Source organism: Centruroides vittatus, unplaced genomic scaffold, assembly GCF_030686945.1.
Source record: "Centruroides vittatus isolate TY-2023 unplaced genomic scaffold, ASM3068694v2 contig_370, whole genome shotgun sequence".
Classification (NCBI taxonomy): Eukaryota; Metazoa; Arthropoda; class Arachnida; order Scorpiones; family Buthidae; genus Centruroides; species Centruroides vittatus.
The window spans coordinates 1,640,645-1,779,576 of record NW_027122193.1 but is presented as its reverse complement, the minus strand read 5'-3'; the positions used below and the strand labels follow the sequence as shown (position 1 = coordinate 1,779,576).

The window sequence follows — 138,932 nt, the reverse complement described above, 5'->3', positions numbered from 1 at the left end:
TTATAACTAAATAATTCTCTTATTTTGTGGCAATTGATTTTATTTTTTATATTTGTTTAATTTTCACGTATTTCAAGATGGGTCACATTTCTCCCCGTATAAATTTTTTGGTTAATGTTACCCTTGGTGCCAAGATGGCGGCTCGTCTCTGATTCCAGCAAGGAAACAGCGAGACGCACGTTCTAACCTAACCTAATCTATTATAATAAATTACCATAATTATCAGCAACCAAATTATTAGAATAGATTAGGTTAGAACGTGCGTCCCACTGTTTCCTTGCTAGAATCAGAGACGAGCCGCCATTTTGGCACCAAGGGTTACATTAACCAATTTCTTTTTGGTTTCTTATATTATTTGATGTTTGTTCAAGTTATTTAAGACAAAATAATTAAATCCTGAACTAAACGATAAAAGAATCCATCATGAAATACAAGAAATTGATTCAGATGAAAAGAAAATTACATTCTTTTAGATAAATACAGAAACTTTTGTGAATGAAAGTAACTATATTTATCTTAGTAAAGAGGTCAGAAATGAGATAATATCATATATAAACATTTGACACGAGTGCTTATACTTTATATATTACCATATTAATTAGTTTAATAATTACAGTTAGAAAAATACAGCAACGAGTTGCTCAACTTTCCCGGCCGCATTTAGTAGCGCCATCTGTTATCATATTTTATTTAAAAAGTTTTTATATTTTTAACTATTATAAAACGGCAAAAAGCTTAATTTTGATGGTAGAGGCGGGTTTTGTGGATAATCAATAGAACATACGGAGAACATCTACACCTCTATTGAAAATATTTATTGAATTTTATAGGAATCCGTCCATTAATTACGTATACAGTTTTTCTCCTGTTGTGTACAATGATGTACAGTACTTTTAGCAATGAGTAGGGTCTCTTTAATTTCTTGTTCAATTGTTCATGGACTCTCTGAAATTGAAGAAAGTTGTACAAAAATTTTCTGATAGTTTATTTTCATGAATAGACTTATGAGGATAAATTTATATTCCGTTAATACTACTAAAAAAGTCCATGTAGGTAACGACTCCACCCTTTCCTACCCACGTGTACAATGATTTACACGATGAATAGGGACCTCTGTGACCTCCCTCCCCCTTAAACTTTACATATAATTAATGAACGATCCTATAAGAATGAATATAAAAGCGTAGATTCATAAATATTCATATGAAAATTATGCTTTTAATTATAAACTGTACAGTAGATATATATTATAATTTATTATATATATATATATAAAATTTCTAAAAAGTTTTCTAATAATGAATTTTTTTTGATAACTTTCCTTATTTAATGCTGTTTTGATATCTGTCCAATGCAGATGCTGATGTAAATTCAATATATTTTTGAACTTGAAATCCTTTTAAATATTTTTTAATAGAATTTTTCAGCTTATATATTGCATGACATTTAAAAATATATATAATAGAATTTGATAATATTTATCAACACATTTCAGTTTAATATACACGATACAAACTTCTGTAATATTAAAGATAAAAGGATGATTCTGAATTTAAATAGCTTTTTAGGAAGACATTTATTCACTTTTTTAGTGTAACGTTATATTATCTTATTTCGTAATGGTGTTGGTCCATGCCCAAAATATTCATCATTTTGACTCGTCTATCTACTTTTCCATGATTATCTTCACATATTATTGCCATAAAATTATTATTTTTATCATATTTGTATCTAGATTTATATAGCTTATAGAGGAAATAATGATAATAGTAACAATAATAATAAAATCACTTAATCTTAACCTCTTCTCTCCCTGTAGTGTACAATAGTGTACTGTTGGTATGGACCCCCTAACATTGGACTTTAAAAAATTCTGCAAAAGTCCATTGTGTTTTTTTAATAATAATTTAAATCAATTAAGATGGATATTTTAAAAAATAAACCACCTTTAGATAATACTCTACAGATTTTATTTATTTTCTTAGAATAACTCTACTGTATCATAAGCTATTATTATAACTAAATTAGGCGTGTTATATTATTTTTTACGATTTAAACTTTTAAAACGTTATTAAAATAAAAGATTTTGACTTTTTAAAGTCATTTTTTATCAACGATAAACCATTAACCAGAGGCAGAAGATCAGTAAAGCAATTCATCATAAGGAATCCTGCTTTTCTACTGCAACAATTTCGATACGAACAAGGTCAATGCTTGCTTGTTTTTTTCTTCTTTTATAAAGTTTTTTCACCGTTTTATATTTTATATTCGGTCAAAAATATGCTCTTAAATCGATAAAGATAATAAAGAATTTTATTTTATACATTGCTGTACAGTTATCGTGCTCGACCTTAAGATATAGTAACCTGTTATAAATCGATTTTTTCTCGTCGTTAAATTCTTATTGTCTTTTATCTTTTCTTCAACTTTTTCTCATTTATATATATTTTTACATCCTTTTCTCTTTCACTTTCATTTTTTCCCCTAATTTCTCTAAAAAACTTCTCGTTTATAAATGACCCGAATCGTGTTTCAGACACGCAAATTTCATATTTCTTTGATTAAGTTCACCTATTTTTTAAAATATTTAAAAGTTAACAAACTTTTCTTGATATTCTTTAAGTCTTTATAAACTTATTACGTATGGAAATTTAGCATTATGAATGCCATTCCTTTAGTAGATGGCTTCATACTGTAATATTTAACACCGAAAATTTCCTTTATTTTCCCTGAAATTTTTGGAAAATTCCATGCTGCATTTTTTCATTACCAGCGACTACAATATTCTTGATATGGTTTCATTACTAAATGGGCATTTCCATTACTAAATGGTTTCGTTACTAAAGAATACACAATGCTTTGGGTATGGTTTCATGGATCTTTGATTCTTTTCGTGCATTTATTTCAGTAAATAAATTTAAAAAATTTATTGGATTTTAATGTGCCAAATAAGCTCAATTTATTGCATTAAGTGACAAAATTTAAAATAAATATAGCTTAGTAATGGTATTTAATTCTCTTTATTATTAATATAGTCTTTGCTTAATGTAAAAAGCTATAAAATCTTTAAAAATGCATATGAATAAGAAAAATTCTTTGTAAAAATCAACTGATACTCGGCTGTTTTAACATTAATTTAAACTTTCAGAAAGAATATTTCAAAAGATTTATTAATTTAAATGAAACTTTTAGAATGAATGTTTTACAGGAGTAATCTAAAGAAAGCTCAGAATGAATAAATACTTTAGGATTAATTGAAAGACTTTTAGCATTAATTTATAATTCTCAAGACAAATAAATAATTTTAGACGTTAGATAAGTACTTTTACCCTAAATAAAAATAGTTTTATTTTTAAAATACAGTAGACCCCCCTATAACACGGTAGATACGTTCCGTGTTATACGAACCCGTGTTATAGTGGGGTCTACTGTATTTGAATAATTAGCAATTATAGCAATAAGAAATCAATCTCTTATCGAGGTTTAAGTGTAACCAAAGTTTAAGCAGCAACTATTTTATCAAATTTGCTATGAATTGATTAAAACAGAAATAGAAGCGAAAGAGAACAAGAAAATAAAATAATCAACAAGATCTTGAGATTATTATGGTTTAACAATAAAAAAAAAACCAAATTTGAATGAATATTTCTCATTAATTTTATTCTTTATTCAAGTAAAAGTTGGCAAATTTAAAGAATAAGACATTTTATCTACAAGAATTTAAATGTTTGGATTGATAGGAATATTTTCAACAGGAAAATAGGAAAAATATAGTCTTAGATCGTCTTCAAATCGAATCCTCTAAAGAATTAAACTCGATTAAACTATTTAAACAAACTTTAATGTTTATTTTTTTAAAACAACGATGAATCTTTAATAACTCTTTAAGTGTTTAAATCCTTCTCAAATTCTTTTATATCTTTCTAATGTAAAAGAGTCTTTACAAATAGATGAAACAAATGTAAATTTTCAAAGTGCAATTATCGGTTTTTATAACATTAGTATAGTACTATATTTTAAATGACGATGATGAAAGATTACACGTGCCTACACTTCCGTATGGAATTGAAACCCGGACGTTAAAGAAAAATGCGATCAAGAGACTCGAGATACGACACACGACCCCCTTTATCTTTCCATCTCTTCTACCTTTAACCACCAAAATTTAATAAAGTTAATCCTTCTAATACACAATCTTTCCTGCAGAATTTCAGAAATTTTTGACCAAAAGCACAAGAGTTATCGAGCTTCGAAGTGGTGAACAAAATCGTGCCACACACCCACACACACTAACATCTATACATACAGAAAAGAGAAGATATCATGAAGACAATGCAAACAAATGAGATTTCGCGTATTTACAGAGTCACAAAATACATAAATGGTGTTAGATATAATGGCACTACGAAATTAAGAGAGATGTTTCAAAGGTAGTAGAGTTGTGGTCTTATTCTCAACATGTTGCCAGCAATCTCGTATTAAAGGGGCATTATATTAGGGAGTTTGCTGAAGAGTCACTATCAGTAAAGATAGAAATGCGTTGGAAGAAGTCCATTCAATGGCACGGAAGATGGCAACTAGCTAATGCAATTAGAACAAAATAACGAACAAAAAATATCATGTTCTTCAGTCGATACTGGAGAGAAAATAGAAGAGGGAGATCAAGAGTATCGTGGATCGAAAATATAAAATCACGGACTGGTCTTTCCATGGAACAGTTAGAAACAGAAGATTGTTTTGTCGAAGTAATCGCTATAGCACAGCACTATATTTTCTCTATTATCTTGGTGATTAATTAATCAAGCTCATTAAGTTACATCCTTGATGAATATCGAGATAAAAATACTTCCAAATAAATTATTCTTCAATAATATATCTATCCAGATAATCACGGCAGCGGTGTTGTTAGTGTTTGTTAAATTAATCCTGTACGAATAACAGTGTTACTACCGCGATTATCTTAATATGTATCTAAACAAAATACATCAGACAGAGATTTAATCTAGAAAATGTAATGATATTGAGAGTTATTATTTCATTAAAAAAGTAAAAAGATAAATGCAGTAAGTTCTAGTATATATTAGCTGGGGATTTTTCCATGGAAGCGGAGAAAATGTAGTGACACGTGATGCTTTCTATCTCTATAAGTTAATGTTATTTATAATAACAAAAAATAAAATCTCTAAATCTCGTTTTTAATAATAAAAAAACATTCTACGTATTTTATTTGTTTAAAAAGTGGCAAAAAAACCTCTAAGAAGTAAATTCTGTGGCACGTTATAGCTCCGTAGGGCATAAGCAAATTTAAATTAGGGAGTCTCGGACAGTGTTGACCTCAGACGTTTTTCTTTGAGGAAGTTTTTTGAGGGAAATGTTTTCTTATAAAAACATTGGTTTGAGAGCCCCTGTTGATGGGGACCTCCAGGCAATTGTCTTTTTTGCCCATAGGAGAATGTGCCACTGGTCCCATTCTATCTGCAGACCTCGTACAAACTCTAAAAGACCCTGGTTCTTATGTGATAGAAAAGTAAAATTATATTATCCTGTACTTGTTGGCTTTATAATAATAATAATAATAATAATAATAATAATTGTTTAGTTAAGTATTCAGTCAAACCTCGATTTAGCGCCATAATGTTCTCTGAAATTGTTATTATCCAAAAAATATTTAAAGTAACGAGCTATAAACATAACTTTGAGCATCGAGAGTTTGAAAGTCACATGATTTGATGATGGCCATTGCAATGCGAAATCCTTCATTTGGTAATTCAGAGATAACAAAGGCTTCTTCAGTATCACAGAGAAAGATCTGTTCACGAGTATTCATAGGCACTGTACAAGAGTGGTGCTATACAGGAGGACGTTATTTCGAGGTTTGTCTGTACTTGAATAGAAAATATTTGAATAATTTATAGGATGCATTTGTAGTAGGCCTACTTTATACTTTACGTTGTTGATTTTATCTACATTCTAATCGATACTACATGAGATAGTTAATTGGTATACCATATGTATCAATGTATTTACTCATTGTATGCCATTTCGCTTCAAATACACTACTGTACGATGTATTTTACTCTAAGTATACCAACCTGGATCTGAATCGTGATATTGACAGCTCCATGATGGCTACATCTTCTCTGCCAATATCCATATTCTTCATTGCACGCTGGCTGTTGAATTCGATTGAAGAAGTTACGTGGATCTTCAAGTGGGCGAGGTGCCGAATATGTCGATTCTCATCTCGCAACTTCTAGGTACAGTACTACAATGAGCCTTTCAGGGCTTTGTTGCATACAAATTACACTGTTGCTACAAGACATAATACTGATTATAAGTAACTTTATGCGATCGGAATTGCTTACGAATAGCAAATTGTAACTTGTTAGAAAAATTTGACACATAACTATAGAAAAGAACACCAATTAATATTATTTTAATTCAATTTTATATTTATATATTATAGATTAAAAGAAGAAAATTGAGAAAAATACAATGCAATGGTTCCATTTAGCAGCAAGTTAAGTTATACAATTACTTAAGCAAATGTCTAATTTGCCGAAATGAATCATTAAATCATAATCGAGATGTAATATATTGCTAAGATCTTTAAGAAATGAATCAAACAATTGATTTAAATCTATAAATTAGGATGTATTAAGGATAAAATATAGCCTAGAAATATTTCACTTACAGTAGCATAAGCTGTAGTGTGTACAGTAGCCATAATAACTGATCGGTGTTGCTCCCGGACATGGAATATTATTGGAAAAAGTGTTCAAAATCCAAAGAACAGGCTTTGATATTTGGAAAAAAGAATATCAGTCACCCGCCATCATTATTGATGTTTCGAACAGTGAAGCGAAACTGTCTTGAAGCTGGTAGACAGCTAAGAGGCTTTCAAAGAAACAGTTATTGACAGAAAAATAGAAAAATGAATTCGTGTAATCTAAAAAAAAAAAAGAAAAAGGCAAATATTTTCTGGCAATTCAGCTCGAAATTCAAGAATTTACATTGAAAAGTGTGCGAAAATATTCAAGAGTGTGTACAATAAACATCATCGTACACGAATTAGTTTCAGCACGTTCGGGTACTTCTATATAAAACGTTAAAAAGTGCAAGAAAAATTCGAATAATTAAACTTTTTTTACATGTTTTCAATGTTTTTTTACATTTCCCTTTCATGTTATCCGGCAATTAAAATTACTTTTAAGTAATTAGCAGCGCTTGTCGATCGATTAAAAACGTTAAAACAGCACTCAAACCACTATCGACATAAAACAAGTTTTTTTTGGAAAGAAATTTCTCTTAAAACATAATTAAATTTATATAATTTTATTAAATTAGCAACGTCGGCATGTAAACAGCTAGTTTGCAGATGACGTATTTATCTTATGTAGATAAGTAACATTAAAAGCTAATGTTAGGTCAAACAAAGTTCACACAGAATCATAGAGAATTATTGAACTTCAAATACAGTACACCATTCACGACTTCGTAATTTGAATACTGTAATTCTAATTTGATAGATTATATTGTTTATTGGTTAATGTAACCCTTGGTGCCAAGATGGCGGCTCGTCTCTGGTTAATTTGGTTGCTAATAATTATGGTAATTTATTAGAGTAGGTCAGGTTAGGTTAGAACGTGCGTCCCACTGTTTCCTTGCTGGAATCAGAGACGAGCCGCCATTTTGGCACCAAGGGTTACATTAACCAATATTTGTATTAATGTTTACACTTATCGACCAATATAAAATGTACAGTTAAGTTTGCAATAACTTGTAATTAAAGTTAAAATGATGGCTGAACCCCTTGCATTTACTTTGTGTTAAGTTGATACCCGTTACCTTTCTATACGTAATGAAGAAGTATGTAGAACGTCACTCTCTTTAATCAATTTTACTCGTTTTTCTTCACGACTTATAACCTTAAACTATGGCGGTGTCACAGAGGTGAAACCGAGCATCTCGTTCGGCATTACCCCAAGCCATTCGGCAGCACTTCAAGACATTTTTTGAATTGGTGTCGGAGATGAAAGCCCAAAACGGAATTTTATCTGAACACAACTGGATAAACTACAGAAGAAATACGCCGCATTTGTAGTGAATTCGAATGAGACAGAGAAATTTAGTACGTGCTCAAACATCAGATGTAAAAATGGGAGAAAAAATCAGTAGCTTACCTGTGTTTTTTTTTTAAAATAAATCTTTTTTTAACTATTTCTTACGTTGAAGATGTGATATAATTTTTTTCCCTATTTATTTGCTTCGCTCTTAACGTATAGATCTATAAAAACCCCTTTTCTAAAGTAGTCTCGATAGTACTGTAAACAGAAGTGCAATTTGAAACTGTATTTTATAAATAAATTCTTCGATAAATTCCACTTTACGGCTTAAAATTTCCTCTTTGTAAAGTTTATTTACGTACAGACAAACAGACACATACTATTATCTAATATCTGTTCGCTTGTATTAATATATAAATATGCTAGTGTATGTTTATACATAAAAAAAAATGATCAATTCTGGAGATTAAAAGAAAAGGAACCGTAGATTTGTCTGTCTGTTCGTTGTTTCTACGAGATTTTAGAAAAAATAAAAGAATTAGAATTGAAATATTTAGAAATTCTATGATAAATACAGTCAACTTGTACAATTTTATACAGAATTATCCCTGAAATGAGCTACATAAGAACAATATTCTATTCTGTCTGTTCGTATGTTTAACTGTAAAATTGTTCAAAAAAACTAAAAAATTATACATATATTTAACAATTTATAGTATAATATTTTGCATTATTTATATTTTAATCAAATAGTAATACAATAAATCGTTTGTTTGTTTGTCTATCCGATTGTAAGTAATTAAAGAAAGTTTTTAAAAATTTTAATTAATCTTTTAATTGAATAAATACTTGTAAACTACTTTACAGGAATTTAATTTATTTGACATTCGAATGGTTTGATATAAACATCAAAGTGATAATGTTGTTATTCTAATTATGTTGAATTCACACCCCCACGCTAAAGATTGAATTAAAGCACTAAATTTGTTTCCAACATTAATGATGATGAACGTTAATTTTCTTCTACATAAATATTATTAAATTAAATATTTTAAAATTAAATATAGAAACATAGACTCGTATATAAATCTTTTATTTATCTTTATTCCCGTTGAGTTGCTAAGAAAAGACTTTATTTATTCGTCAGTCTCGTTGTCTGTCCTCAATATTTCTCACAAACTAAATGAGAAGAGAGTATCAAGTAGAGAAGAGTGAATTTTATAATATAATTCGATATTATTTTAAGAATTTTTAATGATAAATCTATTATATATTTATTTGTAGTGGGATCAGGAATAGATATTTAATAGTTAAAATTAATTAATTTTCTTAATTAAATACTTTAATTAATTAACAAAATATATGCCGGATCTCAATTTAAAAATAAAAAAGAGAGCGAGAATTAGTGATTAATTCGCTTGTAATTTCGTTAAAACTACTATTTAATTACAACTTTTTAATTATAAAATATCAATTCTTAGCTAAGAATATTAGTAAAACCGTATTATTAATATATTATAAAGATTTTTTTTTCAAAAAGAAATCAATTTACGCCTTTAATTTTCACTTTAAATCTCGATTTATTTATTGTAAAATCTATTTTTTAAATAAAAAAAACTACAGTCAACCCCGATTTAGCGCCGTTTCAAATAGCGCCTCCCCGTATAGCGGTAATAATGAATTCACACTCGAACTTGTGTAGATCCCAGACCGACTTCTATATTAAGAATTCGTTTATAACGAATTCTTCGGAGTCAATTCGTTATACAGAAACTCGACTGTATAACTCTGATTGCTTTAAAACACTTCAGTTTATCGCTGAACTCGATTTAGTGTCTATTTCGTCGCTAAATCGAGGTTTAACTGAATATCTTTTACCGAAAAAAAAAGTCATTTTTATATTTTTAACTATTATAAAATGGCAAAAAAGAAGTTTAATTTTCAGGGTGGAAATGGGTTTTATAAAAAGAGGAACATCATCATTAAGTCCGACCCTACTGGAGAGACACACGACCCGCTTTATCTCCCCACTCCCTCGACCTATAATCACCAAAATTTAATGGCGTCAATCCCACTAATAAACCAACCTCCCTGCAAAATTTCATTAATTTTCGACAAAAATCACGGGAGTTATTAAGCTTCAAAGAGAGCAAATATCTAAAATTTAGGTTAGATTTACCTATGGTATACAAAATGGCGGCTCGTCTCTAATTCCAGCAAACAGAAGGGAAACAGTTCTAACCTAACCTAGCCTAACCTATAGGCTAGGTTAGGTTAGAACTGTTTCCCTTCTGTTTGCTGGAATTAGAGACGAGCCGCCATTTTGTATACCATAGGTAAATTTAACCAAAATTTCATTCAAAAATGTAAAAATGATCGCCATACTTTCCATCTGTTGTACGTAACAGAACCAAAAAAATAATAAAAATAACCTGCTATGTGATATTAGATCTATTAATAAGAATTCCACCGAAAGTACCACACGTGATCTCATATTAATATGATTATTCAAGCATATTTGTGTCTATATGTTGTATAAACATCTTATTTATTAATATTCGACGAATTTATATTTTTCTTTCATTCGTAAAATTATTTATAGAAACAAGTATTTTATCTATTTATTGAGTTATATGATCGTTATATTAGTTTGTTTTGTTTTCATTAAATTATATTATACAATGATAATATTAGTTGACTGTTATGACAGACCCTATCACCAAGAGGTTCAGCATTTAATAGCGTATAAAAGTTAAAAAACACTCTTAACTTCTATCAAATTTAATTATTTTAAAAATATAATACAAGTTTTTAATGTCGTTTCGTTTTTTAATACACTTTAACAATGTACAATTTATCTTTTTCAGCTATATAAGACTGATAAAGGATCTCTCTTGACCTCTAAGAAGGGTCAAAAGATGCCCTTTTTTACATCAGACTTATGGACTTATTGTCGTTTTCACCGCTTCTTTCCATCTTACTTTATTTTTTACCACGTAATTCTACGGTAATACTTTATAAATATCCAGAACGACGTTGTTAGAGCATGTAACTCTGTAAGGTAAGGGTGTTTTCTCTTTGTTCGACCCTCCCTTTTTCGATCTCTTCGGTTTAGATAACCTTTATAGTAGATGCAATGCCTGTAATATAGTTCTTACTTGCTAGATTCGTAAGAACTACTCACCAGGATAAGAAATAATACATAAATTTACTATCGATACAGTATAATATTATATATTTTTATAAAATAATCGAATAAATTATCAATTATTATAAATAAAAGTACATCACAGAAGAAAAACTTAGCGAGGAATTAGAGTCGTGGGTTCGATTCTCCATTGAAAAAAAATACAATTTATAGCCATATTATTATATCAAATTTCAGCATAATACGTAATTTTGTTTATAAAAAGTTTATTTTAAAAGTATTCAGAGCTATATTAAGCTTAATATTGCACTTCACTAAAGTTGTTAAAAGGTTGGTAAAATAAACAAATTCTACTTAATTATAATGTAAATTTTGATCGAAAGTATTTTAAGTGTTCCTGCTGCTGTTTATGATTCATAAATCTTTTTAAAAACTCCTTTAATTATTCTAAAATTTGAAGAATCTGATCAAAAAAGTGGTTAAATCAGATAACGTATAATACCTTAATACATATTTAATTAATAAAAGTTTTTAAAAAGTTTAATAAATAAATGACTTTTTTAACAATTAATAAATTTTAAAAAAAAAAAAAAAAAAAAGCTGTAAATTTATAATATATCAATCAAAAATTTTTATATAAAATATTCATGAAGCATTGACACTGTTTATATACATTAATTTAAATATATTTTTAAATAACTTATCGTCGTTTATTGTTTGTTAAATAAGTCAGCTTTGACCTAATTTACAAAAAATTAAAATAAAAAAATCCTCCCCAAAAATCAAAAATTAGGTTGAAAATGTTTTTTTTTAAAACCATTATAACATTTTTTAACCATTTTTTAACATTTTTTAACCATTTTTTAACATTTTTTAACCATTTTTTAACATTTTTTAAACCATTTTTTAACCATTATAACATTTTTTAACCATTTAACCATTTTTTAACATTTTTTAACCATTTTTTAACCATTTTTTAACCATTATAACCATTATTTTTTTAACCATTATTCAAGATAAGTGACATAAATACATAAAAATGTTATCAATTTTATTAAATATATTGATTTGAAAAAAATAAAAAAGAGTTAATTTTCGATATTTTATTTACAACAAAATCAAAAAATTCAATTATTTCTGTTACAAAAATATAAAAAAAAAAAAATTTATAAAAGTTTCTTTCTAATAAGTTATATCGAATTTTCTCTTAAGATAATCTCCAAAAGAAAAGAAAAAAAAAAAAAATTATTTCCAAAATGTTCAAATAAAATCAATTGTTGCAAGAATATTGTTCTCATTTTTTTCTATTTGGAACATCTTCACGGTTAATAAATATATTAAATAACGTTTTCACTTACAATTTTAAAAAGTTATGAAAGGTTATGTTAGAAATGGTTCGAATAAAAATCGCTTTATTCACTAAAATATCGATAAAATAATAATAATTTTATCAATATTTCAAACGGAGTGTTAAAGGTTAAAGGTCACGAAGGTGATCGACACGTGAATCAAGTTCTGGCATTCGGTTTCTTATTTTAACGGTAATTAAAGAACGTTTAAATCTAAAAGTATTAATTAAAACTTATTTCAAATTAATCTAAGTTCCTTGATTGATGGCTCAAAAAAAATAAATAAATAAATTTGTTTTAAATGTAATTTAAAAATAAATTCAATAAATTTAAAGCTACAGGGTAATTATAATTAAAGTTTCCTTACTCGGACCTGTCCAGAGCCCGTTCTCGTGGACGTATTTTGATGAAACTTGGTATATATCTGTTATATGGTCCACGGAGAAAAGGAAAATGCAAAAAAAAAAAAAAAATATTTAGTTCGAATTTTTACCACTAGGTGAAAAAATGGCGCATACAATGTAACCATTTGCATAAGCCACGTTTTCAAAACGCCTTACCATGCTGTAAGGCGTTTCGAACATGAATTGATGCAAATGGATTGCACATTGAACAGATGTGAATAAAAACCTTTTGAGTGTTTTCCATTTTGTGTTTCTTGTTTTTCATGCGCCATTTTTTATCTAGTGGTAAAAATTCGAACTAAATATTTTTTTGCGCTTTCCTTTTTCCCTTGGTCCATATAACATATATATACCAAGTTTCGTCAAAATACGCCCACGAGAACGGGCTCTGGACAGGTCTGAGTACGACAACTTTAATTATACCCACCCTGTACATGCAAAATAACCACTAAACACGGACACCTTCTAACAACGGACATTTTTCTATGTTCGTTATTTAGAGTTTTTAATGTAATAAAATAGAATTTTATAAAGAAATTGTTTACTATACGTTAAGATTTTTAATTATAAATCTATTAAAAAAAATTATTATATTAAATAAACAATTAGTAAAATTATTATATTTTTATGTAAAATATTGCAATTTTATTCCTTGAATCATCAGAAAATAGGGAAAAATAATTTTAGTTTAAAATTAATTTTAAAAAATTAGAGATAATATGATAAAATTCATAAAATAAAATTAAGCCTGTGAATTTAGTAAATTATTTATTTGAATTGTGTAAAATAAAACTTTTTTCCCGTATTGTCAAAGACACTTTTACTGTTTTTGTAATGTCATAAAACTGAATAGAAAACGATTTTCTCGGAGTGTTCTGTAAATACGGGTTGAAATATATTCATTTTATTTTATTTTATTTTTTTCTTTCCTCTACAAAAGCAATAAATAAATAAGTTTAAACAGAATCCAACTTCCTACATGAAACTTATCTAAATGTTTTTTGCTACTTGAAAGTAAAATTAAATTTTATTTAAACTCAATTTTAGCATGAAAATTAAATTATATAACTTAATTTTCGTTTCTTATATGTCTAGTTTGTGAATTTATTAATATTTACATACTTGAAAAATCGAGAATGTGTGTTTGTGCATTAGAAAAAATCGAGAATGTGTGTTTGTGCATTAGAAAAAATCGAGAATGTGTGTTTGTGCATTAGAAAAAATCGAGAATGTGTGTTTGTGCATTAGAAAAAATCGAGAATGTGTGTTTGTGCATTAGAAAAAATCGAGAATGTGTGTTTGTGCATTAGAAAAAATCGAGAATGTGTGTTTGTGCATTAGAAAAAATCAGAATTCTGATTTTTTCTAATGCACAAACACACATTCTCGATTTTTTCTAATGCACAAACACACATTCTCGATTTTTTCTAATGCACAAACACACATTCTCGATTTTTTCTAATGCACAAACACACATTCTCGATTTTTTCTAATGCACAAACACACATTCTCGATTTTTTCTAATGCACAAACACACATTCTCGATTTTTCATGAACATGAAAAAAATCAGCAAGTAGAGATTGTTTTTTTTTAATTTTAAATAGTAACAGATGTATTTTTTAAATTAAAATTAACATAATTTTAATTTAATGTTTATGTTTTTAAACAAAAATTTTTGTACAAATTTAATTATTTTAAAATTACTCCTGTCTCCATCTGTTGAGAATAAACTAAATTAATTTTATCTATACTGTAAATAATTTTTGAAAAAGTAATAATAAAAATTTATATTATGTATAAACTTAATAGAATATATTAAAAATATTTTATTAAATAACTATTTTAATATAATGTTTTTAAATATTTAAAAATAATAAAACTGGAATTTTTAAAAAATAAAATAAAATAATTTTTTTTTTTTGGTTGAGAAAAATATTAATTCTGCATAAGAAACAAAAGTTTACATTAATAACTTGTTTTAAGGTCATTCTTGATTGTTATTGGATTGGTTGAAGTAATTATAATCAATGTAATGGAAGGCTCCAGGCAAAAATAATAATTTAAAATATGAACAATAATTACATTATATGAGATAAATGAAAATTCTTAGAATATATTTTGTAATTTCTTGATAAATGTCAAACATGATGTTAATATTTTTCATTAATTCTTTACTATAATTATTAAATTGGTTAATTTTTTTATAAATAATTAATCATTGATATTTTTTATCTAATGTATAATTTACAGCAGTATAAAATTATGGAATGTGAAGGGCTGTTAATGTGAAATTATGATGTATACCAGCTACAGATTTGGTTCCCCTTTCTTACCACATGTCATAGACACAATTTTATAATATTTAAGTAATAAAATTAGATTTATTTTATTTAAAACTTGAATATATATAGTAGCTTGTTCGACAACCGATTAAAATTTTGTTCGTAAACCGAATCGTAAACAGAGGCGTTTGAAACAAGGTTTGACTGCGTATAATATTTAATATAATAAACTATTGATAAGACAGTGATATATAGCGATTCATGACGAACAGTATGTTGTGAGTAACTACACAATGGCATACTGGTAAGTGAAAAATGGTGTAGTATGATAATACAGTGCAGTGACGTAGCGTAGTGGGGACGGCACTTTTAGGGGGCAGCAGAATTTCACAATAAATACACAATGTACAATACACAATAATGATGATTGTTCTTTGCCGAAAAGTTCTTTAGAATTACTGTATATTTTAGTCTTTTGAATTGAGATACCTAAATAAGGGGGCGACGAAATTTTCCTCCGCCCCGGGCGGCTGACACCCACGCTACGCCACTGATACAGTATTTATACAATAGTAAGTGAAGAGTGGAGTAATATGGAAGATAACTTAGTTTTTTCGTTTTCTTTCTTATTGGCCTCCTATAAATGACGGAGATAATATTCTGATAGAGAATTTAATGCTCTAACTTGTTTCGAAGCATACAGGTTTACTGAAAACATTTAATTTAATATTATAACAAATTTTCTCAAGCATCGTTAACGTCCATGTGCCATAGTATGGGATGAAGGTGGTCGTAATATGGTATACCCATAATACGAAATACGTCTTTTGAGAAATTCACATAGCCATTTTTTTCCGGATAACACGCCTCTCCAAGATTGAACGGGGTACCTCATTTAGCTAATATGTTTTCACATAACCTATATCACCGCCCTATTGCAGCCATTACTACATTCATTTTGCTTTAGTCCCATTGTTTCCTCCGAGTCCTTATCTGGAAGAATTCCGAACGAAAGTTGAAATTAAAGCTGAAGTGACCTAAAAATGGATCATAATTACCGTTAGAAATCGATGGATAAGGCAACGCAACACTTCGGCCATCTTCCAATGAATGCCACCCAGGAGGATTTTCTATGGAAAAACTGACCCCTATTTAAGTGTGTTACACGTGAAGAAAGCCAAGAAACTCAACATGGCCAGCTCGTTGGTGAGGCACGAACACCTGGTAGTCACCTGTCCGTTAGGATTTAGTCCTGATTGTCTGGTAGGAATCTACGATGATCCCTAAATATATACAGGTGTATACTTGAATGATGTAATAAATAAAAAAATAAATAAATAAGCCCTTAAAAATATAATATGGATTCTAATTAAATCGTAAACACAACAATTTTAAGTAAACATTTTGAATAACTTATTATTTATATTTATAAATAAATACAGTCGAACCTCTAACAACGGACATTTTTAATATTTCCATCACTGGCCGTTGTACACAGGTTTAACTGTATATAATATTGGTAAGAAACAGACCTTGATCATATGATAAAATTCAATTACTTGTAATTTTGTTAATACTTTAAAAATTAACTAATTAAAGGAGAAAAAGTATCAAATTAATATCAAATAGTGAAGTAAAATAATACGATAATAACATAAAATTGTTTAATAAATATTCTTCGCTTCTAAAATTTCTGTAATATATTTATCTTTAATATTCTGTCGAGTTATAATAAACATTTTATGAAATAAAATAGCCATAAAATACCATATTTACGATCGTAAAGTAATGAAGAAGAATGTAATGTAAGAAGCACTCAATAGGAATTCTCCTTATGACGAGATATTCAACAAAGAATTCTCCATCTTCTTATATCTTGTCTTTCATTAGTCATTCTTGTATATAAATAAATGATTAAAATAATTATTCCTTATACAAATAATTCTTTATATATCTTTAAAGTTAATAATGTTATTAATTGCTGTATAGTTTATCAATATAATACTCGTACAGTGTAATATAATATTTAATGTATAAGTTAGAACAGATTAATGACAGTTAATTAACTATAATTATGTTAAAGTGATAAACATGATTATTCGGTTGTTTGCCAAATAAGGAGGTATTTATATTTACCTTTTTGTTTTGCATGTATTAATATAGATGAGTTCATTTCATAATTTGAATAATAATTAAGCGAGCGTATATATTAATATTAAAGCTTTAATTATAAAAACTAATTTATTTAAAAAATAAACTGAATAATTTTCATAGATATGTTGTACACGTTAATTAAAAAAAATTAATTAATTGTTTTATTTATGATGATGCGTGTGCGATTAATCATATCTCCTTTAATATTTGGTGAGATGATTAATGATTATTTACGGGAATATTTTTCTTATAAGAGTGAAACCTGTTAGAATAGATGTATAGAATGACAATGAATCGCAGAAATGTATATTACTAGAAAAAATGAATATAAGAGTTACTAGAGAACAGGGCCGTAGGGAGCTTATAGAGCCCCTTAGAATTGCCATTTTATTTGAATAAATAAAATACATAAAATGTTTCTTTATTAATTAAGCATTAATTAACCATTTAAATGTTATTTTAATAACATTTAACCGGATATTTTATCAACAAACGTGATGATTAATAATATAATTGTCGTTAACGTGTGACTGATAATATATTAATCTATTAAAGTATGAATTGATTTTTTAAGACAAAACCAATTTTAAATATTTTGATAAATTAATTGTCTTATCAGTATATTGTATTTGAAATATTTAGTCTTTTTATCGTTTTGAGTCACACTACAGGCCATAGGTTGACACACTGATATTCATTATTCTATGTCTTTTTCTCCAAAATGTAGGCCTATTGTCCGTTTCGGACGTAAAATCTTTCTTCAGTTGGAGTAAATGATTACGGTAAAGAACAAATATCAAACAATAGTGTACATACTTCGGCAATTGAAACTTTTTTAACACAGAGCCATACGCGATACATTGAACGCTCTGCTTGGTAACTATATCGCAGAATTTGGACAATCAGATAACTCTTCGAAGGAGGATCGATCGTCCCTTAGCTGGTACACTATTAGCTGGTACCTGTCTTTATAATGTTTAACATGGAAATGTTCAACGTTTAGCGCATTCTAGTGACCAATATCCGTTATTTTGGAGTGAAATTTTTTACTAATAGAACGTCGGTTGAAATACAGTTTGTGTAGGCCCTATTATAAGTTGCTTCGATTAGTTATAGTCGTTTTTAACGCAGTTCTTAATTAAACACGAGAACACTACTTAATGTTCGTTGTCACTGTCGTTTTTCTATGTACTTTAACCGAATCTCGAACGGTGTCGAATTATCCGACCGTAAATTGGGATAGAAAGTCAAATCCAGTCGATTAAGTCGTAGTCGGGTAAAAGGTCACTTCCGAGTGGCTGTGTTACATTCGGAAGAAAGTCGAAATTCCTTGCAAGAAGGCCTGGGCAGAGAAGAGATTTATGCTTTCCGGCAGTAAAACAAACTTTTCCACCAAGGCCTTTTACATTCGCCGGATTCTTCCATCACTTCTTCGGACTCCTTTCTGTCCAGTCCTGTTTCCACCGTCCATTCCGGAACTTCGGGATATCGCTGCTCCAGATATTGGACGAGAGACGAGGCGCTGTCGTCCGGAGTTACGACCACCACCCGTTTGACGTCGGGTGTATGCCACTTCTCCTCTGTATCTTTCGGAAGCACCCGTATTACACTAAGCCAAGACCGGGCGCCATCCAGGGGCTGGGCATGGCCCTAGGTGTGCTACTTCTTCAATTCTTTGAAATTCTCCATTCTTCAAAGAAAAGTCAGTCAATGTTGTGAAAACAGAACTTGCATTAATTAAAAACGATTCCTATTCTAATTTCAATTGTAAATTTATAATGCAAAGATAATTGTTTTAATTCCTTGAATCTATAATTATATATAATCGAGATGGATTAATGATAATAATAATTGTGAGGTCCCACACGAGGTCCGAAATCGCGTAAATCGCAGAATTCTTCTGTTTAAATTATAATGATAAACTATATAAGAGAGAGAGAGAGAGAGAGAGAGAAAAAAACCTTGATATAAATAACGCGGCAAAAATGTAAACAATGAGTCCCGGGACGATCAACACGTGTTAAACGATCTGTCAATGTCAAACCGAAAGAAAGAACTAAGATTCAAACGCTCATAAATAGTCAATATAGAAAAACAATTTCAGAAAAGGGGAAAGATTTGATGGATAGAAAAACATCGCGTATGATCGTTAAAAAGTTCCAAGACGTCAGAAATCACCAACAACTGGTTAAATTACGAGTGCGAGTCGTATGATTTTATCAACAATCTCCGAGCATAGTCCCACTCTAGGTGTCGAATAGACACCTCGAATCGGACTATGGGGCTACGACCAAGGGACCCGGGGCTACGACCAAGTTCGAATTTCTCGCCATCCCGAAGGACTAGAGAGAATTGGAACTGTCAATTATCCACGTAAGTATAAATGTTACCAAATAAACGGCTTTTCTTTTGTAAAACACTTGTCATCATTTGCCTCCTCCGCCACAGCCCACATGCGAACTTCCCTTAGGTTCATCCTGTCGCGGGATTAACTGATTCCCCTAAATGACAGCAAACTCACATTGGTGCCGAGGAGTGAGTTTTCAAGCCCCCCTATCTCCACCGGGTCGGCAACCTTACATAATAATAATAATAATAAGTGCAAAGCCGAAACGGTTTAACTACTTTGTAATGGACTAAGGTTCATACAATTAACTCAATTGTATGAACCTTAGTCCATTACAAAGTAGTTAAAGTAGCATAAAAAGTCAGTACATTGTAACAAATTAATAGAACAGCTTAATACAATACAATAAAACATAATAATAATCGTTTTATACATATCATGTAAATCTGAAATTAGTAAAATTTAACTCTCAGAGTCTATTATTAATCTACTGTTATAGGTCAAAATATAATTTTCATCATATCTCGGGTGCAGAATGAATCGTTTTATATGATAATTTATGCCCATAAAGAAATAATTCTCTTGTTCTTTTTCAACAAAGACCACAATGTTTTTGTACGCTGTGCGATTTTACTTCTTGATAGCATTTATTTATTTATTTTATAAAACTGTACCGTCAAAATTAAGCTTTTTGCCATCTTATATAATTAATAATATAAAATTTTTAAAATAAAATCCATAACAGATGGCGCCACCGACGAATTTTTACCTTTTTTGCCGGGAAAGATACACAACTCGTGGCTGGACTTTTTTCGTGTCTTTTTCCTAAATATCATACGTGTTCAGTTATACATTAAGCTGATGTCGTCATTACAATATCATCATTTGCTCACTGCCTTTGTCTGTGTCACTTCTTGTTATTTGCTGCATCCTATCTCTGGGTACATATCATTTTCTCTCTTCATCAACAGTTTACGTTGTATTAATTCTTTACTTTTTTCGTACATGTTGTAACATGTACGAAATGTAATTAATACTTAGTTTTACTTTTAAAAAAATCCATCAACCTTTTTAAAAGCTTAGTTACTAAACTTCATTGGCGTAGCCAGGGTTTTGTTATGGGGGGCCTAGTAGAGGCTGTAATTTTCTGGGGAGGGGCAACAGGTCAACTGAGAAACTGATCCAGGCAAATAATTTACTTTATTTGGATCGGCGACGCGATATTTACAATAGTGTCGAGATATAATACAAAATTAGATTACAAATTTTATTTAACAAAGAAAATACTACGTGTTCAGTCCTAGGGTCAGAGTTCACTTCCTAGAACGACTGTGGGTGGTACTCTCACCACCTGACTTCGGTGGGGTGAGGTACCTGTTTTGCCTGTTTGTATGTAGAAAGAGTGTCGTCATTTTGTATTTTATTTTGACTTGTATGTTATTTTGACTACCTACAAATGTTTTTTATGCGCGCATGATTTGGGCACCTAATACTCTGTGCCAAATTGCAATTCCTGACTCCTTCATACCTCTAAGCTGGTAACACAGGCCGGCAGTACGATTTTATAAACAAAACATAGTCTTGTCAAAAATAATATAATAATTGGAAAATTTGAAATACTTGCTTGTGTCAGTAAAGTTCCAGTCCCAAGTTTTGAAGTTATTATCACTATAACAATGCTTTCCTCTGCTGTTTTACGGTAACGGGGATACTGAACGAAGTTAAATTAAAACACCTCAGTAAATTTAAAAAAGTACCATTAAGCAGCATAAATTTGTTCAATTAAAACATTTATTAGCTTACAATACGTGTAGGGATAATGATAGAGATATAGAAGTTTTTTTTTTTTTTTTTTTTAACTCTTTCCGCCCTTTGGGCACTAAGAGGGCCTCTTTTAGAAGGCCCATTATGGGTTCGGCCAGGCCCACAATGGGGCGACCGGGTGGTGAGGGACGGGGCCCGACATATCCGAACGGACCACCCCCCGAAAAATTCCTGGGGATTTTCGACCCGTTCGGATTCGATCCCGGGTCCCCCAGAGCGGTAGGCTGCCACCTTGACCGCTCGGCCATCCGGCCTGAGATATAGAACTAGGGAACTAGAAGTAACAATAATCTTCCAGCGTTCTTAACTGTCTTGATAGAACGATAATGTTCTCGCCTTCGTAACGTCTTTTCGTCCTTTTCTCCTTTCGCGCCATCCCCAACTGTCATCTTGCCTCACTTCTCCCCTTATTCGTTCCTCGTTCTCCTCGTCTCCCTCGCAACCCCTCGTAAATTTATTGTCTTAATGGTTTAGGAATGTTTCTCGTCTAAACCTCACATTCGGCCATCCTGACAGTTGACATCGTCCTCGATGTTCCCATCTGACCGGTCCTAACCTTACAATTATACTTTAAAATTAAGTTTTGCGTTGGAATATAAGTTGTTACATTTTAATTATAAAGCATTATTCTGCATCCTCTTAAGCTCGGGGCCCGGGGCGGTTGCCCCAGTTGCCCGGCCCTAGGGGCGGCCCTGTTTGACTGAACGTTAGAGTATTTTTTAGCAGTATTAGTGAAGGAACATCAAGGTACAGTACAAATTAAAGCTCGAGCCCATGATTTTTAATTGAAGATTTTAGTCGTTGAGCCTTAAATTTCGTACGAAAATTTAATTATAAAGCGAACATAACTGGCGCTCGACACTTTATTGGCGCCCCTCTCCCCCTCCAGAAACACATATAGTTTGTCTTGGAGACCATTTGGGCACCCTCTGCGAGTGGCACCCGGTGCATTTTTTCTTACTTCCGAGAGTGAAAAAGCGACTGAAAGGGACGTTTCGTCAAGATATCGCAGACATCCAACGGGTTGTGACAAATGAGCTAACATGCATCACACTTGAAGCTTTATCTGTTTGCTTCCAAGACATCCAGAAACGTTGGCAATTATGTATAGAATGCCGAGGGCACTACTTTGACAGGAGCTAGGATCATTACTTTGTAATTGCAATTTTTTTATGAGCTTTGTCCTGGAACTTTTCTGACAAAGAGTGTATATTACTTTTCCGGCTCTATTATATATAACAGAAGAAAAGTATGGCGATCTGTCGAACTCCTCCCGTATATTTTTAACATTTTTGGACTCGGGGCACCTCGAAACGTCGAGAAATGCAAAAAAATTCGGGGTTTTTTTCTGTATGTATGGATGTTAGCTTGTGTGGGGGGCACGATTTTGTTTACCTTCTTTGAAGCTTAATAACTCCTGTACCTTTTGTCGGAATTTTCTGAAATTTTGCGGGGAGGTTTGTATATTAGGGAAATTGGAGCTATTAAATTTTAATGGTTAAAGGTCAACAGGGAGGGGAGATAAAGGGGGTGGAATATCTTATCTCCAGTAGGGTCGAACTTAATGACGACTTTACTCGTTATTATCATTTACAATTTTGAATAAAACTTATTCCTACCTTCAAAATTAAGCTTTTTGTCATTAATAATTAAGAATATATAAAGTTTTTTAAAACAAATGCGTACAAAATAACCTCCGAACAACGGCAATTTTTTATGTACAGTATCCCTCCTTCGGTGGCCGTTGTTCGAGGTTTATCTTATAACACGAGCGCGATATAATGCTATCACTTGAAACATTGATCAATCAGTTCAATTGATTAGAATATTAACACAATGAAAATAAATTGCTCAATATTTGACATATTTTAATATTTATCAGTGTACAAAATTATAGTTTATCTTGTTTTCACACTAGAAGACTAAAAGTACGTGGATTTAACAGGTTAACTCTTTTAATAAAACAGTTGTATTGATAAGCTTCTGTCACGTATTACAAACGAGAGGATAGGTAATCTGTATTGGGCAATTCGATGGCGTAATCGCTATGCAAACTCAAACTCCCCTTCTCATCATACCAAACCCTATCTCGGCTATTAAAGATTGAGGCACAGTTTAAATTACAAAGTCGTAGAGCTTCTCGAAATCAGTACAAAACGTTTATCGTTCGGTGAAAACTAAAAGGGAGCAGCTGGACACCGTCAAAAAACGGTGAGGAAGCCTCACACTCATGCAGAAGTCATGAAGACAAAAAACCGTGATTAGCTAATACGTTGAAGAAGTATTGTTTTTGTATACATCCCGAATCAAAAATACAAGATCTAGATCCACAGAGAGAACAAATCTCCATCTTCCTGAATGGATATTTGAAGATACTTTGGATCATAGAATACAAAAATAAGCATATTAATTCATATTATATTTCTTAAGTAATTGGTCCTCTAGCAATTACGGAAGAATATAAAGTTTACGGTTTTTTAATGTTATAATTTGAGCCGTATACGTCTCAAATTAAGCCAATAACACCGAATTTATAATCGCTTGTGTTCGTAATATAGAGGTCCTACTTATAGCAAAAAGAAATGTTTATTTTAATAATAAATAATAGTAAAATTTTTCACCATTTTAAGAAAAAAGGTGTCAGAATTATCTCACGAAAGTCTATTTTACGAGGTAATTTCGAATACGTGAAAGTAATAAAGCAAATTATACTCAGTATTCAACAATAAAATCGATAAGAATTTCTTCGGTTATTTACATAGAACCAATCGTTAAGCAATTTCTACAACAGACTGCCTCGAATATCTATGAAGTCGTGTTAATAATTGTAACAAGCCAACACTTTGATGTTTAGAAGAAGAAAACGTACAAAACATGTTACAAAAGAGAGAGACCGAAACAAACACCTGCCTCAGACCACACGTGTTCTATTTGTCTTTTCTATAACAATTCTCAAGTCAACAAACCTTTTCCCTCGATTATCATAAACAATTCTCAAAAGATTTGCCGCATTGCACGTGTTACTGTGTTACAGGAACACGTGTCTCTGGCAATAAAACAATAAAGTTCTTTCCCAATGACGTTTAGAGGAGAAGTTAGTGACAATACGAGTGGATCGGGACACTTTACCTCAGTCCTATCCACTCGTCTAAAGCCCAACAACCCCTTTTAACAAGTTTAAACAGAATGTAAATATGATAAACTTTATCAACAACTTGATTTCTCAGCAAAATATTTATACAGTAACAATTGTAACGTGATATATCAGGTATACATTGGAAATAATATTTATGAATTGACTAGCGACGTTGCTCAAGCAAAAAATAACAACACCAAAGATTAAGTTTAGAAATACGAAATGATCTATTAGATTATTTCCCGCCAGGCTATGTCCTTCCCTGGGGTGTTTACCGCAACGTTCCATCTTTGCCGACGTATTATAGACCTTCGTTGAGAGAAACACCCTCATCGCCGGACTTTCCTCTTCTACTTTCGAAGAATACGCGCCGAAATCTACAAGTACTTTTATTGTAAGTTAATTGTCTAATGAACGGTTGTGTTTGTAAACGAGGCATCGCTCCCACATCTTGTTGACTGTTACCGCTCGGCAGTCCAGACTGCAATAGAGACGATAACGATATTATCTCACAACCGTTATTTTTTTGAAATTTCTTCCCCTCGGTTCCTCACACTTATGTAAGATAACCTTTGTAAATATAAACCAAATACTATGATATAGTAAATATTAAAACGAAAACCAGATAAAGAGTTTGGTTATTTCAGCCTACCATTGTTACGTTTATCGCCATACGAAATGGCACGATTTCATTGATCGAGTAGACTCTGCACCCTCGAAAACCATTTAAATCATATTTCGTGCTGGCCGGTAACCTTGTATTATGCAATTTTCCTATTCGAATGCCACCATACCGGTGGGTTCGATAGGAAGGACTGTTGCAGATGGAGATTGAAGTTAATTCGAACAAAAGTAGTAGTTGTATTCCTCCTGGGAGAGAGGACAATAGGTGTAAGGTCGACGACGGGGCGAAATGTCAAGAGGGTCGAGGTGTCACGAAGGGTGGTATGTGCGCGATCGGTAGACTTCCGGTGATGGGAAGATGACGATCCGAGGACGGAAGACGGAGACGAAGATGGACACGAGACACACACACAATTGGTCCGACACTTGGAACTTTCGGAAGAAGAAGCCGTCGCGTTCTTAAATTCCCGGGTTTTTATTAATTTCTATCCTCGATCGCCCATTCTGATTGGTGGCTTTTTCTCATTTTCGCTTTCCAAACGATTGATCACTCGTTACTAACTGTAACGAGATATCAGTTTAGATCGAGGGAAGGGTCAAAATCGATGTTAAATTCGATCCCGAATCGGAGATGTTTGGTCTTAAGACTGTTGCTAACAGGAAAAGTGTCTTGCCCGTCTAATTCAGATGACGTCGTCTGAATTAGAAGTATTTGATCGTAACTGCAGAGTTTCGTAGCAATTGGTCGAACGACCTAGGAGTGTATAGCGAACAAACAAACATCCTCATTTATACATATAGATTAATATAAGGACAAATTTTTGAAGATAATGCCGTTTTTTTTCAATTATTAATGTTTACGACAAGTTTTCTAGAGTTATTATTGGGCGTTAGGAATGGTTGGACTTCTACCACATTAAAGATTGGAGGTGTAGTCACGCTCATCAGGAACCTTAACACTAAAACAGGGCTGGTTAATGGAAGAAGATTACTCATATGTTTAACAACACAATTAATGTCGAGATCCTGTCGAGCGAACACAGTGCAACCATTTACACGCTTCCTCGGATACCATTGTAAAGTCTTGCAGTAAAAGACAGGAATATTCGCCTTCCTCACGATCTGTCAGGATAAAGCCAGAGGTAAGATCATAGGGTGATACTGGACATAGAGATTCACACTGACACGAATTGACAGCATTATTCGTGTTTAATAAAACAATAAAGTCATGCTTACAATAACAATATATATATATATGTGTGTCCAAGAAAGTGGCGGAGATGGCGTCTAACTGAAGTCGAGATGATGATCGAGACGTATTCACGTCAGAAAACAGTTTTATAATATTGATGTCCCCAATATACGTATTGTTCTATCCAAGACAATATACGTATATATTTGTTTTTTTTCAATAAATGATTTATAAAAAATGACACCTAAGCCATCACAAAGCAGTTAAGATCATAATTGCTAGAATGCCGAATATTTTCTCGTACTTTAAAGTGGCCGGAAAATCTCCTGCGTAACGCGACCTTTGAACTTTCATCGCAATAAACCGTTTTATTTCTTTTTCGTTACTACTGTACCACGGTTCCTGTCAAATAAACGAATAACTCGGGAGAAGTTTATGGTTTCTTGGTACCGTAAGCGTAATTCCTACAATAAGACAGAAGTTTAAGTGTGACGATAAGTGATGTTTGACAACTTAACCAGATTAGCGTTTTCTAACAGATAAAGAGTATTGTCCGACATTTTACAACTTGCCCCTCTCCCCATTCCTATTTTCAGCATCTTTATTCGTCTCCTAAGGTCAAAATTCCTCTGAAAGAGTATTTGAACCGATTATTTTAGTTTTAAAATGTTTTATGTGGCACTTTTCCCATACAGATAGGCAAAGGGTTCTAAACCATTCAACACATTGGCATCAAATTTAGCATGAATGTTCTTTAAAACCCTAGAAAAAATACTGTGGGTTTAAAACAGACAAAAAACGTTTAAATTAATAACTTGCTAATTACTTATCATAAACTTAATTAAACAAGTAGTCAACTAATAAACGGCGGATTAAACTGATATTTAACTTTAAGATATTCAATACACTTTGCATAATTTAATACAGAAAAATATAAATTGTAAAAACTTACCTTCTTTTAAAATATTTTTGTCATTGATATAAGAAAAATACACGTAAGATTATTACTATAATTACTAAATTTTAATATATGTAAGAAATATACAGGAAAACTAATAATACAACTTTCGTAATTCAAAAAAACTGTACTCCGTAACCTAATGTTTAAACACGTAACACACGAAAATAACGAAATATAAATGTCATTATATAGGCTATACTTTGCGTGATACACGAGACAGTTTATTGCTTTATCCCTCCACATTATACACATTCAACATAATTATAAAATTTCCCACCTAATTGGGAGTAGCGTAACCAAGGGCGCTCACGGAGCTCGCATCACTTACATTACAGTAAATAAATAAACTTAAATGTATAGAAGCAGACAGGGAAGGCAATGAAATTCCATTATATTATATTATTATATTTCTTGTTTTGTAGAAGACACAACATATGTTTCAACTTTGGTTTCTTTCCTGTTTAATTTATTATTATAATTAAGCAATATTCAATAATAAATTAAAATGTTGAGAATTATCATTACTGTTTTTTTAAATTTAAATAAAGAAGAAAAAATAGGAGAAAGATGTTGAACCAGGAAATAAACTACTTATCGTATATACTAAGTGTACAAAAAATGGTAATAAAAACCAGGAAGAATTATTATATTTATGGAACGGAATTGCGGAACGACAGACATGACAGATCATGTACTGTTACTAAGAGATAGTGAAGCAGCCTACTTATTTTCAAAGTTACACATTGTATTTGTTAGTAATTAAAGTAAAATTTTCTATTAAATTATATTTAAAATATAATGTTTGAATGTTTATAATTGAATCTTTGAGGCATTACTTTATTAGAGATGTATTATAAATGGAAATCTGTATATTCACATATGGAAAAAATTATATAATTTCTTCCATATGTGATTATAGTTTTATCATAATTAAAGAATAAAACAGTTTTATGAGAAAAACAATACTGAAGTACAGATTTGTGAGGTTTTTAATGAAGGAAATACAATAATTAGATATAATAGTATTATTGCAGTGTTGATGTATGAGGTTTTCATGAGAGTGAGAGAATTTAAGGATAGTTTCATAAGAGAAATAATATAATTAGAACATAAAGAATGTAGTTTTAGTAGAGAATATCATATTTAAATAATATAGAACTAATGAAAGGATTGAATCACAGATTAACGTGTAATCTCCAGTTAAGGGAGAAAGTATAGAGATTAATTTTTCTATGAAAGAGGGTTTCATTATGTAAAATGAAAAAAGGAAATATGTATCAATAGAATAGTATTATGTGTGTCACTATATCGGAAGTTTGTTTAGAAAATCATCGTGCATCAGACAAGATAGAGGTTAACAACTGCCCTTTTTTTGGCTGATTTGTAGAAGGGTATTCAATATTTTAGCAATATAAAACGCCATTAAGGGACCAACAATACGCCGTGTCACGAATTTTGACCGGAAAAGATGGAAATGAAAATATAAATAAGCAACGGACGGCATTCGATGGAACAATTCTGTGGATATATCGAGTGAACTAATAGAAATCCTCTTTATAATTTAACATAAAGGTATGCTATATATATATATTTTATAGTTGAAATATTGCTGTGGTAAAATATATATAAGTTAGTTACAGAAAAGGTTTTTGTTATTTTTACAGATGCATTCTTGTCAAACCTTCATTCTGTGTTTAGTTGCTGGTGTTTTCATGGCTATCATGTTGACGAATGGTTTTGGATTTGAGAATCGTAGAAAGGTATTTTTTGTATTGTTTATTCTTTAATAAGTTTATAGAGTCAAATTTATACTTCACGCACGGTGATGCGTTATACCTTCGTGAGGCCCAGGCAAATTTGAATTAGGGGGCCCGTGTAAAGTGTTGAGTTTAGAGAACTTTTTGAGAGAAATATTATCTTATAAAAGATTGGCTTGAGGTCCCCTTTTGGTGGGGGCCCCAGGCAATTGTCCTTTTTGCCCATATTGCTGTGCATCACCCTTATCTTACAGTAAATAATAACCATTTAAAACCATTTAAATGGTTTTAAATGGTTAAATGGTTAAATGGTGAATAACCAAATCAAAACCATTTAAAAAAATCAAAGTTATTCTGTTTTATAGAATGACAAGCCTATCTCATAAAAAGAAAAGCTTTATTGATTACAGTTTAAAACATTAATAACATTTATATAAAGAGAATAAAATTTGATAAATGGATATTTTGATTTAATGAAAGTTGTTACAAAATTCGTTGTTCCTCAATATAATTAATATAATATTAAAGCTAATTTATTAAAAAAAGAATAAGAATTAATTTTTAAGTTTATTTAATTGACTTATTATTATTATTATTTTATTTTATTTTCTTTAGTTAACTAGATTTTGCTATAATTCACCTCAACAGAGTGGTTTGCAAGTGAGTATAAAAATTTATATAATAAATCTAGCTCAATAAAAATTCAAGAAAATGTTTTTTTTATATAAGTTTAAATTAATTTAAAATTAATACAAAATTATTCTAGATTATAAAGTAAAAAAACCCGCATATTTAGCAAAGTTCTGCGACCATTTGATTACCTAAGGTTTTTGTACTTTTAATGTGCATTTTTTAACAATGTAAACCAGATTTTTATCTTCCTGTTTTATTGATTGCTCCTATATCAATTATTTTACAAGGTTATTTACTAGTAGACATCAATTTTACTGTGTGATAATCATTCTATTATCAATCCATAGAAGCTGTATAATTACAGACATAAAAGGAAGAATGCCTGAAACTTTTAATAAAATAAAATTCACATAACTTTAAATTGAAAAATTTAATATTATATAAAAGAAAAACATTTAAATATTGATTATGTTTATTCTCTATAATACATAATTAAGATGAGAAGAGTGTGCATCAGATTATTAATGGGTGTTAGCTGTTAGTAATGTTTAGCAATATCTCTAGCTATTGATTATATAAAAATGTCTTTCTTTTTGTTTTAAAATTAAGATAGGTATCTTGTAGAAAGATTTATAAAAAATTAGAATATTTGTATACATAATCATAATACTCTACATCAAATATATGCCTTAAACTGCAGACTAATGCATTAGTCTGCAGTATAAGGCATACATAACTATATATTTATTATTAATATATTTACAAATTCTCCATTTTGCTGTACATTTTATTTAAATAGGAAATTATATAATATAATTTTATTAAATTTAAAGAATATGTAAAATATATTTACAGAGTCAATGTGTACTTTGTGAATATTACACATTTCCAGAAACTGTAAGTTACTATTTTTTATTTCAGGGAATATTTAATAATATATATTGAAAATTTTTGTAATAAATAATTATATATATTAAACATTATAAGTAAATAAATAATATTAATTACTTATTTAAATTTAAATAATTTTTTATTGCGAGATAATCATCATCATGATCCTTCTTCTTCTTCTTCTTCTTCTGTTATTAATTTTATCATAAAATCATTTTTAAAAAATAGATAAATTAAACAAAATACTTGATAATTTATATATAAAAATTTATTTAAATTTAATTTATTATTATATAAAATTTTTGTCGTTTTTAGACACTTGCCTGTACCGGATCTGTAAGTTGATTAATTAATTTTTTTACATTAAATTATAAACGAAGAGATATTTTAAAACATTTAATTAAATTTTCTTTTATAGTCAGCGGTGAACTTTAATATGTCTATTGGCCATGCTTTCTGCATCATTAATAATTGTATTCGCGTAAGTTTATTATTTTAAAATTAATTATTTACTTCAATACTATATTATATTACTTATCAAACGGTAGATCGCGAACTCCAGATAGGTCAATACCTATTCTTGATCGTCCAGAACCCTTGAAAGAAAGTTTATAATCTAAATATTTATTTTAGCAAGTGCCTCAAGCTCCAATTTTGTTAGGAAGAAAGAAACGTGATGCTGAATTACCCGAAAAGGAAGAGAAGTTGGATTTATCACCATCATCATCATCATCCAAATACTATACTGTTGTTGATGAAGTGCGTGTTTATATTGAACCGTATTTGGAACAAGAAGAATTTTAAATTTCCATATACTTTTTCAATAATCTGAACATTTTTTTATAAAAAGAAATATATATATATATACATAAATATAATGAAAAATTATGTAGTGACGAATTTAATAAAAGAATCATTGAAAGTTATATATTATTTTGGTGTGAACTACTTACAAATAATATAATATACAACGTTAAAAACGTAGTGTAACTAGGAGGGGTCCGAATTAGAGCGTGCAAATCTGCATTCACCCTCAGGGCCGTACAGGACCTAGGATAGGGGCCTTTTTGCCTTTTTTTTAACAGATAAAATACATAGAATGTTTCTAAATATATATATATATATATACATAATTTTTGATAATGATTTATCTCTGGGTTTCTGGAAAATCTGGAGTGGTAAAACGTCATCAAAGGGTTAATGTTCTTTTTCTGTAAATTTCAAGGAAATAGAAGTTTTCCATTTGTATTTCACTGTAAATTCTTTCCCTCTTCTTCGCTATTGTCTTCGAACAGATGGCAAACTGTACCCAAGGGAGAAGAGCGAGCTCTAAATAAATGACCTAATCTCAACGAGGTTATTTCAAGCTGGCCTTTCTCCACAAGTTGTCGTATAGATACAGGTAAGGAAGGTCGTTTATGTCTCTTTTAATTTTCTTATTTACCTTATTCATACTGCACAGAAGTAAGTTGGTAGCTGCAGTTGCTAAATTTCTTTGACTAGATTAAAGAAACGTATAAATGATTCTGGCTTTTATATTAACTATAAATATTTAATTACCATAAAGGACAAACTGCATGCTTGGTTAGGGTAAAGCAAAAGGTATCCAGCTAAAAAAAAAGGTCTTAAACTCAATATTAACGAATAGACATAGACATATCTAGATGTAAATTGACACGCTGAATCGATTGGTATTAAAAAAAATTACTTATGATCAACCATTTAAAAGTTACGAACGATTTTTTATTTCTGGCTATTTGCTTCGTTTAAGAACAACTTTATTAAGAAATACGCAGGCACTCATCGATATTAACAAAACGAATTACTCTAATTCACCATAATACATTCTATCTACGAGAGAAACCGACATTAAAAATGCTAAAATGGTGTCATTAGCCCGCGAACACGTGTACCCATGATGAATGCAGGGACAACTGACCGTTTGATGCAGGGAAATTTTCCCTGACCGATGGGGAACATGCCGAGCGTGACGTCACTTCCACAATTCCCTACCCACACGTGTGCAGTAACAGCAATACTCGACACGAAAATATAATTATTATATATTATCTAAAACAAAAGTAAAAGTTTACTAACAACTTTAGATTTTTCCACATGTTACTTTGTAACAACATTAACGTCTTTAGCTCTATCCCCAGATATCGGCTGTTCTGTACTATTACAATCAGAACTGAAGCAAAAGGTTTCCAACTATAATTGCGTTTTATACGCATTCTTTTCTCACTGTTTCTCGTCTAAGGGTTTAAATAGTACACATATACCTCACGGTCGTCATTAAAGCCTTTAGAAGTCCATTTTATACAGTGGCGTGTCGTGACATTTGATGATAGGGAAGCTGTGTTTCTGTAAGAAGCCGACTTCCAGGGGCAATCAGTTAATTGCGCGTCAGTAATGGTCTAGGGTCCATTCGTACATGGGTGGTGGCTGTAGAGACAAAGTCTGGACACAAAGTCTTTCGATGGTCGATCGAAAGTGGCCCCGAGACAGTGGCGTCGACGAGTCTGTAAGGCACGGGGAGACTTGGTCCGTTGGAGTCGGGGACACAGTCTAACTTGTAAGTCCGAAGTGGCACGGGTTACAGGTTGGTACAATAGACGAGAATTTTGTTGTTTTTTTTTTTTTTTTTTTTTTGCGCGTTGACACACGGCGTTTTGGTTATTCGGGGCGTTAACCGAGTGCCAGGTGTCCTCGATTGTCGAGATTATATCAATCTCCGTTCTTTCTTTCGTCCATTTTGATTGGTCGTTCTCCCTCAATCACGCTTTCCGACTGGTCGGTCCCTGGTTACTACACGTAACGAGACTCTTACCCGGAGCTCGAGAAAAGTCAAAATCGAAGACGAATTCGATCTTCCACCGATCGTAGGACGACTTCCTTCCGCGATTTATGGTTTCTGCCTGGCAGTTTGATATAAACAACGGGTGTCCGACTACAAACGACTTTTACCAATGTTTTTTAAACTAATAAATTTTTCTCTAAATTAACCGTTTTTTCGCGTCTTTGGTGACGGGTCAGACCTGTCCAGTACATGACATTTCCATAAAAGTTTTAAACAAATACTGGAAATGACAAAAATAAACAATTTATGTATTTTAGTTCTAAAATACAAATAATACATATATAATACAAATTTATACGACACAAACAATAATAGAAAAACTTGTTCTTTTAATTTTTTATAAACTAATTCTATTCGGCCATTTTTCCCGCCAAGTCGTTAATTACTTTATCATAAAAGTCGCCGATCGTCGACTCCGTCAACGTATTTAAAAGCACTTTTTCCATCGAAAGCAACGCTAGCGACGACAATTTTTTTTCCGACCGAGTGTTCCTGGCCAATGTATAAATTAGCTCCGTGGTCGAAAAACTGCGCTCGACAGTCGACTGGTAGATGGTACCGTAAATATTAATGATATTAAATTATATAATTCTTTTAGTACGTCTTTGTTCGGATCGACGTTAATTATAATATGTTTTATGTTTAAGAGTTACTTGTCAATATAGTCCAGACACGAATATAAATATTGCGATTCACTACGTAATTTAGATAAATCAAAATATTTCCCATAAAATTTACTTAATTTAAAGAATTAAAACACGCTTGGAAAAATTGTTAATAATTTTAATATTATGAAAAACATCTAAAAGTGATAAAAATTCTAAAGATTTTATGTCTGAAAAATCTGTCAATATAATTATAATTTTCTTTTAATTATACTGTAATTAAATATAACTTTGCAAAAAAACGTACATAAAAATAACATTGAATACTCTTTACTTTTTAAATCTTGAGCATTTCACATAGTCAGATAGCTCCCTGGCCAGTGGGAGAATCGTTGGAAGCGTTACGCGTGTATAGCATCCACCAGCTAAACCGGCTAAGGTTGGTGCTCTGTAAAGCGCATGCGCCAATGCCCTTTGGCTGCTATACACCATTCGGTTATTCTCGCCGTGAAAGCTGTCTCGGAAGCGCTTCCGAGACAGCTTTCACGGCGAGAATAACCGAACGTAAGATTGAACGTACCCAACGGTAAGATTGCTATTGTATATTTTGAATATCAGTGGCGTTCCCGAATATACAATAGCAATCTTACCGTTTTTTTCACACGTAGTATAGAATTTTTTAATAAGATACATAATGCAGTTATAATAAAATATTAATTTTAATTAATTCAAAGTACGTTAAAATATGAACATTTATATTTTAGAAAATACAAGCGAAGGTCATTGGAAGGTGGATGCGGCGCTTCCACCGCTTCCAATGACGGCACGCCACTGATTTTATATCACTTATACAGCAACGAACGCTTTTACCCTAGATGCTGGCTGCTCTGTAATACCATCAGAAGTCAAGCAAAAGGTCTCCACTACAGCTGGAAACCTTTTGCTTTACCCTAACTGCATGCTTTTTAAAAAAAAAAATAAAGCACATTTGCAGTTGGCTAAAATAAAGGAATGTCTTGCAATATGAAACAATATTGCCAGAAAATTTATGGAAATTTCTTTGGAGCCTAAAAAGATGTAAAGCTTATTCTAATTAATGCATTAATTAGAATAAATGTGAAGAAGATGAAAGAAAAAAGACAGGTGATAAATCGAAATCGCATAATAAGCCACTTTGGGCACGCAGCCAACACTGTTACACAGGTACCCGATTTCCAGATACTGTCCCCCAGTTCTGCTTGTTTTTAATATTTGACTGTAGAATCAATCTTTGAATAGAGCAATTTTATTAACACGCCATCCAATTTATTGATCAAATAACAAAAGTTCAGTTTTAGACCCCACTTTCACTGATTCTGAAATGTGTCCCTGGTTGGATTGTAAATACGGTCAGCCTAATATAGGCCAACTGTATCCTAATTTGATAATAAAACAAGAAAAAGTAGAAAATTGGGGTAATAGTCGATTTGGTGATTGATTGCATAGTGGCTGGCAGTGGAGTTCATTCTTCTGTACCGTTATTTTAATGGTGTAATCAGTTTCAAACAATGTAACAATAAATTAATATTTTGCAACAATAATGAACAAAGATGTACGAATAACAATAAACGTAATGTTTGTTGTAATCGTGTTTTCCTAATCCGAGGATTTTAGGGAATGAAAACTTGTTAGGGATATTTAGGGATAAAATTTTGTTTGAGACTTCGAAGTTGGCAACGATGTTAAGACGTTTGGAAAACCCGAATGGCATCGAGTACTGTGCCATTCAAATTATAACGTATCCTTCTCCGTGGGAAAACCTATCAGGAGCCCATAGCTGACATCTCTGAAGCTCCTGGTTAGTTCTCTCAATAGCGAATCCACAAATGTTTAAATGGGTGTGAAAAAGGAAACAATGTGTCTTACAATCATTTTTACTGTCTTTGATCGGGAAAAACCTCAGAAGGGGTTACATCTTTGTTTCGTATGTAGACTTCATATTCAGCTATAATAATTGCCTATACACTTTCATTACAACAAACGTTCAATTTAACACTAATGCGCCTACATCTTGGGCCGATCCTGGTTACGACTAGAGCCCAATAATCGAATAGAGTTAAGATTAATCTGCTAATTTTATCCAAGTTATTTTGGTTAAAGCAAGTAAAAATCTATGAACTTTTACTTTATCCAAATCACAAATGAATAATGCCTACATTATCCAAAAACGAATGGCTAAAGTAAAGTTTTAACTAAATTATTAACGATATATAAAGTAATGGAAAGTGATTGCGAGTATTTATGAAAATAAACAAATTTATGATAGAGTAAAAGATATTAACCCATTAAATATAACTACTGTAATTATAAATAGGCGCTTTCTGTCGAAAATTTCTGAAATTTTGCAGGGAGGCTTGTGTATTAGGGGTTTGATGCTAATAAATTTTGTTAGTTAAAGGTCGAGGTGGTGGGGAGGTAGAGGGGTCGTGTGTCGTACATAAAAATGGGTCGAACTTAATGGACATTTTATTCGTTATTAGCATTTACAATTTTTAACAAAACTCATCCCTATCCTCAAAATTAAGCTTTTATTTGATCACAAGAGAATTAATGTAACAATTGACTACACTTACATTAAAAATGGAGCAAGTGTGATATTCTGGCCCCCCTTTTTTTTGGTTGTTTAAATCAGTATCGTTCTCTTCCTAACCCTAGTAATTCTACAAAAAAAAGGGATAGCCTACAATAACGATCGAAACTCTCTCCTCGGGTTAAATGTGGACGTTTATAATAAATTAACAAGCGACGTTTCTCACCCCTTCTTTAGTTGCACGTGGCACGTGTCTGAAGACACCTGCACGATAACCAAAACAACATAATAATAAATTGTCTCGCTCGTCGACTAATACGATATTTAATATAAACAATCTAGAAACTGTTGTGAAATCTGAGAAGATATTGTCAAACTATACAATAATTAATGGTTGAGAACTGTCAGATTCGTAGGAATTTATATCATAAAATTTCATCTTCAAGACACCAACGTAAACAATTCGACCAAAACAATACATCGGCAACGTTCCGTACCAGCTGGATTTAGCTCCGGCACAGCTAACAGGTGTCCTTCCTTATAAATCTTCAAATATGACCGTTCTCACCCCCTCAAAAAATAGTATAAAAGGGGCTCGCACCCAAGTGTCGGGGGGGGGTCCAACCAACAGACTATCAACTCCGTCCACTCCACGAAACCCAGACAAGTGAGAGTGATTTCTCGTACAGTACATGGCCGACACTTTATCGACTTATCCGCGACTTCCCACTCGATTTTTGCCCTCCTAAATTGTCATCCACTGACCCCGTGGGGTGACTATTAAAAATTCCTTAAAGATAATAAAATGTAAGTAAACTATTTAAAGACTTAGGCAAATAAATTTGCCAGTCAATTTAAACTGTGTTCATGCCTTCAAAAGATTCTTTCTACTGATTTTCAACACATAAACAAAGTTATTTTATTGATAAATGAAGCTAATGTATATATATTTTTAAATAAATGAAATTAATTATTAACCAAAGAAAAGAATGTTTAAATATTTATATTTAGAGAACACATCTGTCTGGATAAATTAATGTATGTTTTTGCGGGTGAGCACTTGTCCAAAAAATAACATCATATATTTTCCTTCCATTGTTTCGTTGTGTAATTTGAGATGACCTAGCAGAGTGTAGAAGACACTAACGACAACATGGGTGGTATATTGGCATTTACATCCAGTGATCACAGCACCATATATATACGACAATTTGATCTAAAGGTTAAAGATAAATTATGATAACTAGAGATAATTCTATCAAGAAATTATAATGATATTCAGAAACATAAGTAGCATAAATCTAAAAGATTATGTTATATAATATACAGTATATACAGTGCTTACAATGGTATAAAAAATAACTGTTCAGCCAGCTGATACACACGCACTTGTACTGTACTGTATACAAATGGTTTAGTGTTTAAATGTAATAATATAGTTTTATAATTTTAGTTAGCAAATTTAGGTACTGTACGCTTTTATATAATATAAAAAAGATTTCTTTATCCTAACATTTAAAAATTTAAAAGAATGATTTACAATAAAATCAGACCATTTATACGAAAAGTAACAGGAAGTTATTGTTAAATTTAAGGCAAGTATAATTAACGGCAATTTAGGAAGTAGCAGAAAATGGCTCTCTAATGTCACCCGTATGGCCTTAGACACCTGTTATCGGCAAATTCCAAGAAAAAGGTTGGTGCTATTTGTAATATTGAAGGCTTCAATTTTCCGAACAATACAACGCCTACATATGGCCTAAATGAGAACTAGAGACTATTTTCTCAGTTTCCCTTTAAGTGTTCCGCCTGTTAGCACGGAGACTGTAGTCGCTTCCTGTAACAATTAAAATAAATTTACTCTTACAAATGTACATAAAATTATTCGAAAAAAGAGAAGAAAAATCAAAGAATGAAGCATATTTGAGTCCTCTCCAGAGCCGAAGTTACGTATGGCACTGGCGTTACGAGAGGCATCGTTTACGTTGATGAAGGAGGAAGGGGGTCTTGTAAGGCCACGAGTCTCAATCCCGATTTGGTTTTCTCACCCTCTTCCTGTGAGAACACTGGCTTCGGAAACTGAAAATTTCTTTACGAATCATTAACTCCAGAGTCGTTTAATGGTTTAATAGCATTACAATTTGTGTGTTAAAATTGTCAGAGAAAAAGGCACTCTTCTCAGAACTTTTCCAAGTTTTCTTTTAGTAAAACCGATTTCTTATCTTACTAATTTGTTGTCAATTAGGCCGTAGCTTTATCCAGGGAAAAGCTTCCTATTTTAAAGTCCCATTAAAGCTTTACAACAGATAAGCAAAGCTTTTAATGAACAAACGGAAGTTTCTTCCATTCTATTAAATTTTGATAGAAATCAACATCAAATTGAAATTTTTAATAAGACTTAAACACGATTTTGTACGAATAAATCTACTTGAAATATAAATAAATACTTTATATTGTTAGATATGTAAGCTTATAGGTCATTCATTAGCAATGATAAAACTCCGGGAGGTTCAGAAAAGGGTTTGACCCGAAGCAAAAATTAAGTTTTCCTAATAAAATTAATGTATTGTTTACAATAAAGAATTAAATATTCTTATTCGATTTATCAATCGGCGAGGTTTTGATATATTTATGAATACTTGCTTTATTGTTTAAAGTCTAGAATTAAATTCATAATTGTTAAACGCAGCATTAGATAATGACAATGTATACTTAAAATATCTAAATTAGCTCCGTACTGAATTAAGGAAAATGGTGTCAGAGGTCTGAAACCGCACCCAAAGCCATTCAAGTTATACAGGTTTCCTACTTATATGGCACCCCACCGAGATTTGGTTTTGTTTCCATGTTTTTCACATGCCTTTAATTTGTTTAATTAAATACAGTAAGTGTTTACACATAATAGAATATTTAAAATAATTTAAGAATTTTTAATATTATGTTACTGTATAATAATTTGTTAATTGTAAGATGTTTTACAATAATTTAAATAACATTTACTGTGAAATTTATTAATTCTGTTAAGAGTTTTCATTCCATAAAGATATAAATAGGGATTTTTAATTTCGCGTTGATAAAAAAAGATGAATTGTATGATTAGTTAGATGAGCGATAACACTAGATAACGGGATGGTTACATCGTTACTACCGATTGGATAATAGAACGTCACATGGTTACTGACGTCACATAAGTGCGATGACCGAAGGCTAATATTTCAGTAATATAAATAGCCTATACTTTTCGTCAGAACGTAAACCAAACATAACCAAAATTTCATCTGGATTGGACAAAAATTGCAGGAGTTATAAGGAATTCACACGCACGCACACAAACGACAGCTTTTATATTAGTAATGCCAGAATAATTGCTTTTATGTGATAATGGTGTTTAAATTTTGGCAAAAATTGTATAAACTACGTAAGAAATACATTCTGGATTAGTTTACAGAAAAATTATTGGACTGCAATTTGAAAAAATTGTAGACATAAATTTCCACCGTCCTTCCTTAATCTCGAGAAAGAAGATAGATGAATGAAAGTCCAGACCTGATTATTAAAGCCAAACGAATTGCCGCATTATCGGGCTATAAGCTTGATGTTAAAGCAGCCCAAGTAGACAAATCAAGAATACTAGAGAGCAAAAGAAGTACTACAATCTCGAAAACGAACTAGAAATCTTCCAGGCTACAGGTGGAAAGACAGATAACATCTGTCTTCTCTTAAATGTATTGAACACGATTCCACTCCGGTAAACAGTTCAGTTTTTTCCCGAAATCCCGGGTTAAGCAAAAGGCCGGGAAATGAGAAACCCTGGTACTGATAAATACCTTGAGTATTTAAGTAGCCGAGGAGGTCGGTTTGTGTTGCTTGTTGGAAAGAGGTCCACGTAGAGGATACCCACCGAATAGGTAGTTCGGAGGGCGTCTGATCCGTAGAACGTCAGGTATCTTGAACGTTCAGAGGAAGATCGATGTAGATCACTTGATAGGTAGGTAGGTAGGATGAAAGTTCAGGTAGTCGGATGGTTGAGCCGAGTCGGTAGATCTAGGCGGTGATCGGCAGGATAAGAGATGTATCAGAGTTCCGGGAGCGAAAGGATGAAAGACGAACTCTGGAGACGGCGAACTGCTTTGCCGTCATCGATTTTTCGCTTTTATTCGGGGGTCCTTCCTTTTTTCTCATGCCCATTTTTGGTAATGTTAAGTTCTACGTTCAATAGGTTGAATAGACGAATTTTAGTCGTTCGGTTCCCAGTGACGCATTCGGAAGATTTGAAAGGAAATGAATCCGGGAAAAGATACAATCACATCCTTCAATGTTTATTAATCGTTGGAAAAAGTATATAAAATAGGTATTATTTTGAAATATATATATATATATATATTTATATATATATATATATATTATAATATAATATATATATATATATATATATATATAAATTTATTTTGTTGTTGAATAAAATTTCCCCATCTAGTCCGGGCTCTCACAAATACATTTAATTCCATCCTATTTCTTATCAAAAGCGTTGCTTACTCCTGAACTTTAATCATTTGCAGCAATTATAAGGAAAAACAAAAGTAAATAATAATTTAGTTAGAGATCCGTCTTCTAATTACGTATTAATTAATCCTTCAATTCTTAATAAAATTTAAATAGTAATAATGATGTCGATGACTATTTCTTATGCATGATTGTGATATACAAATTATGTTCGGATTTAGAAATTAATATAATGAAAGACAGTTTTTATAGTTAAATTTAATAATTTGTGTACTTCTAACAGTATTTATTTATTTTAAAATATGTATTTTATATTTAACAACAGAAGTATATTCAGTTGAAAGTTCGAAAGTCAATTATTATATCTCGATGCTAATCAGAATTTCTACGAATTGCTACTTATCTCAATCAATTTTAGTTTTTAAAACAGATTCACATTTCTCCGGAATTTTTCTAATGTACATTCTTTATTTACCGCCAAAAATGGCAATATAGAAACGCGTCGCGCTTCTACTACAGGAAATTCAAATTTTGTTCCCGCTTAGAGTCGATGCCGCCTTTTTCTATTAGTTGAAAAGAGAATTTTAATATATAAAATAAAAAAAAATTCATCAAAATAATTAAAAATTAATTATAAAATATTTTCGCTAGGTAATTTATTACATTATACAAATACAGTATAAAATTTTTAACAACTTAATTAAAAAGTTTAATCTCAATTTACGTATATGCATTATATTATTTTATATAATCAAAAAATAAGATTAACAAAAATTAAATTTATCATTTTAGAATAAACTACACTTTAATATTCGAAAACAAAACTGAAACTAATCGTCTGGTTTTAGTATAAAAGATCTGGCAACACTTGCCCATAAAGTAATAAGTGATTGGAGTGCTGTATTCGAATTTCATTTTGTCTTGCGAGGTAAGGCTTTAAAATTTTCTTTCTTTTTACTTATTTTATTAATTACAAACGATATTATTATTAATTAATTCTATAAAGCGGTAACGAGTGATATAAATAACTTATTTATATAAAATAAACGAAGAATTTTATTTAAATTAATATTTTCATATAAATCTTGTGTATGTAATAAAGAAAATAAGGTAAAAATAATAATGATTTTTTTATAATTGAAATAAGGATAAGGATTTTTTTAAAAATTCAGAAGTTTTTACAAAATGAAGATTTTTTCCCGCCACTGTAAATGCGCATAAATTCGAATTGTTCTTTGTGAATAAATTAATATCTAATTTGAAATTAAACTACAATGTTTCAAGACCAAATCTATAGTAATAAAAAGAAAATTGTACTCACGTGGAAGTGACGTTATCGTACCGAGGATCATAACTGGTTGTCCTCGTTGCCATAAATATACTATATTTGGAGGGAAAGTCCTTGCACTTTTATTTTCATTTTTCAATGTCTTTTCTAATGGAAAAAGTGAGTTTTAGCATGGGTGTATGCCTATCTTGGTATCAATCTTAGATATGTCTGCAAATTAGTTTTCACAATATATATATATATATAATATATAGTCCATGAAAACTAATTTGTAAATGAAAATGAAAAAATATAAACTTAACGTTTTTAAATTATTAACTAGAAAAAATCGTTAAATTTTTTGGATGGTATTGGATGGAAGTTAATTGTTTTTAAGCGTTCTTTAATCCAGTTAGGAATGCGTCGACTTCTATCCTCGGTTGCGAATATGGACCCTTTCCGCAAAGACGCGTGCGGATGGTTGTTTTTGAGCTATAATAATTCGAAAAAGATGATGTATTCTGTAATGTGACCTCGCTCGCTCTTTTTGGCAGATAATTTCGGTCTTGCTCTGATGCTTGTCTTTGAGAAGTCTTATTTGGGTTTACTGTTAAATTCAAATAGTCAAAGGACTTCTAGTTCTGGAATGCTTAAGAATTCTTTTTAGGTAGAATGTTATTTGAAGGGACGTGTTCCCAATGAGGTTTTGTGATAGAAATATGTGAATGGTTGTACGTTATGATGATGTGTGCACTTATTATATATTTTGCTCGATGGTTTTAAGGGGTTGTCAAATAACATTTATGCTGGGGATAATTATAATTAATATATTTGCCTCTTACGTTTGCCTTGAAAATTTTTAAGTTTTCTATTGTTCCTCAATGTTCCTCAGATATATTTTAACGGCACTGTCTTAACAAACCCTACTGACACCCTGGGCTTGCAGGGATGTCGTACCAATGAGGTTAGTGGCTTCCTTGTAGCTTTATTGATGATATTGAACTCTTTGGGATAATCTAATTGCCAACCCAATATAAGTTAGTTGCCACTTGAAAGTATTGTCTTCAATTAGGATAGAACATATGCTTGGGACCCTACTTGTATCAATTTTATCCTTAGCATTAGCTTATAGATCAAAATACTGTTATATTGTAATGATATGCTCTCTGGGAATCTCAGAATTTTGTAATTAATTTGTAGGTGGAACTGAGTCTAGGTTTATGTTCTGCTGTATATCATATTTTAAATTTAACAGTCAAAAAAACCTGCAACACTGACGTCCCCATAGGGAGACCTCTAAGTTAGTTGTCACTCCATCAAAAGTATTAGAATTTAATTTTTGCCCTTACATTTGTTCTAATATTTGCACCTAAACCAATGTTACTAAACCCAGACAAAATTGTACTAAACATTGAAAAGTTATTGAGGGTTAAACACACCTATGAGGAAGTCTTTTGTTGCTACAGTCTTTGTCTTAAGAGAACAGTGCAGTCAACCATGGATAGAGAATTCAGAGTTACATCTTTTTATGTGAGTCTTATTTTTAAAAAATACAGAGTTGGGAGTTGTGTATTTTTCTGCTTTCAATCCCTGCAGACAACATGGACCTAGCAATTTGAAATATATTGATGACTGTTCAGCCATTTTTTTTGTTCTGTCAAGTTCAGTTATTAAAAGCTGACAAAAGTCAAGTGGTAGTTTTAATGAAAAGGTTGTTGTACATTAAAATACTGGAATGCTATATCATGGTCTACGGAATGTGAACACATGGATGATGGATATATAAAATCACTGCAACACAAAATTAAGAAATTAACCAAAACATCACTCACCAAGGTTTGCATTTAAATTAGGTAATTATACATTAATCAGACACACCTTTGTAAAGACAAAGGTGTGTCTGATTAATGTATAATTACCATATGATATGATATGTAATTAAGACCAATTGTAGATAAAGCTAGGTCACCAACAATAGCATCTGAAAAATTGTTACACAGATAGAAGAACACTTAGGTGGCTACAAACACACAATGAAAAATTCACAGGAACTATTGGACAATTAAAAAATTACCCTGTTGAATGATGGACATTTCATGGTACTAGATTCCAAGTCTGTACAGGGTCACATCAGTTAAGCTGAAACCCTTTTTTTTTTATTTTTAGAGACTACTTCCTTAACACTGTTCCTTCTGCACATACATAGGTTGTCTAAAAACAAACTGAACTTTTGCTCTAGGAAGAAAAAAAAACTAAGGCTGTTGTATAGATTACTCCCTATGGAATTTTGGGACTGAGTATATATCTGAATTCGGGACTGGTGTTACAAAATATTTTGTAATGCCGTACACAGTAAGTTCTACTTATTGGTACCTTACTTTTGGACTGGAGACGAAAAATAAGAATATTATCATATTTATGATTTATTGCCTTTTGCAATGCATTCTACGTCATTTTACAGTTAGTTTTTCACTAGGTGGTGGTGTACTGTTCGTACTCTCGATGGATTCCTCCCGGAAGGGAGCTGCTGGCAAGCTGCCCAGTATTTAATGTCACTAGTTATTGATTAATGGTAGTTCTTGAACAAAAGAAAAAAAAAGGAAACATACTGAACTACAAGCAACGCCATCTAGTGAAAAACTCTAAAATGGCATAGAATGCATTGTGAAAGGTAAGAAATGGTAAATATGATAACTTTCTTATTTTTCGTCTCCGGTCCAAAAGTAGGGTATTGTTGAACTCTTCTCGGTCCCGAGTTCAGATATATACTCAGTCCCGAAATTTCATACAACTTCCAAAAGTACGAAAATGTTTTTATAAATATGTTTATTTCATTCCTGCAGGAATACAATGTTCAGAACAAGTAATTAGCATGAGAAAATTTGAACTTCACTTTAAAACATGTGGAACAATGATTTCATTTGTTGGAAAACACCAATGTCAAAAATGACTACTATTTTTTAAGCAGTAATATTTAATTTATAGTCTTAACTTCAAAAATAGATTGCCATGCTTTGGAAAATATATCTGCCTTCCTGTAATTTATGGTCATGACCCAAAAATTAGCTTTATATATTGTGAGTACCCTTATATTGTTTTCAGTGCAAATGTTGCTAATGTTGTGGTGGAAAGACCCTTTTGGATAGAATAATGGTGCTTCTTGATACACTTGTAAAGAGATTGTGCCATTGCTCCTATGTAGAAACACCATTGAAACATATTGGAGCTAGCAGACATCGTTGTTCTTCGTTCTTCCGATTTCAGAGACAAACGTACCCCAAAGCAGAGGTGTCCCGATAGGCAGCCTGGTATTGGGCACCCTGTGTGAACTCGTTCTGTCATCTTGAAAAAGAGGTGCTCCTATTTTTTTTAATGATCAAACTGTACTATACACCAGATATGTCAATGATGTACTCATAATCTTTCAATAGAAACCTGATGTAATCCAGTTCTTAAGTCCTCAACAATCCCTATGGCCTTCACCTTTGTATTGAGCAAGAAAGTAACTACCAAGTTCATTTCCTAGACCTAGACATCCTTCTTACACTCAAAGATGGCTACATTTCAACTAATGTTTATAGAAAACTGGAGTATAAACTATCATTCATTCCAACAGAATCTAGAGACCCGTATATATTTAAAACATCAGCCTACAGAGCACTAATCAAAAGAGCATTTGTGCCAGCACCAACATCATTGACAGAGATTGAACTAAACTACATTGCAAGTGAAATAACATGGGTATTCTTCCAGCCTCTTTCAAAATCTCATATGTAAATATCAATCTGGGTACACATCTAAGAAGGACAAATCTAAAATTAACAAAGTTGTCAGATTCAACCAACAAATTGCAAGAACAAACCAACTTATCTCCTATCTCCTATATGAGAAACCCAACTCTATTCTCTTTCTTGTGGAATGCCAAGGACCCTACTAACACACTTCATCTGGTATATATTCTGTCCCTATTATAGACAACAGGTACAACAAGAAATGGATTTACATAGGAGCAACAGCTCTATCTTTACAAGTGTATCAAGAAGTACCATTATTCGATCCAAAAGGGCCTTTTTATCACAATGTTGGCGACATTTGCGTTGGAAAACAATATTAATCTTGTTTCATTGAGAAGTACCCTTAAGAGTCCAGTTCCTGCTAGGATGTATCTAAAACATCTAGATATTCTTGAAATATACAAAGCTAGTTTTTGGAACATGGCCATAAATTAGAGAGGCAGATACATTCTCCAAAGCATGGAGATCTATTTCTGAAGTTAGACTATAAATTAAATGTTATTACTTAAAAAATAATCATTTTACATCAGCATGTTCCAACCAATGAAATGTTTGCTCCATGTGTTTTTAAAAGAGAAGTTCAAATTTTCACATCGATGTTTGACTAACTAACCTGAGGATGACTATTTAAAAATCATTAAAAACATTTGTTTCTTTATTTTTAGTAAGTATAATATGTGCTGAACATTTCTGGTGTGTGTTGGACTTAATTAATCCAGTTTTATGTAATATGTATTTATTGTATACTACAGGCAACCTTATCGACCACTCTACATTCTGGCTATATCCAACACTGCTGCTTTCAGAGCCTTTCTAAAACAGGTTTATACATATTGTTCAGGCATTAACAACACAATGAATGAACTTGAACACAAAAAATCACAATAAAACATGGCTACAATAAGAAATTTATCCAGACATGAAGAATGGAGAGGGCTGTGACAGTATGTGTCTATGTCAAAATAATGAGCAACTGCTGCCACAGAATGAAACTTAGAGGTGTTTTATCCTTGATTATGAACCTAGACTAGTGTTTAAGAACAATAGAAAACTTGAAAATTTTTAAGGCAAACATAAGAGGAGAATGTATTAATTATAAAGACTATCCCCAGCATAGAAAATGTTATCAGGAGTCATGACAGTGACTCCCCGTCAAGTGAAATCACTGACTGACACACACACACACACACACACACACACCACACACACCACACACACAGGAATTGGAGTTGCCGATTTTTGGGGGTTGATTTTTCTTCCCCCTAAAGACTGAAGTAATTCTGAATTTCTCGTTTGAAAGAAAATTGTTTTCTTAGGTAGTGTGTAAAATTTCACGATTTTTCTATAAAGCAGTGCTGAAATATAAGCAATTAAAAAATGTAAAAGTTGCCAAAAAAGCTGCATTTTCTTTTTTTCTCTTCATCTGGCACTGCAGACACTCATAGAAGAAACTACTGGTTCTAGAAAGCTTAAATTTGAAACTCCTTTTTCGTTATTGAGATGCTTGCGAAACTTCCGGGTCAATAGATCAAAGTTTATGGGGATTTTCCATAGAGTTAATTTGATTTTACAGCTTAATTTTATGCTTATAAAGATAAAATTGCATGGAAACAAATGAATTTTATTCAAAATGCTACTGGGAATAACAAAAGCTAAAATATATGCCAATTAAAACTTTTATAAGGATTTTTCTGTACAACATATTGAAGTGTTGGTCAGCAATGCATTCAGTTGGTGACTTTCAACTTATTTGGAGGGCAGAAAATATTCTGTCACCATGATTTGATCCTACACCCTTGCAAATTTGAAAGAGAAATGATAGCACCAAGCCATGAAACATTTATTAAACAAAGCTTGTAAAACTTGCTTATGAGTCATTGAGGATTTCTTAATGTTGATTTTTCTCAAATACTTGAAGTGCACTTTCTCCCTTTGCTTAATAAAGGTTTATATCAAGACTTATCTACACATACGCACATTAATATTCATATCTGTGACGGATACTTTGTAAGGTTTTCTTGTCAGTCAGTGGTTTCCAAATCTGTCCCATGAACATTTTGACACATCACTTATAAATGAGAGAAATAGGTTTACTTTTTTATTCATATTAAATATACAGAATATTTGTGGCCCAACTACCTATGGATTACATGTGATTTCACCTATCAATTGAAAAGTTAGTGTACCAGTGTCCTATGCACAGTAGAATCTCATTTTGACAGATTACAGAATAGTGGATTTTTTCCCCAGGTCATTCCAAATCAGTAACTTTACCTTCTTGTAGCAGATCTGTAACTTGAAATAAGATTTTTTTTTCTACCCTGATTATTATAAACTTCATATTTTTTTCAACATTACTATTTGGGTGATTTAGGAATTTGTAGCTTGATGATAATGCATTTTTTACATCTGAGATAGATATGTACAATTGAAGAATTGTACGAGTCAGCAGGCTGATATGATTGAGAAGCCACATAGTGAACATTGACACTGGTCCAAGTGTAGTGCCAAAATTTAGCAAGACCATCGAGCCTTTCCAAGTTGTGAAGACCTTCCTGACAAGTTTCAGCATAAATGAAGAGGCTATACATGACATTGTTAATATCAAGTGGTGGTTGTATTCAAAGGCATCAAAACAAATGAAGATGGATAAGTTTTTTTTTTTAACAAATTAAGCATAAATACTTTCTCTCTCTTTTTGTGCTTACAGTATATACTGTTCAAGAGCTTTGTTGTACACACACATGGCATATTATACGATCTTGTAATGTACAGTATCAGTCAGAAGTAAGGGGTCAGGTGAAATAATGCCAAATACAAACACTAAATGCAGTTTTTTGTTACCTGCCAATGAAAATTTACCAACAGTAGCATATGAAACTATGCAAATAGCTAGAACACTATAATATCAATTAGGTTAGTTTTTGACCAATAATAATCTCAAAATTAGGAAACAATTCCTGAGCCAAAATGTATTCAAAAGTAGGTAATTCCATCAATAAATCATCAGGTTGATTCTTTCTTCAATTTCTGTGATCAGTCAAGGTCGTTTTAGCATTGCTAGAGAATGCATAGACAAAGTTTCAGAAAAATAATGCTATGTTGGACAAGTGTGGGTAGAATAATCAAGCTGTAAGATGCTGAAATCTCAAACTTCTTGTGTTGATTATCACACTGAGAAAAGCATCAGGGCAATTGCAAGAGAGAAATGTATTATTCAAAGATATTTGCAAGGTTATAAATAAAATGGAGAGGTTCAAAACCATCATCATTCTGACTACTTGTCATGCACGTCATGAGAACTCTGCATCATTTGGTGTAAAGCTCCACTAACTTGCAAGCTTCCAACAAGTTATTTGGAAGAACTCTGGCATTAAGACATCTTTATCAACTGTCCATTGTCAACTCAATGAGATTAGTTTTAAAAGATGCATTGTTCATTTCAAAGATGCAAAGAGACTAGCCTTTACAAAGGAACATTTAAAAACCACCTGAGTTTTGGAGTAAAGTGATTGTGCAATAAATTGAAATTTGAGCTTGAGGGCTTGAGATGGTGCCAAATTGTTTGGCAAATGAAGAACTACAAACCTTGGGACTGTAAATTATTCCCAATACATGATAGTACAAGGGAGATATTTCTCTCATTGTCTGCCTGGCAGAAATCGGGCAGTTGCATGGTTGCAAAAATGTATAGGGCAATATTAAAAAACAATTTTTATTCTTTAGCAGAAAATATAGGTATCAACAATGATTTTGTTTCAACATGATGACAACTCTAAGCATTCATCCAATCTTGTCAAGCAATTTTTGGTTTCTGAGGGATTTGAAGTGCTAATCTGGCCACCCCAAAGTTTGGATTTGAATCCCATTGAACATCATTGGAAGAAGTTGGATCAGAATCCTAAAATCTAAGAGGAAAAATCTGCAAGGGTGCATATACTTTTTGTTTCAGATGGATCAATCTGCAGAATCAGATCAGTCTTTGTTATGTGATACAGATTGCTTCTATCATGTTTTAGTTGGTGAAAAGTATACAAGTAGGATCAAATTGTATTTACTCTGTGATTGAAATTTCATCTTAGTATATCTGATATTTTAATAATAATGTTTTTACTTATGATTTATAGGTTTTAAATACTTTTCATTTTGACAGTTAAACACACTTCATTGCTCTTAACTAAATAAACTTGGCAGCCTCCATGATTAAAGTCATCTTTAATCTTTATCAGATCCAAACAATTCTACCCTCCACTTGGGTTAGTTTGATCATAATCCAGTTGATCCTAGATAGCACTTGTATATGTAGACAGAGATTGATTAGATCACTATAGTTTGTTTGTATAAACAATTTGAACGATTAGAGTAATCTTGGATCAGTTTGATTTACAAAAGTATAAGCACCCCAAATCTACTGGATGACTGTATTTGATGAATGGAGTAAGATCACATTAAAGTTCTCAAATTGGTGGATTTGAATGCCTTGGTATTTGCAAGCTGTCTCAGAAGCCAAAGGTGGTTTAACAGTACTGCTTGCATCTCTTATGTTTTACATGTAGGTGGAATAAAGCTGATATTATTTAGGTTGACTGCTTTTGAGATCTGGAGGGGTATATCAAAAAAGCCATTTATTTAAATAAAGCGATAAGTGTAATCTTAAACAATAACCACAGAAAACATGTGGGACTTTCGTAGTTTTACAATTTAATCCAATTTTTAACAAAGTGCAAATTCAAACACTTCTTCTCTCCATTTTGTATTCCAACCACTTCTGCCACTATACATGTTTTTATAGAATAAAGAATAGATATCTCATGAGAATATGTATAATTTCAAGTACTGGTATTTCTTATTTATAAGAAGTTACACAAATTATTTCAAATAAAATATTGATATTTTCCTGGGTGTACTTGAACCCTGTTCACAATATAACAGATTCTCAGAACAATGAATGATTTCCAACAGCTTGTGATTGTTGAAACAAGATTCTACTGTAATTGGTTTTTGTTCAATTTTAAAATGGTTCTGAAACCTAATCTTCCAGAAGTTGACCTTCATCTAATGTGGATGTTGAATCATGCAACTACTACAGAGGATCTATTAGGCCTCTGTTTTTTTTTTTTTTTTTTTTTTTTATAAATGAATGTTATTTTATTACATTTCAAGGGACCTCACGTGATTACAGGAAAGTTTAATTTGAAAATTTCAGTTATTTAAAATAACATGATTACAGGAAGCTCCACAATCCACACACAAGAATCTGCAATAACATGGGACAAGTGGGCTCTACTAAGATTCCTGAGCAAGAAAATAACACAAATCATATTGTCCAATACAGTAAAAACCTTCATCATATATATAAAGAAATAGCAGAAGAGAAGGGGATCAAATTAACATACACAAGGACTGAGACAATATATGAACTACTTAGAAATGATAAAGACAAGCTGAATAACATGAGTGCCAGAGGTATATAAAATACCAATCAAAGACAATAGGTTTGATAAAGACTTGGTGTACATAGGATCAACAAAAAGGTCACTACAAAAAAGATTAAAAGAACATAAATATGATATAGACAAAAGTAAGAATACTACAGCATTGGCAACATATGCGTCAGACCCGGATATACATGCTGACCTAGGGAATGCTATCCTTATAAAGAAATCATTCCAAACAGACCATATAAGAGAATTGAAAAAATTGGAAATACACAAAGCTAGCAGAGCAGGGAACTGTATAAATTATAAAGACAACAATACTGTATCATACGAATGGCAATATACATATCAGAAAGATTCACAACAAAATTGACATCTTATTCAGAGAATTTTGGGATAAAATATTGGTATGCAGACAGTGAATGTATAATGGAGTAGAACATAAATAGCCAAATTAATTTGCACCAAATAATTCAAATGCTTGAATAAATTGGCAGTTAATTTTTGAACTCTGGTCATTCCATTGGTAGAATATTATCGAACCTGAAGCAGATCTTGATAGAGATGAAAACGTTTGTTCATGCAAGTAAATATTATTATATTTTACTGGAAATAAAAAGGCTTTGAAAGGGCTATATATGAAAATAGTTTGTTCTATACTTGTCATAGAGAAAATAATCTTTTTTAGATCTTTCTTTACATTCTGAAAAAAAGAATCATGGCTGTTCACCCAGTAGTCAACCAGCAGTTGCAAAATTGTTTATGGTGGCCAACAACTGGATTTTCCTTCAAAATTCACAAATGTGGCAGCTGTGAAATGATAAGTGAGCTCAATAGACATTTTGTAGGAAACATGCATCTGATAACATGAAGCTCTTGCTATCTTCTAGAGACTCACTATCTCACTGTGTGGTCGGCTATCAGAAAGGTTTTGTGCACTAATTTCCATATCCACGAGAAAAGCAACCTGTTGTATGTTGTTGAGAAAGGTGTTGTCTTATGATGCTTCCAATAAAGATGGCTTGCCTAAACCTGCTTCAGTGGACCAATTACGCACAGATTTCAGTTTACATGGTTTACTGCTGGAAGTCGTCAACAATAGGTACCCCTCCCTAATTATTCTTTCAATACTCATTTAAACTATAATAAAACACTATAATTGTTCAAAAAGATTAAAACAATGGGATTGGTAATATTTCAAAAAATTTTTTTTTGGTAAATTCTAAAAATAAAAATTATTCTCGGATTAAAATACGAGTAAACTATTCTTAACTATTGTAAACTATTCTTAAAACTATTCTTTTAACCAATTTTGAACAATTTTCTACTAGCGAGCAAATGATTAACAAAAAGATACTTGTCTTACAACAAGATTTTGGTTGAAGTAACCAATCAATGCCGAATTTTCGGGCTAGAAACGGCTATAGCAATATTAATAATTTTAAGATAATTTGGTACTAGAGTTAGGCGTTAGGTGCCATCTCTTGCTAAATTTAATAATTAGAATTTTAATTAAATAATTTTAAATAAATTTAGGCCTAACTGGAAGAGAAGAATCGGCCCAAAGCAGGATTCGAACCCACAACTTCTGCTCACCGTGCAGATGTGTTGCCAATTATGCTACCTGGACCTCCGGTCCGATCTCCCCTTCCAGTACATATAAGCTTACGTTACGACCATCGACGGCCATTACAATGCCTGCTGGGGACACATTAAGTGCCCATGTCCTCCCAAGGCACTCAACCGGCCATCACAACCCTGGCAAGGTGTATGTATATAAATAAACAACAACTAACTCGTTATACATAAAGTAAGACACCAACCGATGCCAAATTATTAGGCTAGAAACAGCTATAGCAATATTATAACGCCTAACTCTACCAAATTATCTTAAAATTATTAATATTGCTATAGCCGTTTCTAGCCTGATAATTCGGCATTGGTTGGTGTCTTACTTTATGTATAACAGGTTAGTTGTTGTTTATTTACAAAATCTTGTTGTTTATTAGATTCATAACTTCCAAGTGCATTTCGCTAACAAAGCCTTATCAGTGGACAATTGGACCTCAACAAACCCGTTCACTTTATACTGGTAATTCTTTCCCAGCATGCATCCATGTTTATACCGACATTCTGGTTTATCAAATTTACATATTCAGCAATACAAAAGTGTTCTTATTACCCTTGCATGGTTTATAAACTGTCATGTACTTGTTTACAAACAAAGTCCTACGTTGGAGAGACCGGAAGAAAGCTTGAGACACGTCTGAAAGAACACGAAGCTGCGATTCAGCTAAAAAGACAGGAGTCACCTTGGTACCCACACTGTAGTAATTATCATTGTAAAATCGACAGGAATAATGTAAAAATACTGTATAAAATAGAAAACTGTTTTAAAAGAAGGGTAATAGAACACTTGTATTGCTGAATATGTAAATTTGATAAACCAGAATGTCTATATGAACGTGGATGCATGCTGGGAAAGAATTACCAGTATAAAGTGAATGGGTTTGTTGAGGTCCAATTGTACACTGATGAAGCTTTGTTAGCAAAATGCATTTGGAAGTTATGAATCTAATAAACAAGATTTTGGTTGAAGTATAGTACCTTTTCGTCAATCATTTGTTCACTAGTGTAAATTGCTCAAAATTGGTTACAAAAGAGTAGTTTTACTCTTATTTTAATCTGAGAATAATTTTTATTTTTAGAATTTACCAAAAAAATTTTTTTATAATAAAATAGTTCATTTAAAATATCAGAAAAATTAAAGAGAACTACTACATAAGAATTTTTTAACATTTAACATTTTTTTAGTATATTATACTGAATATAATATAAAATTTTCATGTTTAGAGTTTTCAAAAGATAAGAGAAAAACTGTTTGTTTCTTTAAAGTGCTGTATCATAGGATTACTCACTCTGTTTAGGCAAGCACTTTGCTTGCATATTTTCTTAGAGCACCCCAAGTGAATTAAACTCCACTCTGCTGGTATAAATATAATTTTTCACTGTGGATATGAAGGACAGAAGGCAACTACGCAACTGAAATGAATCCCAAAAATCCTTTTGAGGGCATATGTAAATTACCAGAACATGCCAAAATTTGTATGAATCGTGGAGGAATTCATTTTTGGAGACTGATACTGAAATAATTCATTTTTACTTTCTGGGTTCTGTTATTTATAAGAGGGAAAGTATGGGAGCCGTCAAAAATTACCTACCAAGATTTTTTCCTTTTTGGACTCAAGTGACCTTGAAACATCAGGTCATCAGGGTTCAAAAATGAGCAAAATAATTTGGAACATTTTCTGTATTTGTAACATTGTTTAGTTTTAATTATTGAAGACTTAGAGCACCTATTCCTTTTATCTAATTGGTTTTTCTTTATGGTAAAAGTTATGTAGGATAAACTTCACTATTCATGAAGTTTTAGATTGCTTATAGACACATTTTTTTAAAATATTGAGGATATTTTTTCTTTGTTGTTGTTTAATCTGTTAGCAAATATTTGTCAATTATTTGAGAATTTTAATTTAGAAAGTTTTTGTACTTTCAGAAAATGTGGGGTGCTACAGATATGAGTAATGTAAGTATTATTTCTTCTTACAATAATAATTATAGAATAGACATATTTTGAAACTGTGCTGGTAATTCTTGTTGTTTCTTAAACTCTATAAGGTACAGAAAACTTTTGTGTATATATTTTATTTTATAACTGATTTGTATGTATTATGTATTTTAGTTGGCTGAAGAGGGGCCTATGCAGCCCGAAACTTACACAAATACAGGTGTGTGTGTCGACTAAAATAAATTTAAGATGAACATTGCCAAGTGTCCGTGTATCTAAACCTTATAGAGTTTAAGAAACAACAAAAATTATAGAATAGTTTTTTATATAGTCTCTGAAAGGCCATGCCAAAAGCCAGAAATATAAGTAGAAATAGTAATTTGAAATTTTGAGAGTATTTATAGAATTAAAAACTCCATCTTTTGCATGTGCTGTTTTGATTAAGTTATCAGTTCAACAAATTTTTACTTCTATTCTCTGAATGATGTATACAAATTGTTTCATATATCTTGCCTAGGCAATTCACGATACTTGGTTGGGACTGGAAGTTTTATGAAGTTCAAAGCCTCATTTTGATAGTACACAATCTTGTCAGATTTGTCAAACAATTCATTCCCTTTACAGTACTAAGTAAATGGACTTGTTACTACTGCTATGCATTTTTATAGCCTGGCCAAGATTTATGAAACAAGCTGAATGCAGATGTCTATGTATAGTCATATAATGTTACCAATATATTCACAATATAATAAAATTTATTTTAAATGTTCATTAAATGCACATATTTGATTTAATAGAATATTGTGTTGTTAAAATTTTATAATATAACCAATTAAGTTTATCATGATAAATTTAATAGCATGTCAGTCTTTATTATAGATTATTAATGTTTAAAACTAAGAAAAGTAATTTATTCTCTTACATAATCAAAACTTAATGCTGACTCCACCCTCTCCTCACGTTATTTTGCACTGTCCATTATCTACATGGATTTTTCGTTATTAAGTGATATTTAAGGTGCAAGTGTGCACTTGCACCTTAATACCGCTATAAAAACAGAGAACAGACAGAAGAAAATCACTCAACTTAAAAGTTAGGGTGTGTTCACATTATGCAGGCAGGACAGGTTGCATTAGAGCAGGTTGCATGTTCTCAAAGTGGGCGATATTGCCCCCCTTGTGGGTGGTGAGTAAATCTAGGGGGTGTTGGAGGAAGGGGACTGAACAGTGACCAAAGGCAAAAGTTGGGGTCACTGATGGGTTAAGGGGCATTGGGTATAACTTTATGGAACAAAGGGGCGGTGGATTGAAAAAGTTTGAGAACCTCTGCATTAGAGGAAATCCATCTCTCATTCCACTTGCAACATTTCTATCCTTCCACCTGAACCAACAAGGTCACTCACTAACTAGTGTTGTCAACCTCCTGACATGCCACTCATTAACAAAAGTTGTTTTTGAGGATTAACACTGTTGTTTGTACCCCTTTCTCTTAAAATAGTAGGCACAACTTAATTTTTTTTACAAATTGTATAATTTACAGTATGTAAGCCTGGCATGGTCTTTTTGAATTAATACAGTATAATATCAAGTTTTCAGTTAATAGTATTATTTTATTAGTACGAAACTAATATAATTTAGTTATACAAAGGAAACAATTTACATCAGTTTCACAAAATGAACATTTCTGGATTCTGTGTAGTACTGATTTTGATTTGCCTATGTTGTGAAATTGTCATTTTACATTTTCCAATAAGATATTAACTCATTCAATTTTGGCTTAGATAACATTAGGTAAAGATTTTAATGTCATTTTGAAGATTATTTAATATTTTAAACTTCCAAATAATGATTATTAAACTTAGATTATGGTTTAAGTGCATATAGTACAACCACATGCCTATGCTGATCAGCTAGCTGTGTTAGCTTCGTGCTGCCAATTTAGCTAATTTTTTTGCTAGATTTAATGGATTTATGAACAATCTAGCTATGTAAATTACCTAAATTATAATGGCCTAGCTATTTTTATAATGCTATCTAGATATAAGAAAACCAAACAATTTTAATGGAAACAGTATGCTTTGAATATTTTTATTAAAATGTCTAGCTATAAATTTGAATTTTGAGTTGGCAACACTATTTCAGCTAACTGTAGTTAATCAGTCTGCTTTGTGTGGTTGTCGTGTGTGTTCTTGGTTTAAATAATGAAAAATATTATACTTTCAACAACTTTAGTTATTGTAAAAGCTAAAAAATATTTATCTTTCAAGTGGTTATATTCAAGTGTAGTTATACACAATACATCATTCTTCTGCATTTCTAGCAACAATAAAAATACTTTTTTCTTTGCCCTGAGAAAATATATAAAATATTAGAACAAATAAATTGGCTGAAATCCAGGTTTGTCAAAGGGAAAAAAAACTCCAAAGATTGTTTTAAGAAACTGCAGAAAGCGTGTGGAAACTAGGCACTGACTAACGGAACTGTTATAAGCTGAAATGGAACAGTTCTGAAATGCCCAATACAACATATATGATTAACTATGATGATGATTAGTCTGGAAGACCAGTGAAGAATAAAGAATCTCAAATTTCTCTTTTGGAATCATTTTTACAATGAATCCTGCAAGAACTTTCTGTACATGTAGGATGTAGTCACAATGAAACTTGTACAGTAACATTGAAAAATGACAATAATAGGCTTATAATAACAACTAACTGGGCTGATTTTAATTAATTAAAAATACAAAACCAAAAAATTCAGCAGTAAAATGTTGATTTAATAAACTAAAATTTTTGACAAACGTAAGTTGTGAACTTCAGGTTGAAAAGAAATTTGGAAGATAGAACAGAGTGCATAACAACAATTGTATACACAGTTCAAAAATACCAAACTTAGCATATTACTGGTTGCCTCCTGATATGTGATTGATGTCAAAGTAGGATGATGATATAAGGATCTCCTTGCATGAGGAGATATATTCTGCTTCCCTATAATTAATTGCTGTCTTTAAATGATGCCTTGAAAATTTTCAAGTTGGACCAATTAGAGCTGGATGTATAATGGAAACTTGGCCATAAGCTACCTTGATGTCATTTTTGCTCATGTAAGAACTCAGGTGGCAGAGGATAGGCCCTTTTTAAGAGTATAAATGCTCCTTAATCATTTCTCCAATGATCTTTTAGGGGTTCCAATGTAAACTAGGTTTTAGTTAAACAGTTTGTCCTTAAGAGGAATGGAATAGAACATGGAAGTGAATTGTAATTTATTGGATTCTTTGAATTTTTTAATAATGAATAAATAGTAGGATTCCATTTGTATGTCAGGTTACTATCCTTGTTCTTAGAAATCTGTTGTAAAGATCAGAGAAGTAATGGTTAACATGTATCACTATATTTTGGACATTTGCGTTGTCAGTGGACTGGATTTGGAAACTCAATTAAAACTGGTGATTTGAACAGTACGAAGGCTATTTTTTAAATAAGGTCAGTTTTTTAATAAGAAGAAAAATACTGTAAATATCATTAAAATATATTTTTTTCCATATTCTACATACTTCTATCTACTTTTCTACATAATTTCCATTTTGTTTAAACATTTGTCATACCGCTCAACAATTTTTTGAATTCCGACTTCAAAGAAATCTGTCGCCTGTCAAGAAGCCCAATCCACGACTGCAGTTTTCACTTCTTCGTCGTTGAAATATTGACCACCAAGGAACTCCTTTAAGTATCGAAACAAGTGAAAATCACTGGGTGCAAGGTCTGGACTGTGTGGATGATCGTATCGAGTCAAAACGATAAAGCACTGTTTAATCTTTTTGTTTTGTGATCGTCAGAAAGCAGTCTTGGAACACACCGAGAAAACAATTTTCGATAATTCAGTTTCTCCGAAACAATGGTATACAAAACTGATTTTGAAATCTGTGGAAATTCAATTGATAACATTGAAATCGTGAATCGTCGGTTCTCTCGAATTTTGTTATCCACATCACGAATCAAATCTTCAGAAATCGGAGAAGGTCGGCCAGGGCATGGCTCATCATGCACATTAACTCGCCCATCCTTAAACATTCTTACCCATTTTCGAACTTTACTGTCACTCATAGCATTATCACGGTAAACTTCACAAATCTGACGGTGAATTTCCGCTGCTGCCAAGTTTCTTGCATTCAAGAATCAAATAACAGATCGTATCTCACAGTCGGCGGGAGACTCAATTTTCTTAAACATTTTAAACTTCTACAGCTCAGCATACAGACAGACGATATGGCTGCAAATGGCGTCAAAACGCGCGCCAAGCTTGCTCGGAGCAGAAGCGCATGCATACTGCCGTGATTGCTCATTATTCTCACTTTCATTCACAAACGGACCTTATTTAAAAAATAGCCCTCGTATTTGTGATCTGTGATCAGTTGAGAGATGTACTTAACCCATTCTATTCAGGAATGGTGTAAATAGGTGGAATTTGTTATGCAGTGCATTTTTACAGTTTTTGGGTAATTTTTTAAATCGTGATATTTCGTTTCAATATCGTGCTGTATTCAATCTGTTTTTTGTGTTTGATTAAAAACATATTACAGTTTACAATTGTTTAATTTTTAGTTTTATACAAATTTAAAATAATAATAAAACTTAAAGTTTATGAACAAAAGAAAAAAAATTAATTTACAGAGAATTGCTGCTCTTTGTACATCTATTAAATAGACACAGCTGTCTTCTTTTAAATAAAACAAAATCTAGCTCCCTAGCTAGAACAGGGAGAAGTTATTGCCATTATTTACACTGTCTCTAATTACTTAGCGGGAGAGGAGTGATTAGTTAATTTTTTCCTGCAATTATGCAATATCCGGAAGTAATGAGTTTCCTGGTAAATTTTACAGCTAGATGCTTTTGATAAGAATACTTGTCTAAGTAAAGTCAAATAACATGAAAACTAGTAGAATTAAATCTCTAAAATGAAGAATATGGCTATTTTTTAACGTTTGTTTACATTCTGACTTTAATCATGTGGATTGGTTCTTTGTGGGAAAATGTGGGACCAGATGGTTCTGAAAAAAAACAAATAATATATATGTGATTCTAAACAAATAGACAAAACTTATTCAGTAAGCAATTCATCATAACTTGAAAACATCACAATATGGCAACTGAAATGACACACTAGTGGCCAAATTGAATACAGGTACTCCTCACTTTACGACCTATCTGCTTAACAACAACTCGCACTTACGACCAATCGAGTTTCGACCTGAAATTTGGGGAATCCCCTTTCTCAGCTTGAGTGTTGAGAAATAGGCTTGCGCGTACTATAATTGTCTTATAGTACTATAATAGTCTTTTTATGAATAAATTTGAAGTTTGTTGCATAATTTGTATAATTTTACAACAATTCTATATTCCCGACGCATGCTCCTCGCTTAGCGACCAATTCGCTTAACGATGTAGTTGTCGGAACGGAACTCAGTCGTAAAGTGAGGAGTACCTGTACACTTTTTTTGTACTGTCATGTATAAATGACTTTACAATAATTTTTCTTTTGGCTGTTGTTAATACAAATTTAAATGAAATGTGGATGAATTATTTGAGAGGCAACTGCACAGTTGCTTAGATTGAAAATTTGGCTGGATTGAATTTTTATTTTGTGAATGAATATATCATGTAAAAGTTTTACAAGTGCAATTTTAATCTCATTCAAATACCTATATTACTTGCAGTTGTGTGGCACAATCATGCTACTAATATATACATGCTATAGTCTGTATTAAATTTCTTCTATGCTTTGATGTGGATTGTATTTGTTTTCATTAGTTAAATAATTACAAGGATCTTTTGGGAATCTGTAATTGGAATTGTCCATAAGTTATGCAACACTATTTTTATATATTTGAACTACAAATGTACAAAAATAGCCATTCCATTCCTTCGAAATGTGCCATAACATGCTGCACATATGCCTTACATAATTTTGAAAGTAGATATCTTCAACTCTTATTTGTACTAAGGAATTGTATACAGGGTATTGAATGTTACATTATTTGGTTAAAGTTTACCTTGGTCACTTCAATGGCCGTGTTTCCGATGGATTCCTCCCGGAGGGGAGCCACCGGCAGGCCGCAGATTCTTTAATATCACTAGTTATTGATTCACAGTAGTTCTTGAACAAAATAAAAAAAGGAAACATTACTAAGAATGTAGTTAACCTAACCGAAGCACTGCCATTGGGATTACCAAGGTAAACTTTAACATTGTTATGTAATAAATGATCGTTGTATTTATGCTTCTCATTTCTGCTAAAAAAAGACAGAACAAAATTTGCTGTAACTAACGGTCACCATACTAGTTTTCGTTCTTGCTTTTTTTCTCACGGGAGTTATGAGATTTATTTATTAATCATTTAACAGTGATTACAGTCATAGAAAATGTAAAAAAAACTAGTTAAAACTAAATTATGAAGCATTCAAATAGTAATAAATTTACAAAACATAAATGTGAGCAAACTTAAAAAAAAAAATACTGTGGGGTGATGACATCCATCACTGCGCCATCCATCCTGCCCACCTTGAAATCCCTAGATTTTAAGATTACTTAAGTTTTCAGGCAATCTAAATAGCTGATTGATGTTTTGAGTAAACATTCCGTCCTTCGTTTTTATGTCGACTCTGACGTGTCCATCCTTGTCAGAGTGGGTTCTTATAATTCCGGCAAAATCCACTTTGTAGGTGGTATATTCTTTTCTTTGACAAGAACTAAATCATTGTACTGTAGGTTTCTTCTTTTTTTTCCTATTTTGGTCTATTTTGTAGTTGGCTCAAGTACTCCAAATGTCTTGCACCATGCACTGGAGTAACTGCCATGGGATAATCAATTCAGCGTAATATGCTGAAGATCAGGTTCTGGTAAAGAAGTTAGGGCTTCCCCAAGAAGGATGTGCACTGGAGTTAATGCTGATAGTTCATTTGGATCTTCACTGATTGGTGTCAGAGGTTGTGAATTCAAACAAGCCTCAATTTGATAAAATACAGTGATTAATTCTTCATAAGTAAGAATTTGATTGTCTATGATTCATCTCATATGCTTTTTAGCAGATTTGATACTTGATTCCATAATCTGCCAAAATGTGGGGAATGAGGAGGAATAAAGTGCCAGCTCATACCTTGATTACAACTAGTTGAAATGACTTCCTGTTTAGTACTGTCTTTATTTAAAAATTGCAGTAACTCTCGAAGCTCACTGTTAACACTGACAGTTTGTGCCTTTGTCACTAAATATATCGGTGACAAAGGCACAAACTTACCTCTTCTTGAAGTAAACCTTCTCAAAGCTGCTGTAAAAGCTGCAGTTGTCAAGTCACTTATGACCTCAAGATGGACTGCCTTTGTAGCCATGCTAAATATGATTTCCAGTGTTTTGTTGTTGTTCCATGTGACATATTAATAGGAAATGGTCCTGCATAATCTGTTCCAACTTTTGAGAAAGGTCACAGTTGCTGAACATGATACTGTGGAAGGACACCTATTTGTTGACTTACTTCCGAAGCCTGATCTCGAAAACAAACCATACAATTTTTAGTATATCTCTTTACTGAATTTCAAGTATGCGGAATCCAGAACAGTTGTCGAATTTGAGCTATCAAGAGATTAATGCTCAGATGAAACAGCAACTTGTGAAAATATTGCACAATGATTTTAGTGGGGTGGTGTTTCTCTGGTAACAGTAGTGGATGTCTTGCATCAAAACTAATATTTGCATTCTGTAGTCTGCCTCCAACTCAAAGACCGCACTGCTCATCAACAAATGATGCAAGTGTGTGTAATCTGTGTTTTGAGTTATTTGTTTTAATTGCTTCAAAAACATCTCTAAAGCAAACCTGCTGTACATGTTGAACAATGCAGATCACAACATGTTTTGTTTCTGTTGGAGTTAAATGTCCTATTTGTCTATTTTTCTTTCCTTTCTTACAGTTGTTAAATCTTCTGCAATAAGCAAGAATGCATTGAAGTTTTAACCATGAAGAAGAATTTCTTATATTCAAAGGATCTTCCATATCAGTTTTGCCTGTGGAAGCGGCCGTTGTCTTCTTTCTTTCTTCGTCAACATCATAATAATTGATTGTATTTCCAAGTTAGTTCCTCATCATAAAAAAACCTTTGTCCATTCCACCATTGATCACATGAGTTTAATGTAGCTGGGTTAAGCACACGTGACGCATAGTCTGCAGGATTATCTTTGGATTTAATGTGCTTCCAGTGTTGTGGAGGAAGATAAGTCTGCCTCGGTTTGCCACAAAAGTTTTCCAATTTCTAGGCTCACTTTTAATCGAAGACAAAGCTATAGTTCAATCTGACCAAGCAATTTGCAAATGTTGATTCACTCGATGCATTAGCTTAGCTAAGAGTTGTATAGCACAGAGTTCCAATCTAGGAAGAGTCACAACCTTCAATGGAGCCACTTTAGTCTTTGCACAGAGTATCTTGATTACAACTTCTCCCTGAATTTGTTGCCTGCTGTACATGACAGCAGCATAAGCTTGTTCAGGTGTGTCAGCAAACCCATGCAGTTGAAGTGGATATTTTCTGTTAATAGCATGACATGATATTTTTATTTCTATTAATGTTTGAAGTTTGGCCCTAAAGCCCTTCCATTGTTCTGTAATGACTGTAGGTAACAATTCATCCCATGGTGTTTCAATTGTCCAAAGGCGTTGGCACATCATTTTGGCCTTGATTATGACTGGTGCTAACCAACCCAATGGATGAAATAGTCATGCAATGTCTGAAATTACAGTATGCTTTGTAGGTGGTTGACTAGAGAATTTGCACAACACAAAGTAAAATATATCTTCCTTTGTTCCAATTAAGACCTAAGGCCTTCATTGAGTCAGATACCTTAATGTGATTATTGTCAGTACTCTCAGATTGTTGTAAGGCTGATTTGAGATCCACTTGTGAAGATACAAAGATGCTAAATAAAGGACAATTTTTAAGCTGTTGACACAAATAAACTGCTTCCTGGCCTTCATCTCTACCTGTCATTAAATCGTCCACGTAGAAGTCACATTCAACCACTGTCGATGCTCCAGGAAAATATTCTCTTTTATTGATTGACAGTTGTTTCAAGGTCCTTGTAGCTAAATATGGACCAGTTGTGGTACCATACATTACTGAGTTTAGTTCATATTCTTTCACTGGCAATTCTGGTAATGATCTCCACAAAATGCATTGCCGCCATCTATCTTCATTGTTCATATATATCTGTCTGAACATCTTTTCTATGTCTGCTGATATAGCAATTTTCCATGTATGGAAACGAAGTAAGATTTCAAATAAATCATCTTGGATTTTCGGTCCTACACAGATTTGTTCATTTAGTAATTTATTGTTCGATGACTTGGCTGAGGCATCAAAAACCGCATGGAGCTTCATGGTTTCTTTACTTTCTCGTATGACGTAATGATGAGGTATATAGTAGCACTCTTCAGTAGTTTATATGACTTCAGACACGTGGTGTTTATTTTCATACTCATTCATGAAATCATTGTATTGAGTACGAATGTACGAATCTTTTTCTAGCCTTCTTTCCAATGCCTGAAGCTGATGGAGTGTCATTTGCTTGGAATCTCCTAACGTTGGTCTTTCTTCCCTAAAGGGAAATGAGATTGAATAGCGTCCAGTTTCTTGTCTTTGATGAGTTTTTTGAAAACGTTCTTCAGAGTTTGTTCCTTCTGCTGACATTTTTGTGTTGCTTCTACCTCTTCGATTACCCAAAATTGTTTCAGTATCAGTATCAGTAAAATTGTTTTATCTGTGTTACTTGTAACAAAGTTGCACATCACCTTGTCTTCAAGCTGCTGGCCCACAGGACCAGAAACTACTCATCCAAACCATGTGAGCTGTAAATAAGGACAGTTTGACTCCTTCACTATTGGAGTGGATGTTAAAACATCATGATGATAATCTGCCCCTAATAGAATGTCTATTTCACAAGGCTTGTTGAATGCTGAGTCTGTTAGATCTATATTTTTAATGTGCTTCTAGTCTGAAATGTTAACCTTTACTGCTGGGAGAATACCTGTAAGCTTCGGTAATACGAATGTGTTAATTTGTAAAGAGAACTGGTCATATATCGACTGAAGTTGTAGCTTCACTATACCCTTCGTAACTCCAGAATCTGTTTGACCCAGACCTACAACTCTTAATTTTCCAGTTTCTCATGGCAATCTTGTTCTTTGCACAAATGCCTCACTAACAAATGATGACTGTGATCCATTATCTAGTAGTAGTCTGGCTCAATGTTTGGTCCCAAATGAGTCAATCATATTAACTACTACACATTGCTAACAAGACAGTTTTTTGTCGAGTTTCAGATGCGTGGTATGTAATAATCACTTCACTAGTGTTGCAATTTGCTGTTATACAAGATGCTGTGTTTGATGCTGTAACTAGAGCGGGAGACTTGTCTTCATGTATCATGGTGTTATGTTATCATGGTGTTCTTATGACAATGCATGTAGCTGTAGATTTACAATCTTTCACTGAGTGATTACCCTTAAAACAGTTAAAACAGAGTCCAGCATTCTTGATAGTGGCCTTATGAGTTTTCACGTTCTGTTTCTGGAATGCTGGACAGTAAAAAACATGATGTGTTTCCTTGCAAACTGGGCAACTTAAAACTGTCACATTATGAGCTTTGCGTGTACTTGACTGTTTTCCTATGTTTTGTTGTGTTTTTTGTTTCAACACATTGCTCACGGAAATCTCTAGAAAATATATCTCTGCTCCAGAAATTGCTTCAACTCATTGAATGTAGGGAATGTAGTCGCCGTAGCCTTTAATTCCCACTGTTTTCTTGTTTCATAATCAAGTTTGTTGCTTTGTAAAGTACTATTTTTAGTATCTTAGGAAACCGACACTAACTGCAGCTGGTAAAACTTCCGTTAATCTGATGGGTACTTTACGTGGATTCGAGATTAGTTTGCCAGGCCTGGGCTTTTACGCGTGCACCAAAAAAATTAGTAAGAATAACGACAAATATCAAGTCAAAGCAAAAGTTTCAAATATATTTAATTAGTAAATCGAATTTAACTATGTACAATTGTCTATAATCCAAAACAAAATTTATTAACGAAAATCAACAAGTCAACCCGACAATAAAATTCAGCTACTTAGCTTAACTTAATCTTAATTTCCCTTTGAAAATTTGACAAACCAAATACTTAAGAACTATGAACAAAACCTCTTACGAACTAAACGTCTATCTGTCACCTCACTATACTAGGAACCTGTTTCCTCAATCCTTTCGCTATCGTCAAATCAAATTCCTCTTTAAACACCTTGGATCACCTAATTCTCAATCTGGGCTTCGCCTCGAATCTTTCACACAGTAGTACACCTCGCTCTGGAAATCTCCTTGATCAGGAATCACCTTGATCGTCTTCGGTTAGCATGCTTGTTTTATGCTGTGAGGTGACGTCACAATTCATCTAGGTTACTCCCCTTATTTACAAACTTAGTTTTTCTACCATCAAATTTTTTTCTGGCAGCTTCAATTCTCTGACAAAGTCTTATAAAGCGTTTACAAAGCATTTAGCACAATTTTCTGGGATGTTTTGACGGTTTAGTAAGTATTTCTTTTCTAGTGAGTGTGGGGATTCCCCTTTCCATTTTTTTTTCTGCGGGCTGTTTATCTCCGCTGGGCAGTGCAAGTGCGCGTGATTTTTCCTATGGTGCTCGTTCTTTCGTGAGTTGGTTTATTATCTTATTTTTTGGTTACTAATAAGAGAGTGGTGGGGAACCTTTGTCCTAACTAAACATAAGCCCCAAACAAAATATAATAAAATAAAAATAACACTCGGACTCAGTTCCTTACAGCTTAATGTATAAACCAAAATGTGATCCCAATGATTTGTCAGCAATTTTAACACTGCTAATGCTCTGATATGTTTTACAGTAGGGTCTAGTAGTCATTTGATTTCATTTGCTGAATAAATCTTTGCATGTGGCTGTTGAAAAAGAGCCTTAAGATGACTGTTAATAATCTGCCGTTCATTTTCATATTTATCTTGCAGTGTCTTCCATGCTTCTGTATAATTACCATCACTGACTTCAATGGAGTGTAGGAGTCGTTCAGCTTCTCCCTTTAAAACTGATTTAAGGTGGTGAAGTTTTTGTGCATTTGTTAAAGTTGCATTGTTATGCACTATTGCTGAAAATAAGTCTATGAACTTGACGGAGATTATTTAGAATGGATCAAATGTTGGTAGTTTAATTTTTGGCAATTTTATTGACTTGGAGCTTGCCTGCCTTTCAAATGATTCATTTGACTGTCGTGGTGATGCTTGTGTTGATGTCTGTTATCGGTGTTTTTTCATCAATTAATAATGATAATTTGGATCATACTTGAATACATTTTTCCTCTACTACTTCATAATTTTTGTTAAGCTGTTGATTGTTCATCTGTACCATACATGATTATATTGTTACTTATATTAAGATACTCTTTCCACGTATTGTCTAATAACGTGGTTCTTGTGCTAAGAATATGAATAATTGCATTTTGAGCTTCACTACCAAAGGCAAAATTATGTCTTGTTATGCTTTGTTTAATAACCTTACAATTCCTTTTTTGTTGCGAGATGTCCATGATGAATACTAACTTGCAATATGCTATATTAAACTAGTACGGTTACGTTTACTGAACAAATCCTGAGACGACAAACTTTCTACTCACTAATCTGCTTGGTATTCCAATCAACACAATATCCATTAGGTTAGGCTTAACACACTGTATCAAAAAGTTTCTTGGTGACGTTCCTCACTATAAATGATTGCTATTCTTTGTTTTTGGACTTAATCTGCCTCAAAATTATGTTATGTAATATTATGATCGTTGTGTTTATGCTTCTTGTTACTTCTAAAAAGAGACACAACAAAATTTGCTTTAATGGTCACTATACTAGTTCTCATTATAGCTTTTTCTCACGAGAGTTATGAGACCCATTTATTAATAATTTAAGTGATTACAATCATAGAAAATTTAAAAAAAAAAAAACTAGTTAAAATTAAATTATCAAGCATTCAATCAGTAATAAATTTACATAACATAAATGTGAGAAAATAACCAAAAAAAAAAAAAACACACAATATCTAGGAGGTGGCGACATACATCACTGCATCATCCATTATTTTATTACACACAAAGCAATGATACAACCAGTACAGTTTGCTAAGCATCTCTTTCAAAACAAAATTGAATCATTCCCAAGGATTGAGATCCTAGCATTATGTAACATTTTTTACAAAACTGTATATAATAAACTAAAATTATTAAATATCTAACAAAATTAATAATCTAATAAATATTTAAGTTAGAAATTTAATAAATGTAATTTTTATTTTATTTCAGAAAGGAGGAAGTTTTGGAAGAGGCTGTGGGTATGTATTTTAACTTAAATTCTAAAATGCCAAAGAATTGTCAAAATTATAACTCTGTGGTAATTAATATAATTTGGCACTTGGTAGAAATTCACATTTGACATTAAACATGTTGACAGCTGCATGCTGGAAACTTTTGTCGGATATATAGATGGAAATTTGTAATGGAAACCCATGATGGAATATTGTCAGAGTTTGAACTGTATGCTGTAAACCCTACCGAGGAGGCCTAAATTTTGTGGCAAAATGCATTTAGGGAATCTGAAAGTGTGATAGTGTTTCTCTGCAATTGGGTTTGCTTTCACCTTTTTTAACTTTAACTTTTATTTCATTATTGATATAATTTAGGAATTTGGAGTTACCTACCCTCTGAAAGTCAGAACAGAAAGAAAAATTGATTTTTCATGTATTTTTCTACAATACAATTATTGTTGTTGTTATAAAGGATTAGAGTGCTGTCTGTTATGTAAACTGACTTTGCCCTAAGGGTTGAAAAGGAAGAAAGGCTGGGAAGAACTTAAGATGGAGAAAGAAAGAGAAAAATTGATTGGAAAGTGGGAATGAAGGAGGAGAAGGGGGCTCCAAGAGCTGCATTGGAATTTATAAGGATGAAAATTATACAAAAGTTACAAAATGTGATGAATACATAGATATTTACAAGAATGTATGGGTTACAACATAGAAAACAAAGAACAAAAAATACAGTAAAAACAATAAACAAAAATAACAGAAATAAAGACATGTAACATTGCAGTGAAAATAACAATAAACCAAAGCAGTAAGTAGGGCACAAAAACTTCACATACAGTCAGAGGTGGATGGGCAACACAATGTTCTGTTCTTGTTCACTGATGGGAAAATTGCAGACCACAATTGGGGTGAACTTTGACAGCCAGAATGATGGATTATCACTGCTGCAACTGTTATCATAGCAGTTGTTTTCATCGTTGTTGTTGTTGTTGTTATCAGTAGATGCTGATAAGTCATTATTGTTCATTTGGTTGGGCTCAACATATGTTGACATAAATAGGTGATCTGCGTGGGAGTCCTGGTCTTGGTGATGAATTTGTTGAATGTCCTTAAAAGGGTACTGTCTGTGACTAAGTCCTTTTCATTAGGAGGCCAGCTATAGCCAGCATGGAGGCATGATGCCTTGAACTCGGTGTGTTGATTTTCATATTTGGTACACTTGTACAAGAAATGCTTTACGTCGTCTTCTTGGTCATTGTCGATATCACAATTTTTATATTTTTGTGATCTTGAAACTGTGTTAGTAATTGTTTTGGTCTCTTGAACACTATATAGTGCAAACACACAAATACTTTGCAATCTTCACCTTAAGTTTATTCAGTTCAGTTGATCTCTCAATGAATGTTGCCATTTCCATTTTTTGACTTGTTTTTGTAATCTTGAAACTGTGTCGGTAATTGTTTTGGATTACAAAAGCAAGTGTTTATATGTTTGCACTATGCAAGGTTCGGAAATTCCTGTTACAAACTTCTAGGACTTGTAAAGAGGAGTGAGTACATAATATTTTGATTAGGAGCCCATGTCCAGAAACATACCGTTTCCGTTCTATGATGGTTTCAATTTAGATGTTTAACTCTTCCACTTCTGCTGAGGGAAAGAAAAGTCTGAGTGTACCAGAACATGCTTCATAGGTACAATGTCTGTAAGAACGTTGGTGGTCGCCATATCGAGCCGCTGTTGTAATGCATTGGTACTGTTCTGTACGTACAGTATGCTGGGTTCTTTTTTGTTTCGGAATAATGTAAACATGTAAAGTTTGTGTTAATAAAAACAAATGTGTGTAAGTGATAAATGGATGTTTCATTATGTTTCCTTTTGAATAATTACCTAATAATTGCACTGTGTCATGGCTAATTCAAATTCCTCAAGTAGAAGTGGAAGAGTTAAACATCTGAATTGAAACTGTCATAGAACGGAAACTGTACGTTTCCGGACATGGGTTCCTAATCAAAATATTATGTACTCGCTCCCCTCTACAAATCCTAGAAGTTTGTAACGGATATTTCCAAACACCCTGTAATAGTGTTCAAGAGACCAAAACAATTTTTATAGTTTGTTTTCTGAAAGCAGTAAAGGTAACTGTTAAAGTTCCCATGCTGGGTGAGGCACTGGATGATACCAAAAGAGGGTTTGGAATGTTTATTATTAATCCTCTCGTGAATAGAGGGGAAGAATTTGTAAGTGTCTACCCGTAGTTGAACTGTGCCACTCTTCCTGCCATAGCCTATGGGGGCAGGAAGAGTGGAATATTTAATATTTTTATTGATGTGTTCAGAGGGATCCTACTGTAACTAACTCATGTATTTGAATCAGTCACCCTTTTAGCCTTTTTGTCAGCCTGTTCATTTCCATCATGGCCTTTGTGGGCTGGGATCCAATGAAAAGCAGCATGGTGTTTGGTACGAATGGCTTCAGTGATTTGGATAAGGTCTAATGCCAGCTGGCATTAGACCCTATTTATGTCAACATATGTTGAGCCCAACCTTTAACTGAAGTTGACAGTTTTATTCTTGAGAATATTCTTGAGCTCTGCTGTCTGTGAATATTTCTATTAGTCATGTGTAATAGTTGCTATTTTTTTGGATGTGTTTAAGAGCATTGAACATGGCCCACATCTCTGCTTGGATGACTGTGCAATAGTTGGCCATTTTAATACAATACAATTACATAAGAATTGGTAATATTGACAATTGAGATGAAAAAGGAACTTATTGCAAAGCATAAAAGTGGTACAAGTTTGACATATCTGGTGGCCATGTTTAAGATGACAGTCTGCTGTGTGAGACCAGTTAATGCAATTCTTACACCATTTTTACACTATTTTTCGTTTTCATATTATAGGGCATTTAATTTATTTTTTCCTTAAATTAAATTGTGTGTTTGCTGTTTTAAGTTTATCAAAATGAGTATTATTTCAGGTTTGGGAATGGATTAATTCACTTTCCATTATTATTTTTAATGAAGAAAAATGATTTGGAGTTTGAACAGCTTCCTGAAATGTGAATTACAGGAGTGCCTCATATTTTGAATTTATTTACATTGTATGTATAGGGAATATGCTTATGTCACATGTAAGCAAGTATTGAATTGGATTGTAACAGATCTCAGTCAAATACACTGAACTCTTGAACTGTAATTGCAATATGTAATTGTAAACTGTAAAGCTGCCTTAAAGAAGATTTTTGTTTGCTTAATCCAGATTTTATTGTATCTTCCTCATAAGATCTCCCATCTAAAAAATGGGAGGAGGAAGAAAAAACATCAAAATTTTAATTTGCTTGATAGTTTTAGAGGAACATATGAAAAATAATTTCTAAAACTTGGGAATATTTTGTTTTCTAGAATTTAACAAATATGGGATAAATTTAAAGTGAAATTAAAATTTAGAAATAAAATTTAATGTTAAAACACAGACTAACAAATTCATTTTTTATGATAAAAGTTAAAATTTTAATAAGGCTTCAGTAAAATACAATGTACAGTACAAAATATGAATATTAAAATTTGATAACTCTGATTTGTAGTTTTATGTAATTTGATTTTACTGGAAGTAAAAAACAAAAATTCTATGCAAATATGAAATTTGTCTTATATTTAAAAAGCTTCTGTATTATTTAATTACAAAAAACTGTCTGTATTATTTAATTACAAAAAACTACTTACTTACATGTGTAATAAGCCTGTTCACTAGTCAAATGTAACTAAATAGTTTTTTGTAAGTAAATATGTAAATAAGACAAACTTTAATATCTAATTTATATTTTATTTTTGATATTTAAAAATATTCAAGTTAAACATTTTGTTTATCAAAACTTGATTTGTGTGATAAATTAATATATCAATCAAATTTTGATTTTTATTTATTTGTTGTTTCATGTTCTTAATAGAATTATGATTTACTAATGGGATAATAAAATGAAAAGAATCATACTGTTAATTTGTTTCCTCAACATATGCTTGTGTACAAACAATGTGTTACCTTCAAGAATAATAAATTCAGCTGAGAACAATTCAATGTAGTATATGAAACAGCTCTAAGAATATATGGTTGAAAATTAGAGTTGAATGCCCGTCAAATAAATTTCGTAATCATTCTCAGACTGAAATAATATGTTCTGGTTAATGAAAAAATAATACTGCACAGAATTTGAGACTTAACAATTTTTGACAATTGATTTAATATTCTGGAATAAGGTAAAATATTTATTTATGCAAGAAATTCACAAGCTGTTTACGTAAAAAGCCACAAACAGAATTATTTCATATATACATATATAAATTCTATAAAAGTTTGTAAATTATTGTTATAAGAAGTCACAAGGAGCCTTCTGATTTTCATTCTAGAAATATTTTCTATGACTATTGTGTGATATGATTGACTACTACTTGATCAGTGATTTTGAATTTATATTAAATGAGTTTTTTATTGGCAAATGGCTAGAGCAGATTCAGATAAATCAATTGATATTCAGTACAATACTACTAACATGTTAAGGCTGACTGGCCAGCTTCATTTATTGTGGGTTAGCTTTAACTTAACTGAGATTGGCCAGTTTGAGTGAATGTAGCAAATAATTTTGCTTGTTACCTATAAATTAAGAAGTCTGGATTAATTTAAAATCATATTTCCAGTGATAGAATTGAACCCCATCTGGTTAAATTTAAACTAAATGTTTTTGCAGCATGTTTGAAACAGTTTTGTATATTTACTTGATTCTTTTCATGTGTTCTTATATTTAAATAAATTCAGATTACTGCAGATTTACATTTAGTTATGCAGTTTATGCCTAATGACTTTGTTGTTAGTTTGGGTAGTATAATGAAATTTTGTTTTCTCTATAGCATTGGAAGAGGAAGAGGATTCAGCAGTCAATTTACTACAGGGACAAATAATCCATTTGAAAGTAAGTTTACAGCTTTCTTTACATTAAATCTTCCAGGTAGGAAACTTTTCCTTTTTAATACAGATTTATTCTCTGGAAACATTTTGAAAAAAGATTTGTATTTTTACCAAAAATTTTTAAATTTTCAGCTGCTTAAAAAAAAAACAAATTCTAATTGTAAATATAACTTTCCAAAACTAATATGAATAATTTTCATAATTTGTAATTTGTTTTTGATCTTTTATGGATAAATACAGTATATTTTTAAAAGAATATAAAATGTTATTTTATTTAATAATCATTTTGAAGGAAAGTTTTGTTTTTAAGAGTTATTCTGTAAGGACTTGTTGTTCATTGGGCTGCAATTTGAAAAAACTGTAGACCTATAAATTTCCACTGTCATCTGTTTGTCCATCTTTCTTTCTGTAATCTTGAATGGAATTAGATGAATCAGAGACCAGATATGGGCAGGAGGTACTGATTAATTATATACAAACTTCTGATACAAAATCAGAAGTAATGTTGTTTCAATTCAAAAGTTTTGTCTGAAAGCAGTTAATAGATGATCAGCATGACTCTTGTTAAAGGAAAAGTATATTGTACAGAGGCAAAACTACTAATTTGAGATGGAGAGCATATATTTTAAATGAAATAATTAAAAATATGATTAAAACTTGCAACCTTACATTGACTCTCAATAAATAATCACTTGTTAGTCATAACAAGTATTATTTTGGAGTTAGTTAATTTGATATATTTAGATTAATTTTTTCCTCTCTCCATTTTTGTGATAAACAAATTAAGTTTGATATTTTCGTCAAACTAAAGGTACAGATGATTCAAAATCAACAACAGTTGGAGCAGCTTTTGTCTGTATTGAGGCCACCTATGCTGCAGGCCTGTTTCTGTAAACAAGACTACTGTAGAGCTGTTTGCAATTTTCATGGCTCTCCAACATGTACAAAGACATAACCACACTCATTTAATGCATATAATATATGCAGTCACTCAGTGCACTATAGGCAATTAATAGCTGGAGGATAACAGACCAATCCAACACTTAACAGCATACAACACCTACTGTCTTAAACATGCAGGAAATATGATAGCCTTTTACTGACTGCCCAGACATACAGGATCATACTATAAAGGCCTATACATCTGTATCAACAAGTACATATACAAGAAATGGCAAGAGAACTGGAACAAACAACTCAACAATAACACACCGTCAAACTAGAGTTAATAAAATGGAGAACCAGACAACAAAAAACCAGAAAGAAAAAATAGTACCTGCCCAACTGAGAACTGGACACACAAGACTAATACACAACTATCTAATAACAAAGGATACCCAACCGATATGCTCAACTTGTCATACTCCACTTACCATCAAACATATATTACTAATGTGTCCTCAGTACCAAACAACCAGGGAATGCTACCTTCAACAACAAACATCTTCAGATGACCCAGCTGTACAGAATGTACTAGACAATAATTGACAAATTCAACCTACAATGGCATAACTGAAGGAAAATCTTATATACAGAACTCTAGAACGGAACAATTGACATGTTGCCTGATCTTTCAGGTCTGATCATAACTGGCTAGACCTGGGCACTCTTTGGCCTACTTAGGTCCTTGTGCCACAAAAACCTCCAAATCTAATCAACCAATCAAACTACAGGAGGATATACACATGCAGGGCAAAATGGAAAAGTGACAAGTGAAATTGCAATTCCACCTGTGGAAGAGCAGCCACACTTATGGCAAGCTGTTGATTTTTTGGTGTTGCATGAGTAAAAAGTGATGCAGTTAGCCAAAATGAAGATAATTTTCATGCTTGTTTAAATGCTGCATTTTTGAATTTTTTTATTTAAAAAAAAAATAAAATAACTTTAAGACTTTGTAAACATCTATTAATTGGTTAATATTCTTTCCCTTTAGGAGAAGCTGAAGCCAAACCTCAGTTTACAAATTACACAACTACAAGTGATTCAGATAGGTGGGATGATGATGCTGACAATTTTATTGATACAAAGAAAAAACCACAAGCAGCAGATGGTTGGGATTTTGAACCAGATAATCAGTATGATTCATATAAACAGAATGTAGGAAATTCCAACGAATGGGATGAATCACCCAGATTTGTAAATGGTAATAATGAAGATTATGATCAAATACGTGGTGGTGGTGTAGGAAAATCGAATAAAGGTAAATTTTCCTATTACAATTTTTCATGTTATTAGTTAATACGGTCTTTACATAAGAAGTTTTAATCATTTAAACTGAGAAATTTAATGTTTTAATGGAAGTTTTGTAGCAGCAGCAGCTCAGTTTTATTAGCCAATAGAATGGTTTAATTTGAGGTAATTATGAGAGAATATAATTTCTGTATTCACTGGACTGATCTAAATATTTATCAATCAGTCAGTCAATCTTTATTATTTGATATAATGGGTGTTATTACAAAGGGGTTAAAGAAGGGGTATTTTAAGTTTGGTACATGAACAAAGAAATTATATAATTTATACCAAGTTAGCATGGTAAAACTATCATAGAATAAAATTTGGTAACAAAAATCAGATGGCAGTGTAGCAACTCGAACATCCAAAAGAATGTTGCACAAAAAGAACATTCAGAGTCACCTAAGACATTAATTATTTTACCATTTAGGTTTATCGAAAACCTATTCAATCTAAATTGTGCAGCAAATGACTTTATTTTATAACTCAAATTAGACTGCTGGACTGCTGCAATAAGGTGCTGGACTCCGTATTCCATTAAGAAAAATTTCACTGTTCCAACCTCTTTCACTCAAATAATGAACATCTTTTAACCAATATAAAGTAAATATTTATAGAATATAGTTTAAAAATTTTCAGAATCTTTCAATTAAAAATAAAATGTTCTTAATATTGTTTAAACTAATTAAATATAAATTGCCTAAATTATTTGCATTAAGTAAATTATCAGGCACATGGAGGAATAGAAAGTTACTACTAATTTTACATTTAAATTTAGTAATTTATAAAGATTTGATTTAATATAGATCATTTTATTATTCATTGATTACAATAAGTTTTAACACGTTAACTGCCGCCTGTAATATGATATTTTGCGTATTTACCAGCCACAATGAGAAAATTTGATATTTAATATTTTATTATAATGTAAATAGAAGGGTTGTTATATAACAGTCAGTAGAATGAAGATAAAAAAAAATATATGAACGACAACTTGCAGTTGTACGGCCTTGAACTGGAGACTTATAAGACCATGGGCTATTCATATTACAACCCACCGTAATTACACGCGCTCATCTAATTAAAAGTTTTTACATGTATGTTATACTCATTTTTATACTCTTATACTCATTATAAATTGTTTTCTGTAAATATATATTATTTCACACTTATATACTTTGATTTTTGTTTTGTAATATTATTTACTTTATATGTAATAAAACAATAATTAAACTAGTTTTTGATGTTTTTTCCTTTTTTTTAACTTCACTATTAAAAAAACTATCAGATATAAAACAGTTTTTTATTAAAAAACACTATGACCGCCGGCTGTCGAACCACTTCACGAGGACATATGACGACTGGCGGCCCGAGTTAACTTTATAGATGTGTGCGAAAGGCCGCAACTAGGATGTAAAACAATGTCTTACAAAGCCAGGATAATTTAACCTTGAGTGAAACTACATTGGTTATAGCGATGTCAGGCAATCGGATGGCTCTGTACAGCCCCAATTAGTATGATTGCTGGTGCGTCGGATGGCAGTTAACGTGTTAAAAAGAGACAAATCAATAGAATAATAGATTGAAGGTTATATCTGTTGATCTGCATACATTCTGAAAGTAATTAACTATCTTGCATAAAATTTAAATTTTATATTAATATTAGTGATGTAGTCTAGTATGTTTTGTCTTCCTGAAATGCTATTGTATGCTACTGGAAGTATTAAAATACTAAGATTTTTCACTAGTAGTAAAATGTCAAGGTGTTTACTGAAATGTCATCTAATATTATGAGCTTAATAGAATTTTGATTTTTGTAATATATTGATAGTGATAGTATGATGCTTGCATGTGTGTACACTTAGTCACTTAATGAATTTCACCATAAATTTTGTCAACAAATATAAGTAGATACAATAATGAAATTAAAAAATCTGCCATTCAATTTTATTTTGTATAATTAGCTAATGAATGAATATTATCAAATTAAACAAAAAATCATTACTTAGTTTGTTGAATTTGACAGGTTCATATTATGAAGTATTATACCATACAGTAAACAAATCAGGCATTGTATTTTTCATAAAAATTGTTTATTTTTAAAAATGTATTAGATCAGTAAATTAAAAATAAATTAGATCAAGTAATGCTTGTGTTTAAGAAATGTATACATAAATACACAAAAAATAAATATTATTATTATTGCATTGATAGAATAGTGAATTTTATCAAATGGTTGCTTTAAATTTTTAGTCTGAATAAAACAATATACAGTGACTATAATTTTAAAATAAAATTTAAACAAATATATTGACTTAAACTTAAGTAAGAACTTCAGATAAGGAGGAGTTAAAGAAATTAAAAGAAATATTTTATTTCTTCAAGCACTTTTGATGTAATTATGCACCTCGTCCTCAGACAGTTTGCGATGGGCTCACTGCTGTCAGCTGTGTTAGCAGAACTCGTCATGAGACATATTGAACACAGGGTCTTCGAATTCCCCCTCAGAATAGCTTACCCCTTAATATATTTAACCTTTCAACAGTGGGATAGTCAGGTATGGTGCTATCCCAAAGTAGTGGAGAATAAACGTGGGAAATTTTTAAAGTATTTTTTCATACGTTTTTTTCTCATTACCATTTTGGAAAAATATTTTGTAAACAGTTATGTCTAGTAAAGAAAAGTCTTTTTTTTTTATTGTTACATAATTCATTTTTTATGTGAATTTTTTTTGGTGGTAGTTTTTGGTGATACCCCCAAAAGAATTTAACGGATATATCTGTCCCTCACCATTGCCACACGATCGCTTTTGACAGATATATCTGTCAGTCATTGCAGAGTGATTAAGGTATGTGGATGACATTCTTTTGGCGGGGCAGGATACAGAGGACTTCTTCCTGATATTAGAATGTCACCTTACAAATGTATATTCCTCCATAAACTTTTCTTGGAAAAAAGAAATTGGGGGAAAAATTGCCTTTTTGGACCTGCACATCCATAAATCCCTGGAGGGTTTGGCGTTCTCCATGTACCACAAGTTTAGTAATATTCCCCCCCCCCATAATACTCACCATGGCTTATCAGCCACAACAGTTTGTTAACGTGGCCATAGCTCCCTTAATCAGACGGGCCTTTTTACTACTTTCGACACATCAACACCAAGCTTGAGGCCATCCGCACAGCGGTACATTCAGCAGGATATGGTCCTACCAAATACATGTCAAAAACAGCGTTAAACAGTCCCTCTTCCCTGCTACCACCTTGCATAGACCAAGGGACTGGACAACACTCAGTCTTTTCTCCCCATTCTGCGGCTGCCTCACAGCCCAGATTTGCCAGATTTTTAGGCAAAATGACTTTCGCTAACCCATAGCCCCGCACCGAAGTCTGAGATGACTCTTATGTAACGATAAGGACGCTGTTTCCACCCTGGAAAAATCTGGTGTGTACTCCATTCCCCTGCAAAACCCAATATCAGGACTATACACCTATTATATAGGTGCGACCGCTAGAATGCTGGCCATTCGCATGTCTGAACATCAATGTTTGGTCACAATAGGCAATTGTGATACCAAACTATCAAAATTGGTGGTTCAGCATCACCACACAGCACTTTGGAATCGGGTGGTGATACTCAGACATTGCGAGGAAGGGAACTTGTTGTACATTTTGGAGGCCCTCCTCACTATGCTGCTCTCCCCTTGCAACTCCCCCACTCTCGAATTGCCCAATGTTTGGATTAATTTATACAGATGTTTAAAAAAACATCAACAATAATTCTGCATTTATCTCCTGCACCTTCAATGTGACTTAAGATGCATGCGTGTCAGTCTTTTACGTATATTTTAATATACTTTACATGTGTTTTAAATTATGTTACATGTATTTTATATTTGTTTTAACTTAACATGCTCTTAAGGTTGCTCTTCCAATCAACTTTTACTTTTACCATATCGTATGTATCTTAAGATGCATGCACGTTGATTTTATGTGTTTGAAAATTAATATTTTAAATTTACTTATTCTTAAAAGTTATGTTCCAAAACGGCTGATGTTGTTACTGTTTAAATTCAAATATTCTGTTCGAAATCTGTTTGTTATTTAAACTGCCTGAGGACGATGTGCATAATTATGTTGAAAGTGCTTGCAGAAATAAAATATTTCTTTTAATTTCTTTAATGCTTCCTTATCTGAAGTTCTTACTTGAATTAATACAACTGTTAGCGTGACATCCAATTTAAGTATTTAGTATACAAGAACTTTTTCTTACAGTAAAACTGAGAGCAATGAATAGACAAATGTTCATCTTTTGTTAAGTTTTTAAGTAATTAAGTATTTTATTCAAAATACTACAATAATGTAATTAAACTGATGATATAATGCAACTTCAAAACTTAATTTTACTTAAAATAATAATGTTTTTAAGATTAATGAATTAATAGCTTAATAATAAAAGAATAGTATTTGTAATTTAAAGTAAATTTAAATTTGTAAGAAATTTAAAGAAAGTTTAAACTTCAACTTTTTAAATTTTAAAATATATTTTACTTTCTTTGAATCTTCTGAATGAAATTACAAATTGTATCAAGTTTAAATATTTTACTTAAGAATGTTAATCCTACTTTCAATTAATCAAAAATAATTACAAGTATTGATAAACATTAATTACTTTTAATGTCGTTATTGTTTTGCGCTAAGTATTTTTAATGTACTTTATAGGTTGTTTTAAATGTGGAGAAGATGGTCATATTAGTAGAGATTGCTCTAAAAGTTCTTTTCAGTCTGGTGGGAAAAAAGGTATTTCTATTTAATTCAATTTGGCTTTTTAAAATTATGAAATGTATAAAATTGAGAAATTTTTAACCTAATAGCACAATCAAAAAGGGGGAAATTTTCAAAAGGTAAGGGTGATTACCTTTCAAAAGTCCTTCAGTCATAAGCTGCATTTGCTTTTGATGCACCATTTGAATAGCTTGTTTGCATTTTATTTTGTGAAATGAATGTTATGCATTTACAAATAATTTGTAATAATCATCCAGTTTGTTTTGATATTTGTTTGGTTTTTGCTTAATTTATTCCTGTATGTCAAGCTTATGTTGCTAAATAAATATAAGATATATATATATAAATATTATATAAAACTTATAATTTTTATTTAAAATTAAAACTGTAAAATAACATAATTTCCCACATTAGCAATTATTGTATCAGTAATTTTGTATATGTATGTTTAAAGTTATTAATAAATGTATATAATTTCACCTCAATCATAAATAATTAGTTGAAATATAACATTTAGGTGGTATGCTAAAATATATTAAAAATACTGTCATTTACTAAAATCCATTTTTGTAGTAAAAAATTCACATTTAAACTGTTTGTGAATGCACAGAAGACTGATTGATTAGAAATTAGAACTAATCTGATCTATTAAAAAAACAATTTAGTAGTTGTTTGTACATTGTTTTCATGTTAATTACTCAATATATATGTACCCTGGTTTTTTCTTCCATTGAAAATTGTGGTGATTGTTTCAAAATAAAAAGTATGGATGTGTTTTTATTTAGCCTTAGATTTTTTTTTCTTTGTTCTTTGTTTGTCATATTTAATATTTATGAATGGCAAAGCATTTTTGGATTGGAATCTGTTTAATTTTTTTTTAAATGTTTAGGAATGTTAGTAGTAGGTTTCTTTATTCTTGATTTTATAATTTGCCTCAAAGAAAAGCAAGTTTTTACTATTTCATAAACTTAAAAATGGATATTTTGAGTTCTCATTTCGTAAACATTATGATTCAGTTCAATCATTAATTTCCACTTTTTGGATGCAAGGTTGTCTTCATTTTACATTATTAAAAATATTCTTCATAACAAATTGTGATTTGTTATGGTTCAGAAACAGATAAATTAATAATTACTTTGACATCCTAGCTTGACCTTAAATATTGAATAAGAATTTTAATATGTAGTTTCAAAAACAATTCTACTGACTCTTCTAATATATTATGAATTTTGATGTGTTCTGTATATGGTATTATATATAAAACTTCTTAAAATAAAACAAAATTTTATTTTAGAATGCTATAAATGTGGTGGAAGTGGTCACATATCTAAAGACTGCACCAGTTCCAATAATAGAAAGAGTTCGGGTTGTTTTAGATGTGGGGAAGAAGGCCACAGGTCTAAAGATTGCACAAATTCTGATAGTAAAAAAGGATCTGCTTGCTACAAGTGTGGTGAAGAAGGTCACATATCTAGAGATTGCACTAATTCTGATAATAAAAAAGGATCTGGTTGCTTTAAATGTGGTAAAGATGGGCACATGGCAAAAGATTGTACAGAATCAAAACCAGGTGAGGCTTTTTGGAATTTTTCATTTTAGATTAATTTTAAATATTTAATAATTTTATTTACCATTTAAATATATTTGAAATAAACACTAGGTTACTTAATTAGCAAAATCTTGTTAAAACTAAGCAAATATTCATTTTTAGAACTAAATTTATCATTCCTGAAAAGTAGAACTTTATTTCACTTAGAAAATGAAAGATTTCATTATCAAAGAATGAGTTTCATTGACAGTAATAAAATGTATTGTCTCTGACACTGCATTATTTTAACCCCTTTTCCACATACAGGATGGTAAATAGTTGAGAAGATTCATCAATCTTCTCATCAGTTCTGACACTAGTTAGGATAAACTAGTTGTGTCCTTAACTTGCAATTAAATTAATTTATCTTATCTTCCAAATGGCTGAAGATATAACTTGACTGGAATTTTAGGAGAGTTTATTTTTGTTAAATGATACGATATACATGGTTTATGTGTGTTACCTGGGCCAACGATGGAGTTATGCATAAAATCAACTGACAAATACAATAAGTTAGGAGTATATCTATTTATTAAAACATAACTATAACTATTGTCTATACATAAAGGAGTACATTAAATAACAAAATGGTTAGCATCGATATGAATACATATGAGAGGACTTCTAATCTAACCCTTAACTCTCTCTCTCACCAGATTAGTTTTACATAACAATAATGTCATATTACCTGATGTTCACATATGTCTGAGGTGGAGAGTTGAGAGTTCTTGGGAACACAGAGATTGGGAGAGGGATGACTAATGCATTGGATGCTCGGAAAGGGTGCCAAAATGGGAAAAGTTGCTAAAGCCTTGATCACTGCATAAGAGTATCAAAATGAGAGCAGTGGCTAAATATTTAGTGTCCAGTGCAAATGTCAGATGATAGCAAGTTTGAAGGTGACCTTTCACTTTTTATACTAACCTTCATCCAATAGAATTGTTGGAATATCATGCCATACTTCTGACACGTAGAGGAAGTCAGGTCTGGCAGATAGTTTGAATGCAATGTTACTCATCTATCATTTAGGAGGAACTAACTGTTTTCTCCATAAGTCAAAGGAAATGCTTGTTTTTTTACAAAGATAGATAATTTTCTTATCAATTTTAATTTAATATAATTTCAAAATATTATTTTAATGAATTTGTTAAATATCTCCCCCCCCTAACTCTAGATTCTCACAAAAAATCTTCATTTTAATTTTGCCCAATTATATGTACTGTACTTAGTTTATCTAATGAGAAATTAATCCAGATTAAATTGTATTAGAACTTACTGAAGATAGGTGTCACTTTTTTCCAGTCTCATCATTTTGGGTGACAAGTTATCAAGGTTTGACTATTTTCTAATGATTGATATAGTTTATTATTATTTAAAGAAAACTAAAGTACTTATTCAAATGTGACAAATCTAAATATTGCACTGAAATGCAAACATGTCCAAAAAGTGTTTTTTGTGTATAAACTTGTTAACCAAATAATACACGAATTTTAAAGTGTCAGCCAAGTTTGACTGAAAGGTACATTGAATTGAATATGAATTTCAGGCATGATATTTCCATTATATTTTTATGATGCTTCAGTTTCATTGATATTTGTATTTTTTTTTAAATTAAAATATATTTATTTTCAAGGTACAACACAAAGAGAAGCTCCTTACATTCCACCTGACCCTATAGAAGATGAATCAAAGTTATTTGATAGTGTACCTACAGGTATTAATTTCTCCAAGTATGATAAAATTCCAGTTGAAGTTACTGGACAGGGTGCTCCTCCACCATTAACTCATTTTGAAGATGCAAACTTTCGACCTACACTATCTAAAAACATTCAAAAATTAAATTACACTAAACCAACTCCTGTGCAGAAATATGCAATCCCTATAATTCTTGCTAAACGTGACTTGATGGCTTGTGCACAAACTGGATCTGGAAAAACAGTAAGTGAAAATTAAGTTTCTTTTTGTATTTTTAAATTAAGAAATGGAAGTTTTATAACAGATGCCATTAATAAATCATTAAACTATCATTTTCTTAGTAATATTTAATTTGTAATCTGTCTTTTACACTTCAAAAGCTTAACTACTTTCAAATCAGTTTTTTAATTCATCAACCAGATATTATTTTTAAGTATTCACAACATAAAATTTTTTTTATCATTAATCTGATAAATACTCTGATAAAGTTTTATACTTTTATATATTTAATGTATCTAATAGTATGTGTAAGATTTTTCAAAATAAATAATAATAATTAATATTCTAAGAGATTTCATGTCTAAGGGATTCTAATTCTTATTAATGAAATGATTCTTGATAATTTATAATTTTTTAAATGGTATCTTAAATTGTTTATAAAAGTTGATGTTTGTTTGTTTGAAGTACATTCAATTTAAATTACTAAATAATTTCAGGCTGCATTTCTTTTACCTATCATCCAAACTATGTTTGAATCTAATGACCTTCCAAATCCTAATAATTTAACAACACAAGAACCTTGGGCTGTTATTATATCTCCTACCCGAGAATTAGCAATTCAAATTTATAATGAAGCAAGAAAATTTTCATTTGGAAGCATTCTGAAGGTAGAACTTATCTACGGAGGAACATCTGTTGGACATCAGTCATCTAGACTAAAACGAGGTTGTCATATTTTAGTAGCAACACCTGGACGCCTTTTAGATTTTATAGACAAAGATAAGGTAAGTATCTTACAACATACACACACTTGGATTATTAACATAATCTTGCAGAAGTTTTTGACATTAATGATCTTAGTTTTTCTAGATATAACAATGAAACACTGAATGGATTTAGTTTAAAACTCAATCTCATCCAACAGTTATGCAGTATTGAAACTTTTTTCCAGTAACAACTATATATTAATATATATTATTTTTGTTTAAGTTTGCGTGTTTGCATGGCATCTCAAGTACCGCTGCATATTTCAAAATGGAAGTTATCAACATTACGTCAGAAATTAAATGATCTTATTTCTGTATTTTATAATTTTTCTAAAATGTAAAATACTCTTGGGGGGGGAAACAATATAATAAACATTCAAATTTCACTTTGTTGTAAATTATTTCAGGTTTCAGGTATTGACAAAATTTGTTGGTAATTGGAGTAGCACAGGTTGTCATTCTAATTCAGGGTAGTAAAACTTTGTTATTTTAAAGAGATTAGGATTAGCGGTAGTCACTGCTAACCCCTACTCAAATGTAAACAAACCAGTGTTTTACTACCTTGTAAATAAGTTTCCATTCCACTGGGTCAAAGGACAAAGCTTTTGTTTTATTATTTAGAACAGTGATTCTTAACCTTTTTATACTCGTGGCCAACCAAATATTTCATAATTTTTTTGTGACTCCTATTTTTTTAAATAATAATTTATATTTGTTAAATTATCTATAATAAATTTAAATCATAACTTTATTACTTTATTATCTATTTAAATAACATTCAAACTTTACAATTAAACATAACACATTAATTTTTAACAGAAAATAAAATAAGAAACATGTCGATAAATTGATCCAAAGTCGATGCTAAAACTAAACTAAAACACTCACAACTTGTAAAGATTTTGCATATCTTTTGCAAAAATATTTAAATTTTCAAAGCCTACTACTAAGCCTACTATTTTCATAAATATTTTTAAAATTTCAAGCATTAATAGTTTTTAGAATTTGGAATAAAAGTAAATTCTGAGGTGTAAGTAGCATATTTGCATTTATTTCTTTTGTACTAACAAAGTTGTATGTAGAAAGAAATAAGAAATAAATAAATAAAAAAACTAAATAGGAAAACTTTATTTTTCTTATTTCATTTTTCAATACGATATTTGGTTATACATCAATTTTTTTCTTTTTATATATTATGAAGGAAATTTTGCATAATTTGGTGGCCCCCTGGCAAACTTCTTACAGACCCCCAGGGGGCTGCAGCCCTCCTGTTAAGAATCACTGATTTAGAAGACTGTTTTAACATGTAACAGCCAGTTCTGTTAGAACTGAATTTAATTTTCGTTCTTTCTATGCCATTTAGTCACTCAGTTATCAAAAATAGATTATCGTAATTAAAAAATTAATATTGCTCAAAATATCGCAAGATATCAGTTACGAGAATTTTATCAAAAAAATGCATTTGTCCATTATGCCTTAACACTGTTACAAGATAAATGAGTGTGTTACAATTTTAAGTTTGCATTATCAAAATTTTTATTTTTGTTTCACTGTGTGATATGCAACAATATGATGCTCAGTGTGTCATATCACATTCAGCACAGTGTTGTCATTTGAAGTTAATTGAAACTTGTTTTTCCTTCACAATGAAGAAATAGCAGAGAAAATAAAAAATACTTTGTAAGAGTAAATTTATTTTAAATTGCTGTTGTATTGCATTTCTCTCGTTCAAAGTGAGAGTCACTAGCATGAATGACCTATATTTGCTGTTGTGTGGCAGCTCTGAAACTCCAGCATTTCCTCCACCAAGTATTTAGTAGTAAAAATATCAACTAATTTCATCCAGGTTGAAAAATTAAGAAAGTAGAACTTCTCAATTTTTTTACAAAATTTTAGATATAAGAAATGTTGAAAATGTGCTGTGGCATTCAGAATCCAGAGCACATTTTCAACATTTCTGAGATGCCATGTGATATACCAAGAGTTAATATTTTACAAATCAATTACATTAAAAAATGTGTACTTTTATTTCTGTTGGAAAAGGTAACCTCATTTAAGCATGATGCTTTTTTAGAATAAATAACTCAGAACAGTTTAATAAAAATATTTAACGAACATCACATTATTTGCATCATGTATTATATAACAGCTTTATATTCTACATTTAATCAATAAAAAAAATTGAAGAAAATATACTTTTTATTTTCTTGTTATTGCAGTAGGCATATTAGCACACCTGTGTTTCACTTTCAACTTTTTTCTGTCTTGGCAGTAAAAAAAATATTAATGAAAAGACAGTAGAAAAAAATTATTTTTGTTTTAAAATTCAGTATGCGATAAATAATCTTGTTTATAGAAAGAAGTGGGTAAATGCCAAATATGTTTTTAAATTAACTAGGATTTCATTCAAGGTATGCTTACAACTACGATTTTTTGGTTCTGAATTAATTCTGAAAATATCAATTTTTCAGAAAAATATTCTATTAGTTATAACAATATTTAAAATGGTATTTATAATTTTTGTAACGTCAATTAAATTTGATTTAATAAGTTTACATTATATACTAATTTAATGGTGAATCCTGCATTGTAATAATCTTGGAATAGTTGTAAATCACAAGTAAAATGGCAAAGCCATTTTTAGGATGAGACTATCTCTGAGAGCATAAGAAATGCATGTGCAAATCTTGCACTCGTGCCTGTTTGTAGAAACAGTGTCAACACTTCATATTTTCTTTTGATCCAGTTCTCAGTCCCCAGACTACCTACAAGTCTGGTCTATTTTATGTGCACATGATTTGGGCACCAAATACTCTGTGTTAAATTGCAACTCCTGACACATACTCCTTCATACCTCTAAGGTGTGCAGCCGTTGACAGCAGCACGATTTTAGAGAAGAGAGAGTCTCATCAATAATAGTTTGAATTGCTAGTATGTGATTACAATATTTTTAAGAAATTGTTAGACTATATTAAATAATTTCTTTTTAAAGGAAAGCTCCAGAGAATCAAGACTTTGCTAGCATTCCTATAAGGATAATTATATCAGATTTACATTATAAATTTTTAAATCCAAAGATACTGTTTTTAAGGGAAAAATTGCATGTTAGGTGAATTTATCAATTTTAAAGCTATGAATATTTTGAATTGTTAGCTTTGATTCCAATGGTATAAAATTTCTGATAGTGAATGAATTGTGCATGCAATTCCATGAAATTTGCTTCATTTACAGAAAATGTTTAATGTTACTAGTGATGCATTTTTCCGCACCAGATTGTACTCAGTATGAACTAATTTTTATGCCTTGTGCAGTAACTATACACTTAAAAGTTTATAGTTACTGCACATGATTTTTATATTTTGAATACAGTAGAGTGTTGAAAAGTGGAACCAATTGGGGACTGGGGTCCTTCCAGTTAATGATTTGTTTCAGTTTCCGACTTTGTACGAAAAAATACATTAACCTGTCCGATGTTCAAATTTTTCTCCGTTGCGTATCGCTTCCTGTTGAATTTTTCTCCGTTGCGTGTCGCTTCGTGTTGAATTTTCGTCGATTTTAAGCCTAACGAAAATTTTTATAATAATCATCGAGGCTATCGTATCGTTAAAAATTATTTCTGCATTTTGTACAAACAAAATAAATATATTAAAGAATATAAAAAACATGAAAATTATACTTTAGAAGTAAATTTAGTATCAAAAACATTCGATTCAGCACGACACAGTCCGACTGAAAATCGTTCCACTTTCCGGCCATTCCACTTACCGACGTTCCACTTATCGACGCTCTACTGTACTTCTTCTGCTCTATTTTTACTTGCTTTTCTTACTGGAATATGGTTTCTATACTTTGTGTGAACTAAGCTTAACATAAATCTTTTAACAAACATTTGTTACCAAAAGTGAAATGCAAAAAGCAATTTAAATGTAATTTGGTTATCCAAATTAGTTGTGTGGTGAGATTTCTAGGTTAGTAAATCATTAGTTTTTAAATTTAATAACTTGTCATATTTATCTTACAAAGAAACTTAATTTGAAATTAATGTTGATAAAAATTTTTAAATTATTAAAATATTTAACATATATTGCTTAATATAATTTTTAAAATTTGTTTAAATGTTAATTTTGAATTACAGGTGTCATTCTCACAGTTACGATATTTGATATTAGATGAAGCAGATAGAATGTTGGATTTAGGATTTATCCCTGAAATTAGAAGAATGGTACAAAATCCTTCCATGCCACCAAAAGGCCAACGTCAGACTTTGATGTTTAGTGCTACATTTCCACCACCCATACAGAGATTAGCTTCAGAATTTCTTGACAATTATTTGTTTTTAACTGTTGGAATTGTTGGAAGTGCAAATAGTGACGTGGAACAAACATTTTACCAAGTTTCACAGTACGATAAAAGACAAAAGTTAACTGAAATTTTAAGTACAACAGGTAAATATTTTCTTAATAAAAATTTATATATATTAATAAGAGATGGTAATCAGTACAGATTTTCCTTCATTTCTGTGGAAGCTGTGTGTTAATTGGGGACCTCTAATTTGCACACTGTAATAACATATAAGTGAAAACAAGATGTGTAGGTATTAATACTTTATTCACATAGAATCACTATTATAAGAAGTCTCAAATCTATTGTGTTCATACCAATGACATAGAATGTACTGACAAATTACAAATTGGATGTTTTCAATACGATAATACCTTAATTTAGTCACACTTTAATATTAGCTGGATCATAGTACAGTAGAGTCGTTAATTGGAACACTGGTAATCGGAATCGCCGGTAATCGGCACAATTTTCAGTCTGACTGTGTTGTGCTGAATCGGACGTTTTTGATACTAGATTTACTTCTAAAGTATAATTTTCATGTTTTTTATATTCTTCAATATATTTATTTTGTATGTACAAAATGCAGAAATAATTTTTAACGATACGATAGCCTTGATTATTATAAAAATTTTCGTTAGACTTAAAATCGACGAAAATTCAACACGAAGTGACACGCAACGGAGAAAAATTTGAACATCGGACAGGTTAATGTATTTTTTCGTACATAATGGGTAATCGGAACAAACCCCAGTCCCCAATTGATTCCGATTTTCGACTCTCTACTGTATTAAGCAATTTGTTAAATTTTGTAAGCTAAAAAATTATTATTTTGTAAATTGCAAGATTTATAATTTCAAAGATAATCTTTGCCCTGTGAATATTTACACTTTGTTTCATTCAGTCTTTTTGGATTCTTTGTTTAAAATTTTTTAAAATTTACCTGTTCAAATATTCTCTTCATGCAAATCTTGTATGTAAAACTGAATATGGCTCAAAGGAAGCTGAAAGCATTTTTATAGATAGTGTTTGGAAATGAAATTACTTTTAATTGATACTGTTTTACTAGAACAAATTAAGGTACAAAGATAACTTTTGTTTGTGGGATAGCATGGGTAGTTTACCTTCACTTTTTGCAAAATAATGGTCCATAGACACTGTGTTGTCCTATACATCTCAATTTTGCTTGAACTCTTGCCATGAACTCCACAACAGACTTCTTTCCAACTTTTTCCAAATTTTTTAAAATGATTAATTTAAAGTACTTAACATCACAAGAAAAAGAGGTGTATTGTTTATAGTGTGTAAAATCTTTCAATGAGTCTGGCCTGAGGTCATGGAGACATGTTTTCATTTTCCACAAACTCAACCCTAATACTTTGAACATAGTAACTTTACAGGCATAATGAACCGTTGCTAGATCTGGCCAGAATTCATATTGCAGGTTATGGTGTTTTTTGGATAAAGGGAATAACGTGCTTTTCAATACTCTGAGGTATAAATCAGCATTGATAATCCTCAAGAAATAAAAGGTTCAGACATGTTTGCATTCAATTGTCTGCCATATTTAAGTAATTTTCAGAAATTTAGCTTTTCCTATAAACCTGACTTAATGTGGTAATTTGATTTGTTGAGAATTTTTCACTTGTCCATAATTTAAGGAATTCACAAATACATATATTTGCTGCTGTTATAAAGGAACAAAATGTAAGTAGAAATGCTTTATCGCAACTATCTGAAGAGAGTATTGTAGTTGTGTGCAAATGTACTGATAAGGGAATCAGTATAAAAGCATTTTCCATCACTTTGGGAAATTGATATTGTAAGAAGTCACTATTGTGTTGTGTGTGTGTGTGCAAATGTTGTTATTGCCTAGTAATTGCAAAAATATATTTGTATGCAATAATTATGGTTTAAAGAAGTAATATAGATGACATTATGCAAGGAAGGATTATCGGGAGATTAGCTGGATCATAGTATTAAGTAACTGTAGGCTTTGGCAACAATTCCAGCCTGGCCAAGATGTTCGAAAGCAATACAGTGAAGATTATGTTTGTCAGAACTGCACATCAGGACTGAATGTGGTCATACATGTCAAATATTACTATCAGCACAGCAAGTAAAATGCTTAGAGACCACTCAGCAGCATCAGGTATTACTGTATCCAAGGAAAAGATTTACAGTCTGCTACATAACATTTTGTCCTGTATGTAAGACTGCAGTATTCATTCGCTTAATTGCACAGCACATGCTGATCTGCCTTGCAAGAACACAACAATGGGCCACTGTACTCTACTGACAAATCCTGTTACAGCCTAGACCAGTAGCAAACCTTTTTACGTGCATGCGCCAAAAATTAGAAAAAAGTTGCTGACATGCCAAATAATTTTTAATAAGGGAAAAAATAATTTCTGCAGGATTTTATTGAAATAGGCTTAAAAATTAAATCAATAGAAATCAATATCAAGTACAAATGTATTAATGATATTTTTGCTGTTGTATATTATATGACAAATATTTTATATTACATTCATATTTTGTTACTTTTAATAATAAACGTACTGAACCAGATTCATCATTCATTGTATTTTGTAAAGTGTCTTTTATAAAATTCATTTGATAAAATTATGAAATTTTAAACTGAAATTTAAGTTAAAGAAAGAATTGATAAAATAGCTGTTAGTTTATTTAAACAAGTAAGTTTTGGGAATTGCATTTGAAATTCTCATTATTTCATCTTAATTCTTTTTAGTTATCAATAATTGATCATTTTCAATTATTTCCAATTTGTATCTCAAATCTATAAATTTTTGTTTCCATATAACTTAGAACTACGGTAGAGAGTCGTTAATCGGAATCAATTGGGGACTGGGGTTGTTCAGATTAGTGATTTTTTCCAATTACCGATTATGTATGAAAAAATACATTAACCTGTCCGATGTTCAAATTTTTCTCCGTTGCGTGTCGCTTTGTGTTGAATTTTCGTCGATTTTAAGCCTAACGAAAATGTTCATAATAATAATCGAGGCTATCGTATCGTTAAAAATTATTTCTTCATTTTGTACAAACAAAATAAATATATTGAAGAATATAAAAACATGAAAATTATACTTCAGAAGTAAATCTAGTATCAAAAACGTCCGATTCAGCACGACACAGTCCGACTGAAAATAGTTCCGATTACCGGCGATTCCTATTACCGGGGTTCCAATTAACAACTCTCTACTGTAGTTCCAAGATTGATTAATTGCATTTCTACATCTTCCAAATTCAGCCACTTGAAAATATCCATACTGAGCTTATCTGGTGATATTTTATCTGGGTGTAAAATAAATTTTGATGCTTCTGCAAATTGTTCAAACTGCATAAATCTTGAAGAAAATTTATTGTTTCAATAACTGCAGAAAACTCTTGAGTCAATTTAACTTTATCTAGTTTTTCATGAGAATCTAAATCTGTAAATAATTTTCTTTTTGTATTTGGAAAACGTTTGAAAGTATTGGAAATAACCTCAACCTCAAGATTGAAAATTTGTAATTTTGTTTCAAATGTTTTGATTAAATCAAACACGACAATAAGTGTCTTGTTAACATCTTGTAGTTTAATATTTAATTGGTTTAAATGTAAGCACAACTCTGTAAAGAATATTAATCTCAAAAGTCATTCAATATCCATTAATTGCTTATTTTTCAATAAACTTTTTTTAACTTTGAAGAACTGTTCCACTACTTCATTGATGATGTTGTACATAAACTCAGTATACAATGGTTTATTTATCTGTTCAAATAAACTGAAACTTTTAGAATTGTTAAGTGCATGCAGATATAAAATTGACCAGTTTTAATACAGGGATCATATTTTCCAGTGACTTAAAAGTATCCTTTGCACACGCAACTTATTGATGTATAATGAAATGAAAATGAAGAACTGACTGTATATGTAAATAAATTGACAAAACCACTTTCCCTCCAGTCAATATATATTGAGTTCACCATCAGTAGTTACTGATAGTTTTAGAAAGATTATTTCTTTTTCAGTAAAATGCATTTACAACTACATTGCAAACGTCTTTTCTTTTGTTGTTGTTACTAAGGAAGTTAAATTGTTCAAGTAGTCTTTGATGACATTCCCTGCACAATAATGAATAAAAATTGCTAAACAAGCTGATCCAGTTCTCAATACAGGGTTCCTATGCACCTGGAAAGTCAGGGAAAATCAGGAAAAGTCAGGGATTTTTATTAGTTTTGGAAAAAGTCATGGAAAGTCAGGGAATTTGTCGAAAATTGTCAAAAAGTCAGGGAATTTGTCTCCTTAACTGCCTTGTTGATTTCGTTTGCTGAATATGGCTGACTAAGCATAGCCATCTGCAGGCGACAAGAAGTAATGCTGCAATCTTTAATAAGAAAATATACCAGAATCCGTTTTGAATCTGAAATGGCTCTTTTCACCGTTCTGAAGCCATATAATTTTACAGTTGTGGATTAATAACAGGATAAACTACTATTATGTAATAGTGTTTAATTTTTAATTTTAATAATTCAGCGATTATAAAAAGATGAATTTGTTAATTAGAATAAAAAATAACTAATTAAGAATTAGTTTACAAACTTTTAAAACTTGAAATCGTAATTTATTAGATTGTTCACTTCAAAATAGCTAAATAGATCAGTAAAAATCCGTGATTTAATTGTTTTTCACGTTTAAAACATTACTATACAACATAAAAAATTATAAATAGCTACCCCACATTTACAGTAAAATGCTGGCGCCGACTAGTAGTTTTTTACATTTGTTGTTACAACTTTCCTCGAAAAGAACTGTACTGCAAGCGTATTTTTCCCCCTCTCCCGTTAATTTCCGCAACTTCGATACATAGTTTAATAATTAGTTTAACAGAAATGATGTTGGGTAACAAATATCCACTGATTTTGGCAAATTTAGGCATCATACTTGTAATAGATATACTGTAGTTATCGTTTTGAAAATCATCTAGGTAATCCGATAGTTTAACCAATGTTAACTTGCTTATAATTAATTATAAATTTAAAAAGCTGGTAAATTTTAAAAAATTAATTAAATTACTAAAAAATTAAAATAAATTTGATTATCTTTTGTGCGAAACAACAACAAAACAATTTTTATAGTTATGTTGCAAAAGAAAAAGATTTGTAGTTACGATTCTATGCACTGAACTTCTATATTTTATTAACATATAATTGTAATTTCGTTTGATGTTTATTTCTGTACACTCAAACCTGTTTTTGTGCGGTATATGAAAATTTCAATCAAATTGGAACATAATTGACTTCTGTAAAATTTTTTAAAACTCTATTGGATGTTTTCTATGACATCAAGTTTTTTTCATTTCTTATTAAGTAAAATTTTTTTCTCTTACCTTTTTTTCGGTCCCCTCCTATTTAATAGCATAAAAATCAGAAATATTGTGTTAAATGTAGACTGCAGGTGTGAAATTTCACGCCTTGTTAAATGAAAGAATAACACTTCCTGCAGCTATATTTATCAAATAAAAGTATTTGTTAAAAAATACTTTTAACTTTTTATATAGTTTTTCTGTAAAACCACTTTTTGGGAGGGTGTTTATTTCGTGGGAATTATTTTCCGGCAAATTTTTTAAATGTTAGATTCGTATTTAAGTGGAAATAATTAATATAAAAAATAAACTTCTTAGAGGATTTTTCCCCCATTAGGGATTGCAGAAAAAGGCCCAAGGAGTTAAAAAAGCAATTCCTAGTTATTTCGTACGATTTTGAGTTATTTTCCACGTGAGACTTTTTTATGCGGTCCCTATTCACTCGCATAAAAAAAAAATACTTTTTGTGTTGCGAAAACTATTTTTTATAGCTACTCGTGAAGTTTCCTGCAATTTTTTTTTTTTCCCCCCATGCGCTTTCTTTTATGTGGTCCCTATCCACCGCACAAAAACAGGTTTGAGTGTATTTATTTTATTTTATTTAAATTCTATACATTTTAAGAATCCTAATTTTCGTAATACTATGACGTCATAGGAATACAAGTCTCACTAAAATAGAAAAACGTAAAAAAATTAAATTATTAGATGAAAAAAAGGAATGAGTAAAAATTTTTTTATAGAAACTTGAGAAATAGTCAAGACAGTGCAGCTCTCAAGATCGATCATTTGGATTGGAGTTGAATTTTCCATTGTTTGAAAAGATGATGAATACTTCTGTGAACTCGGATTCTTCGATTGACGTAAGTAAATCGGAGAATCCATTAGATCCCCAGATCCCCATCATAAAGCGTGGGTGATGGTCCGAAACCAACCAATCCAGGGAACGATCGAGGGCCACCTTTTCCTTCCACAAATTAACAGTTGCTTTTCAAAAGGAGGACTTTTCTAACTCAGGAAAAACACGAGTGATATATGTTAGTGCTAGACATCAAAACAGAAATCAAATGAACTTTCTTTTCTGGATCGTTCACTGAACATTGCTCCAGATTTCACTACTGCCACTATGAACTTAAGACGAGAAACAAAGACAACGTTAGCTATATTGTAAGCATATTTTTACAATAAACGGGTTAAATAGTAAAGAAGTGTCTTCGTCCGTCTGTACCATGTTTCCCACATACTTATTAGTCCCTTGACTTTCCTGACGTTGGGAGAATTAACTTTATTCCCTTTATTTACCCAAAGGGAAAGAGTCATCATATCTCACAAGTGAAACGTAAAATTTCAAATCTTATGTTCTAATTGATGATTGAAATTATGTTAAACCTGAGGAAGGCTATTTAAGATTGCTGAAAACATTAGTTCATTTATTAAAATTTGCTATAAAAGTGAGAAAGATGGTTTGTGATATGATTTGCAATAATTATAAGATTTGTAATTAAGGGTTAAAATAGATAAATTTTGTCTGCATTCTTAAGAAAATTTTATGCAAAGACAAAATTTAATGTGAAATTAAATAATAAATAAAAATTATTAAAAATAATTATTAAAACTCTGGCCTTTACACCGAAACCAAAATAAAAATGGCGACAACGAAACATTTTTTTTCTTTTAATGAGTTGCCAATTCAGCTAATTTTTTGCTAGATTTAGTGGATTTGTTAGAGAAGCTATAGTAAAAACTTACACCTATCCCTCTTTGTATACAATCTATTTTTATGCCATTTTGAAATAATGTGGTTGACAAAAGAAAACTATTTCTTTTTTTACATGATCGATTTTTTTTTTATGAGGGAACAAATGCTTTATTTGAAAATTTTTAAATTTAACTTTTCGTTAAAATTATGTTGCTGTTTAAAAAAAGTTACTCTTTTTGTTGAAAAATTTTAAAATTATGTGTTTCTAAGTCAAGAGTTCATTTTAAGTACAGTACAGTACTATTTGTATATCAAAGAATACTGTTTGTTGATTTTATGCTATCTTGTATTTACTAGATTTACATACAAATAATATTGATAAATGATGATAAAATAAAAAGCTCATGTTTCATTTGTAAATTGCTTATTTTTTCATTACATAGAAGTTGTGGATTCTATCATACATTTTTCTACAGGTTGTATGCATACTGTGTTTTTTTAATGTGGCAGTCTTTGAAACATACAACTAGGCAAAAAGAGGGATAGATATACTCGATGTTCGCAGTAAATAAAATGCTGTTTTATTATGTTGATATTCCACACCGTAAGAAATGTGAGGGTCAGGGAATTTGGACAAAGTTGGTCAGGGAAAATCAGGGAAAGTCAGGGAATTCAAAACAAAAATTTGAGTAGGAACCCTGTCAATACTTTCATCAAGATGAAGTGAAATTAAGCCAGATGAATTTATTATATAAATTTTTGGTTGATGAATTAGAATTTTGAAAATGGCTAAAAAATATATTTTTTACAGTGTTTCTGCCTAAAGGCTTTATTCGTTGTATACTTTTTCTTTATTTTCTAAGTCTTAAAAGAGAACTGTTGCACATTTTAACCATGCTTATTTTATATATTTCCCATCACTAAAAAGGTTTCTTTGTGTGCAATTATATTTGAGGCAACAAAACTTGCAGCAGTTACATTTGAGCAGCTGCTGATAAATTTCATTAAGGTTGTTGACTGAATATTTCTACTTTTTAATTGCTTGAGTACTAAATTATTTGTTTGTCCTTGCTTTTGTCAGAATGATTTAGGATTTGTCTCATCATGCCATTTTGCTGACAATGTTCTACATAAAACTGTTCCAGAAAATAAAATACAAAGTGCTTTATTGTCTTTGCTAATCATTCCATATTCTTCAGTACACCAACTTTGAAACTGTTGCTTGATTCTGCTAATTTTTGAAACTTCCATTAAAAGAAAAACACACTTGTCACTGCTCTTTATTACAATGTTCTACAATAACTATCACTATGCAATTAACTACTAGTTTATCTAAGTCAATGATTACTAGGATTTTAATGGTGTTTTTCAAGTATTCAAAAAGCACCAACAAAAGTCAGATGTCTAATAATTATAGCTGGTGAGTCATAACAAAAGAAAAAAATATTGGTATTTATTTAAAGTAGATTTTTTTATGTAAAACAATGTTTTTTTTCTGGTTTAGCTCACTGGGTGTCAGAACTAAATATTAAATTTAAACAGTTTTTAAATTTAATATTAGTTCTGTAACTGTTTTTTTTTGTAAAGCTAATAATAAATATACAAAGTAGTAAAAGTTCATAATGTATACTCAAGTGAAAATTAAAAAATAAAAATAAAATTGTTATACAATAAATTTTTCCAAGAATTTGTCAAAAAAAATTTGAATAATTTATAAATGTTTGAAATTATAACACCTGTAGATCTTTAATGTTAGAGTAAAATTTTTACACATGGCACCTCTGGCATGCCTGCCATAGATTTGCCACTCTTGGTCTAAATTGATAGTTGATATCTGGTGAGCCCCAGGGACACATTATAATCATGCTCGCATTATCAATTGTCATCTTTCTGGAAATGATGAATCAGTCTGGGTATGTTAGGGTCTTGTATGCTGCTGCATGTGTTTGAATGCAGTATGATGATAAGCCAGATTTATAGGGATGCCATCCTGTAGCAGTATGTGCAGCTTTTGAGATGCATTTGGTCCTAGGTTCATTGTAATGGATGATAACAGGACATGCTTGGTTCAGGAATACATGGAAATTCAGGATATAAGGGTGTATGGATTGATCCTCCTATTCACCAGACACCCCACAGAACATATATGGGATGCCTTTAGTTGCAGGATTGCAACACATTATCCTCTACCACAAACCACTGCAGAGCTTTAAAGAGTTGGATTCATCACCTCAGAAATTGTTAGACAACATTATAAACAATTTGCCAAATTGCTGTGTAATATACTGTATAATGCCGTTCATGGCAACTATATATACCAGGGGTGGCCAGATTCTTTAGAACTTGAGCCATATATTGAAAACAGAATTCGTTGAAGAGCCACACATACATATATACATATTTTTCCACAGCAATTCATTTAAATATTTATTAAAAAAACAACACTTTAGCTATTATTTCATTTTATATTATGTTTTATAATACAATATAATTTTTTTAAGTAATAAATAAATTATAATTGCCGTATTAAGTAGCATAATCTAAATTAAAAAACCAAAAAATGCTAAAACGTTTCCTAGTTTCAATTGTCAGTAAGGAAATATAAATTTCAAAACTATTAACGTTATAGAAATTGTTATTTATTATATATTCATTTTTAATGTTGATTTGGATAAATAAGCATTATAATTATTTTTTTCTATTAATGTTTTACGTATTATGATATTTAATAAATATTACATTTATTTTTCAATAAATAATGTATAACGTTGCCATATTTTGACTTTTTTATTTCAAACATATATTATTTATTTTATATTATCCAGGAATCATACATAAAAAATAATAAAAGCAAAATTAAAATAAAAACAAATTTGGTATAAATTTAAGTATCTTGCAGTGAGCCACAAGTATACTAGAAAAGAGCCGCATGTGGCTCAAGAGCCACAGTTTGGCCACCGTGGATATATACTATTAAGCTTCATAGGACCATGGTCATAAGCACTGTGATAAGCCTACATCTGTTTTATTTTTCCTTTTTTCATATGAATTAGGTGAACCCAAACTTTTCTTGCTGTATTTTGTCTTCTTATGTTATGTTCATCCTCTTGTTAAGTGTTTCTTATAGCTGAATAAAACACCACCACTTCAAATAACAAATTCAATACATTATTGACATGAGTACTTAAGACACTTGTTTTGGGTCTTCAGGGCAGTATGTTTCACCTTTCAGCACCAATACTTAGGGGTTGTTCATAAATAACCTCCACATTTTTCTTAATTTGACTTTCCTCTCCCTCTTGTCATGTTTCCGTAATCCCTTCCCCTCTTTAGACATCTAATAAAACTTGACTCCCCCTTAAAACCTTTGACTTTATGAATGATACCATAATTAGAAATGAAGCATACAAGAAATTCTGAAATAAATGTAATAGACAAACTGTTTTAAATTTTAATGAAATAAACTGATGTCCATTTGAAGCTCAGCCCTCTTTTCTGACTAGTGAACTCCCTCCCTCCTTCCATTGTGGACGTCATTTATGAACAGCTCCTTACTCACATTTGGCACATGGCTGAACATCATGTTTTCAGCAATTGGTTTTTGCTTTGCATTCCTGCTTCTCATTGTACTTTGAAACTGGTTCCTTTTTGTGGGCAGTGATCCCTAACTACTTCACTTTCTTGTGTGTTCACTTTTATAGGATACTTATCTTAACCAAGTTTAGCAGCCACTGTTCTAAATGATGTGGGGTTTTGCTTGAATATGTATTTTAATGCCTGCATAAGTTTAGGGATTCCTATGCTTGCAAGTCAATCAGTAGACTTAGGTTTTCTCCATTTACATATTCCTTGAATCTGTAATACCCAATTGATAGTTGTTTGTTGGATATTTTCAAGCATAAAATGTTGCCTAGTTGTCTTTTGATCTCTCAACTGAAATTTTTTTGTAGTAATGACATACACAGAGCTTCACTTCTTTTTACTTTGTGTCGACCTCCTCTCCTCTCTCACATTCACCTACAGACAATATCATTAAGTATGTCCTGATGACAAGTAAGCTTACAGGTTTTATCATGATTTGCATCAGATAACATGTTAATACATTGCTTTAAGTGACTTTCATTTCAGAATACCCCTTTAAAGTTTTGGTAACCATAACAAGCAGTGTCGAAGGACTTTGTCATTACAGTGCAAAGTTTCATAATAGATTAGATTTTAAGATTTCAAAATTAAGGTTATAATTTTTATAATTTGTTTAGATGAAAATTTGAAAATATTAAAATTTATTTTAGAGTAAAATGAGGATAGATTAAGAATATCTTAAAATTAGAGCAATGTGGTATCTGAACTTGCTGGATTGGGAGGAATGCCTTCTTCCATATATCTCTCTCTAACCATGATGATTCTTGGCAACTGATGGTGTTTTCTTAGGCTGGAATCTATGACTAATGATTAAGATTGAACAATGATAAATACCAAAATATAAATTGTAAATGAGAAAGAATTCAGATGCTATTTTCCAAGATGTGACTAGAAACATACATTTGCAAGCTAGTTTATTTTAAATTTAAGTAAAATCTGTGTTTAATTTTAATGTTCATTGCTTACATTCTTAATTCTTTTTTAATTTCTCACATTATAAATGTTTTGTCATAAATTTACATACAAATTTATAAATTCAGTGAAAATCAATATTTGTATAGCATTAATAATTTATTATATTGTATTATAATATGTAACAATGTAAAATTTTCATATACAGTGAAACCTGTCTGTAATGGAACCCAAAGGGACTGAACAACTCTTCCATAGTAGGTTTCTGCTATATACAGGTTACCTACTATAGATATCCCTTTATTAATGTGATTAATAGATTTCTTGATGTTACCATGTGTATCAAAATCGCATTAATCAAATACAGTGGTACCTCAGTACTCAACTGAACAATCATCACCTGCTAGAACAAATTTTCCGTTAACAAATATTTTTAAGTTTAATTTTTCATTCACCCACAAAAAAGTTCTCTAAGATAAAAACGAGTAACCATTTCGAAAATAAAATAAAATCTTACAACTGCATCTTCCACATACATGGTACAAGTATTTTTTACTGTTTGTATAGCTTGATATTTTTTACAAAACTTAAAAAGTATGCTAATGTGCCCAATGGGCATTTTATCCGCAGACATTTTGATTTGATTTTATTTAAACGAAATTTGATGTAAAAAAAGATTGTATTCTTTGTTTTGAAGCTTATTTAATCTCACATCAGGAATAATGTGTTAAATTTTACAACTTATAATTACATCACACATTTATGTTGACTAAAAACAGCTGTTAATAAAAATATACAAAAACCTTTCGTTCAAATCCCAATAAAATTACTGTAATACAGTAGTTTTTTGTTATTCTGTATTGGTATGTGTATTTTTGACCGTTTTATGATTTATACACACTAGGCTTGTAAATTTCTTGATAAATTTGTATTAAATCAGATAAATATTTTCCTTTCTGTGTTTGCATTGGACAGGTTAATTTATGTTAATTTTTGCAAAAAATTTATGAAACCAAAGAAATTTCCCATTAATGACAGGTTTTCACTATATACAGGTTTGACTGTGTAATCTTGGGTGAATATTATCCAATAATCATATTACAAATGCAGAATTAATTCAAAATTTTTATATCCAGCCTTCTGTTTAGTCAGAAATAACTGGTTTAAAAAATTAACCTGTTATTTTTGACTAAACAGAGCTGGATATAAATTTTTATAACTAATTCTGCATTTGAAATGTGATTATTGGATAATATTCATCATAGATTGTACCTGAAAATTTTAATCTAATTTTAAAAATTCTAAAATTTTTCTTCCAATAATTTTCTTTCTATTCAACAATTTTTAATTTTAACTTTTAATAATAATAAAATTTTTAAATCTTTTCCTTTCGATTTAATACTGTGTAAAAATTGCATGCAGTTTTGTGCAATTTTACTTAGATTTTTACTTGCGTGCAGTTTTTTCACATGGATTTTTATCTCGAATCAATAGATGAATTTTATGGTGTTCTTCATACTAGTTCAATATCGATTTACATGTCTATAAATTTCGTTTTTTTTTTTTTTTGTAAAACTTAATCTTTTAAGAATATTTAATTTTCAGAAAAAAATTTACTTAAATAACAAATATTATGTGGATCATGATTTAGTTTTTTAATCATAATAAAGATGAATTTTTGAGTTTCAACATTTTAACTTATTGAAAATTGTACCAATTTTTCCATTTTTTTTTTTTTGGAATTTTGTATTGCTGTAAAGTTCAAAATTAATTTAGAAAGTTCTTGAAGATTATTCTTAGATTTTCCTCTGTTAATACAGGTGGCCCTTGACTTTCGCACATAATGGTTCCTGAAAGTGTGCGCGAATGTTGAATGTTCGAAAGTAGAGGAATGTAAAAAAATGCACCAAAAACTGTTTTAAAGGATTTATCAATATGTATACATAGTGAAGTTAACGAGGCGCGTTTAAGTGCTTTCGGGTGTTTTTTTTTATAAACTTGTCCAGAGTTAGTTGAATACTGTCTCTCATTTTAAATTTGTCAAAACAGCCATTACTTGCTTGAAACACCATGTTAGAAAATCTTCATTTAATCTAGTCTTCCAATCTTCATGCAAACTAAGAGCCTTATCTTGAATAATTGAAAAACTCAGGACATTATTTTGATGTTAATCATCAATCCATGATGACAAAGATTTTTCCATTTTATCCATCACTATGCTGTGTCTTTTGGAAACAATCTTTGAAGATATATTTACACAATTTTGAATGCATTTCCTTAATTTTACTCTTATTTTTCAAAATTGAAATATAGAATTGTTTACATCATACAAACGTCCAATTGAAGCAAAAGATTGTTCGTTTTCAGAACGTTTAATTATTTCCATCTTTGTCTCAATCATATGAAGTTTGAATTGAGTCCTTAATTTCTTTTTGTTTGTATTAACACTGCTGTAAGGATGAAATATTTAAACATAAACAAATAAATTCACAAAAAACACAACATATTGATGCATGCCCTAATGCAAGACTGAATCGGTTTTGACCTCTTGCTCGGAACAACACGGTAGTAATTAGGATTCTGAGAAGTCCACTATTGTAAGAAATAATGTGTGTCCGAGAACATAGAGCAAGCTACCACACTTCGTAATATATCAGCCTTCTGCATGGAAGCAAATTTTTTCATTATTGACAAAAATATTTTATTTAAAAAGTTGAATTTTTAAAACTGTGTGAATTGTGCAAAAGTCGAGGGCCATCTGTAATTGCAAATATTAAGTAAATTCTGTCAAAAATTTAGTATTTTTGAATACAATACACACACCAGTTCCATGCAATTATTTTTTTAATAGATGATCTGAAATTAAAGCATAATTTTGAGCCTTTTAACTTTAATGTTAATAGTGATACATTGCAAAAAACCTAAATACAGGTATCCCTTGATTAAAGTGACTAAATAATTCCTTGGTGCTACCAGGTATATCAAAATGACATTAATCAAATACAGTTGTGTCTTGGCACTCAACTGAAGTCACAACCCACTATAAAAAGTTTTCAGTTAATAAATATTTTTATTTTGTCACTCATAAGAAGTTTTTTGTGATAAGTGATGATAAAATGAAATCTCAACTTCCTACTCAGACAAAATTATACACAATCCAGTTTTTGGGGGGTTTCACTTAATGCATGCAGAACGCAATCATGTTGCTGACACACTTAAGATTTAATGCAAGTTCACAATATATTTATTGATTTTTTTACAGTTTCTTCCTGAAATTTCTCTTTAGCTTTGGGCAACCTGTACATTTTTGTATTGTTTAGTTCAAAATTTCCCAAAGGAAACATTCAAAACACATTTGACATGTCCAATATTTAGTAGCATCTTTCCTATACATAAAGTAGTTTTTACTGTTTCGCATTGTATCTGTAACCTTTATGAAACTTAAGAAAAGCATACAAATATGCATGATATGCATTTTATCTGCAGGCATTTAGATTTGATTTTACAAAAAACGACGTGAAGTTTTAAAATAAGCTTCTAAACAAAGAATACAATATCACATTAGCAGTTATGTATTAAATTTGACAACTATCATAATTAAACTAAGCAAAGACAGCTGTTAAAGGTGTGTTAATTAAAACTTTTGCAGTTTATATAAAGGGATTGTCACAATTAATTTAGTGCTTTTATCAAATCCTGCATTGAGCAAGGGGATAGCTGTACAAATTTATTATTACAATTGAATAAAAACATATAACTATATTGCTTTACTACAATCTTTGTTGGCAATGTAAAATTCATTTTCTTGTATTTAATGTATCCAGTACAATTATTGAATGCTATGAGTTGTCACTGTGTACTGCAGTGTGTACTGTAACTTTATTTTTGAAGTATATTATTTTTGTATAAATGGACATTTTGAATAAACTTGAATATGATGATTTTGTTTTATTAGACATGGTTACTTTTATAATTATTTTTCTTCTGACTGTTGGATTAAAACTAAAGTTAATTTTAATTCTCACACTATATTATCATAATTAGTTTCATATATGAGGCATGTTATTCCAAACCTCAAATTAGTACAAAAAATTGTTTAAAAGTGGGTGGATATCTGTGCTAACCAATTACTAGAGGCAGATTTTTTTCTATATGGCTTATAGAATTGAATTTTTTCTCAGTTTTATCTGTCAGTTTTTATTAAACTTTGTCAATTTACATGAGAGACTAGGAAATTAAAAAGATAATAGATGGGTCATTGTTTTGAGATAGGTCACTAGCATGCTTATGCTAGCACAGGCTTGCAGCCTAAAAATTTAATATAGAAAAATCAATGGTATTCCAAACTGCATTTTATCCACACTTCATTAATTCCAAAACTATTCTTATCCACTTAATTGATGGGAAACATTGATAACAATCATGTGAGAATGTAAGCCATTATATTCCTGTTTTGTATAAAGGCATGTAGCATTTGTTTAAAGTTGAAATGACATTTTGGCTAAATTTGTTTGATACTAAAGTTGCATTAAAATAGAAAACAAAAGGGAGACAAATCTATAATTTGACACCAAAGGAAGCATCATAAGGGGTTTTTGCTAAACTTCAGACTTTTTTGAAATCAAATGTCTACTGCAAATTTATTTTTGAGAAGGTTGGGAAACAGGATTGGATTCTAGAGATTTGTGTTTACGTGAAGCTTGTTTGCATGAATTGTCTGATATTTTTGAGAATTGAAGTCCTGTAGTATGAATTACTGTGTTCTGAATAAACTCTCTTAATCTGCATTTTTCAAATTAGTTTCTACACTTATTAGTATTACTGCTAGTCCAAAAGTCTTTATAAGATGAATAACGCAAGTACTATAAACATTATAATTTCAACAAACTTGGGAAGATATTATCATTGGCAAATAGCTCACATTACATGCATTCTATTTGTTGGTTTATAAACCAATATTAGTGTTGTAAATTTAACTCTTAAAATGACTGCTGAATGTTGAATATTTGGTAAAGTGGACAAGATGTATTTTGGAATGATTGGTCTCATATATTATACTTAAGACTAAATAAATTATTCTTTTGTTGTTAAAATTGAATTTTTGTTTAAAAATTTACTACTTTAGACTTACTTTTATTAAAATTTTTATTTTAAGGTACTGATAGAACATTAGTTTTTGTGGAACAAAAAAGAACAGCAGATTTTATAGCCTCTTTTATGTCTCAGAATAATTATCCTACAACAAGTATACATGGGTAAGTTTTTAATAATCACTAAACATGCTACTTTTTTTTCCTTTTTACTCTAGTTTGTAGATTATTTTTAAAATAAAATGTAGTGTTCACATAAATTAAAAAGATAGTCAACTTGCCTTAAAATGAACACTGATAAAATGAATTTTGCCATTGCCCTGGCAAAATACCATTGTCGCAACATTAATTTTCACATGGTAAAGCAAACAGTTTTAGCAGAATTTGTTAAACTGAATTGTAAATTACTTCCACAGCCCTCCAAGAAATTATCCTATTTCCAATAATGGTTGCTTTTTACACTTTTTGATGTAAACAATAAAAAGTTGTACTGTAAATAAATGTTCATTTTTGGGTAGACTAGATTTTCTTCTAGCAAACAAAGACTGGTTTGATCTCCAATTGTAGGATGTGATTTTAGTGGATGATTCTACTGTACTCTGAAAATTGGGGTTAAACTTTAAGGCTGCCCACCCCTTTAAATGGATGTAGATCGGAGTGCATACAGTGATGCCAGGTTTGGCTACTTCGTGCCAAATTTGGCTGTTTTTTACTCATTTGGCACCAAAAAATATTTTCTGCTTTTATAAACAATTTTTAATAGAAAAAAATCATGGATTTCTTTTAGCTTTTTGTTTGACTACTATGATATACTGCTCCACACTTTATGGTGAATACTGTTGTCTCCTCATTTTGTTTGATTTGAAAATCATTTAGAACATTTTATTTTTATAACTAAATTTAATTTTATTTAGTAAATTATATGACCTTGATCCTGAAAATCATTCAATATAACTACAATTTCCAATACAAATCACAAAACTAACTTCAGTTTTGTGGTTTGTATTAATGCAAATTGACTATAACGAATAATAATTATTCTTATGCATGTATGTATGTATATTTAGAATATTTTGGAAAAAAAATGCACCACAAAAGTTAAGAAGTCTGATCAGGAAAGTTATAAATATTAAATGCTTACATGGTTTGAGCTGAACTCCAATGCAACTATTATGAATAACAACATTCTAGTACATACAAGTCTGTGCATTTTGTATTTATAAAAAGAGGTGCACAGTGGCAATTCAAAATAGTGATTTGCTTAGACTAGGATTTCTCCATGTAGTGCATAGAATAATGAAATTTTCATATGCAAGAAAATGTTTATAGTAAACTAATTGAAGTTTTTAACAGTGGAGTAAAGTTGAGGTAAGCATATAGGTAAATAGCATCATGCCTTTAAAGTGGGGAATGAGGGTCAGTGTGAGAAATGACAACTTAAGTGTGAAGTGGTTAACTCTGCTTGACTGTGGGTGAGTGCATTTAATTGGACAGATGAATGCATTGAATCTGATATTTGTTTTATATGGTATTATGCAACACAGTGAGATGGTCATACTGATAAACTTTTATAAAATGAATGCCGTATGTACTAACTATTGGTGCATGTGGTATCCAGGGTATAGCAAAATGATCTCATTTATGAGAATTCTGCAGTGTTACCTGGCGCAAACACAGTGCAACTTTATGAAAGTTGCATGCCATTATTTGAATGAAATGTACATTGCAATTTTTGGTGCAATCTCACTTCAGGGAAGTTTTCTAATTTCTATTGAAAGTTACATATAGCTTCAATAAACCAGCCAATGGCTATCTAGTATTACCTGACATTATGCACGATGTCATTCTTGGTCAAAGATAGTGAAAACAAACTATGGCTGTGCCCAAATCTAAATCTGTATTCTTCATTCTCATAACTTTCCTTGTCAACTTTCAGACACCACAATAATTGCTGTTGCTTTTTGAATTGGCATTGACAGCAAGTGTGCAGCCATAAGTGTGATTGTGAAACTACAATGCCTGGATGTAAACAATAGCTTGTTATCCAGATGTGAAATTGTCATACATAGTATTTTATAATTTTTGTGCATGATAGAGACTTGCATATTTATCTTTAATGAACACTCAACTTTAATCCCAAAAATGTTAAGCATGCTTGGAGCTTATTATGCAGCAAAAAGAATTGAATGGAATGATTATTGATGGTGCTACAGATAATCACTACTTCATACTCAGCAGCAGAGGGCAAACATGAATTGGGACTATTCTGGTTCATGAAGGTTATGTAAAAATAGTTTAATATCAGGAAGGTTGAGGCTTTTGTTTTTTGGGATACTGCAGGTTTGGTACTGGCCGACTTCCTACAACAATGATGCACTATTACTACTGAGTGTTGTAATCCTCTCAACTTTTTTAAGTGTGTATCTGAAAATGTCTTTTGAACAGTAATGTGTTCACAACAATGCTTACTCGTATACATAAAAACAAACAATTTGCTGTATATTATTCTGGGAAGTTTTGGAGCATCCTACTGTAGTCTGGCTTTGGTTTCTTGTGATTTCCATGTTTCCAACCTTAAAGGAGTGCTTTTCAGCTCATAAATTCCAGTATAATGACACTATTAAGGTTGCTACTTCAAAATGGTTTCATCAGAAGGGAATGGAATTTTATGCATCAGTAATGAACTTATCACTCGCTATGATAAATGCATAAAAGTTACGATGATCCTTTCATAACTCTTAAAGCTTATAAGTTTTAAGAAATAAAAGTTAAGGTTAATAAGAAAATAATAAATTTTTTCAAGGTTCTTATCATTGTCATGTCATACCTTTCTATTCATAAATAAGTGGATTCCATGTATCAAAATTTTACAGGCCTTCCACATCGTTTCTGATCATGTCTAACACCAATTGGCAAATATCTGGCAGGCATTGTTGTAGAACTGTTCTTACAAATAGAGCATGGACTGCTCTATGCAACTAAAATGGGAATTGTAAAGGCTTCTTTAGTTTTTCAGAACAAGTGAAAATCACAGGGAAATATATCAGGTGAATAAAGTGAATGCTAAAGGCTCTCCCAATCCCATTCTGTAGCAGCATTGTTACTACATCAGCAATATGGTAACAAAATTGGCTGTTCTTGATCAATGAATTTCTTATAATACTATGCATTAACTGTTATCTCAGAAGACACATTATCTTTGAGGATGACCCCCAAACCAGTTGCGTGCAACAACAAGCATCACTTTGATATTACTGGGAGACAGAGATTCCGTTGTGTTAGTCCCTAGTCCAAATCATTATCAACCAGAAGGTGACACTTTCTCACAACACAATTACAGTGGATAAAATGTGGATGTACAATTATAAGCCAGAATTAAAATGTCAATTGGCTGAGTGGTAACATCTTACTTCCCCTAGACTCTAGGGGAAAATAAATGCCACCGTCTGGTTGATATTGATTCAAAAACATCTGACATAGCAAATTAGAGCAAAAGTTATTTTTGTAGGTAACTCATAATTGTGTATTATTGTTTTTATTAGATTGAATTCCTCATTTCTGTCACATAGAACAAAAGTGTGTGAAATGGCTCTATTGATTAGAGCTCTGTACACTTGAAAATCATCAATAATATGATGAAGATTTCTCTAGCACACACACAATGCAAGAGGCATAAAGACAAAAAACAAATTTAGCTAGACAATTCCCTCAGTAATCTTCTGAATCTGTTTAACAGAATATGGACAGAACATACTTTTCCAGACTCTTGGAGGCTATCTATCATCATTCCCATACCCAAGCCAGGTAAAGACCACAAGAATCCCTCTAATTATAGACCAATTTCTCTGACTAGTTGTCTTTGCAAACTTTTCGAGAGAATGGTAAACAGACGCCTGATGTTCCTCTTAGAGGAAAAGAATACTTTTCACCACATCAGAGTGGATTCCGTAGGAACAGAAGTACCACAGACAATTTAGTAATTCTTGAAACATCTATACGCGAAGCGTTTGTTAGACGACAGCACTTAGTGTCTGTGTTTTTTGATATAGAGAAGGCCTACGATCGCTGCTGGCGATACGGTATACTCCGTGATCTGCATGAATTCGGATTGCGGGGTAATTTGCCAATTTTTATAAAAAACTTCCTACAGAATCGTAGATTTCAAGTCAGGATGGGCAACACTTTTTCTAGGCCTTTCACACAAGAAGAAGGTGTTCCTCAAGGTTGTATTTTGAGTGTGACTCTGTTCCTAGTAAAAATTAACAGCATAGCTAAGTGTCTTCCTCCCAGTGTGAAACACACTCTGTATGTGGATGACTTTCAGATCTCCTGCCAGTCTAGTAACATGGGTTTCATCGAGAGACAACTGCAAACCTCGCTAAACCGCATAGACAATTGGTCCAAGATCAATGGTTTTACTTTTAATGCAGAGAAGACCTCCTGCATCCACTTTTACTGAAGGCGTGGTTTGCACCTGGACCCGGAAATTCACCTAAATGGGGTTAAAATCCCAATAGTCAATGAGGCAAAGTTTTTGGGTGTTGTGTTTGACCAAAAACTGACGTTCTTATCACACTTGCGCAATTTGAAGAGTAGATGTTTAAAATCTCTGAACCTTTTAAAGGTACTGTGCTGCTCATCCTGGGGAGCAGACAAATGTTCGATGCTCAGGATATATAGAGCCCTCGTTTGCTCTAAGCTGGACTATGGAAGCGTTGTCTATGGCTCTACGCGAGAATCTACTCTTCGGATGCTGGATCCAATCCACCATCAAGCATTGCGTTTGTGCACTGGTGCATTTCGAACTTCTCCTGTTCAAAGTTTGTACGTGGATGCTTATGAGCCTCCACTATCTCTCAGGAGAGAGCAGTTGTCTTTGTTCTATTACATTAAACAGAAATCTCTGGCTAAACCTTCAGTTGATTGTATAGTATCAGATACTCAGCTGATAAGATTATTTGCAGCCCGCCCAAGTAGTGTCCCTACATTCAGCATAAGAATGGAGAATGTCAGCAGCACGATTGACCTGGATATGGGCAACATTTCACAGCCTGAGCTTTACAGTATATCACCTTGGTCAACTCCTGTGATAAATGTCGATCTTAGCTTAAAGCAGTTTCCTAAGGAATCCACCCCAGATTACATGTATAGACAGTACTTTGCTGAAATTTGACATCGCGACAGGAATTTAATTCCTATATACACTGATGGGTCTAAATCGGATGATTACGTTGGGTCAGCCTTTGTCTGCCAGAATGAAATTGTGGCAGAACAAATCGCACCAAATTCCTCCATTTTTACTGCGGAGTTGCAGGCTATTTATTTAGCCTTAAAGTATATAAATAGGAAAGGTCATCGTTGCTGCATGATTTACACTGACTCAGTTAGTGCACTTCAAGCTTTGATCTCGTATGAACCTAGTTCTCACTCCATAGTGATTAAAATTCGTAAGCTGATTTGCCATCTTTTTGCGAGGAATTTATCTATAAAATTTTGTTGGGTCCCAGGCCATGTAGATATAAGAGGAAATGAAGAAGCTGACGCAGCTGCAAAGTCAGCAAGCCCTTCTCAGCATACAATGTTTATTGAAGGAGGTGATTTGAAGCTAGTTGTTAAAAAACGACTAGAGGAGGGATGGCAAAATGTGTGGAACGCACAAGTCTACAATAAACTACACAAGATCAAACCTGTGATAGAAAATTGGACACAGAAGAAACCCTATGACAGGAGATCTGAGGTCATTCTTACTCGTTTGAGAATTGGACATACTCGACTGACTCATCAATACCTTTTGGAGGGTGATGACCAGCCTGTATGTCAGTATTGCAACTGTAATGTAAGTGTTAAGCACATACTGAGCAATTGCATCGCCTCTGAACGAATTCGTAGGCAGCATTTTGGAAATGCAAGTTTTAAAGAGATTTTGGGCCAGAGGCCAAATGTTGATAAATTATTGAACTTTTTAAAAGTTACAAATATTCATAAAGAAATTTAATTAATTATTTATTTATTTATATCTATATACATCTTGTTGTTATACACAGTTTAATTGTTGTATATTTTTGTTATTGGTTCTTTGTTTTTTGTTTTGTTCATTTTTATTGTTTATTGTTATTTATGTACATATATATACCATAAGTTGTGGCACAGCTTGGCCTATGTGGCCCTTGTGCCAATAAACTTTAACCAACCAACCAACCAGCTAGTAAAAGAAAATTCAGTAGAACCTGGTTAACTCAAATTGGTTGAGGGAAAGAAAAATTTGGACTTAGTTAAAAAGTTTCAAGTTATGGAGGTTCAACTAAAAATCAAGATTTTATGCATCAGTTTATTGGTGATCCATAATAAACTATCCATAAAATATTTTCATGGATGTTGTTATGTAGAATTGTTTTCAATGTAACCCTCTTGGTGTTGTCCAGAATCTTGAAAAACACTTAAACTATATAGGTAAATAAGCCACCGAGAAACGGATCAATCCAAATGGTTGATCTGTTCACTCCATTCTCCAACTATATCGCTTGCAACCTCTTGCTTACTACTTGATTTGTGTCTGCATAGACACACCCCTTAGTCTAGGTCACACATGCTGTCTGGAAGCCACCCACTGTCGTGATAAAATATTTATTTTTAGGTGTACCTTACATAGTTTCCACACTTTATTAAAAGTTTGATTAGTTTATTCGATAGATGAAATTTAATTATTTTAATTTAAATAAAATTCTGGAGAGTTTATGAAAATACTGTATTAAAATCTCCATTTGAGTTAACATGTAAATACCTACGTTGGATGATTGAGGAAAGAAAATTACTTGGAATTATCCCAGTTTGAGTTATGGGTTCCACTACATTATAACTTTGACATCACCAAACATCAAAAAAGTATGGTATTCTTTGATGATGAAAAAGTGTTTAAAGTTACAGGACTATTAAGAAATGACAAATGAAATGCAATGTAAACAAATTGTGCGGACCAGGTTAAACCAGCCGGTCCGATTTTAAAATTTTATTGTTTCAAATCCCCTCGGGAGATAACGATCAAAATCAGCGATAACAATCACAAGTCAAAGGATGTGCAGCCTTCCGCCGTCAAACTCGCTTCCCTCTTCTCCGGATCCCACCACTGAGTCACGAAGCTCGACTCATCGTCTACCGTCATCGCAGCGGACGGGACTTGGAGTATATAAGGGGGGAAAAGCTAAGAACGGGGTCGCTGAAGGTCCGCACAAGACACCCGACCCATAGGATCCGTCTCGAGAAGCGAGGGCTGAGACACGAAGTCACCGAAGCCCGCCGCCGACGAGCTGCCCACCTGATCCTCCCGCTTCCCTCCACGACTGGAGAACAGACGATTAACCCTACGATTACAGCTAATTCTTTGACTAATCCTAGGAAGAGGTATGATCCCCCTGCATTTGTGAACTCTCTCTCTCGCGGGTAGAAACAGAACGCGTTAGATCGTTTGTATCTGTTTACCGTCTAAATAAATCGTTATTTGTTTTCCTCATGGTTCCGTTACTTCGAATATCGCCTTGAACTTATCGACGAACCCACACACTTCCTCCACTCGACCTGACAAATAACCACCTGATCCCGATGAGTCGGGATATCAGAAAAATTTAGCTATCCTTGACAGTGGGTGTGGGTCTTGCCGACCTGTTCGCCGACAAAAAGGAGGTACGACTCCGTCCTACCTCTCGGCGTTCCCACAAAATTATCAAAGTCGGGAATATATGCAATAAAGCTATCACCAATGAAAATTATTTTTATGTAGGGTCACACATTAAGATTTAAAGTTTTTCTTAACTGACAACTATAGATCAGTTGCAAATAATAAAAGCATTGCAGTCTTAAGGTATGGGTCTGGAGGAAGGACGTATTATAGATTTATTGGGATAAGCTTATACTTATGACAGAATGTAGTATTACATCTACATTAGTATTTGGAATAAACTTTTAAACATTTTGCTAGCTCGAATATATAAGTAAAAGTTCTTTTTATGTTAATGTTTATAGTAATTACAATATTTTTTGTTACTTTTACATACTGGTATATATTAAGAACCCAATTTGAAAAGTTCAAAGGCTAATATATAACCAATTTCTGTATGAGAGATTTAAATTTAAGTTGTTCAAGAAACTTGTAAGCAAATATTGTAAGTTTAAACTAATGGCTTAAGTAGAGCTAAAAATGTTTAAAAATAAAAAAAAATCATTTTTGTTGTCTAAAAATTAATAACCAGTTATTGTAATTCATTTATTATTTAAGTGTACAAAAATGAAATGTGAATAGCGTTTGAAAATTGTATTTGTTTTGGTGGTGCTATATTTCAGTATATACACTTATATGAATAATCTGAAGTTGATTGATTTATTAATTTAAAAAAAAAAAAATTTCTTTAGAGATCGTTTACAACGTGAACGCGAGGAAGCCCTGATGGATTTCCGAACAGGAAGAATGCCAATCTTAGTAGCCACGGCTGTCGCAGCTAGAGGTTTAGATATCAAAGATGTCCGCCACGTAATAAACTACGATCTTCCCAAAACAATCCAAGAATATGTTCACCGAATTGGTAGAACAGGGAGAGTTGGAAATTTAGGAAAAGCTACTAGTTTTTTTGATCCAGATGTAGATAGTCCTTTAGCTGCAGATCTTGTAAAAATACTACAAGATGTAAGTATCAATCTTCAAAACAATCTTTGTTCAATTTTAAAGCATTTTAAGAAATCAGAATTTTTAATTTTTATAAATCATCTGTTTGGTTTATTTCCTTTTACTTCCATTTAACTATTATTTATCATAAATTATATAATAAATAAATAGATCATGATAAATTTTATACTCATCATATGTATGATAATATAACTTATTCACTCAGACTTTGATATAATAAGTCCTAGTTAAAAAGAAAGGAGTTGAACCCACAAATTTGTATTAAAAAAACTTAATGTGTGCACTATACTTCAGCATTGAAGTCCTAAGCTCTTCTTCAGCAGAAGTCACAAATTCTAGGTTGTACCTTTCAACATATTTGGTACTGTTATTTAAAACATTGTTTTAAAATTCCAGCAGTATAGTCTTCTAATAACATTTTCCCCTATACTTCCTTTTTTTATACAGTCCTCTAAAACACTATTTCATATTGTTTAAAGGACAAATTTCCATACAAGTTTCACTCCATTTTACAAGAAACATGCAAATCCTTGTCTATTGTCTCCTTGTGTCTCATATTTAACAAACTACGGGTATACCTTGCCTTATATCAGTAATTGGTTCGAGGAGAAGCAATGTAAGTCGAATTTACTTGTGTAGTTATGACGTGAGTCGAAACTATCGTGGAAAACGCCAACAACGAGCACTTAAAGACCGCTAAATAAGATGACAACACAGAAACACAGATGGTTTCATGTTTCGTTCTCTAAGATTTATGATGATTATATTAACATTTACTGTAAATGTACATACTTTAATATGATTTTATGTGCTTTTAATGCTTTTCTAGTGATATTACGACTTCAATATTTGTGGCGAACAGAGAAAGTCGAATAAAATGACTTAAACTTGATTTTTTATTTTTCCATATATTTTTTTTGACAAACGAAGTATAATCGAGAATGACGTACTCGAGGTATACCTGTATATCGTGATTTATCTATCATTTTACCTTGTGATTCATTCATTTTTTATTTTTAGGTGAAATTATTTTGAAATATTTGAGTAACTGGATTTTATAAGTTTTCCCCCCCTCTATTTTCACAATTTTTTGATATTTCACAACCATGTGTTATTGATTTGCCTCTGTTGAATTAAGATAATTACATGCTGTCAAAAGTACTTGCAAAATAAATAATTTTATGTAACATCAACATTGGCACGTGCTGTTTCTCTAATAGGATAAATTGACGTGTACAGCTATTTAACTTTTATTGCTTTCGTGGAAACTGCAAAGAAGCATTTCTTTGTTTTGAAATCCAGAGAACATGGCAAAGACAACAAGCCCAACTAATGTTTCTCTTACGATGTCAAAAACATGGAATTGTTCCCAAATGTATTTCACTAAGGTATGATTTCTTTCAGAGGTATGTTCAATCGCTACTACTCCAACTAGAAAGAAAGCTCCTGGCAAGACTAATCAGAGACAAGTGGAGAATTGTTGTTGATTGCAAACAAAATGTATATCTTGCACATTTAGCTTTTGTTAAAAATTGTGATCCAAAGATCTTTTATGAACATCTTGATAAAAGTATGTTTCATTTCCTACAACAGTGTGTTCTGAATGAAAATTAAGTTGGATAATAAGTTCCATTGATTATTGCAGAAGGCACAAAGCAAATGCAGATCTCTGGTCAGTGTTTCATACTATAATTACTCAGGTGCACATTCTTTACTGCACTGTGGCCCAGAGTCCATTCCATAACCAAAGAAGGATCTATGTTAATTCCACCTGCTATTGCAACAGTTAAAAATTGTCAGCAGAAGGACTTGCATCCTCAACTGGAGGTATCCATCTTCACAAAGTGTCCATACACTACTACTACATCAGGAAAATAGAGTTGTCACACAGTTTTTGAACACTTTGAATCAAAGAGTTTGTCTCAGACAAAGATAAGGAATTTGTATTTTGCAGAAACAATAACTTTTGCATAGGGCTAATGACTTCCTGCTATAGTCAGGATCAGTGGAAAGATCCAACCCCTTCCGTGTCAAAAAAAGTAAAAAAAAGTTGTCATTATGCCAGGTGTGTAACATCAGTATTATCTGGACCTCTAGATCTACCAACCAATATGGCATGTTCTAGACTATTTTTTTGAGGTAAAAAAACAAGCCTGCTTTGCCTGGCCACTTTGCCAATGTATTTTCTAGAAAAAGCACTTTATAGAAAAATTACTGCTCCTGTGCCTAGCTCCAGTCTTATGTCTTCATCACTTGAAGCCAAGTCCCTTATGGCTTGTGGCACTGGGATTACTATACCTTCAAATTTGTACTGACTTTTCAAAATAGATGTGGTTGCTTTATATCCATCTATGTGCTATTTTGAAGCTGTCATGCTTGCAAATACCTTATTTATCAAGAATAGTTGTTCCATACCACAGATACTGGGAATTGAGAGAGTGGCTTTTACTAATTACTGAGAACAGTTATTTCTGTTTCAATGGAAACATTTACTTACAAAAGCAGGGAGTACCTATGGGTTTGTCTGTATCTGCCATTTTGGCAGAGTTAGTCATGAGAACCATAGTTCAAAATTTCAGATTCCTTCTCACCATAAGTTATCCTCTTCTATATTTGAGCTATGTTGTTATTCTACTAGCTTGGAAAGGTTCCAATAAAGAGTTACTGGATTTTATACAATCACAGTTGGTTATTTTCTTGATTATTTGGATTTTTACTAAAGAGAAGGAAAAATGCAAAGATCTCCTTTTTGGATCTGCTCATACATAATCTCCCAAAGGTGTCTTATTTTCTGTGTATCATAAATTTGATGAACCTCCTTACATCATTCTTTCTATGTCTTTTCAACCCTCAATGTCCAAAAACTTGGCTGTTGCAGAGAATTTTCATATCCTTTTACTCAATCACGTGTAGATGATCTTTCTCTCCTACAGTTTCAGTGCTGGGTATACTTTGGCCAAGTTCAAACACCTAGTTAACCAGATCAAAAGCATGTTATTTCCACCATCCACTTTGTATCATAAAGAGGAATTGGTTTTTGTAACAGTAGCCATTCCATACCTGGGTCCCCCTTTAAGTTTTCAAGAAATTTGACTATATTCTGCCATCAGTACCCCCAGCTCATGTTGCATACGATACTATGTAATGATAGAGATAAAGTTTTCATTCTATGAAAAATCTGGGGTGTGTTATACTCTTAAAATCTGCTAACTGAGTCAAACCTATTATATATTATAGAATGTTCTTCCTCCTAGTGCTATCTATTGGTAAAGCAAGCAAGCTTTAATCTGTCACTGTGTGTCATTTAGTGTTCAACTCAGAGTTGCCATCAAGAAGTTCCAGGGGCTGCATATTAGGACTTTGTGTTTCTCAAGAGTAAAATATTGTACAAATAACTCAATAATTCATCAAATGTTGACATATACAAATAAGAGTAATTAAAAATGTACGATCCAAACTACTTTCTATGTTTACTGGATGTACCCTGTGAACTATTTGGCTGTTTTTCATTTATGTAATTAGTAGATGGTGTGTGTTCTCTGGTCCACCACAAATCACTGTTCCAACTAAGTATAAAATCAAACTAATTGAAAGTGTAGAAAATAGTGTATGAATGGTTACTGCAAGTAGACAGTTACCATGCTTAGTGGCATTGACTAGCCATGGTTTTGGTTTCAAGCCAGATTGTATGAAAGGGGCCCTTAATCAGATTTCTGGCTTGTAAAATTTAACATAGCTGAACCGAAACACTGTTTTTTATGATTATTTTTGACTGGTTTTTACTGTAATAAAATGTTTAATAATAATGTAAATTTTAAATTTTTTAAAAATTTATAATTAATTTAATGCGTGCATGCTAATTTTCTACATAACTAAGGAATGTACCGGGAATAATTGCTATAAATCGTTCTAATGTTTATCAATAAATACAATTTTTGTTATGAACACAAATTTTAAAATTTTCCATTTAGTCAGAAATCAAGAATTAATATTATTTTGTTTTTAATTTTTGTATTTATAATGGGTTCTAATTAATATGTAATATTTTTAGTCTATGCAAATAGTGCCAGATTGGTTAGAAGCAGCCGGTGGTCATTCAGGGATGATGCAACAACAATCATTTGCAAAAGGAAGCCGTTATGGTGCTAAAGACGTCAGGAATTCTATTAAAGTAAGGCTGAATTTTTTTATTATTAGTATTTGATGTCATTACAAAATTGTAAAAATGTAGAATGAAACATCTTATATATAAAATTCTCCTGCCACAATTTTTGTTACCATACTCCTCCGAAACGGCTTTACCGATTTTTACCAAATTTTATATGCATACTCAGTAGGTCTGAGAATCGGCTACTATCTATTTTTCATACCCCTACACCATTTCCCCCTTTCAAAAATATATTTATATATGGATTAAGGCTTTTATGTCCAACAGATGGCGCTACCTTCCGACGACCTAAGTTTGCTTTTCTGTGAGGCATTATGCTTTTCTGTGAGAATGGACTGAAGCAGATCATTTTCTATTTATCTATATAAATAAAATATAACGTTTGTTTGTTCCTACCGATTCCTTTGAAATTTTGACACAACATTGCATTCGAATACGCACGTGTTTCTATATAATATACATGTCGAAATTCTCCATACTGGGGGGGCGAGATGGACGGGATTAAGGCTTACTGTGAAGAACTCTGCTTCTATTATACTATTTTACATGCGGTTTTTTTGCGTTTTTAATTGCGTCAACAGAATATACACTAAAAAGAAATTTTTCGATATTCCCCAGCGGGAAAAATGACGGGATTAAGGCTTACTGTGAAGAACTCGGCTTTTATTATACTATTTTACATGCGTTTTTGATTGCGTTTTAATAGGGTATGTCAAGAGAATGTACACTAAAAAGGGATTTTTCGATATTCCCCAGTGGGGAGAGGGACAGGATTAAGGCTTACTGTGAAGAACTTGGCTTCTATTTATTCTATTTTACATGCAGTTTTTTGCGTTTTTAATTGACTTTTAATAGGGTACGTCAACAGAATATACACTAAAAAGGGATTTTTCGATATTCCCCAGCGGGAAAAATGACGGGATTAAGGCTTACTGTGAAGAACTCGGCTTTTATTATACTATTTTAGATGCATTGTTGATTGCATTTTAATAGGGTACGTCAAGAGAATGTACATTCATTCATTCATTCATTCATTATCTTTATTGTACAATAACACTAAGTACAATGTCCTGCTCCGCTTAAGCACTACAGGATCATAACCATTACAGAGAAATCCCGGGTTACAAAGAACACAAATGAATCGAGAGAAACAAAAAAAACAACAAAAACAAACACGGAAACAAACAAGTAATGCAGCCATCTTGCTGCAGCACTACAGAGAAACTACCTGTTGTAGTGCGAACGCGACAATACAAACAAACGCGAGAGGGCGAAACAAGATGCAGCAAGGTTGCACCGACAAACCCAATCCGTGCCAGCGGCACTAATACCATTGTAACATCATCACGAACTCACGAGACTAACATTAACGCGCGAACTTAAAAGAAAAGTTGAACTGGACAAGGAACACTACGGCAAGTAGTCCGCGGTTTTGACATACAATGCCTTGGCCTTTAAATACAAAGGACACTCTTTGTCCAGGGTGTTGTGCTCGTGCTCAACAAAGCCTTCTCTTATACAGTTGGAACATTTCGGTTTTTCACTTTTCTTAGTGCATTCTTGAAATAAATGATTATCTCCACAATGGCTACAGACTTTATTTTTTGCAGAACAGTTAATCGCCAGATGTCCGAAGCTTAAACATTTGTAACATTGTCGAACTGGTATGAAGTCATATACATAACATGTCTTCCACTGTATATATAGTAGTCCCTCTTTTTTGATTTCAGTTCTAATCTCTGGTGCCACCTCTATCACCCATGATAAGTAATCATTATCTCTCTGTTTTACTGAAAACCGAACGGCAACTTTCTCTCGAAGTTCCTCCATCGTAAACTTAGTTAAAAAGTATGTATTCTGATCCTTAATATACTCCAGCAATTCCTCTTTATTGATTGACTTGGGGACAGATGCTATTTTCATAAGCGGTAAACGCCTTCTCGCATTCCGCGCAGTCAGTCCCTCCAATTTGTTTGCTTTCTCCTGTAAAAATTCAGCATCCTCCCTATTAGTAGTATCAATGGCAATTCCACCATTGTTGATTTTTCTCACCCGTTTGATAGGCATCTGACATTTCTTTACGTCAAATTGTTTTGTAAGCAGCGCTCTGGTCTCTTCGGATGTACTATTCTCTTTTTCGTTATAGACGAGCACAGTATATGTTGGTGTTAAGGGTTTATTTTCTGGCTGTGTGTTTTTAATTCCTCTTTGCAATATATGACTATATGAAGGAGCGGTCCCTGTAGTCCCTTCCATCCTAACTGAGGAAGCCTTCTCCAGATTAAGAATATTCTGTTTAACTTCCTGTATAGCATCTATATTTTTGTTACCCTGTTCATCTATTAATAGTTTAACTTCCTCCTTAGTTGCTAGCAATTCGAATTTCTCAAGCAATACTCCAGAGATAGAGTTTTTCTTAATGACCTCTTCAGCGCTCTTAGTCAAAATTTTAAATTTTTCTACTATAAATCTAATGTGTTCTCCAGTGCCTAATCTCCCTTTTGAATTATTGCGAGAGTATTTCTTATATTCCTCGATGATTTTTTCCGAGAACTCCAAAAATTCCTGAAGTGTGCTGATGGCCATCCTATTTCAATACAGAAAAAGGCCCAAGCTCGAACACTTAAACAGTAAGAACGCGAGCAGATGGTCAGCAAAGTGACGCAGCTGATATAACAGGAGTTCCGTCGATAGTCGTTGCTAAAGCAGCGGCCGTTAAGAAAATCCGTTAAAAGGTCACTGACCCCGTCAAGTGATGAAAAGTGGAAAAAACCAAACTTGCCGTAATTCACTAAATTCTAAAGATAATCTGCTCAAATTTTGAGAGAAAATTAGTGAAGGCAAGGCGGGTGAGAGAAAATAAACAAATCCTATGGATGACAAACCGGAGGCCCGACGTGGCCCACCGAATCCCGCCGAAACGAAACCGAAACTAAGTTGTAACTAACTAACGGATGGGCCAATTTGCCCCAAAATTCAGAACAATGCTCACAGACACTTTCTCAGAATAGTTCTGTCGATGTTTCCGATCCAGCGGCGTCGGTACTCCGGAAAATCGATCCGAAAAACACTGAACTTCAAGCACTCGTATCTCCAAAAATTTTTGGGTTTATCTCCAAAATTCTCACACCACCTTACTCCTCTCACTTTCACGGATCCATCGATGTAATGCACTACACTAAAACAGTTAAATCCATGGAAAAAACTTCGCGTGAACAGGAGCCAACTTTTGCATGACCGATCCGCTTCGCGACACGACGCCCTCTCCCAAGAGAATGTACACTAAGAAGGGATTTTTTGAAATTTCCCTTACGGGGGAAATGTTATACATTTATAATAGATACATTTTGAGCCACAACAACGCGTGGCCAGGTCAGCTAGTACGTAAATATAATTAATAAGAATATGATGCCTCCAGATTTCTTACTTGAGTTGTAATATGGCTATTATTCAGGCCATATTACAGCTTGAGTAAAAAATGTTATGACGTCAGGCTTGATTTTATGTGTAAATTATGTTTGTAAACATGTTGAATCAAGAATGTAAAATTTAGTACTGATTATCTCAATTTTTATTTTTTTTTATTTTATTAGTTTCAAATATGACTTTGTGTGTTTCTGGCTCTATATTATTATTGCCTGTACAAAATCTCTGTTTAGTTAGCAAACTGTTTAAATTTTTCACAAAGTAACATTTTTATCGTTTTAGTACAGCTTTAGTGGTTTAGCATATACAAATTGCTGTTCCAACCGAATTGGAATGTTTTTGAGCTAGCCGATGGGTCTAAGTGTAAAAATTAGCACTTTTAGCTGAACTGAGAAGCAATGTGTTAATACTGCATGGTGGGGGTTTGATTTTTAACAAGTTAGAACATGCATAGTCCAAATTATTCTTTCATGTGTCAAAAATGTTTGAATTTAGTTGGAACAATGACTTGTGTATGTTAAGAAGCTGAAGCTGTACTAAAACAGGATGAAAATTTTCCTTTGTGAAAAAGTTAGCTATCTGAAAATAAGCATTTTATACAGATGATTATTGGTTTCATCCCGTAGAAAACAATAAGAACCTGTAATTAGATAATCTTAGTTTAGTAGACAACTGATACTATAAACTGTAATGACCGTTGTGTGTTTCTGAAACTTGTGGTGTTCATATAGAGTACAAAAAGTAAGAGAAACAAACGAGCTTGAAATCATTATCAAATTCTGACATAAGGACAAATTGCTTGATGCATAGAAAGATAACCCAACCATGCAGAATATAGATTAGTGCTACTTTATATAGCCACATATTAGAGGACCAGGGGTTGGCATATATAACAACAGATTTTTATTGGGTTGTTCGGAAAGTAATTTCGTTTTTTTATTACTAGAGGAATTAGATGTATTTTTACCAGCCACTGTCCACGCCACTTGTCAGGCCTCTTCTCTGCAGCAGTTTTTCCCAATTTGCACATGAATTTGATGTTTGCACGCTGCTCGAACTGGGACATTGAGCCGAACGATAAGCGGTCACGCCAAACAAAGATGCTACAGTAACAACTGTGCAAGTCTGAACTTGCACAAGCATTATCACACTGCGAATAGACTTGCCGAGCTTCCCGCCACAGCAATGCATAACCTCATCTTATATTGCATTTTCCAACTGTAGGTAAATTCTGGGAACTTTGAGTGCCCCTTGTAATGTGGTGCAATACAACTTATGAAAAGAGATGCAGAATATTTTCAGGGCCCAAAATTTCTCCCAAGCATAAATGAAATTTTCTGAAAAATTACAAAGTACAGAATATGATAGTTTAAATGGTATTATTTATTATTTTTCATTTTAATAATTTTGATTGCATGTCAATGTCTGATTTTTTTTCAGTTTATTAATATTTTATAAAGTTCGGGAAATTTATTAAGAGAGAAATTTAATAAATATATACTTTGTATATGGATTATATAGAATTTGTTAATGAATAATAAAAAAAAAATTGATTTTTTTCAAAGCCATGTAGATTTATGATTGTGGATTAATAATTTTAATAATACATTTTATTTTTAATTTTAATAATTCGGCATTTATAAAAAATACATAACTGTTAATTAGAAAAAATGAGGAATTAAAATGTTTTACTTTGTCAATGTGTCATGCTGTAAGTGATGCGAGGGTCAGGGAATTTGTACAAAGTTGGTCAGGGAAAGACGTGAAAATTAAAACAAAAATTTGAGTAGGAACCCTGAATGTCTTCTGTAGATATACTAGTATATTAAAATAGTCTATTAATGTATTAACCTAATTTTAATTTATTCGGGATACATTCATCAACAAATAAATTAAATTCAAAATTGTCAATGCAAAATAGAGCTCTTAACAGTCTTGTGTTGACTTCTTTTTCTTTCACAGTTTCATATGGAGATTATAGCCTTTACGGCTCTTTCTCCGACCAACGTTGCCAGTTGCTAAGCGAAACGACCGGTGAGGCTAATGTAGCGCTCCAGTGCCGCCACGTGCTGACTAGGAGTAATGGAGGCCGGTGGCCAGTAGATAGGCGTCAGCGTGCGCACCAGAGACGTGTTAAGAGTCATCGTGTTGCCGAGGTCCTTGCGGGCTATGGTGTATTTGGGGCAACGAAGCCAGTAATGTAGTGTAGTTTCCGCTGCGCCACAATGGGGGCACCCCGGAGAGTCGTGTAAGTGCCGAGAGTACAGCTTGTGTTGACTGCCAAGTTTGCTGGCTTTAATTATTAAGCACCGAAAAAGAGGATTGCAGCATGCCGGCAGCAACCACAAGTGCCTGGATATTTTGAACACGGCTACTGGTACGGCACTGATATTATTGAATACACCCTATCTTTCAAGACTGTTGCAATGATTTTTTTCCATGTTTTGTAATGTTAAGTAATCTTAAGTAATTCTCTGCAAGAACTTCATCAGATGTATGATTATGCAAATAAAATTAGTCTGATAATTCGTTGATTTCTTTAAGGGATTGTTTGAATGTTAGATTGAACTGTCATGGAACTGGTTCTACAAAATAATAAATTACTGTTAAAACTATTTATCTATTAATGAGATGAACCACTTTTAACATCAAATAAATTAATTTTATAACAATTTCCTAATGTTAAAAAAGATTTTTGCTCGAATAATTTAGTATCGAGTTACATTGGCGATCAATTGTGTGCCAACTTGTCATAAATTAAGGCCACTCCTATAGTAAATAGAGATCTTTACAATATTCATATAATTCATTACAGAAGTTTTACTAACATAAGTCGTTTGTTGGTGATAAAACAATTAATTTACTAACATTCTTAATTATCGGTAATATTTTATTACTTCTAATATTGTCGTTATTCTGTTTTACAGGATTCGTGGGAAGACAGTTATTCGTCACCAAAGACCGAGGTCTTCGGTGTGAATACAGCAGAGGACGAATCTTGGGATTAAAATGCTAACATTAGTTTTTGATGTTACTGTTTATTATATTAAAATACGTTTAAAAAAAAAAAATTAAATATTTTTGATGCACATAAGTGAAATGCATCCAGTTCAGGGATATTCATTCTTTTGTTTATATAATATAAAATATATATATATATATATATATAATATATATATAAATGTAGAATTCCTGATTTGCGTGAAAAAAATTAAATCTTATAATAAATATTCTTTTATGAAAAATAAAAAATCTTATATTGGATTTTTAAAATTTGTTAACTTCATTTATTAATATTTTTAACATTGAAAAGAACTCTGTAAAAGAAATATTGAAAGATTAAATTTTGAAATATATCTTTTGTACAGATATGAGTAATTTTAATGAGGCATTTATACACGACGAATTGTTTTTTTTTTTTATATATATATTTCAGATAAAACTAAAGGAATTTAGAGGTATTTGTTTTTAAAATTGCTCTTTACAATAAACGTCTGTACATTTTTGTGAAAATGGTAACAAAATCGTTTGTTTGCAAAATATACGAAACACTTGACTCGAGAAGAGAATCGCCACGGTTTGTTTGTGTTTGAGTGGGATTAACGCATGCAGAAGTACCGACAAACTTATCCCAGAAACTCAATAGCCTGCTCCCAAAAGGCCTGTATCGGACTTAAATACCGTATACTCAATGTTTCGGGAGTTCCAACAAAACAGTACCGGGTGTGAGACTGCAATAAAACATGGTCATTTATCGACCAGAAGGCAGTCTAGAGTTCTGATAGCTGGATAACGTGGAAAATCCTCTATTACAAACTCACTAAACGCGCATACCTTGCTCAGGTGGTTGCATAAGCTGGAAGAGGGTTAAGCCACCTATCAAGCAATGTGTCATCATCTCTTGGAACAGGAAGCTTTGATTGTTCAGGGTATGTTAATCCACTCATTCACAAACCACAGCAATTCTCTTCTTGGGTTCCAGTGTTTCAGACCACCTACAAAAAAGTTTAACATTTTCACAAACATGTAGACCTTTTTTTCATAAAAAAAAATTTATCCTGTTGTTAATCCACATTCATGCAACTTTAAAAATGACACACATTAGTCACTTCGAACAAGAATATATCTTGTGTTTGTAAGTACTGTACATAAAATATGCAAGAAGGATTACAGGCACGATAAATATCTGATTATATCTAAATGAACGTCATGTTTTAAGGGTAATCCGCTGTTTCGGAACATGTTTGGTGTTTTGATATCACATTTAATAGTCTTTCGTTTACTGATTGAAGGCTGCTTCCTATTCCAATGCATACCTCATTCATTGTTTGGCAGATTGAAGCACCTTTGCTCGGTGACAACTTTCGACTCTGCTGAACGGAGTGGAGTCATTGTCGAATGGCGGACCACCGTGGTCGTATATTCGGAAATTTTGCATTATTGTCGATTACCCGTAGAAAGTTTTTGGAGATATTTCATGTAACGAAGTCTGGTGAAAACTGTGCCAAACACACTGTAATATGCGTGTACCTATATTAAGTTGGCATGAATTCATCAATTCTGTGGGAGTGACATTAAGACCAAATGGCTTTCTTCTAAGACGACTGCATGCTATTTTCAAATGCATTAATTCATTTACTGATATTTTCGTATTGGGTTTTTATGTAATTCCACTCAACTCTTACGACGAGTTCTATTTTTCTAACAATGAATGTTTAATTGTTTAGAAGATGGAGCAAATAAATTCGTGGTAAACGACCTCATTACATTTCTATTAGCAATAAATTGCAGCCCGGTGTTGACGATGTCACATATTTGCTGGTAATGAAACAATTCAGTTTTTAAATAGATATAAATGATTCTTAGATCAGTTCAGTTCAGTTATTTAATTAAAAGATACCATAGGTACATAACCGGTGCCGTTAATACATAACCGGATAAAACACATCAGAGATACAATGAATATATGATTTACAAGTAGGAAAAATTGTTTAACCAGAATAAAGTAACATCTAGGTAATAACAAATAATAAATAATAATAACACAATAATAACTACTAATCTATACAAGCATGACATCAACTACAAGTAGAATGACAATTAACAGATTTAACACAGAGCACAGATAATATACAAAACATAACAAAAAAAAATAAATAAATAAATAAATAAAATAAAATAAAAATAAAATTAAAAATAAAATAATTCTTACAAACTAGAGGCGTTTTCGCTGATACGGTGAGCTTGCAATAATATAGTTCTGTAAAATTTGCGTCGTCTCTTTGCTGCAATTGGACTTTTAACGTCAGTTCTATTAGGTCCAATTACGTTTGCAGCTATTTGTACCTTTACCTTTAATAATGACGTCAAATTCTGTTATTTCTCTGTCATTCACACTTTTGACTGCTTCTGATGTGCAATATGTCTTCTTTGTTTCATTCCTGATTAATACTTTCATAAGCATTTTTCACATCAGCCACTTCGCTGTTCCAAGCACTCTTAAAGCACTCGAGCTTGTCTCGAGGCACTCCAAAGGCACTCTTGAAGCACTCTTATGATGACTTTTGTAGGACTCTTGTAGCTCTCCTAAAGTAATTACCTTTTCCGATGCAATTTGATCCAATTGATACACAGAAGAGAAATAAGATTACCATTACAGTGAAGGTATACATGAAAAACAAAAGTACTTAAATGAGGAGAGGATGAGTACACGATGAGCTATAGTTATCGATATCCAGGAACAGAAGTGTTCCTGAAGTAGCATTTGACAATGTCCAAAAATGCGTGATAAGTGTCACTGTGCTTAATAAAGCAGTTTAAATTGTGGGGAGGCCATGTATAGTTGCGAGCCTCACAAAGTACTCTGAGCTGAAGGCGTTCCCGCTCGGTCATAGGGCATTGTAAAATATAATGTTCACTTCCATCAATTGTATCACAGATGGAGCAGTTATGATTGCTCGCTAACCTAAACCTTGCCAAATAGGAATGGAACCTTCCGTGTCCGGTGAGAAATTGACAGATGTTGCGGCTGGGAATGTACCAGCTACAAGTGAGGAACTCTTTTATATTGGGGATAAAGCTGTGTGTGATGGAGTGAGAGTTGCTAGTATCCCATTCCTCTTGCCAGGAATCAACAAGATCTCTCCACAGGATCCCTTTGATTGTATTAATGTTTATTTTATTATATGCAATTGGCAACTTAAGATTAGTGGAAGCATCTTTGGCAAGAGTGTCAGCCCTTTCATTGCCATGTAGGCCCTGATGGGCTCTAGTCCAGTTTAGATAAAAGATACACGAAGAACTGTTGATGATTTCCTGGATCTTACAGGCCAGCGGGTGTAAGTTCTTCGTCTGCAGGATGGCAAGAGCAGAGGCGCTGTCAGTGGTGATACTGATTCTGTTGTGATTATAGTTGTTGTCAGCCCAGAAGGCCGCCATATAAATAGCAAACAACTCCGCCTGGAAGATCGTACAGTCATTCCCAAGTCTGTATTGTCCAGCTGCGGTTTCGGTTCCATTGTTGTAGGCCACATAGCTGCAGCCAACAGAAGCGCCATTCTTCGATCCATCAGTAAAGATGTTAATGTCGGCTTGGTCGGTGGTTTCAAAAATAATTTTATAGTCGGTAGCAGGGTGTCTTGTGTCCCGAAAGTTGACATTTCTTTCCAGGTTGTCGCTGTTAATGATGATATTGCCAACAGTAATGTCGTTACCCCACTTAATGCGCCAAGACTTATGATGTAAAGTGATGATTTTATCAATTGGGGCCTTCCTTGCAAGGATATGAAGAGAGGCGTTAGAAGTCGTGCTGTATGCCTTCGTAATCTGAATTAGGGCTCTCCTTTGAGCCGATAAAAGCTTGCGCCTGATGTGGATTCTTAGATCATTGTACACTTGTACATTACAAAGAGAACGGAATATAAAATTTTATAAATAACATTCGAGTAAAATAATTGAATAATCGAAAACAGCCATAAAATTCTTTTTACATCTTAGTAGTAAAGTTAAAAAAAACAATTATTTTTCCCAGTATAGTTGGAGGCATTTGTTTTCATTTTGGAGAGGAGGGGGCGGTCCATTTGATGGTTTTGGATCTAAATTTCACACCTCTCAATCTCGGTCTTATAATAAAACGCTTCAGGCTACAAAAGTACAAAGCGCGTGGCTGCTATTAAATTGAATAATGACAATTGAAATTTGCTACAGTATGTTTGTAGTTTTGGATCACACGTAAAAATGAATAATTCAGAGAAACTAATTTATGGATACGATTTTTTAAAAGTTAGATACTACTATACATCATTTAGTTACAAATTTTATGCTGTAGTTTTACTGTGTGCAATTACATACAGTAAAACCTCAATGTTAACCATTCTAGGGACTGGGCTTACGCGGTCAACGTATGGAAACATGCAAATCCGTAACACACTGCGCCTTCACATACCCCGTATGCGGAGTACACACAAAAATAACACAACGTGGAATAAATATCGCAACTAAATACTTTTCATTTATTATAGAAGATAGTGCTACAATTCAAGATTACAATACTGACAGTAAAACAAACAATTGAATAGAAAAGAACGAATTGATTATCATTTTCTACACAAAGTATATGTAAATCTGACCTCCATTACCAAAATATCAGTCAACATATTTGTCTACAGCAAATGTTTTCTATTTCAATAGGGTACGCTTTACTTCTGCGCAAGACGATGGGCTCTGTCACTTTACTAGACTCTTGTTAGAACTGAATTCTCCCTCAATACCAGAGCTGTTTAGATTCATTTCCGAGACCACAGCTTGATTAACGGCTTCTGGTTGAGGTTTTGGGGACAGCCCACAGAATCCTCACTGGCCGTATACGATTCAAAGTGGTATTTCATTGAACTTTGTTCGGTGCAAATTCTCTCCGCAATACTGCAACAGACGCTGCTAATTTAGTACAGGAAAGGAAAAACTCCTTTAAAAAAGAATCATTTCTATAATAAAATTCTATCGATTATAACATCCACATACATCTACACACAAGAAGACTTGAGAAAGAACACGAGAGAACAATTGTAATTTTCGTCACCAGATGGCAGTAATGATAGTTTACCCCTGCGCATTACAAAAAAAAGGTAACTGACAAATTGCAGGAGGAGGAGAAGTCAGTTATTATCTTCCTATTGCTTTCGGTATTTGATGATGTCAGTGACCGTCACGTGTTTTTCTCGGTGTGTAACAAAAACCGGTAGTGAATTCCAATTGTTCAAACTTTTGTTAGTTCAGCAGGTACAACTATCATCTCTTAATGTAATCGAACGGTTGCAAAATCTGAAATTATAATGCACCCTTCTCTTTTGTTGTTGTCCTTAATAATGAGGTTGTGTGTGAGCTTAGTTTATATATATTATACGTTCAAACGGCAATATGACCCTTTTTTTTAAGGTTATAGCTCTAATTCTATTTAAAGTCGATTTATTTTTTACGAAAGTATCGAAATTTAATATATTCTGTTGATAAAAATAAGTTTTTTTTTTGTAGCTATTTCTGTAATGAAAATGATATTTAATGATACGAGAGAGTCTCCTTTAAGGATTCCCCTAAGTAAAGGAGATTATTAAAGAAAAAAAAATCCTTTATAAAGGAAAAGGAATCATTTCTATAAGATAGAAAAGACTTTTTCCTTTAAATCAATTATTTTACGAGAAATGAACTTAAGGAAAATCTCCTATTTTATCCTGTAAGAGCGCTATAATCTCTCTTTTTAAAAATAATTTCTTATTCTTTCCTTTATAAAATTACAAGAGAAAAACGAAAGGTTATAATTTTTTATAATGGAAAAGATTTATGAAGACGTTTTAACCTCTCTATAGTCTTTCCTTTATCAAAGATTCCTTCTTCCTTAAAATCTCTTTATATAACTACAAGGTTATATAGACATAAAGTGGTCAAAGGGCAAATTTTTTTTATTGATAAATTTCCATTAAAAGTTTATTAAAGTTCAAATTTAGTATGTAAAAATTTGGGATTATGTAGAGAGAAACCTGCTAATGTGACTACTGAAGGGACTAGTTCAAAGTGGTCACGTTAGCAGGTTTCACTGTACAGTACATGCTTGTATTTCAATACGTACAAACGTACAGAAATTTGTACGGGTAGATATCGATATATTCAAATTCGATGTTTGTTACTCGTAACTGGGTATGGAACAGGTAGTAACGAATTGTTGTTGATACTCCGATCAAATAACCTATTTGTAAATGTATACTCAATAAAATTTTATCGGTTGGTAGTAGCTTAGAGCCGGTTTTTTGTTGTTTTTTTATTATGGGGCAGATTTATGACCTAATCATAGATTTATGCATGTTATAATTGAGGTGTTTCTGTTGGAACTTTAATAAAAAGTCTGCGCTTAACTGTCTTTATTCATATAACTGAAAGATGAAGCGTTGTTCTTTTAAAATTAAACGAGCAAAATATTGTGACATCGTCATAATGCCGGTTTGCAATTTTTAAAATATATGCTCTCCACCTCAAAATAGTAGTAGCTTGCCCCTGTACATCATACTTTTTCGTTAGCCGGTCATCTATCTAATTCCGTTTGTCTTTCCTTGATCTGGAGACCGGCGTTAGATAGATGAAAGACGAAACTAGAAATGGAAAGCGTATGGGCAGCAGGCCCCGACTGACTACATACGAACTTCTGATGGAAACCGGAAGTCACGTTATTTCAATTCAAAATTTTCCCCCGAAAGGTGTTAGATAGGTGACCGGTACGACTCTATTGCTAAAAGTACGATGTACAGGGGCAAGCCACTACTAATTTCAGGTGAAGAACATTTGAAAGAAGAAGAAAAATTGCAGCCCGGTATTGTGACGATGTGACAATAAATAATTGCTCGTTAATATTAAATACTATTTGTCTATCACCAGTACAATACACTCAAACCTGTTTTTGTGCGGTCTTTTTTTGTGCGATTTTTTATACGTGCAATGTGTTTTGTGCAATTATTTTTGTGCAGTATACCAATTTGATTGAAATTCATATACCGCACACAAAAAATCACACAAAACAAATCGCACAAATAAAAAATTGCACAAAAAAAAGACCGCACAAAAACAGGTTTGAGTGTACAGCTTACGGCCAATCGCTCCTTCATCCAAATCGAAATTCTTCATTTCTCTTTGTTAAATGATGTAATATGAAAGATAAAAAAATTTTTTAAAATATATAAAAGTTAGACAACTTTAAGTTCCGTGTAGCCCAAGTCACACTTTTTAGTGACGAATATAAATTTTAAATCGAGGTTTGTTGATTTAGTAGACGAATAAGTTACGTTTGCAAAAGTTTAATTAAAAAAGATAATTCTCTGCGTTTCACTGTGGTAATTGTCAGAAATACTGCGATAGTTTTCTGACGTTGATGGACAATTTGATTCTCCTAAATCCAGACAAAATGAAGATCATACAGTACTTAATAAATATTCTGTAATTGAATATACACTTATTCAAATATACAGAATGTCACAGGAAAACGGGCGATTATAAAGAGACTGTTATTAACTTTTGAATATTTTTAAACAAATCTTCATGTACAAGATTTCAAACGAAATAATTTGCTATTTATGTTTTGAACACGACTTCGAGGGTGCGGGTGAAATAAAGTATTGTACAAACGACTGTGTCAACATTTGGTAAAATAAGGAACCCCATCCAAGCAGCGATTCTACCATTGATGATGACGTTCTCCTGCAACTGATAGATAATAATCCAGTTAGTCAACTGTGGATTATTATTACCAGAAAATTAGCCCAACTTGAGTATTCCCATACACTCCAAAAATTAACAGTCTGATACCGCCACGACAACGCGATACAACATAGGGCAAAGCTGACCTTAGAGAAGTTGGCACTCTGGGTTAGGAGAATATGCCTCATTCACTTACAGCCCAGACTTGGCGCTAACTGACTACCATCTATTTCGTACCATACCAGAACCATATTGCCAATATACAGTTCAATAACAATATCATGTGAGAATGATGCTCGAGACTTTCTTCAAAGAAAACTCCAGTCATTCTACACTCGCGGAATTAAAAGTTTTCGGCAAAGGTGGCGAGATGTCACTGACATTGACGATTATTTCAGTCTTGTAGGTAACTTCGAGACAACTGTAATCGTTGTTGAGTTGTTCTTGTTTTTGAAAACGCCCAAACTTTACCTTTACAATCTGATATATTTATCAGATGTATCTGGTGAAATATTTGAATATTTTTCATTTATGTAATGTATATAGTCAGGTGGATCGCTTTATCTGGCCCATCACAAAACACTATTTCAACCAAGTATAAAAACAAACTAATTGGAAATATCGTATCACGATCGCCATGAACAGATACGGTGGCTATCGTGACTGTGGCGTTATGGCTAGCCATTTCAAACCTAATCATACGAAAGAAGTCTCAAGGCAATAATTCATCATGCAATAATAACACATCCGAGAATATGTTGCGCCGCTCTAAATACGGCATATTTCAAAGATGCGAAGAGTGTTTGTGCATAAATGAGGATCACATGCGTGATGTCATCTTCAAAACACGAATGGTAAACTATGTCGTTTGAAATCTTGTATTTGAAAATTTGTTTTAAAATATTCAAAAGTTAATAACAGTCTATTTATAACTGCCGTAGATCCTGCATAAAGTGAATTCGCTTAATTCATTCAGTGACTGGACTACAGATTGCTATCTATATATTCACGAAATTGTGTTACAGGAATATAGAAGAAACAAATGTTAACTGTTCCTGTTGTGTGAATCGCTCACTGAACTTTGCAGAACTGAATGATGGTGATGTCTACATCTCAATTTTATTAAGCCCGCTGGTGCCCAAATGGAAAAAACGACCGAAAACAAGTAGTTGGCCGCGTATTTTCCGGATTTTCTTCGTGTGTCTAACACCTAAATAGGAGCCAGTTTCCGATGCAAAGTCTTGCCAGAGGGCACTCTCTTTTTTTCCAAAGACTTTCTTCCATTATTTCAATCCATTTTATTGGCGTAGAAAGCATAAACAATACATAAAGAAATATTACAATAAAGAATGTGTTACTCAAGAAGTGTAAGTACAACTCACCGGTAATACATTTTTAATTTTAATAGTCTGTATGTTGTGTGAAATGCCATTGCCGAACTCTATAATGCTTGCGTTACTTATTGAGCAACGAGATGAAACAAATAAAAGCTTTTCAATAAAAATTTTATTAGATAAAATACAGATTTCTTGATCTTTTAACTGACTCGTGTCAAAACTCAACGTAAAGACCTTCAGATGCGGATGGAGACTTCACTTTAGCCACTTCTGAAAAATCTTTTTACTGCCCTTTAATATATTAGAACAACAGAATAAAAAAATAATAATATTAAAAATTGTATTATATTTTTAAATAACGACATTTTACAAAAATTATTTTTCTTAATTAATTATCTGAAATGCAATGGAATGAATAGTCTGTAACAAATGTGTTAACAAATATGAAACAAAAATTTGATGTTTACGGGAAGTTTTAGGCCTACTTGATATCAGTAGTGTAATAAATTCTAATGAATGAACATCCGTTGGATTTTTTAAAGAACTGAAATAAAGAATTATTGCTAGACCTGTATAAGGGCTCAGAATTTTCAGTACTTTTATCTCAATAGAAGTTTGAAACATAAAATTATCTTTCTACATTTTATACTTATTGTTAGACGCCTAGCATATAAACACAAAAGAATACTGATGTAATTTATATAGGCAACTCCCTTTAGCAACGTATAACACTATATTTTTACATGTTTAGAGAATCGCAGCAGTTGTATAACAGTATTGAGGTATTATGTCAGTCTCTGCTCTGTTATTTTGTTGAATGTCATTTTTCAACATTTCTATTATTATTTTTTTTTTTGGAGGAATCTCATCATTATATCAAAAAATCGTTACAATACATTTTGGAAAAAATAATTTTAAAACTATTGAAGTGACGGGCATGAAAACATTTTTCAATTGCAGACTGTTCAGAGTCACAGCTTTATTACTTAAAGTAAAGCAGTCAATATTAAATACATGCTGGAAAAATTTATGATTTTTATTTTCTGAATGCAAATCCTTTGACTGAAAGGAGCACAAAGTTCAAAAAGAAGCTTGAAAAATGTCTAATTCAATGTAATGAAGTTTACAAAGATCTACTAAGGAAAAGCAAACAAATCGAACTTACTGATTTTTAGAGAGCAAAAATTTCATGTATATTTTATACACGAAATCTGGATGCTTCAGGAGAAAGTTCAGAAGACAAGATATAGAAAGTGCCTTCCGGAAGGACTTTTTTGGGGGGGAAATTGGTCCCTATTTAGGTGTTAGACACGTGAAGAAAATCTGGAAAACCCCATGTGACCGGACACGAACCCATCACCAGTGTTCAGTGATTTGATAAAGAGGACATGCATTATCTGAAGTATACGTAACACAGTTTTATCGTCTTTGATTCAATTATTAATTTTATTTGTTAATAAAAATTAAGTTTACGATAGTTATAAAAATAAAATGATGTATTTTTGTTAGTTTTCTGAACGTAATCTTCCTTTGGTATTGTTTCTTAGTCCTATATAACATGGTTTAACATTACATGAGATTTTATAGGAAAGTAACCGCTGTTTTCAGGGTTACTGTACTGTTACTGTTTTCTTGTATACTGTACAAGTACAGTACATATGTAAATTTATATGAACAGTCTTAGCGATCAATAAAATATCACGTAATAAACGAAAAAATTAAATATTGTCAAGTAAATATTTATTCGAAAACTATTTAAAGATATTAAATTAATTATACTTTTAAAAAAACTTTTCGATTGAAAACTTTTTGTATACACTTTTTTTATTATAAAAAAATAGTAACATCCTTATACTTCGTCGACTTAGAAATCTTTTTCAGAGTCACAATTGATTGATTAGTTACAGTAAGGGGTCGTTGTTCCCATGTTTAGAAAAAAAAAAAAAAAGTAAACAATGCTCGACAATGTAACAGACTGAATGACAATTTCTTTTTCATATATTTATAACGATTATTATCCTAATATTTATTTAGTAAAAATATATAAAATTTTCTTTTGTTAAATACTTAAAAACACTACTTCTGATAGGATAAGCAAAGGAAATGTTTTTCTTAAGACATACTTATAAATACTCGTACATTTTTTTGTATTGGTCTGTAAAATTTTAGATTTTTTTTTAAAGTTACGCTATTATTTTACTAACTGAAAAGTCAATTTATATACATAGAATTTAATGCTTTATTTGCCTTTGTTATGGAGACATTAACAGAACATTGTACACTATTATGTTAATTTGACCTCATTTCACACTTTCCCATTACAAAGTGCACGGTTTTGACAAAACGAATGCACGTTGTGTTTCGTCGAAAGTCTATAATTTATTACGTTTTAATATATTCTATAAATTATGTTATATATCATAAAAATAAGAAATTCATTTTCAAAAGAAAAATACTATGTAATATCTAAATATAGTACAAATATTCTCTATATTAATAATTTATAATATTCTTATGGTAAAGAGCTTTAAATGAAGAAGAATTAGGTCGAATATTTCAAAAGACTGGAAGAAAAAGCTAAAGTATTTGATAAAAGAATTATAAAATATCCTGAAACAAATGATCAGTTTTACTAACATTTAATGTCAGAGAAATGGAGAAACTTTATAATGGGTTTCGCTAATGTTTATTTTATTTGTCACTTAGATACGTTGCATGGCATTTGTATAATATTGAATATTTATCACGAATGAAAAAATATTTTCTACGATAAGTATCTGGTCCAAATTCTTAATCTGTAATGTATGTATACACTAATACCGAATTTTTTAACCTAATTTGTTTAGTATATAAATAAACTAAATCAATATTTATTACTACTGTATTTCCTACAAATTTGTATAAGAAAATAATTGTAGAATTTCAGATAAAATAAAATATATAATTATTACGGAACGTAATGGTAATTTTGCATACTATTTATTACATGAATTATGTTTAAAGATTGTCAAAGGTATAAATTTTAATCTGACTTTTTAAAATTCATCTTCTAAATATTAATTATATTAAAACAATTAAATAATAATTTCTAAATAATAGCAATTTGAGTAAGTGGAAAAATTTTGGCAACGAAATAAAACAAAAAATAAATTTTGCTGTAGTGATTAATGCATAATCACTACAGCAATCCCTTCATTTGTGCAGAGATATCAGTTGCACGAAAAGCCGTATATAATGGGGATTCGCTCCATATTCTCAAATACAGTATTTTACTTTTACTGGGATAGAAAAATTTTAACAATACAAGAGGTTACTGATAACAAACAACACACTTTTTGATGTAATTTTTATTTCAATAAAGTCGATTATTTAAAGGGAGTTCGAGTAAATGAACATGTGTAAAAGATCAAATTTAAAAAATAATTAAGAATTCTTAATCCTCCAAAAAAATAACAGTATTTTTATAACGGATAAAAAGAGTTTCTGAAACATTTCGGCTATAGAGCAGAGTTATTTGAAAACATCTAAATAGAGTTAATTTTTGATGTTATATCTTATTTTATAGTCGGCAAATTTCGAAATAAGTTCTTCTGTTGTGATGAAGTGATTGATTCCAGTTTAATCGAAGTTTTCATTTATTTTTTCACTATTTTATTGAATTTTCAATAGTTAATTACCGAAGAAAGTTTTCTTAAAGTTCGGTTTTACTTACAAAATCAATTTCGGAGTATTTTTTATGAAATTATTTCAAGCATTTCTCCCTATCTATCGTGAAACTTCAGATAATTTTATTTAGAATTAATATTTTCGTACTTAGACGATATTTTTTAAATAATCTTCAATCTAGGCGAAAGATCTAATCGTGTAATAAGTTATTGTCGAGAATTGAGTCTAAGCCGGAATAAAATATATATTTTATCTTCGTTTGTTCGAATGAATATTTGATTTATACGTTAACGTTTGTACTCTAACAAGTAAATGTTATTTTTCTAATAGTATTTATTTTAGGTTTTATAATTTTATTTACTAATAAATTAAATTATAGTCGTCCTTAATTCCAAGTTAACTTTTAAGTAGTTTTATAAATAATAATTTATCTGTTATCTTGTTATCATAAGACATTATAAAACAACATAGAAATTTAGTCTATGTTACTGTTTAAATGCTTAAATGTAAATCAAAACCACATTTTAAATTATTTTTATTTAGGTAGTTTTGTTTTCTTGAAAAAGCCTACACTAATAATTATTTCACAGACGATTTTCATTTCTTACTATTAAAATTAGTTAGGTCTAATGTTCATTTTTAACTCTGATGGAATATTTTGAATTATAAATCGAGATCAATAACCGAAGAATCATGCCAATACAAAAAGTGATGATAAAAGTACAAAAGTGTTCAGAGAAACCGAGCAAAAATCATTAATACTTTTTGTCGTCTTGAGAATTCGGCAGATGTTTTTATAATTAAATTATCGATCATTTTTCATTTAAATTTACATTATTATTGATGGTGTAATAATAA

General features: G+C 31.7%; 2 protein-coding genes across 2 annotated transcripts; both read left to right on the top strand.

Moving 5' to 3' along the window:
• The first annotated feature begins 28,798 nt into the window (after positions 1-28,798).
• On the top strand, positions 28,799-31,602 carry LOC136975350 (uncharacterized). Its single transcript, XM_067270407.1, has 7 exons — positions 28,799-29,060; positions 29,153-29,248; positions 29,861-29,905; positions 30,734-30,775; positions 31,085-31,105; positions 31,188-31,250; positions 31,403-31,602. Exons 2-7 carry the CDS (start codon positions 29,153-29,155, stop codon positions 31,571-31,573), a joined length of 438 nt encoding a protein of 145 aa, XP_067126508.1. The 5' UTR covers positions 28,799-29,060; the 3' UTR covers positions 31,574-31,602.
• Positions 31,603-42,116: 10,514 nt separating this feature from the next.
• Positions 42,117-125,690, top strand: LOC136975299 (ATP-dependent RNA helicase vasa). The gene is made up of 14 exons (XM_067270341.1): positions 42,117-42,234; positions 55,362-55,391; positions 68,773-68,801; positions 73,674-73,735; positions 75,665-75,931; positions 80,683-80,760; positions 82,040-82,315; positions 83,967-84,271; positions 84,745-85,032; positions 89,150-89,459; positions 106,132-106,231; positions 114,470-114,740; positions 118,792-118,911; positions 125,262-125,690. The coding sequence occupies exons 2-14, from the start codon at positions 55,365-55,367 to the stop codon at positions 125,340-125,342; spliced, it is 2,214 nt and encodes a 737-aa protein (XP_067126442.1). The 5' UTR covers positions 42,117-42,234; positions 55,362-55,364; the 3' UTR covers positions 125,343-125,690.
• Positions 125,691-138,932: the final 13,242 nt, after the last annotated feature.

Excerpts from the sequence above, each read along its gene's own strand:
- LOC136975350 (XM_067270407.1), top strand. The coding sequence starts at position 29,153 with ATGCATTCTTGTCAAACCTTCATTCTGTGTTTAGTTGCTGGTGTTTTC. Across the intron at positions 29,906-30,733 it reads CTCAACAGAGTGGTTTGCAA|AGTCAATGTGTACTTTGTGA; the intron begins GTGAGTATAAAA and ends ATATATTTACAG. Across the intron at positions 30,776-31,084 it reads ATTACACATTTCCAGAAACT|ACACTTGCCTGTACCGGATC; the intron begins GTAAGTTACTAT and ends TGTCGTTTTTAG.
- LOC136975299 (XM_067270341.1), top strand. The coding sequence starts at position 55,365 with ATGTGGGGTGCTACAGATATGAGTAAT. Across the intron at positions 75,932-80,682 it reads TGTAGGAAAATCGAATAAAG|GTTGTTTTAAATGTGGAGAA; the intron begins GTAAATTTTCCT and ends TGTACTTTATAG. Across the intron at positions 80,761-82,039 it reads TCAGTCTGGTGGGAAAAAAG|AATGCTATAAATGTGGTGGA; the intron begins GTATTTCTATTT and ends ATTTTATTTTAG.